General features: G+C 35.5%; 7 protein-coding genes across 15 annotated transcripts in view; 3 read left to right on the forward strand and 4 right to left on the reverse strand.

Moving 5' to 3' along the window:
- Nucleotides 1-21,153: 21,153 nt before the first annotated feature.
- On the reverse strand, nucleotides 21,154-33,123 carry LOC127881083 (heme-binding protein 2-like). Of its 2 annotated transcripts, none has more exons than XM_052428708.1 (4): nucleotides 33,084-33,123; nucleotides 26,734-26,833; nucleotides 26,145-26,274; nucleotides 21,154-23,199 (listed from the first exon to the last, which is right to left on the reverse strand). In XM_052428708.1, the coding sequence occupies exons 2-4, from the start codon at nucleotides 26,812-26,814 to the stop codon at nucleotides 22,844-22,846; spliced, it is 567 nt and encodes a 188-aa protein (XP_052284668.1). In that variant the 5' UTR covers nucleotides 26,815-26,833; nucleotides 33,084-33,123; the 3' UTR covers nucleotides 21,154-22,843. The 2 variants fall into 2 exon arrangements, with proteins under 2 accessions (XP_052284668.1, XP_052284667.1); XM_052428707.1 differs by lacking the exon at nucleotides 33,084-33,123 and adding an exon at nucleotides 32,645-33,042.
- A 2,603-nt stretch (nucleotides 33,124-35,726) lies between these two features.
- On the reverse strand, nucleotides 35,727-40,333 carry LOC127881085 (heme-binding protein 2-like). Its single transcript, XM_052428712.1, has 4 exons — nucleotides 40,076-40,333; nucleotides 38,029-38,119; nucleotides 36,878-37,007; nucleotides 35,727-36,496 (listed from the first exon to the last, which is right to left on the reverse strand). The coding sequence occupies exons 1-4, from the start codon at nucleotides 40,132-40,134 to the stop codon at nucleotides 36,141-36,143; spliced, it is 636 nt and encodes a 211-aa protein (XP_052284672.1). The 5' UTR covers nucleotides 40,135-40,333; the 3' UTR covers nucleotides 35,727-36,140.
- Nucleotides 40,334-45,465: 5,132 nt separating this feature from the next.
- LOC127881086 (heme-binding protein 2-like) lies at nucleotides 45,466-50,008 on the reverse strand. Of its 2 annotated transcripts, none has more exons than XM_052428713.1 (4): nucleotides 49,741-50,008; nucleotides 47,201-47,295; nucleotides 46,664-46,856; nucleotides 45,466-46,007 (listed from the first exon to the last, which is right to left on the reverse strand). In XM_052428713.1, the coding sequence occupies exons 2-4, from the start codon at nucleotides 47,279-47,281 to the stop codon at nucleotides 45,652-45,654; spliced, it is 630 nt and encodes a 209-aa protein (XP_052284673.1). In that variant the 5' UTR covers nucleotides 47,282-47,295; nucleotides 49,741-50,008; the 3' UTR covers nucleotides 45,466-45,651. The 2 variants fall into 2 exon arrangements, with proteins under 2 accessions (XP_052284673.1, XP_052284674.1); XM_052428714.1 differs by having other exon boundaries at nucleotides 46,727-46,856; nucleotides 49,741-50,007.
- Nucleotides 50,009-50,149: 141 nt separating this feature from the next.
- LOC127881084 (heme-binding protein 2-like) lies at nucleotides 50,150-56,301 on the forward strand. 2 transcript variants are annotated; one of them, XM_052428710.1, is made up of 6 exons: nucleotides 50,150-50,307; nucleotides 52,009-52,182; nucleotides 53,296-53,425; nucleotides 54,005-54,182; nucleotides 55,354-55,510; nucleotides 55,594-56,301. In XM_052428710.1, exons 2-6 carry the CDS (start codon nucleotides 52,027-52,029, stop codon nucleotides 55,612-55,614), a joined length of 642 nt encoding a protein of 213 aa, XP_052284670.1. In that variant the 5' UTR covers nucleotides 50,150-50,307; nucleotides 52,009-52,026; the 3' UTR covers nucleotides 55,615-56,301. The 2 variants fall into 2 exon arrangements, with proteins under 2 accessions (XP_052284670.1, XP_052284669.1); XM_052428709.1 differs by having other exon boundaries at nucleotides 55,354-56,301.
- Nucleotides 56,302-58,936: 2,635 nt separating this feature from the next.
- On the reverse strand, nucleotides 58,937-87,897 carry LOC127881495 (dynamin-1-like protein). 2 transcript variants are annotated; one of them, XM_052429402.1, is made up of 17 exons: nucleotides 87,702-87,897; nucleotides 86,222-86,369; nucleotides 85,867-85,988; nucleotides 84,868-84,993; nucleotides 84,512-84,635; nucleotides 83,954-84,102; nucleotides 81,931-82,035; nucleotides 80,590-80,703; nucleotides 78,344-78,435; nucleotides 76,681-76,801; nucleotides 75,976-76,122; nucleotides 74,911-75,003; nucleotides 74,059-74,250; nucleotides 72,155-72,331; nucleotides 69,079-69,139; nucleotides 66,361-66,572; nucleotides 58,937-63,155 (listed from the first exon to the last, which is right to left on the reverse strand). In XM_052429402.1, the coding sequence occupies exons 1-17, from the start codon at nucleotides 87,801-87,803 to the stop codon at nucleotides 63,099-63,101; spliced, it is 2,142 nt and encodes a 713-aa protein (XP_052285362.1). In that variant the 5' UTR covers nucleotides 87,804-87,897; the 3' UTR covers nucleotides 58,937-63,098. The 2 variants fall into 2 exon arrangements, with proteins under 2 accessions (XP_052285362.1, XP_052285361.1); XM_052429401.1 differs by lacking the exon at nucleotides 69,079-69,139 and adding an exon at nucleotides 70,051-70,111.
- Nucleotides 87,898-92,042: 4,145 nt separating this feature from the next.
- LOC127831559 (carbohydrate sulfotransferase 1-like) lies at nucleotides 92,043-96,340 on the forward strand. Its single transcript, XM_052356539.1, has 4 exons — nucleotides 92,043-92,048; nucleotides 93,270-93,369; nucleotides 94,265-94,715; nucleotides 95,216-96,340. Exons 1-4 carry the CDS (start codon nucleotides 92,043-92,045, stop codon nucleotides 95,976-95,978), a joined length of 1,320 nt encoding a protein of 439 aa, XP_052212499.1. The 3' UTR covers nucleotides 95,979-96,340.
- A 7,988-nt stretch (nucleotides 96,341-104,328) lies between these two features.
- LOC127881058 (calcium-activated chloride channel regulator 1-like) overlaps nucleotides 104,329-144,179 on the forward strand; it is a 45,909-nt gene continuing 6,058 nt past the window's right edge. The window contains exons 1-16 of one of the 5 annotated variants that reach the window (XM_052428659.1): nucleotides 104,333-104,508; nucleotides 105,502-105,891; nucleotides 106,125-106,416; nucleotides 107,514-107,699; nucleotides 108,703-108,815; nucleotides 110,088-110,220; nucleotides 112,040-112,149; nucleotides 112,595-112,684; nucleotides 113,210-113,357; nucleotides 117,189-117,310; nucleotides 117,537-117,761; nucleotides 118,092-118,359; nucleotides 118,666-118,818; nucleotides 119,628-119,861; nucleotides 120,409-120,655; nucleotides 120,744-121,515. In XM_052428659.1, the coding sequence (XP_052284619.1) occupies nucleotides 105,694-105,891; nucleotides 106,125-106,416; nucleotides 107,514-107,699; nucleotides 108,703-108,815; nucleotides 110,088-110,220; nucleotides 112,040-112,149; nucleotides 112,595-112,684; nucleotides 113,210-113,357; nucleotides 117,189-117,310; nucleotides 117,537-117,761; nucleotides 118,092-118,359; nucleotides 118,666-118,818; nucleotides 119,628-119,861; nucleotides 120,409-120,655; nucleotides 120,744-120,786 (2,562 nt within the window). In that variant the 5' untranslated portion in view covers nucleotides 104,333-104,508; nucleotides 105,502-105,693 and the 3' untranslated portion in view covers nucleotides 120,787-121,515. The other 4 variants (XM_052428657.1, XM_052428658.1, XM_052428661.1 and 1 more) reach the window with 4 other exon arrangements.

Consider the following 144,179-nt stretch of genomic DNA (forward strand, 5'->3'; position numbering starts at 1 on the left):
AACTCTTTTACCTTTTTACCGAACTTTTCATTTACCAAACTCACTGTCAATTAGTGAAAATGCAAAGAACACTGTAATCCATTACCACAATAGGATTTTTGTTATTTATTCAAATTAAACAAATAAACATTACATTTAAATAGTAAATTGTGGGACTGACGGATATAGTTACATACGAATATTTTGGCGAAAATCAACCAGTCTCTATTCAAACCAGGCAGCGTTATTGTCAGAAGTCGCGTTGATGTCATCCACAAGTGTGAAACATAATTTTAGTGATGTTACGTGTATAATTTCGGTAACTTGAAACGAATGAATGTATCATTTTAAGTCCCCAATATTTAATGCTTAATCGCATGAGCATTAAATACATATTAGCTATTTAAATACAAACATCAGTTAATTTGATACTCAATGCAAGTGATTTCGTTCTAAAGAATTATTTTATGTCTATTTTACTCATTTCATATTTAAAATATCGATTCTATCTTGCAAAACGCAGTGTTGCAAAACGCACACTTTTATTTCTTCAAACGTAATACAGCCGGGATTCGATCATAAATTTCGTAAAATTATGTACAAAAGCATGAAACTGTATTCACCCGGTATTCGATAATAAATCTTGTGACATGTTTTTAAAAATTATGTGCTCGTTTCGTTGTAGTGCTTCGTTGCACCCTACTTTGGTCCATGTGAATTACCGTGTCGCTAATGTAGACTTACCACAATAGTTATATCATCCCGATATGTTAATGTGTTTTGCGACTCAATGCGTAAACATCATAACCAGAAAGATCCTTTGAAAGCCCCATTAACACTCAACATCAACGAATATTTCGAAAAATAAAGTTAACCCATACAAAATCAGTGTTCCGTATATAATAGCCATACTTTCAACGCTGGATGTGGTCTGGTAACAATGTATCTTGTTAAATCTATGTTACCATACAACATCTAGCTTTCATTCTGGTTATTGTGTATTTAGTAAATACACAATGCTCTGGTCTAAGGAAATTTCTTGTTTCGCACAAAAGGTTTAAATACTTCTTGAGGCATCCATGCTTGTTTTTGAACACCAAAGAAGATGGTTTAATATATCCTCGCATAAAATATGGTTATATTCACGTTCATCGTTGTAAAGTATTTCTTATTGCGCTTTCACAATATGGTACAGGCCTAAATGCACACATTTGGATTGTCCAGTGATTTCCCGTTTCATTAGTCCAGCTTGAAAACCCATTGTACATAGAAAAAGATATAAGGCCAATCATTTACACTAACATACTCAGTCAATTTTGGAAAAAGTTTTTTAGTAAATAAAGAGGGAAAAGTAGGTAATATGTTTTAGAGGATTGACAAAGAGACATTCTTCCACTTCTTACAACCTCGGCAGTTTGATCCATCATACAGGGGTCGTATGACTGCCTCTTCTCTCCAACTCGACGGCTTATTAGTGCAAAAGAAAAACAAAACCAATTATTATAAGTCATCGGACATGCAACATAAAAAGGATCAAATTTAGTCAATCGTTCGGTATTTGGATCAGTCCTTGAATGTGGTATGTAATTCCGAACACTTTCAATTCCTCCTTTACACAACCCTACATCTTGATGATGAGGGTCACACATGATCAGAACATGTTTCTAGATTATTATCTTTCATAGAACGCTACTGAAACGAAATTATGTGTTTTGATATCATCTTAGCAAATAAGTGTAAAAAATTGCGATCAAATAATTTTACTTACCGGAAGGCTGTGTATATCGGCAAATGTATTTTTCAGAAAAACTGGCTGCACCTTTACCTCAAAATTGCACCGAAAAGAAAGAGAAAGGAAGTGATATCAAACTAATTTCGTTAGATTCCTGATATTTTTTACGGCACATGATTGGATAAGAAATTTATATTGTGTTTGGAATCATGAACATGGTCGGATTATGAAGCACCCGCTCTGTAGTAGCTTTCATGCAACAGTATGGAATGTTCAAATCTATGTCCGATATAACCCAGGGTTACTCAATTTAGCCACTTGTCCTGTTGGTTCGGCCAACTAAGGATTTCAAACTCGCGCATGCGTACAATGAACTTGTGCATAATAAAGAAAAATGTGAGATTTTAAACGAAAAATATCCCTGTTTCATAAAACAATTCTTCCACAAACATGCGTAATATCAATAAACATACATTTTCAAGTTTTAGCCGAGGCAGTATCTTAGGTCATTCTAGGTTGGGGGGGGGGGGGGGGGGGGTTTGTCCGGGGGGGGGGGGGGGTCCGGGGGCATGCCCCCCCCCTGAATTATTATTTTTTAACCTAGAACGTATCTGGTGCGTTTTAAAGGCCATTTAAACTAAATCAAATCAAATCAAAATTTATTTATTGTCGGTATGAGAACAACATGTATATAACATAAGCTATGTATAGCTTTTGACCGACCTATAAACAAACAGTAGCAAATTTCAACACATCGCAAATACATGGCATACATAAAAAATATTATAATACTTAAACACACTAAACGCATAACTAAAGCAGTATTCTTATAGCACATCCTTAAAATTTAAGCAGAAATTTAAATCAGTACTATACATTCACAATTAAGAGCTGTGTAAAAGATTGCTGATCTTGACCCAAGGAAGGGGCCAAACCTACCATAAAAAGAAAAGGTGTAAAAAGGGGCCATAAAATAAAAAGGGCTTAAAGGAAATTATCACTCAAATCCGATTTTAAGGGACTGATCAGCAAATTTCACACAATAAAAGCAACAAAACACAACAATGATGAATGAAGAATAAAATATCACTATAAAAGCAAACAAATACAATACTTATGCTGAAGTGATTATACCGCATGTGTAACTAGCACTAATTCAAGTGAAATGTACGGGGAAAAAAACAACAGCAACACAATAACAACAAACTGCTGTAGTGTCACTAGTGTAATATATACATACAGTTAAGCTAAAGCAAACAAAGAAAGCAAAAGCAAAAAGGTATCATAATGAAAATCTAATAAAGCAAATGCAAGAAATCACGATGCAAATCTCTCAGACAAAGTAAAAAGCAGAAAGGCAACACAATGAAAACAAAAAACAAATGAAAGGAATCAAAACATGCACACCGTAAGCTCAACTTTGCTGACAGGATCAACAGGCACAGCCCACCCCGTCCCATGATGCAACCAAACTCCGGAACTGATTGTAGTTGCCCTCATCTCCAAAATGTTGTGGCATGGAGTTCCAGAGTCTGGCTGCTCCTGAGCTGAATGAGCTGAGCCCGTATTTAATAGTTCTCACCTGTGGTACTTCAGCAGTGTTTGTATACCTTTAAGAGTAATTTGTATTATTTTTTATATCATCAAATCAAATCATGTAAGTAAGCAGGGCATTGTTTATTAATTATCTTAAAGGTTTCTATGGCCTTTGATCGCATACGTTTTATTTTAAGAGATGGTAGTTTGGAATTTTTCTAGGAGAGTTTTATAATTAGAATTATTATCATTATAGATAAAACGTAGTGCACGTTCTTGAATCGTTTCAATTTTCTTAATGCTAACTTCACCACAAAAATGCCATGTTAATGGACAATAATTAAAATTCGATAAAATAAAAGAGTAGTAAATATTAAGTTTACCTAATTTGCATAACTTGTGACCTATTCGCTTAAGTACATTTAGTTGCCTAGATGCTTTTTTACAGATATTTGAGATGTGAGAATTGAAATTCAATTGGAAATCTATTGTTACACCTAATAATTTTACTTCATCCTCAAACTCAATGTTTATGTTGTCCAATTCAAAAGATATTAGTTTTATGAGTTTTATTTCCTATTTTAATAGCCTGGAACTTATCAGATTTGCCTGCATTTTATTGTTCTCGAACCATTTAATTAGGTTATGGCTGTCTTTTTCTAGGTTTTCCTTTACTTTTTCTAGGTTTGGGTTTGAGCAAGAAAGTGTGTTATCATCAGCATAATTGTAAATATTGCACTCAGTTACAAAATGAAAAATGTCATTTATAAATATATTAAAAAGTACAGGGCCTAATATTGAACCTTGTGGAACTCCTTTTATAATGTCTCTGAAACTACTTTTATTGGTCCCTAATTTGACACATTGTTTTCGATTTGATAAGTAACTTGATAATAAGGATATAGCATTTTTGGACACACCACATGATTGAATTTTTAATATAAGAAGGTCATGCGGAAGACAGTCAAACGCCTTGGACAGGTCCATTAAAATTGCAGCTGTATATTTATTTTGGTCTAAAGCTAATTTCCAATCCTCGACTACTTTTAAGAGTGTAGTTTGGCAGCCATATCCTGGTCTGAAAGCTGAAAGGTAAATGTTGAAATGTTGGTTAAAAAATCTAGTATTTGTGTATTAATTGCCCTTTCAAACAGTTTTGAGATTATTGGTAGTAAGCTGACTAGCCTATAGTTGCTTTTATCTAATGTACTGTTTTTCTTATGTAGGGGACTTACTTCAGCTATTTTAAGATTATCTGGAAATGTTGCTGTTGTAAATGATTTATTTATTAACTTTGTAATTGGTTTAATTATTGACGGTTTGGCAAGTTTAACTATTTTAGAAGAGATGCGGTCATGGCCTGTAGCTTTTTTAGTACCTAGTTTGTCTATTTGCTTATTTATGAATTCTTCATTTACAGGTTTAAAATCAAATTTTACTGAAGAGGATATATTTTCTTCTATTTTAGTTATACTAGGCTGTGATGAATCTATTTGAACTGCGTCATTACCAATGATTTTCGCAACATTAACAAAGAAATCATTAAAAATTTCGCTTACCTCGGTTTGATCATTTACTAAATTGGCACTTCCATATAAAATAGTATCTTTATGGGTTATTGAGCCTTTATTCGTTAAAAATGGTTTTACTGTTGGCCAGAAATCTTTTGATTGACATCCACCAATACATCGGTCCAGAAAATATTTGTTTCAGATTTTCTCCTTAAGCTAATAACTAGATTTCTTTGTTTTCTATATTTATCCCATTTTTTTTTGCATTCTTGTACTTGTTGTATATATTGAGCAGCATTCGCTTTTGAAATATAGTTTGTTTTAGTGTCTTATTCATAAAAGGTACTGGTTTATGGAGCATCTTTTTCTGTTTTAAAGTGGCATGTTTATCTGTTAAATTTTGAAGCACATTGCTAAATTTTTCATAGTCAGTATTAACATCTCCATTCATATCAAGAGTAGACATTTTATCATTTAATTCATGATTAAACTTATCAAAATTAAAGTTTTTGTAACTTCTATAATAATATAATTTTGTTTTATTTGTCTGGTTTTCAAGTTTAAGTTGACAACCAATAATGTTATGAACATCACTAAGACCACATGAAAAAATGCATGATTTAAAAACTAAAGATTTACAGTTTGTTAATATGACATCTAAAAGTGATGGTTTTCCATTTACAGTAAAACATGTAGGTTTATTGACAATATTATCTAAATCAAAACACAGATATTCATAAGTGGTGGGCATTTTGCACTGTCCAGCATGTCAAGTTCAAATCGCCAAGGAAAAAGATGTTATCACATTTGCTCGTTCCACATTTTATACATAAATTATCGGATTCGTGGACGCTTCATATCAGTGTTCTACACGAACTTTTCTGAGAAATGAGTTTCTTGGATTCTGTTTTTCTGAAATTTTTGAGTCCGAACACAATTCAGGTAGTCCAAAAACTATGACACTTTTATATACCGTATTTTTCGGTTTATGACACATGTTAACCATAAATTGTTAAATCCCCTTTCATGTTTGGTTTCAGATCGAAGTTCAAGTGAATGTTGTTCAATATGTGTTGTCATTTGTTATCTCAGATAGCAAAATTCTCGAACAAAGACCTGTACTATTTAAGTTAATTATTGTTAGTTAAAAAATGACATTTTCTGTAATGGATTTATATATTTTTATGCTTGGTTGTTGAGCTTCAGGATTAGGGTGTAACGACCCATTGCTTAATACATTTTCTCCATAATATTTAATAAAATATAACAAAGCCAACAAACTGCCATAAAGCCCCTAAAATTATTGATTTATAGTGACATGGGGTTATTAACGCACACCTGATTCACAGTCGTTTTCATCTTCAGTACCTTGAGACCGTAAAACGTGCTTTATGCAAACAATTACGGGTACTGTGATGATTTTGAAAGTGATTAGAGACTTTTGAGCGAAAGCTATTTTTATAAGCAAGCATATCTTAGTAAAAATACGACCAAGGTCGGGTTGAATCAGAGGTCGAGAGTTCCTCTGATTGCTACTGATTGCTACTCGCAAGGACTGCGACAAGGAACCAACATAAATAATTTCCGATTGTTTGGTTTTGTCCATATGTTTAAGAACAATTCAAGGCGGGGAATCACGTGAACAGAATTGAGAAAAAGTGGCCGCCGATGCCTCGCTTCGATGGTGAAATCGAGCTCTCAAACAGGTACATCTTCCATATTACTAAATTGTTTGTTATCGGATGACGCCTATCATAGGGCCAGCAGCAAGCGGTTTCAGCGAGTATCAACCGTTTTCCTCTGGTTGGTCTGAGTGTGGAGATAACTCATGGAATATTTCGCACAACAATTGACGGTTCAGGAAATCGCGAATGATATTTGCGAAAACCCGAGTGAGTTTTGTTAAATATACCTGTAGATTCTAGATATATATGCAATTGCTTAGCTATATGATTTTCAAATATTTTAGATATAGTAGGTAAAAGTGATATTGGTCTATAATTATTGGGATCTCCCTTTGTATAAAGGTATAAAGTTTGCAATTTTAAGCATGTCTGGAAAGGTACCATGTGATATACAGTTATTAATAAGAGCAGTGATTGGTCGAATTATGAATTCTTTGCAAAGTTTAATAATGCTGGGCCCTATACCATCAGCACCACCAGATTTGTTTGAATGTAGTTGATCAATTAAAGTACTAACTTCTAATGAAGTAATAAACTGAACAGAGAAATGCTTAGAATCTAGCTTAGATTCTAGATATGTTTTTAGTGAGTCGAAATCGTGTTCAGTAAACTCAGTCTTTTTAATAAGTTTAGAGATGTCAACAAAGTGGTCATTAAGTGCATTAGCTACATTAATTTTACCAGATATTACCTGATCATCTTTCCTTATTACGTTTGGTAAATAGAGGATTCTTCGTGTTCATTTGATTCTAATTTAATAGTTTTCCAGAGCGATTTCGCACATGTTTTGTTTTGTACCGCATTCGAAAAATATTCTTTTTTAGCCATCTTGATTGCACTGGTACATTTATTACGCCACAACTTATATTGTGGCCAATTAGATTCACGTTTATATTTATCCCTTTAAGACCTGGCTTGAGTTACGTTTTCGTTGTACCAACCAGGTTGTTGAAATCACTTCACTTTTTTATGCTTGATAGGGGCGTTCTTATTAAAAACTGAGTTTAATATGTTATAAGATACTTCAAATGCATCATTAGTATCCTCTATTGTTTCAACTATATCAAAATTAGCATTTGCTAAGTCGTTTTGAAAATTGATTTCATTAAATTTGTTAAAACATCTGTACTTAATAATTTTGTGATCATCTGTCTTAACAATTTTACCTTTGATGCTTAATGTAAAAACTACTGGGTAATGGTCACTTATGCCTATTTTTGGTATGATTACCTCCGAAATGTTGTCATATTTTGAATACAAATGGTCTAATATTGACGAAGAACGTTCAGTAACTCTTGTTGGAAAGGACACATGTTGTTTTAAATTAAAATCAGTGACAAGTTTTTTCCATTTCTTATTGTTTAATATGTTTTGGCCTAAACATTGAAAATTAAAATCCCCGGTTGAATACAAATTAAAATCTTCCATGTATGCCTTATTTTCTCTGTAACTCAAATGAGTCAATCCAAGATTGAGGGCTATTTGGTGGGCGATAAACAAAGTTAATTAGATATGGTTTGTACTTTAAATTGTTGATATGTAGCCAAATAGATTCAATATCTTCACTTTCTAAATCATGTCTACGTACAAAAGAGATGCTGTCTTTAATATAAACTATTAAACCGCCTCCAGCAGAAATAGCCCTATCACGTCTTACAATGCTGTAACCGGAAATGGATATTGTAGTAATCTCCGTTTTATCGTTTAAAAATGTTTCACAAAAGCCTACTATATCTAAAGAACTATTTTCGTGTAAGTAAACACGAATTTCATCCAATTTAGGCAATACATGTTGGATATTCAAATGCATAACATACAAACCTTTATGTGTTAATGAAATAGAACAATCATTATTTATGTTACATTTTAAAGTAGATTGTATATGAGATTCCATAAGAACGTTACTATCCAGGGATGATATATCAGTGTCTAAAATATTTATTGTGCTACATCTTTATTATTTAATCTTAAGCCATTTGGTTTATGTTGATTTTTATCATCATTAGCAATAATAAAACTACACTTACATTTGTGCGAGTCACATTGGTTACATACCGACGAAAGAATGTCAAATTTATTTGTGCTATATAACGATGTAGTACGTCTGTCATAAGTATCCTATTGTCTTTTGGGTAGTCTGCAGTCAGGTGTAACATGATTTTGACGTCCACAGTTCGTGCAGTGTCGACTGTTTTCATGATTGACGTATCGACGAACGTACCGGAAGTCACGATTTTCATTCTGACAATCATGGTGCCAATTACGGAAGTCAGTGTGCCCATTACGAAAGTCATGATGCTCTTGTCGGAAGTCATGATAACCGTTCCGGAAGTCACGATGCCCGTTCCTAAAGCCACGAAGCCCGTATTGGAATTTCGGTTATTGACCAAAGTAAACCGTCTGTTTATGTTTTGCCAATGCAATGCCAGTTTGCAATGCCAGTTTGGTACACTTAGCCGTACTCAATTAAACAAATTATACGGTAAAAGACAAATCTTAAAATAAATTCCAGGCCAAAACCAGTACAGTTGTTTTGTTATTGTTGTTTGAACAAAAAACACTTAATTACCCGATTCTTTTCCTGAAAGAGGACAAATGGAAGCATCTATCATACACTTACAAGTTCACTTCTTCTTCTACTACTTCGTACTTCCTACAGTAAACTGCTGACTATTACAGGAAGGCCTATTATAGGCAGATAGGAACACTGTTGAGGCAGTTTCCTGGGAAGAACCCGTACTTGGTATCTATGGAGGATATAATGAGAACGCTCCCCAAGAAGGAAGCGAACCCACAAACTCCCGATCGCTAGGCGGACACCTCATCCACTAAACCACCGCACCTTCGTTCAGCATTATTATAATAAAAGTAAATTATATAAGAGAAATATGCCAATCTGTCAACAAAGTACAGAATCAAAACTGCACAGAATCAAGCTGCTATAACATTAATTCAATTCTTTACATGATCTTGTAAATAAGTAATAAATCACCATACTTGTAATACTCATGCCATTCCCCCGGCTCTTTAAGCACCAGGGCTCCCACGTGCCTAAATCTTTAATTTATTACATTTTCTCACTACTTTGTGTTGCTATAATTCTTCAATATAATGAAAGACGTTAAAATAAAAAGATTCAACAGCTTTTTAAAGGCTGATTAGTTTAAATATCTTTTTTTAATTATTGCACTTTCTTAAATACAGTAACATTTGATTAAGTGCCTAAAATTAAAAAAATTCAAAGGGGTAACCCAATAACTGGTGAATCACACATATTAGCCCCTGTGCATTAGCAAATTTCTGGAGAAAGACCTGAATTGCTGATACAGTGGTGCATGTCCTTGTTTTGTTCGACGTCAATATCATTTATTCAGGATATTCAGAAGGTACAGCAATCCACCAAAGTACACAAATTTAAACATGATTTCATATGACAGGATTTTTTTTAGATATTCTTCGCAAGTGCAGAGGATGAGTTTAACAATAGAAAACAATAAGAGAAAAAGGGACAATGGGGTGTAAATTCTTATGTCTTATCTTTTTTTCTTTCATACACTTGCATACTTTTCCATAATTTATATCACATTAAAATAAAAATGAAAACACAACATGACTTTATTTTAATCTGTCATGCTCAGCTTTATTTATGTTTCAACATACAGTACCATACCAATAACTTATTTTTTGAGTCTCTTCAATCTAAACAACACTAGATATACATGTTCATGCAAGCACTTCAGTATACAAATATTCTAGCATTACAATTTGATCGTAACATTTTATTTATAGGAATGCCATTTATTAATTCTATATGAATGGGTACATATTGCACTGATAAATGTAAAAATTGATTGTAGAAAAAAGTTTATGCATCAAATAATGACTGTGACAAATTACTAATTTAGATAATAAATGCTGTAAAGACTAATAATGCATGGTGGTATTTTTTGTTTAAAAAACATTAATTTATATTGTGAATAATTTGTATATAGGGCCTATTGTACCACAAGCTGTTTCAGAATATCAACTTGGTTGGCAATATAAAACTTTAAAAAATGTCATGATACATCTATATTACATTAAGAATGTGTCTAAATTTAATCTTACATGTAGTTATTTATCAAAATCAAAGATAGCACATGTACCCCAGTAAACCTGTTTAAAGTAAAGTGTAAGAAAATTAGACTGTTTCAAGTAAAATTATTATTGGTAAGAGATCATGATGAAAATTAACACCAGGTATTGAATAAAATCTATGTTTTTTAAGACTTAAGATGCCTATTTATTTGCCTTGTAACTCAGGGCTTTCTTTAAGCTTTTCTGCTGATTTTATAGCCGTTATTCGGTCATATTCCCAATGGAAAAAACATACCTTTTTTTCCCAGTTCCAGAAAAATAACCCCAAATGATATCATAGTTTTAATTTTAAAAATTTAGAAAACTTATACCCGGTAGTATTTTCTCCACGTTGGTTGAATTAAAGCCTGCTTGAAAATCCAATTTCATGAGTAAAAACAGCAGTATCTTTAATTTTCTTATGGTTTATTGTGTTGATATTTTCACAAACAGAAGTAGTTTTTAATGGTGTACACACTGGTTATGGGAATGTGATACTGATATTGACATTATCAAATAAAATATTCAGGATCATTGCTTTGTTGATGTATTTACAATGAAATCTTTGATTTCAGTCAATGCAATTTAAAACCATTGCAATAATTGAAATGAAAGTACCAATTGAATATTATCAATAAATGTTTTGTTGCCATTACACCATATCCTGGAGCCCCTGCTGGGATTTGAACCCAGACTACTTACCAATTGGGTTGACTTGAAATACAAGGGCAGGAATGAAGAATTCAGAAACGTTAAGCATTTCATTTATCATAATTTTTTATATCTTTAAGTGGCAAATAGACATAGAACTGCAGTTTAAAGATTTATAGTTTTAAGCAGTATACGACCCCCCCCCCCCTAAATCGCCAAAGTGAATTCAATTCATTTGATGTTTCACACTTAACTAGATCTAAATCACCTATTTAAACTCATTATTCTTCTTTTTTTTTGTACACAACATTTCCCACCTATCACAGACAATCGCTAAATGTTTTAACTTTAGACTCTCTGTCGCCCGGTTTTCTAAGTTAAACTTAGCGATTCTGATGTAAGGCGTGACATGCTCGAGAAGTTATTGTAAAATCCTTCAAAATCACTAAAATCGTGGAGCTTTCAGGGTGCTTCGCCCCCCCCCCCGGGACCCTCTAGCAGGGCTTTGTCTTGCACCCACCAGCAAATCTTTCAATATCCCGCCCCCCCCCCCCCCTAACCAGATATCCTGGATCCAATAGTACGATCCTACAATGGTGGCAGTTCCAAATTAGCAGGTTAGCGGTAACCATTAATAGTGAATAAAATAAGTAATTAACTACATGTTTTATTGTACACATGTATCTAACAGCATGATCATAGGCACTGGCCCTGAAAGCGAGGGTAAAGAATCGAGTTCCAGCTGTACCATTTACCCATCCTGCAACATTTGGTGCCCAATGTGGTACCATGGCACAAGCGATTCTCAACAAAATCTGTTTGTGGTTTGAATGGATCAGGTTTACAATGATCCCTGTGACTTCAATTCTAAACAAATTCCAGATTGGCAGAGGAGAATGTCAGTGCACGTCAGTGTCAGTGATTGTCACTAAAGGGGAGATGTTTTGTGGCTTCCTGATCACATGTAGCTCAATCAGAAGAGCAAGAGGTCCCAGGTTCAAATCCCAGACTGGCTGCATAATTTTCTCATCATGTGTCATCTAAGCATAAGATACTCTAGTATATTTACTATGCACACTATTAACTGTTTATTATTTTTACTGTAAAACATTAAAAGCAATATATTGAACAAGCACAGAAGTATCATTTCTAAAATAATTAATAGTGCTTGGTAAGTCTTAAACCAAATTAAATAAAGTTGACTAGCAATATTTCAGTAATACACATGCAAATTAGTTGTAAGTGTGATAAATATCTACATACAATGATACAGTAAGCATATCAACAAGAAACCGTCGTAGAGGAGTGATGCTCCCCAAAGTTTTTTTTTGTCCCAATATTGCACTATATATTCAGATAAAAGGAAACGTCTTGAGAGGCATAACTTTGGACAAAATAATTCGATGGATGGTTTAGCAACTTCAAAAATTTCAAAGGGCCATAACTCTCTAAATAAATTATCTAACCAGAACCCACAAACGACATGCGCATCTCCTCAAGGTAGTTAAGCTTCCCATAAAACTTCATTGAATTCCAGTCTGTAGTTTGGGAGAAATAGCCCGGACAAGAATTGCACTATATGTACAGTTTATAGAAAATTTCAAAGGGCCATAACTCTGTGAAAAATCATCCGACCATAACCGGCTGATAATATGCACATCTCCTGTTGATAGTAAAGCTTCCCATTAAGTTTAATTGAATTCCCGTAATAAGGTGCTGAGAAATAGCTCGGACAAGAATTGCACTATATGTACAGTTAATGGAAAATTTCAAAGGGCCATAACTATGTGAAAAATCATCCGACGAGAACCGGCTGATAATATGCACATCTCCTCTTGGTAGTGAAGCTTCCCATAAAGTTTCATTGAATTCCAGTCATTAGTTGCTGAGAAATCGCCCGAACAAGAATTGCACTATATGTACAGTTAATGGAAAATTTCAAAGGGCCATAACTATGTGAAAAATCATCCGACAAGAATCGGCTGATAATATGCACATCTCCTCTTGGTAGTGAAGCTTCCCATAAAGTTTCATTGAATTCCAGTCATTAGTTGCTGATAAATCGCCCGGACAAGAATTGCACTTTATGTACAGTTAATGGAAAATTTCAAAGGGCCATAACTCTGTGAAAAATCATCCGACCAGAACCCGCTGAATATATGCACATCTCCTCTTGGTAGTGAAGCTTCCCATAAAGTTTCATTGAATTCCGGTCATTAGTTGCTGAGAAATAGCCCGGACAAAAATTGTGCACGGACGGACGAACGGACACACGGACGGACGCACGGACGGACGGACAGACGAAGCGGCGACTATATGCTCCCCCCAAAATAAATTTTGGGGAGCATAAAAAAATTATTATCTAAATTCTAATTACTTTTTTTTCAAAAGATTATTCTTTTCCAACATGAAGACTGACGATATATTCCCATAGACAGCTATTTCATTGGATTGCACATTTAACATAAACACACACGATATTAAACTGTTATTGTGTTTGTAGACAGACTTTTCATCACCAGTTCGGCCTTTATTTACATTTTAGCGGAATGATGCTATGTGCGTAAATAGGCATGAAAATAGTTCTCATAATTGTTATTAAATATCTCGATAAATTTACAATATATGCAGTTTTTAAAGGTAATTGCTTTTTAATATTATGCCTGGGGTCCTAGATATTTCCATCAAAGAGCGTACAATTACTTGGATGTGTTTTGCCAAGATTCCTGGCGTTGAGCCCGTTGCAGAGCTGTATGTTGAGGCACGAACGACAATTCTGCTAGGAGAATGCTTTGACAAATGTAAATAAATGAAAAATACTTACTCATTCTGCTTTTATTGGAATAAGTTTTTAGGGGTAAGTGGTTGCATATGCATGCATTATGTGACATGCCTCGTTGTTTTAAAAGAATAGGACGCGAGCTATCGATTAAGGGGAGAAAACTAAAAAAAAATATTGTTTGAAAGTCTGTCGAAGATTTATTCGGGTGGACAAACGAGCTCTAAATATTGATTGGTTATCAGCCGACTGTGAGTAAACGGCTGGACAGATTTCTTTGAAGTAATTTTTTTTAAAGATTGTCCAATCGCCCATAAGAGGACCAAGGGATACTTTGGACTAAAGCTAAGTTTGACTTAGAAAACCGGGCGACAGAGAGTCTAAAGTTAAAACATTTAGCGATTGTCTGTGATTGGTGGGAAATGTTGTGTACAAAAAAGAAGAAAAATGAGTTTAAATAGGTGATTTAGATCTAATTAAGTGTGAAACATCATTTTTTGACATTTTTGCGTCCCGCGAAGACAGGTCTATGATAAATTCTAGTTAATTACCTTGTTATGATTCCAATATCTTTAATTTTTTTTAAAATATAGTCTTTATTAACCTCGTCCATAGTTTGTGCAGGTCGAGGCCATCCTGCTCCATACCTTACAATAGTAAATGTGTTAGTAGCTCAAAATTATTTAATATATATACACTCACACATATAAACATTGTAAAAATCATACAACATACAACAAGAAACAAGAATACATTTTATTATAATACAAGTATTATAATAAAATTTCATGCACAAATAACACATATAATTTGTATCTTTCTAGAAAGTTAATAATGATTAATAAGATTTATTTATATTGCACACACAAATTGAAAAAAATGTGAAGAAAAAAAATCCAATATCAGAGGGTGGGGATTTTTTTCATGGCTCTTTGTCAATTTGTCTCTCATTAAACATGATTTTATATATTTATTTGAACATATGGGGCTCCTGTGCCATATACTATCCATGGTACGTTTCTTCCATCTGTGTATGAATAACAAATTAAAGTTATCACACGTTACCTGTCCAGAAGCGTGACCTTGACGGACACTTTGTTTTACTGCCAAATCTAACTTTTTTTAAAATCAAGTGTGAACTTATATGTATGGAGACAGGTTAAAAGCGACATGCCGTCTCATGACATTTATTTGTGAGTAAATATATTTTTCTTTGCATGACTAGTCTACGAATTAACATTCCGGACTAGTTGTACCTGCCAACATTTACACTAAGTCTCTATGGGCGACCTTGACATTTGAAGTAGGGGCAGTTATGTAATAATGCACATTTATAGTTAGTGGTAAGTTACTTAGTAATTAACTTTACAGGATGAATGACAAAGCCACAGTAGAGTCAAGCTCTGGCGACGTTACGCTCACCCGCATGAACAAACACTCGACCTTTCTGACTGCTATATATCAAGCATTGCGTAAGCGGCATCGACACAAATAGTTAAACAGAAAAATTGAAATTTCACAAACATAAGTCGAATAGCTCGACAATGGGTAGATAAGTACAAATTATTACTTGAATAAAAGGTTAACATTTTGTATCACAGAACACAAACGCTTAATGCCCAAACTCCTCAATATGTTTTGTTTTGATATCCTTTGTATTATGGTAGCAGAGCCATCATTATTTACGTGATTTTTCTGTGTTGTACTTTCAATGCGGGGAATCACGTGGTCAGAATTGAGAAAAATGGCCGCCGATGCCTCGATTCGATCGAGAAATCGAGTTTTAAACAGGTACATCTTTCTTTTTACGTACTTGTTTTTAATCGGATGACGCCTATCATAGGGCCAGTCGGAAGCGTTTTCAGCGAGTATCAACCTTTTCCCTCTGGTTGGTCTGAGTGTGGAGATAAGTCATAGAATATTTCGCGATTTCCTTAACCGTCAATTGAACAAGGACTAACAATAATAATAACAAAGTACCAGTTGTTCATGTGGACGCATTTTGGTTGACAAAAAATGGATAAATCGATTGCTCATGGCGTATTTTCAAGGTAAAGTTGAGTTTCGATTAGTTTTGACGATTTATATTGAGCACGCACCTGACCCTTATACACGGCACCTCTTCTTGAACAACCTGATATTGAGCACGCACATGTCAAGGAATACCGTTTTCTCCGCCCAATAAGTCTGAAACAACCTCGCATTGGCATAATCTGGTACAAGTAGCGATACATATCTAATGTAAAGGCACTGTACATGTTAGTTTCGTATACAAAATTGGCTACCTTGATCATCAAAATTTGATTTTCAATAGGAATTTTATTGGTAGCCTGTTTCGGTGTAGCTGCTTTTTGTTATGGCTTGCGAGTATTTGAAAATGTTGTTTTTCGTCCAGACAGTTTTATTATTATTTTTTGGATTGCTGTTTTTTGCTTGAAGATATCCCTTCAAGATATTGTCATTAAGTTCATGTTCAATTGTTTGTAGAATAATGTCTCATGCTAAAGGGACATACAAAGAAAGGCTCACATTCGACCCGATTACTATACAGTTTGTGGGCTAACATTTGACCCGATTACTATACAGTTTGTGGGCTAACATTTGACCCGATTACTATACAGTTTGTGGGCTAACATTTGAGCCGATTACTATACAGTTTGTTGGCTAACATTTGACCCGATTACTGTACAGTTTGTGGGCTAACATTTGACCCGATTACTATACAGTTTGTGGGCTAACATTTGACCCGATTACTATACAGTTTGTGACCAGAACATGAAGTATGAATAGGATTTGGCATTGGCATGTAGATTAGAAGCATTTTTCGTCCCAGGTTAGTATTATCAAGAATATTTTTTATTGAAATGATAGTGTTGCATTGGTCTCTTTTCAGTACTCGTTTTACATGAGCCGGATTGAGAACAGACTGTACATATGACCTCGAAGCGGGCATGAAACCCTATAGCTACAGACACCAACTCAGACAAATTTCATTTCACAAGGTAACTAATTTACAACAACAATCATCAATAAGCTTTGATCCAGTAACTTCATTACAGTGGCAATATAAAGTTTAGGCCAGCGTGGCAGGATCAAAGCTTATTGGTGATTGTTGTTGTAAACTAGTTACCTTGTTCATTTAATGACCACCATTACTGTCGGGCAGAATGATACAGCACATTCACTTTTTCTGAATTTTAACCGCGTATGGTATGCATTATTGCACTTAACTAAATAAAGATGCAATTGATATTGATCAAATTAAATTGTGATATGTTAGCAGCATCATTTAATATACAGATACCGGTTATGTACAACTAAAATCGTCTGTCTGTCATCATTAGATCTATACAAATATCTTAACTTTTTTCGGCGTACCTGTTAAACTCAGTTTGTCACCGGAAGTGACCTTATTCAAGTCAAGTCCATTTTATTTTGTAAACAAAGGCCTCTGGCCCAAAATACATAGTGATACATTATAATTGGCTATTAAATCCTTACAGAGTTGCGTCTGGAACATGTTTATAAATATATATATGGATTGTGTAATTGTATAAAGCACGTGGTTAAGTTATTCATATTTTTAGATGTTAACATTGTTGTGGTAAGACAATTTCTAAATTCAAGCACACACATATAAAAAACAAACAAAAAACAACAACAACAACACAAACAGAGTAGATACGGTGTTAATATATTAAAAGTATTTGATTATATATTGATATTTTTCAGTAGGTGATATACATACATACATAACTTTTTGAAAAACTGCTTCATCATTAGAGCTCATTAAGGTATAAAAATCTAGCAGTGAATCGCCTGAAGAATACCAGCTATAAAGATGATTTAATCGTATTTCGTTGTATTTGTTACACTTGAAGAAAGCGTGGTATTCGCAATCCAGATACTGAACTTCGTTTATAGAACAAGTAGTATATATTCTGTTCTCTTTTTGTATATTAGTGTGTCTCCTCAGTTCGATTTGTAATCTGTGGTTTGAGGCTCGGAATTTCGAAAGAGCAATCTTATATTTTGGTGTTAAGTCAATTGATAAGTATTTTTCTGTGTTAAGTAGGCTTTTGTAATGTTTATAATGGTGACAACGACTCGAGTTTGAAACGTCGTCATGCCATTTTTGCGTGCAGCAATCAATAACGCGTTGTTTAAATGATGATATAAATATGTTTTTATCACCAACATCTTGATGTATCCAAGCATAACCAAATCCGTATGTAAACAATTAATTTCTTATTTTCGATGCCCAGCAGATTCGCCCAGCGTCATCTAGTGATTTTAACAATAAATAACAATTTCTCGGATAACGATGCGTGGGCATTTGTAGAAGGTTACACCAATAACTAATGTAGTTAGTAAAATAATTTACACAAATGGATGTCTACCACATTCTCCCAATACAATACAATAATTTGTGTTTTTATTTAGCTTAAGGAATTTTTTTACAAAAAGTGGTGTGAACTGTTTCGATTGCTTGTACGTATTCATATCCCCATACTTGAGATCCATAACAAAGAATAGGTTTGATCATGGAATCAAAGATTTTGAACATTTCGAAAGGTTGGAAGTAGCCAAATGGCTTTTGAAAGTTATTTATTGAAAATATAGCCTTTTGTGCTTGGGCAGCTAGCTTATCATGTGCCAGTTTCCATGATAATGAACGGGTAAAAATTAGACCCATATACTTGTATACTGGCGTTGTGTTTACTTCTTTACCTCGAAAATACCAACGTTCGGTGTCTTTTAATACTCCATCGTTACGAAATACAGTTATCTCAGTTTTATTGAGATTAACTTTCATCCCTGAGTTTTGACAGAAAATCTCTATTAAATTGATTTCCTCTTGTAATTTTTGTTTTGTTTCCGCGCAATTTGCGATATCATCAGCGAACATTAAACAAATAATGTCGGGAATTTGATTTGTAACAAAAATACCCGATCCACAGTTTTCACGCATAAAGGCAGATAACTCGTCAATAAAGAGGGTAAATATTGTCGAACTTGTTTTGTCTCCTTGTCTGGTGCCGATGTTACAAGAGAACCAATTGGTAACAGCGTGCTCAACTGATTGTGTGTTATCATCGTTTGAGCATATAGATTTCCTTTGCAATTTTACACATGAGTTTAAGCTTGTATACATAGCTTTTAGAACATTCATAAATTTCCCATGTAAGCCTTTCCTTTCAAGACATTTAAACAATTTAAAATGGTTGATAGAGTCAAAAGCTTTCTTAAAATCAACGTATAGACAATAGAATCTGCCTTTTCTTTTTAGATAGGTACTTTTGTATCATAGCTTGGAGGCAAAAATCGTTATCAACCGTGGAGTACCCATGTCGGAAGCCAGCTTGCGATTCGTCGATTTTATTATTGTTCTCGGCCCAAAAGTATAAACGTGTATTATTTATATCAGAAAATACTTTGTACATAGTATTAGTAACGGAAATGCCTCTGTAATTTCCAGGGTCATTAGTTGTTCCCGATTTAAAGATAGGGCATATAATGCTGGTTCCCCACGATACTGGAAAATTACTTGAATCGAGAATTTTGTTAAACAGTACACAAAGATACGGTGTTATATCGCTCGAAGTATACTTATAAAATTCCGCGGGAATACCATCAACACCACAACTTGTGTTGTTTATCAATTTGGACAATGATCGTTCACCTTCTTCTACGGTAAAAGGTTCATATAAGTTCATAAGCTGATACATCAATAAATTCTGTATTTTCATTATTGTCGATTTCCACAGCATCTGTGTCATATAACGCTACAATCTCTCGCGCGACGGTGTTTGTGAGAGCAAGAACGACATGGGTTTTGATAACGCTAGAAAACCCGAATGAATAAATTCGAATATTTTGTAGCCGGGTTTTGTGTAGTAATAACACAATGGGTTATATTCCAGGTTATCATAATGATATAAATGATGGTCAGTGACCAGATCTAGACACTCTTATAAAGAATATTATCTTATGAGGCAATTTAAAAATGCCCATCCCCTACCTTTTACAATGTTTCATAAAGAACTGATCCAATGTTTAGGGATAATTTTATATCATGGAAAAAGCATGCAATTTAGTAATTTAACTTACTCATTCATCACCAGTTATCGCCCACACTGAACCTCTCTCACAGTCTTGATTGGATTAGTAGTCAAAAGCAGATTAGTGAGTGACATTTTCCTCTTACACTTGTATTGCTTGGTTCGAAAGAAATCCCCCAGAACTTTGGCCACATCACTGTGTCTGTGTGCAGCATATAAGATGTTCAGTGTAATCAGTTCCAGACTACTTTACGCATGTTCGTGAGACACATATCCACAAATTTTGGCTTTCTTACAATTACGCGTAAAAATCTATCTCGCAGAATTTAATGGTCAGTTCTCGGTTACTAAATCGTCAGGGGAAGACGTAATTGACTATTGATAAACATTGATAAAACAGTATTGCTTTCAAGATTAGAAATCAAACACTACCGAAATACTATATTGTCATGATAAGAGGGAAATCTTTTAGTTGTCTATCCACAACTGTTTGCCGTACTCGATCGACCGGTCTGGAAATCGTTCCTAAAACATAAATAGGCTACCGAAATTTGCAAGTTTAAATTAATTAATAAAACAGTTCGATTTCAATTCTCTATAGAAAAGTACTGCGCTAAGATGTTCCATTTACAAGACGCAATAAGATTTTTTAAAGAACCGCGTCAAGCGAAACTGGGTCTTATGCCACATGCGGCGAACTAAGCTAGACCATGAAACTTTGCGTGATTTGATAGCGGACAGCATAGCTTGTGACCAGGCTGCGCAATTGCACAAGCTGGGCTTGAGATACGCCTAATTAAACGCAATAGCACCTTTTTTGCATGACGCGACTATGAAAGTGTGATTTTAATGTTTGTAAAGAAAACTGCGTGATAATAAAAAATAACACACCATAAATTTCGATGGTGAAGAAATAAACTCATAACAAGTCATGTGAAGGCGCATATACTGTGATCGCCCGTAATATTATTTGTATCTACGAACACTATTGTGCTGTTTCAATATGCGTGCACTTAATTACACACATTTCATGCGGTAGGTATGCGACTAACACATGAAAAAAGGTTTTAAACCCTTTGATTTCCATATAAATATTCTGAAACATATTTTTTAACTTTATTTCAACGTAAGATACGACCATTACTAAAATTTAATTATAACAGACAAGTGCATATACAATAGATGGTTCCAAATCAAAGAAATCATAACAGCTAAATTATTCATTTAACAAAAGTTTTAACATGTTCTTGTCTAAAATAAATATATAAATAACTTGTCTTAATGAATTGGTATCTTAAAATTTCCCTGAAGAATGTCTTACTATACCAATATGTCTTAAGACTGTTTTAAAGCAGTTTTTCACGTGCATTAGATAAACAATGAAAATGTAGTGACGAGGACTCGATGAAACGGTTTGAAGTGTTTACCGAAAAATATACTGTTAACAAAGTTAACGCTGTCATTTAACTGGTCCCCCCGTTGAATATAACCGTTGACTCCGTTGACTATATAGAGAGTATGCGATAGATATGGGGAGGTAATCAATCTAGGCTGTCATCTGATAATGATTAAATAAACCATTATTCTAGCAAGTCCATCGAATAAACTACGAACTTAATTATTTTTTGTGTGTGAAGAATTGTTATACATTTTTGACCTACCATTATACCCTTATCACTTAAATTCAGTCTAGAATGTCTTGTAGAAATCTTATTTTAAGTGATCCTTAGCAAGATGAAATTGTATCATAAAAAAACACAGTCACAACATGATTTACGTATACAAAAAACTAGAAATTTTCTTGTCGAGCACTTTGTAAAAATTGCCTGCAATGATTTAAAAAACTGAACCATGCACAAATTTGAGCTCTATTGTCACTCTGAGCTTCGCGTAACATGGTGAAAATTTCCGGTAAAGTATTTTCTCAATTGAATTATGAGTGACATTGACCTTTGACGCTGGGAAACAAGTGTTAGGCGCGAAACGCCAATCTCATGATTGACATTCGTCGGAAGTAAATGTAACATTGCAGAATGAAGCAAGGCGTAACAGTCCGCACAAGCTTTCTGTGTAAAAATCTGTCATTTTTATGTGATCGAAGTGTGACATTGACCTTTGAGCCACGCCGTCTCTCGTTGTGCCAATTTTTTTCAGTGCATAATGAATGACAAAGTTACAGTTCAGATCATTGATCTCTTAAAAGTAACAATAAACTTATGAGACAGATCAAACACGCGACATGCCGTCTCATGCTGGTCAGTTGTGGGATAATTACTTAAAAATTTCACGATAAATTACAAACCCACAGTCCGGACAAGCTGTGCATGCCAAAATCAACCTTAGACTTTGAAAGTGCGAACTTGGGTTTTGATGTAGGGAGATAAACGCGGCATCTTGACGTCACATTGATCAAATTGTGTTCCCAGTTACCTAAACTAAACATTATTACAAGGCAGAATAATACCAATTGCTTCATAAACAGATACGTTATGGCAGCTTGAGGCGTATGTTGGCATACTAGTATACCTGAATCGCTATATTTACTTTGGTAGTTACAAAAATGTAACGATGTTCCATGGGCAAATGTAAGCATAACGGAAGCGTGGTATAATCGAACATCTTAAATATCCAGTTAACGGTATTTGCAAATAATACAAGAGTCTTCCGTCCTAGACAGCTTACGACGTACTTAACTCAAACCAATTCTCACGCCCGATAAATATCCCGATGGTATACAGGTTTTTGCGATACAGTTCCGTTCCGGCTTACACAAATTCTTGGCCCGTCATGACTCAAGAATCCTTTTTCACAAACCAGACCTCGTTGAGTCGGTTAAACAACTTAAAGGGACTGTCGTAGCCAGCGGTGAAATAAAACTCTTGGTGAATGTTCTTATGCTTCAGCTTTTCGGACAAATCCCGTGCATGTTCGATCCACTTCTCGTCGTCAGCGAAACCTCCGAAACTGCTGGCGTAAACAGTCATTTCCGGGAAGGATTCGATGAACACGCCGTTGCCCGTGGGTGCCGGCGGTGACTCCTGGTGTTTCGACGGAACGTAAAATGACACAGTGAACGTGCTCTCGCAATTAGGCCCGGCCCCCGGGACTATGCGGGTTGCAACGGGCGCCGTCATATCTACCTTGGTTCCTGAATAAAAATAAAATAAACATGTACAAAATTAAAAATACATATTTTGAGCTCACCTGAGCACAACGTGCTCATGGTGAGCTTTTGTGATCGCATTTTGTCCGTCGTCCGTCGTGCGGCGTCAACATTTGCCTTGTTAACACTCTAAAGGCCACATTTATTGTCCAATCTTCATGAAATGTTGTCAGAAGATTGGTCTCGTTGATATCTTGAATGAGTTTGAAAATGGTTACGTTTGCTTGAAAAACATGGCTGCCAAGGGGCGGGGCATTTTTCCTTATATGGCTATAGTAAAACCTTGTTCACCCTAAAGGCCATATTTATTGTCCGATTATCATGAAAATTGGTAAGAAGATTGGTCTCAATGATATCTTGGACGAGTTCGAAAATGTTTCCGGTTGGTTGAAAAACATGGGAACCAGGGGGCGGGGCATTTTTCCTAATATGGCTAAAGTAAAACCTTGTTTACACTCTAAATAATTGGAAATATAATTGTAAGGTGAGTCTGAAAATAGTTCATGTTTGTTTAAAAACATGGCTCTCAGGGGGTGGGGTAGTTTTTTGTATGTCTAAAGTTGTGTGGTAAAATTTAGCTTTAGCTGATTATCATTACATAATACTTATTTTATTTTGTCATTTTTCACAAGAATCTGATAATCCATAATGTTAAAGAAAGATAACCTGTACATACTTTCTAATAGTTAACTCCCTTGTTTAACCGGCTGACTCAGGTTCCCGAATCTATTATTAGCTCAGCTCTGGAATTGGTTTGACCCCTTGGTTTCAAAACACTTAAAGGGTAAATACTTCAAAATGCATATTTTTCTAATGACATTTTTGGCAAAGTTGTAATTTCTTGTGTAAATCTGTACTTATTGTTTTGTCACATTTGTTATCAGTTTGTAACACATTAATCTACAATGGGAACTATTAATGATAAGCCATCTTCGAAAAAAAAAACTACCGAGTTCCCCAGAGCTAAAATATTGATCATTGATTATTGGTGTGTTTTTGATAGCTGAATGCATGTGTAGCTTGCATATTTTAGTAGAAGTATGTTGGTTATGTTTAATTTAAATAATAGTGTTGATTTGAGTGTTTTTAGTATATGAATAGAGATTACATTTTTAACCAATCAAAATGTCTGTAAATGGACTGTTCTGAGGGAAAATAGACTGTTCTGCCAGTGCTCACAGAACTGTATGATACAAGCTATTTTGGATCATACAGTCACTTCTTGATGCTTTCTTCAAAAGGTAATAACTCTTGAAAAAGTTGTGAATTTTGAAATAATTAAACTCTTAATTATTGAAACACCAGCATCAAGACATTTTGGCATTATTTTTCAAATTATTCTCATTATTTAGCTTAATTTTATTTGGCATTTTCTAAATTAGAAAGACCCTTTCGATTGAAATAACTTTTGTAAATTCTTCTTACTTTTTACATTTGAGTCACTGGAGTTTTCTACTCTCCATAAATTGTGTTCTTAAGATTAAGTTAGACTTATTTTATAAACAAAATTTTTGAAGCAACTTCTAGACTAACAGTAACTAATATTTATATCAGTTTTTTTTTGGACAGATTGTGAACTTCTGTTTACACTCATTAAGGTATTTGCTGTATTTGTTTATTTTTAACGCTGCTTAGATTCTTTAGACTTGGCTTGTACCTGTTCTTATTTCTCTGTCATTGTTCTTCATTTTCCTAGTTTTAGAATAAAAGTCAGTTATTTTCGTTAAAGCTGCTTTGGTTTTTACTTATAGATTAATTCTGTGAGTGTATTCAGGCGTATCTGACTGGACGTCTTTAGTTAATTGAATTACAACCGGTCAGTGGTGTCATCCTGACCGGAAATAAGCGTTCTTTAATAAGACTCGATAAATATTTCCGTATTACATAAGTGCTCACAAAGTTACATAACTTGTAACCGTCCCGTGACCGGTTCACTTGCGTAAGCGAACGAGACCGCACTACCACAGTTGTTTATAGTGAAACATTGTGAATACTTTTAGTCACAGTTTTAGTTCAATCTGAATGACACTTGCTGATCTTCACACATGGTGACAATCTTTATGAGCATACTATTTTTTTGCTCATGGTGAACTTTCGTGATCACCTTTTGTCAATTGTCTGTCTTCCGTTGTGCGCCATGAATATTTGCCTACACTGTAGAGGCCACATTTATTGTTGGATCTTCATGAAACTTTGTCAGAAGATTTTTCCCAATAATATCGAAACGAGTTCAAAAATGGTTCCAGTCTGTTGAAAACCATGGCCACCAGGGGGCCATTTGTTGTTCATTCTTCATGAAACTTGGTTAGACCATTTGTTCTATTGATTTCTTGGGCTGCAAAGAACAGCTGTTCTTTGTCATTTCTTTTTATCTCAGGAGAGCGACTTTGGGCCTTTCAGGCCCTCTTGTTAATGAGTTTGTGTAACTTAAAAACTCACCTTTCTATTGAGAAGTTAACATAACAGCACTGGGAATAATACCATCGCACTAGAGAAAATTATATTGTACATATAACGCAGAGGACTTGTCATGAATCAAGTATGAGGCATTTTAATTGATAAAACCCATTGAACTTATCAACCGCACGTTCATATAATCATTACGCGCAAGGATAAAGAAAACGAAATCCTTTGCATGTCCTGAACAAGTTAAATGCGATTTTAGTATGTTTAAAGATAATATCTTGTGTTGTTAGAATAAAACAAAATGGCAGTTGAGCGGTTTAATGCCTCTATGTTCAATCCAATCCATGTTTAAACCACAGCCCTTGTTAGCGAGAATTTTTTTCCGTGCAATCCCTACTGGTCAAATTTTAGATAAATTTCAATTTGTTGTTTACCCGTAAGGCCCCGTTCACCGCCCCCCCCCCCCCCCCCTCCAGTGAAACATTCGAAATCGCATGAAAATTGACTGTGTTTTTTTTTCTCACCTAGCTCGTTTGCGCCCGCGATGTAGTTAAATAACCGCCGAAAGCCCGTGGTTCCCGCGCTCTTCCCGGACATACCCTCCACCGTGGTGCTCACCCACTTGGCGGCCGCGTACTTCCGCTCCTCGTAACCCTGGCAAGCAGACAATAATCATCGAGTGCACAATTTAATTTCTATATATAATCCACTTATGTATTAGTGTCGGAATGATAAGTCGTAACTGTTGCACGTAATCTCATAAATGAGACGCCAAATGCGACAATATGATTGTCGACAAGAGCCCTACTAGTAAGACTTCCACTGTCCATAATGCGATTAATGATGAATTATCCCTTTACCTATACGAAAATTAAAACAACCATTAAATATACAAAGCGTTGTTATTACGTTTTTACAGATAGAGAGCGAGGACATTCCTTCCCCTTCGATTCAAAGTGTAGAAGTTTGTAGCGACTATAAGTTTGACTTTCCTTTTACGAAAATGTCATTTGATGTTAGTCATATGTAACTGTAGAAATACGCTTCACAAGTATGTGTTTAAGCTATGAACTTCGGAATTTACATGTCCAATAGTGTGGACGGCATACGTACGTCTTTTGATTCCACCACCTTGTAAGGTGGTTTCTCCAGTCCAAATCCGAGGCTTATTCCTACTGTTTTCATGAAATTCATATTCGTTACAGATGGACCTCTAAAACAAGAATAAAGTAATACAATTATGGAAACAAAATTATCAGTTGTGAAGGGTTTGTCATAGAGCCAGGTGTGCAATATAGGTAGGCTAGACAAAGAGCCAGGTGTGTCATATAGGTAGGCTAGCCATAGAGCCAGGTGTGCAATATAGGTAGGCTAGTCATATAGCCAGGTGTGCCATGTAGTTAGGCTAGTCATAGAGCCAGGTGAACCATGTAGTTAGGCTAGTCATAGAGCCAGGTGTGCCATGTAGTTATACTAGTAATAGAGCCAGTTGTGTCATAGAGCCAGGTGTGCCATATAGGTAGGCTAGTAATAGAGCTAGGTGTGCCATATAGGTACGCTAGATATAGAGCCAGGTGTGTCAATATGTAGGCTTGTAATAGAGCCAGGTGTGTCATAGAGCCAGGTGTTCCATATAGGTAGGCTAGTAATAGAGCCAGGTGTGCCATATAGATAGGCTAGACATAGAGCCGGGTGTGCCATACAGGTAGGCTAGACATAGAGCAAGGTGTGCCATAAAGATAGGCTTGATATAGAGCCAGGTATGCCATATCGCTAGGCGAGACACAAAGCAAGGTGTGTCATATGGATAGGCTAGACATTGAGCCAGGTGTGCCATACAGGTAGGCTAGACATAGAGCCAGGTGTGTCATATAGGTAGGCTAGTCATAGAGCCAGGTGTGTCAAAAAGGAAGGCTAGTCATAGAGCCAGGTGTGCCATGTAGGTAGGCTAGTAATAGAGCCAGGTGTGCCATATAGGTAGGCTAGCCAAATAGCCAGGTGTGTCATATAGGTAGGCTAGTCATGGAGTCAGGTTTGGCATATAGGTAGGCTAGTAATAGAGCCAGGTGTGCAATGTAGGTAGGCTAGTCATAGAGCCAGGTGTGTTATATAGGTAGGCTTGTCATAGAGCCAGGTGTGTTATATAGGTAGGCTAGTCATGGAGTCAGGTTTGGCATATAGGTAGGCTAGTCATACAGCCAGGTGTGTCATATAGGTAGGCTAGTCATAGAGCCACGTGTGTCATTTAGGTAGGCTAGTCATAGAGTCATTAGGGTCATAAAGGTTGGCTTGTCAAATAGACAGGTGTGTCATATAGGTAGGCTAGTCATAGAGCCAGGTGTGCAATATAGGTAGTATAGTAATAGAGCCAGGTGAGTCATACAGCCAGGTGTGTCAAATAGGTAGGCTAGTCATAGAGCCAGGTGTGTCATATAGGTAGGCTAGTCTTAGAGCCAGGTGTGTTATAAAGGTAGTATAGTAATAGAGCCAGGTGTGTCATACAGCCAGGTGTGTCATATACCTAGGCTAGTCATAAAGCCAGGTGTGTCATATAGGTAGGCTAGTCGTAGAGCCAGGTGTGTCATATAGGTAGGCTAGTCATAAAGCTAGGTGTGTCATATAGGTAGGCTAATAACAGAGCCAGGTATGCATATAGGTAGGCTTATCATAGAGCCAGGTGTGCCATATAGGTAGGTTAGTCATAGAGCCAGGTGTCATATATGTAAGGTAGTCATAGAGATAGGTGTGTCGTATAGATAGGCTAGTTATAGAGCCAGGTGTGTCATATAGGTAGGCAAGTCATAGAGCCAGGTGTGTCATAGAGCCAGGCGTGTCATGTAGGTAGGCTAGTCATAGAGCCAGGTGTGCCATATAGGTAGGCTAGTAATAGAGTCAGGTGTGCCATATAGGTAAGCTAGTCATATAGCCGCGTTTGCGATATAGGTAAGCTAGTCATAGAGCCAGGTGTGCCATATAGGTAGGCTAGTCATAGAGTCAGGAATGCCATAAAGGTAGGCTAGTCATAGAGCCAGGTGTGTCATAGAGCCAGGCGTGTCATGTAGGTAGGTTAGTCATAGAGCAAGGTGTGTCATATAGGTAGGCTAGTAATAGAGCGATGCGTGCCATATAGGTAGGCTAGTCATAGAGCAAGGTGTGTCATATAGGTAGGCTAGTCATAGAGCCAGGTGTGCCATACAGGTAGGCAAGTCATAGAGCCAGGTGTGCCATACAGGTAGGCTAGTAATAGAGCGAGGTGTGTCATATAGGTAGACTAGTCATAGAGCCAGGTGTGTCATATAGGTAGGCTAGTAATAGAGCCAGGTGTGCCATATAGGTAAGCTAGTCATATAGCCGCGTTTGCGATATAGGTAGGCTAGTCATAGAGCCAGGTGTGCCATATAGGTAGGCTAGTCATAGAGTCAGGAATGCCATAAAGGTAGGCTAGTCATAGAGCCAGGTGTGTCATATAGGTAGGCTAGTTATAGAGCTAGGTGTGTCATATAGGTAGGCTTGTCATAGAGTCAGGTGTGTCATAGAGCCAGGTGTGTCATATATGTAGGGTAGTCATAGAGCAATGTGTGTCGCATAGGTAGGCTAGTTATAGAGTCAGGTGTGTCATATAGGTAGGTTAGTCAAAGAGTCAGGCGTGCCATATAGGTAGGCTAGTCATAGAGCCGGGTGTGCCATATAGGTAGGCTAGTAATAAAGCCAGGTGTTCATATAAATAGGCTAGTCATAGAGCCAGGTGTGTCATATAGGTAGGCTAGTCATAGAGCCAGGTGTGTCATAGAGCCAGCAGTGCAATATAGGTAGGCTAGTAATAGAGCGAGATGTATCATATAGGTAGGCTAGTCATAGAGTCAGGTGTGTCATATAGGTAGGCTAGTCATAGAGCTAAGTGTGTCACATAGGTAGGTTAGTCGTAGAGCCAGGTGTGTCATATAGGTAGGCTATTCATAGAGCCAGGTGTGTCATAGAGCCAGCAGTGCAATATAGGTAGGCTGGTAATAGAGCGAGGTGTATCATATAGGTAGGCTAGTCATAGGGCCAGGCCAGGTGTGTCATATAGGTAGGCTAGTCATAGAGCCAGGTGTGTCATATACTAGTAGGCAGGCTAGTCATAGAGTCATGTCTGCCATATAGGTAGGCTAGTCGTAGAGTCGGGAGTGCCATATAGGTAGGCTTGTCATAGAGCCAGGTGTGTCATATAGATAGGCTAGTCATAAAGCCAGGTGTGTCATATAGGTAGGCTAATTATAGAGCCAGATGTGTCATAGAGCCAGGTGTGTCATAAAGCCAGGTGTGTCATAGAGCCAGGTGGTGTCATAGAGCCGGGTGTGTTATATATGTAGACTAGTAAAAGAGCCAGGTATGTCATAAAGGTAAGCTAGTAATATAGCCAGATGTGTCATATAGGTAAGCTAGTCATAGAGCTAGGTGTCTAAGTACCTTGCTTGAATCATTCGACCATTGGACATTGGTAGCACGAAATAAAATAAAACCTTTATCTTTTAACTTCAAGTAAAGCTGCAGCTAAAGATGTAGATATTTAAATCGTGTTTCTTATAAAACGTATATAGATATTCATATAAATAGAACTTCATTGCCTGTTCTACACGGGGTGTTGTAAATTCTCTTTATGGATATCTTTTGCATCAACTTTATTTTAATAACACATATATGACAGAATTCGAATTTTGGTTACATGTGCGCATTATCAATCAATTACTAACCGTTCAAAAACAAACCAACTGAACTCAACACGTAATAGCGTTTCACTTACACCCCCTCATATTTAAACAAAACTACATTGGTTTTTTGTCTTATTTGGAACCGAAATTCGGATAAAAGAGAAAATATTTCTCCCTATAATGACTTTAACATTCTCTTCTTAGTGTAAGCTTTATCCAGAAGAAATGATTAAATTTGGACAAAAATTGAAAGCAATAGAGGCAGTTTTGTAGATCTATACCTTTGCCATATTTCGATCAGCGTCTATACAGCCAATTTATTGTGATTTGTTGATTGAAAAGAAGAGTTCATAAGTTTAACCATATTAATTTAAGCTTTATTGTATTGACAAATTTGTCTTAAATAAACACTATCCGAGATCGTTGTCCAGCTGATTATCGAACCAGGGACTTCCTGATTACAAGGTGGACACCCGTAGCCAGTCCCGGATCACCCATTAGGCAGAGTTAGCTAATGCCTATGGACCCCGCGACTTTAAAGGGCCCCATAAGACAGTAACGACACAATTGTTTTACATACTTAGACGAATCTAATGACTTGACATAGCTAATTATTTTATAACAATATTATGTTCCGATTTAAAGGCTTGACAGTGTCTTACCAAGTGGCATTCATTCATTATTTACAAACCCGTATTGTTTTCTTAAATTCCTCTTCTTATAATTATAATGTCGTATTAGCATTACAGTATTATAATGACATTTCATATCTATAAAAAGACATTGTTATATTTTATGTCTTGACAGCCTTGGCACTGCTTGCCTAATTTAAACAAATGAAATCAACTTTGCACTGGCGCTCTAGTGTAGACACTAGGCCGATTAGAGGCCTGGGTGTGGGCCCAAAAAGTTTCCCTGCCCATTGGCCTCTATGGTGCTCATGCGGCACTGTCTGTAACATTTGAGCCTCGCTCTGGGGAAATTGGGTCTAATGCATATTCGAATAATGTCGTCCCAGATTAGCATGTGCAGTCATCACAGGCTAATAATGGACAGCACTTTCCGCTTATCCTTGATTTTCGCTAAGAAGAGACTCCATTTAACTGAGAAAAAACATACAGGAAGAGGGTGTCGTCCCTTAATATTATATGCGGACTGCACAAGCCAATCTGGGACGACACTTTACTCACATGAATTAAACCCCGTCTCCTCGGAGCGAGACTCAGATCTGTTACCAATCAAAGCAAACTAACAGTAAGAGTACAACTAGATTTGACAAACATAACACTATCATACAACGTTATGTAGTTTGTAATATTATATAATCAAGATACATATTTTAAAGTAACAAGGGCTGTTTGTAAAACACGCATGCCTCCCCCCCCCCAAAAAAAAAATGGGCTGTCAGTTGTAGTGGCAGCCATTGTGTGAATACGTTAGAGTATGATTGGCAATTTAAAGATGAATTGTTCGCGTGACTCATGGAGTTGCTGATGAGAATTTGTTGTTTATTTGTCATAAACCTCAGATATTTTTGAGATATTTAATAAAAGCAAGTCAAAAGTGTACATATGTTTATCAATTATGTATATTTCTTGATCCCAGGCTTAAGAAAACTTGAGCTATCATCCGGAAACCATTTTACTGCTTCGAGTCACTGTGACCTTGAACTTTGACCTAGTGACCTGAAAATCAATAGGGGTCATCTGCCGGTCATAACCAATGACCCTTTGACCTTTCCTGATACCACGCCTAAGCGTTCTTGAGTTATCATCCGGAAACCATTTTACTGCTTCAGGTCACTGTGACCTTGAACTTTGACCTAGGGTCCTGAAAATCAATAGGGGTCATCTGTCGGTCATGACCAATGTCCCCATGAACTTTCCTGATAATAAAACCCTCAGCATTGGTGAGTTATCATCCGGAAACCATTTTACTGTTCAAGTTTCTGTGACCTTGACCTTTGACCTAGAGTACTGAAAATCTATATGGGTCATCTGTCAGTCATGACCAATGTCCCTATGAACTTTCCTGATCAAAGGCTTAAGCGTTCTTGAGTTATCATCCGGAAACCATTTACTGTTTGGAGTCACTGTGACCTTGAACTTTGACCTAGTGACCTGAAAATCAATAGGGGCCATCTGCCAGTCATAATCAATGCACCTATGAACTTTCCTGATCCCAGGCTTAAGTGTTCTTAAGTTATCATCCGGAAACAATTTGGTGGACGGTCCGACCGACGGACGGACCGACCGACCGACATGTGCAAAACAATATACCCCCTCTTCTTCGAAGGGGGTGGGGGAATAAAAATAATTGAAAAGCTGTCTTACCTGCGGCTTAATAATGGTCTAAACTCACGCGCGAACAAATGTGCTCTGCAACTAACCATATGTCAAGAATCCAATCTCTCGATTAAATGTGTGAATGAATGGACACTTTTTACTCCCTTTATAGTCACAAACGTTTGATTTAAAATCCCGAACAGTTATATAAACTACAATATGATGCAAATTCAGTACACCGATGTTAAAATTCAGTACACAAATGTTTTCGTTTTACATCAAGCGAAATGTACACTTTGGACCCAGCTGATCTTATTTTGGGTATAAGGGTGATGAAACGTGATGAAAACGTTTATATATTTTCATAAGGATCCACTTATAAACATTTTTATTATATTATCAATGTCAATACTTTTGATACAACCAAAATGTAATTTTATCGAAAAGGTTTCATGTTCTTATCGGAAATAAATTCTGTGTAATTTACCTTTACCGTGTTTACTGATTATGACCAGACAGTCACGTGCGGATCATGTGACCCTGTGTTCTTAAAGCCCCAGTTTGCGACTATATATCGTTGTTTTGCATATAAATCGTTTAGAGAATAAACTTAACATAAATTGATTGAAATATATTTTGTTATCGAGGTTGACATCGAAAACCTGGTCAAAATCGGTCTTGAATCGATAAAATAATATATAAATGATCATAAATACATGCAATAGGCGAAAATCATTGCAGCGTCGCGAGTTATGCACATTATAATGCTATTATTAGCATTATTAGCATATGGAAGAAAAAACCCATAGATTTAGCAAAAAAGTAGCGTTGCAACTCAGGTTCCGTCTGTAACAGATGTATTTGCATTTGTTCTTACCTTCTCTCCGTTAAATTGGCCCATATCCACCAAATTGTTTGTTCAGGTTTGAAGTAACGTGTCGAATCATGAATATTAATTAGGTCGTTTTCGTACTTTACCGTACTCGACCCCAAAATAAAAATCGTTTAAATGTTTGTTTTCAGCCGATTTCAACCGGATTTTCAGTGATATCCTCAATAAAAACATGTTTTCTTACGATTCCGCCCGGTCTTTATTGACGTAACAATTCAGTGACAATACCATTTATTTATACTATGCGTTTCAGAGCACACAATTAATGCCGAACATAAAGATACAGCACATTCACCGTTTTAGGTTTGTTTGACACATTATTTATATTATTTGAGTTTTAATCGAGTATGACATGCGTTATCGCACGTTCAGGAGAACATTTGCAATTTGTGATGTAAAATTTGCATTTAATTGTATTTTCACGATCATTCAATGTACCGGTAACGTTCAATTTAATTCCTCTTTCATCGTGTCGATTTACAGACCGAATTTAAATCCTTTTTAATCCAGAACTCAAATATAAATCTAATAGGCGTGTGCATATCCCACAACTTGTTATACATTAAAGAAATAACAAGAGCTGTCACCATAGGATGACATATGCCCCTTATAAACGCTTTGATGGAAGTAATGAGCATTTTTTGAAACCTAAACGCAGATTTCGAAACATAAACGCGGACCCTAAGTTCAAGGTCAATGTCACAGTGGTCAAAATTTGTGTGCGGATGGAAAGGCATTGTCCATATACACATTCATACCAAATATGAAGGTTACATCTGAAGCGACATAGAAGTTATGAACATTTTTCGAAACCTAAACGCAAAGTGTGACGGACAGACAGACAGAAGGACAGACTGACGGACAGAGCGATCACTATATGCCCTCCTTCGTGGGCATAAAAACATCAAATGTATTTGGGTAACTAAATGCCATGAATTATCTTGCATAAAAGGCTGTAAATAAATAAATAAATCGAATTAACAATTACTGAACTGAACAAAACAGAACAACTCTTTATTTCAGCTAAGTATACAAGGTATACAATAAGGGCAACATAACACAACGATTTCTAACAATATTGTCCGGTTAGAGTTAGGATCAGTGATACTTCAAAATTATTTTATTTGTTGGCAGGATTAGTGTTTAATATTTTGGATCTACCACAATTTCCAGATTACCTTAAATTTATGCTTGAATGCCACCTATAATGTTTATTTGAACTGGTCCATAGCAAGATGAAATAGCACGTATTTCTTTAGAAAATAATTGCCTGTAAGCAAGATTTCAAAAATGCTTTAGTGATTTAAAAAAGCTGAACCATGCACAGTGACTGACTTTTGCATGAGAGCAACATTGCGCGTGACACGCTTCTCCTCATGGTGATCATTTTGGCGGAATTATTTTAAATTGCAGTATGAATGGCAAATTAAAGATAACAAGTTACCTGGAAACGTGACTTGATGCTAGGAGACGCGTGTAAGGCGTAACACGTTAACTTCATGATTGACATTATTTGTGAGTGTCAAGTTGCTGAATGAAATTGCTGTTATAAACAAAAGGGCAATGACGGCCCTAGATCGTTTAATTTTGTTCACTGTACAGTGAACGCCAAAGATTTGACATAATGACATTGTTTTTGCTGAATGTAACCGAGTTTTAAACTTGGGCCGGATGTGGTCGAGATGATATTTAAACTTAAGTTTCCACCTAAATAGGTCACACATTAGGAAAATATAATGTGTATACAATTTGTTATAATTTGACTTGGTAACCTAACTTTCAATCAATATAAACCCGTTTTAAACTTGGACCGGATGTTTTCAAGATTAAAGTTGTTGTAAAATTTGACGAGGTGACATAGTTTTTGAGCTCACTAAACCCAGATTCAAAATCAAATGAAATTAGAATCGAACTCTAGCAAGATATTGTCTAAATAAACATTCTGACCAGATTAATTAAAGACTCAGTTATAAATGTGGCCTCTGGAGTGGTAAAAAGGTATTTCAAACATTTGACCTCGTGACCTAGCTTATGGAAGCATATGATCCGGATTCGAACTTTCTGACACAGTTTCGCCAAGAATGGATGAAACATGTGGACTCTAGAACTGTAACGACCTAACAGTTGGTGACACACATCGGACACGGCACACCGCACGATGGCTAATTTGAATAATCACAATAGCTCTCCCCATGTAATTTTTGCTAAGGTGAGCTAAACACAACAACAACGAGTATACCGTGTTCAATAATGTATATAACGTGCATTATTACTTTATGAACATTAGACGTAGCGAAAAGCAAACGCATTCAAAATAAATGAAAATGAATAAATATTTTATTTATTCTGAAAACAACAACACAAAATACCTCCAATTTCATATGTTCAATGAATTGGCAGTACTTCCGGAAGCGTAAAAATTCACAGTAGGGACCAATGTTTTTTTTTAACACTGCACACATTCATCATCTGTTTATTCGAATATTTTGAGCAACCAATTACTGGTACTTGCAAACAATAAAACAGTCTCCCGCATATGACAACTCGCAGCGTACTTTATTTAACTACGAACCACGCCCGTGAAAAAAGTTTGCACACGTTTTCGCGACACAGTTCCAGTTGCTTTGCACAGCTTCTTGGCCCCGCAATGACTCACGAATCTTTTTTCACGAACCAGACCTCGTTCAATCGGTTAGACATCTTAAAGGGACTGTCGTAGCCAGCAGTGAAATAAAACTCCCGGTGAATGTTCTTCTGCTTCAGCTTTTCGGACAACTCGCGGGCATGTTCGACCCAATGCCCGTCGTCTGCGAATCCTCCAAAGCCGCTGGCGTAGACCGTCATTTGTGGGAAGGATTCGATGAACACGCCGTTGCGCGTGGGTGCCGGAGCAGACTTCTGGTGTTTCGGCGGTATGTAGAAGGACACCGTGAACGTGCTCTCGCAATTAGGCCCGGCCCCCGGGACTATACGGGTCGCAACGGGCGCCGTCATATCTACTTTGGTTTCTGAGGCATAATAAAGATACACATGCAAAGACGTTAAATCAGTACAAAGTCCGATGTGCTTTTGGGATATTCTCAAACTCGTTTGTCTCATGAGACGATAACCAACAAGCAGTGGCAAAGGATACCGTTGCACTGAATTGTACTGCACAACATATATGCTAAAACAATTGTCACAAATCAAGTATGAGTCAATGGATTTGATGAGATGTATCAAGCTATCACGCAAAGATGCGCACAATATGTATTGAGCGAATTTATAATCATTATACAATAATACCTTATTATCGCTCGATTCATAAAAAATATAATAACCCGGTATTATTTATTATAACAATTATTATATTATCATTATAAGTATTGTATTTGACTGTATTTTCTCACTCAGATCGTTTTCTCCCGAGATGTAGTTGAATAAACGCTGAAAGGCCGTGGATACCGCGCTCTGCCGTGTCATACTCTCCACCGTGGTACTCACCCATTTTGCTGCCACGTACTTCCGCTCCTCGTAACCCTGGAAACCAGAAATGGGGCGTGATCATGCCATACACTCGGTCACGCCCTATGGATCGTCGGATGTCAACGTTCAAAAAAATTCTATTTTTTTTTATTATCCACGTATGTATGTGAGACGGAATTAGACACATGAAGGACTTATGAAATCATATTCGAATATCCGATTGTAATTATTTGAATATATTTGAATATTCGATTATTGAACCCCTTAATTAATGAATTTATGAATCCAAATATCCGAAATTAAGAAAGTCCAAAAACAAATTTTGATCTTTATGGTGTCAAAAATCACAATCTTTGAAGAAGTGGGATTAAGCAATCATATTTCAAACCATTACTTTTATTTCCATTAGGTATATTTAATAAGCGTTGTTATTTCCGGCTATTATAGTTCCTAAACACAACAGACATGCCATTTTTAGCCCCAAACGGGATATTGACATTTAAGCACGACGATTTGCTATTTTTTCTTTCATGAACATACATATTAATAAAGTTCTGATTTAGAATTTTACTACAAGCGTTATTCTTTCAAATCATTTGTTTTGCATGAATGTTTCCTATCAAATAAGAACACAATTGTGCATCCTCATCGATAATCATGTAAAGTTAATATTTCCACATCACAAAATATAACATATTAACAATATCGGTATCGTCTGATCGGTCAGTATTTAACTTTGGCCACAATCAAATTGTCGACAAAAACGTACTAGTATAAGGTCTACTGTCCTACGATACCAGGTATGCTGAATAATTCGATTGCCTTTATGAAAAATAAAGCATTATAGTTTTCTTACAGATGACAAATGTGGACATTTCTTGAACTTCATTTAAAAAACCGGTCTAATTAGTTTATAACGTCTTTAAAGTTGCCTTAGGGGTAACGAGAATGTCATTTGATATGCGTCCTCTATTGCTGTAGAAATAAGCGTCACGTTCATGTTATTTTAGCAACGCCCTTCACAATTTAAAACGCAATATTTTGGTCGTTATACAGTGGCCTCCCCTATACGTACGTCTCTTGAATCCACCACCGTGTATGGTGGTCTCTCTACTCCACTTTCTCCTGCTGTTCTCTGGTAGCTCATGCTTCTGGCAGATGGACCTCTAAAAACAAGATTTATGAGATAATAATAGGGGAACTAAATGAACAGTTGCAAAAGGTGCGCCATAAATCCATATACCGGTATCCCATAGATCTAGGTATGCCATAGAGATAGGGTTGCCATATAGCTATGTGTAAAACAGATCTAGGTATGCCATAGAGATAGGGTTGCCATATAGCTATGTGTAAAACAGATCCAGGTGTGCCATAGAGCTAGATGTGTCATAGACCTAGGTGTGCCTATATCACGGTCTGAACTTAGTCACGGTGTAAGGGAGAAGTTGTGAGGCGGCCCGGGTAGTTCAGTCTGGAGAACACTCGCTCAGTAAGCGAGGTGTCCCGGGTTTGAGTCCCGGACATTGCCGCACAATTGTCTCGCCCTGTGACATTTGGTGCCAAACTTGGGGCCCGTGACGTTACCTGGGTATACTCCTACGGAGGCCCATGGTTAATTATATACTATCCAGAATCCCTGTATTCGAGAACGAATACATAATTATTCAAGTGGGGTGTATGTTACGGTCTGAACTTGTCACGTAAGGGCAGAAGGTGTGAAGCGGCCCGGTTAGCTCAGTCGGAATAGCACTCGCCCTGTAAGCGAGGTGTCCAGGGTTCGAGTCCCAGACTAGCTGCACAATTTTCTCACCCTGTGACACCTTACACTGAAAGCTTGGTGTCCCATAGAGGTGTGCCACAGATGTTGTTTTGTCAGAACTAGTTGTGTCATAAATATGTATCCCACAGATCTATGTCAGTGCTCTTCGGAAGCACCAGCAGTCGGAATTTTCACCAGTTTATAACAATCTAGGCGCCGGCTATTTTCCCGCAAAATATCTATTCAAAGTTCAAACATGTGCAAAAAACGCATGCTTTAGTTCTAAATTGCTGGCTAATTTGAAAATATAACTGGCTACTCACATTTTTATGGAGAACACTGCTATGTGTGCAATATATCTAGGTGTGCCATACAGCTATATATGCCATATATCTAGGTGTGTCATACAGCTATATGTGCCATATATCTAGGTGCGTCATACAGCTATATGTGCCATATATCTAGGTGTGTCATACAGCTCTATATGCCATATATCTAGGTGCGTCGTACAGCTATAAATGCCATATATCTAGGTGTGCCATACAGCTATATATGCCATATATCTAGGTGTGTCATATAGCTATATATGACATATATCTAGGTGCATCATACAGCTATATATGCCATATATCTAGGTATGCCATACAGCTATATATGCCATATATCTAGGTGCGTCATATAGCTATATATGCCAATTATCTAGGTGTGCCATACAGCTATATATGTCATATATCTAGGTGTGCCATACAGCTATATGTGTCATATTTCAAGGTGTGTCATACAGCTCCATATGCTATATATCTAGGTGTGCCATACAGCTATATATGCCATATATCTAGGTGCGTTGTACAGCTATATATGCCATATATCTAGGTGTGTCATTAGCTATATATATGCCATATATTTAGGTGTGCCATACAGCTATATATGCCATATATCTAGGTGTGTCATATAGCTATATATGCCATATATCTAGGTGTGCCATACAGCTATATGTGCCATATATCTAGTGTGCCATACAGCTATATCATATGTGCCATATATCTAGGTGCGTCATACGGCTATATATGCCATATATCTAGGTGTGCCATACAGCTATATATGCCATATATCTAGGTGTGCCATACAGCTATATATGCCATATATCTAGGTGTGTCATGTAGCTATATATGCCATATATATAGGTGTGCCATAAAGCTATATGTGCCATATATCTAGGTGTGTCATACAGCTATATATGGCATATATATCTAGGTGCGTCGTACAGCTCTATATGCCATATATCTAGGTGTGCCATATAGCTATATGTGCCGCATAAGTTCTATTCGATAAATAATGATAAAAAAATTATTGAATTGTTTACCTGCAGTTTAATAATAGTCCCACCTCACGTGCGAACAAACGTGATCGGCAACTGATCATGCGTCATAAATCAACGCTCACTTGACATGTGAACTTATGAACTATATTTACTTCCTTTTGAAACCGCAACTATTTGTTTTGAAATCCTCATCACTTTTATAAATTGCGATTTGGTTAAAATTCAGGACGCCGCTGGTTTCCTTTCATAACAAGCGAAATGTAAACATACGACCGAGTAGAGTTCATTCTGAATGTAAGGGTGTTAGAAACATAATAAAAACCATAAGCTTCTTCTTAAAAATGTTACAATGATATCAACAAACTAAAATATATCAGTAATATAACATACCTAACCCTATATGTTACGACTACGCTTAATTTAATTATAAGAAACAAATTCTTTGAGAATTTAATTTTACCGCCTACAATGATAATGGACTAGACCAGTCACGTGCAAATCATGTGATACTTATGATGTTCATTAATGATACAGCACATACACTTTTTTCTGAATTTTCAACGCGTTTGGTATGCATAACTGCACTTTAGTAAATAGAGATGCAATATAATTATTACATTGATCAAATTTAATTGTATTTTAATTGCCATGTATTTGTACCAACATTTAATGTACAGCTACCGGTTATGTACAACTAAATTCATCTATCATCATATTCATCTATACAGAGATCTTAAGTAACTTTTTTCCGCGTAGCTGTTTAACTCTGCTTTTCATTGGAAGTGACATTTATATAACGCCAGAAGCCGCAAATGAATAAATTCGAATATTTTGTAGCCGGGTTTTGAGTAGTTATTATACAATTGAGTTATATTCCAGTTTATTTTAACAATATAATTGATGGTCAGTGCCCAGATCTAGACACTCCTATAAATAATATTATCATATGAGGCAAATAAAAAAATGCCCCCACCTCCTACAATGATTCATAAAACTGATCCAATGTTAAGGAATAATTTAAATAATAGAGATGATTCTGAAAACATATTAAATAACAAGATGCGTTTGTGAAACACAATGTCCCCCTATATGACGTTTGACCTTGAAGGATGACCTTGACCTTGACCCTTCATCACTCAAAATGTGCAGCTCCATGAGAATCACATGCATTTCAAATATAAAATTGTTAGCTTCATAGCTTCAATATTGCAGAAGTGACATTACATGAGCAATTTTGACCCATATATTTGACCTTGAAGGATGACCTTGACCTTTCACCACTCAAAATGTGCAGCTCCATGAGATACACATGCATGCCAAATATCAAGTTGCTATCTTCGACATTGCAAAAGTATTCATAAAATAAGCGATTTGGGCCACATATATTTGACCTCTGACCTTGAAGGATGACCTTGACCTTTCACCACTCAAATTGTGCAGCTCCATGAGATACACATGCATGCCAAATATCAAGTTGCTATCTTCAATATTTCAAAGTATTCATAAAATAAGCGATTTGGGCCACATATATTTGACCTCTGACCTTGAAGGATGACCTTGACCTTTCACCACTCAAATTGTGCAGCTCCATGAGATACACATGCATGCCAAATATCAAGTTGCTATCTTCAATATTTCAAAAGTATTCATAAAATAAGCGATTTGGGCCACAAATATTTGACCTCTGACCTTGAAGGATGACCTTGACCTTTCACCACTCAAAATGTGCAGCTCCATGAGATACACGTGCATGCCAAATATCAAGTTGCTATCTTCAATATTGCAAAAGTATTTATAAAATGAGCGATTTTGGCCATATATATTTGACCTCTGACCTTGAAGGATGATCTTGACCTTGACCTTTCACCACTCAAAATGTGCAGCTCCATGAGATACACATGCATGCCAAATATAAAGTTGCTGTATTCAATATAGCAAAAATTATTGCAAAATGTTAAAGTTGGCGCAAAACAACCAACCAACAGACCAACCAACCAACAGACCAATCAACAGACAGGGCATAAACAATTTGTCCCCCACTACCATAGTGGGGGACATAAAAAGCATGCACGGTTAGCACAGTCTTGATTGGATTAGTAGCCATAAGCAGATTAGTGAGTGACAATACCCTCTTACAATTTGATTGCCTGATTCGAAAAGAACCCCTCCCCCCAGAACTTTGGCCACATCAATGTGTCTGTGTACAGCGTATAACACGATCAGTGTAATGAATTTCGGACTTTCTCTGCGTTTTCGTTCGACACATATCCAAAAAGTTTGGCTTACTTACAGTTACGCGTTAAAATCTATCTCGCAGAATTTTATGGTCAGTACTCGGTCACTAAATCGTCAGGGGAAGACATAATTGACATTGATAAACGTTGATAACACAGTATTGCTTTCAAGATGAGAAAGCAAACACTACCGAAATACTATATTGTCATGATAAGAGGGAAATCTTTTAGTTGTCTATCCACAAATGTTCGCCGTACTCGATATGCTATGCTTCAGTCCTAAAAGCATGAATAGGCTACCGAAATTTGCAAGTTTGTGTACATAAAACATTTCGATTTCAACTCTCTATAGAAAAGTACTGTGCTAAGATGTTCCATTTACAAGACGCAATGAGATTTTTTAAATAACCGCGTCATGCGAAAATGGGTATTATGCCACATGCGGCAAACTAAGCTAGACCATGAAACTTTACGTGATTTTATAGCGGACAGCTTGTGTGTAATTGCGCAGCCTTGTCACGAGCTACGCCCGCCGAAACACAGTAAGACACATTTTTGCACGACGCGGCCTTAATAGTATTTAAATGTTTGTGAAGAAAAATGCGTTTTAATTACAAATTAACCCACCATAAATTTCGATGGTGAAGAAATAAACTCATAATAAGTCATGTGAAGACACATGTAATGTGATCGCCCGTAGTATTATTTTTATCTACGAACACTATTGTGCGGTTTGAATATGCGTGCATTTAATTACACACATTTCATGCGGTGGATTTGCGACTAACAAGTGAAAAAACCCGTTGATTTCCATATATAGAGATTGTCTTAGTGAATTGGTATTTTAATTTTTCTTGAATAATGTCTCACTATACCAATGTTTTAAAGTAGTTTTTCACAGGCATTAGATAAACAATGTAAATGTGGTAACGAGGACTCGAGGATACATTTTGAAGTGTTCACCGACAAATATACTCTTCATAAAGTTAAGGATGCATAATGATTATGTTAATAGTTATTCCAGCAATTCCGTCGAAGAAACTATTACTCTTAACTATTAACTTAATTAATTTTGTGTGAAGAATTTATTGAATACATTTTTTGCCCTACCATAATACCCATTATCCACTAAATTCCGTCTAGAATGTCTTGTATAATTCTTATTTGAAGTGATCATTTGCAAGATGAAATTGTATCACAAAAATATACAGTCACAACATGATTACGTTAAAAAACTAGTAATTTTCATGTCGACCACATTGTAAACAAGAGTGCCAAACTGTCACAAGATACGCCCGTTCGGAGGTTTTGGACACCATGCTTAATGCTTGAAATGCACTAAGTGACCTCGAGACCTAGTTATTGACCCGGCATGACCCATATTTGAACTTGACCTAGATATCATTTAGATGTAACATCTGACTAAATTTGGTGAAGATCAAATGAAAACTACTTCAATTAGAGAGCGGGCACCATGCTAAATGCTTGAAATTCATTATGTGTCCGATCGTGACCTCGTTTTTGACCCGGCATGACCCATATTCGAATTTGATCTACATATCATCTAGACTCAACTTCTGACCAAATTAGGTGATGATCAGATGCAAACTACTTCAATTAGAGAGCGGACACCATGCTAAATGCTTGAAATGCACTAAGTAACCTTGTGACCTAGTTTTTGACCCGGCATGACCCATATTCGAACTTGACCTAGATATCAACTAGATGCAACTACTGACCAAGTTTGGTGAAGATCGGATGAATACAATTTGAATTAGAGTCCGGACAAAGTGGCGCCGTTGAAAATGCACTAATTGACCCTATGACCTAGTTTTTGACCCGGCATGACCCATATTCGAACTTGGCCTATCTATCAACTAGATGCAACTGCTGACCAAGTTTGGTGAAGATCGGATGAATACAATTTGAAATAGAGTCCGGACAAAGTGGCCCCTTTGAAAATGCACTTATTGACCCTATGACCTAGTTTTTGACCCGGCATGACCCATATTCGAACTTGGCCTAGATATCAACTAGATGCAACTGCTGACCAAGTTTGGTGAAGATCGGATGAATACAATTTGAATTAGAGTCCGGACAAAGTGATGCCTTCCGCCCGCCGCCCGCCGCCAAGGGGTTTCACATAATACGTCCCGTATTTTATACGGGCGTATAAAAATTGCATACTTGCATTACGAGTAACATTGGCCCTTGACGTAAAAAAACCCTAGTAATTTTCATGTCGACCACATTGTAAAAAATGTTAAAATTTCCGGTAAATTATTGCATACTTGCGTTACGAGTGACATTGGCCTTTGACGTTGGGATACTAGTGTTGGGCGCGAAACGCCAATCGCATCATGGACATTCGTCGGAAGTAAATGCAGAATGAGGCAAACCCTTACAGTCCGGACCAGCTATTTGTATAAATCCGACATTTTTTTATTGAAGTGTGACATTGACCTTTGAGTCATGCCGTCTCTCGTCGTGTCAATCATTTTGTTCAGTGCATGATGAATGACAAAGTTACAGTACAGATCATTGCTCACTTTAGAGTAACATTAAACTTATGACGACCGGTAAAACAAGCGACAAGCCGTCTCATGCTGGTCAGTTGTGGGATAGTTATTTTTAAATTTCACGATGAATTACAAACTCACAGTCCGGACAAGCTGTGCATGCCAAAATCATCCTTAGATTTTGAAAGTGCGACCATGAATGTTGATGTAGGGAAATACACGCGGCATCTTGACTTAACATTGTTCACATGTTGTGTCAAGTTATCGGAACTAAACATTATTTCAAGGTTACAGTCCAGAAAGCTCGGGCGGAGGTACGCACGCCTGCACGAACGCACAAACACTCGACCTATGAAACTGCTGTATCGAGCTTTGCGTGGGCAGCATCTACACATATCATTTAACAGTAAAATTGACATTTCACATATTATCACCTTATTCTGCAGTATGTTCATAGTTCAAACCACAGGGGCCAGTCAAAAAAAGTATATGTAAGAACATATACTTTTTTTGACTGGCCCCTGTGATTCAAACATTAATGATACCAAAACATCATAGCTACCATGAGTTAAATCAACAGCAAAAACTTAATGAACGGGTTACTTGGTTAAATGACAGAAGTGATATAACCGAGATACAGTTGAAAACTGCAAAACATGTCAGTAAACAAAGCAAAACAAACAGCATCACTTGTGTATCATAACTACCATACAATCTTTATAATAAGGATGAACATATGAGTATTTGACAGTATGGCACACGAAACAAAATTATCGAACAGCTTAATTGTATAAATCAATAATAATGCTAACATAATGAAGATCTACGATGGTTCGGTCACACCAGACACCAAACATGTAATGACTCAAGAATCCTTTTTGACGAACCAGACCTCGTTCAATCGGTTAAACAATTTGAAGGGGGCATCGTACCCTGCGGTGAAATAAAACTCTTGGTGAAAGTTTTTGTCCTTAATCTTCTCGGACAACTCCCGGGCATGTGCAATCCACTTCGTGTCGTCTGCAAAGCCACCAAAACCTGATGCGTATATGGTCATTTCCGGGAAGGATTCGATGAACACACTGTTGTCCTTGGGTGCCGGCGGTGACTCCTGGTGTTTCGGTGGGATGTAGAATGACACCGTGAACGTGCTCTCGCAGTTAGGCCCGGCCCCCGGGACTATACGGGTCGCAACGGGCGCCGTCATATCTACTTTGGTTCCTGAGTCATAATATAGATACAAATTTATGCAAGGACGTTAAATCATTATATAGTCGAAATTTCTTTTCTATCTTCATTTCTAAAAAGGAATACAATGTTAAAATGTTGCATCAATACATATTTAATTATACATCTTGGCCTTTACTTATGGTGAAAGGATTGACCATCGCACAGTGCAAACAGAATACCTGTGCACAAAGTCAAAACTGCACATATATACCTAACTAGACAACTGATTACCCAATTTGGTCTAATCAGAGTTACGTTTATAAAATTATTAAAATTGCGCCAAGGCAAGTTAACCGATTTTCAAAGTAGCAATGTACATGAATTTGTTGACTTAAGTATGAATTTACAAATATCCTAGCGCTCATATGAGTCTTCAATAATGTACAATGGTACTGAGTTAAATGGTACATTGCATCAACGTTCAATCTTGGTTTTACATTTTCGACATTGAAGCGCCCGATTCGGAGCTAATGTAAGGGTGGTTATATAAATAAACAAATGGTAACCTGGGGCGATATACATGTACCTCATTCAACCCCATCAACCACAAAGGTAGAGCGACATATACTGTCCGTGAAATCTGAATTTTTCATGCGTTGTTACCAAACTCAAGTTTTGGCACAGCAACAAATGAAATAAATCTTAACTTTTTAAATCGCTGCCTGATGCACACACGTTTCTTAGCTGGATGTATGATGAGATTTGCTCACCCAGCTCGTTTCCCCCTGTGATGTATGTGAACAGCTTCCTGAAGCTCGTGTTGACCGCGTTCTCCTGAGACATGTCTTGCGCCGTGGTGCTCACCCACTTAGCGGCCGCGTACTTCCGCTCCTCGTAACCCTGACAACCAGAGAAGAGGGTGGTCATTGAATAAATTCAGTCAGGCCCTATGTGATCGTCTTGTACCCATGTGTGACCCATTAGACCTCTATCAAATTATCCCCTATAACTAAGTAATAGAATAATGCTTTAATGCTATCGGATGTACCTTTTGATAACTTATATTATTACCCAAACATATATTCGCGGGAAACATTAGGATTTTAACTCTCAATCCGATTGTTTTAATTGTTTTACAATCACACTACAATGGACATGTGTGTTACTATTGTATTTATATTCAGTAGCCTCTATTCATCAATGTTCTATTTTGGTCGACACACAGTGGGCTCACAAATACTTACATCTTTTGATTCCACAACCGTGTAGGGTGGTTTCTCCAGCATATATCCGAAAGATTGTCCAATTGCTTTGACGAAATACATATTCGTCACAGAACCTGAAAACACCCATTTTCATCCTATACTGTGAGAACAATCTGACCAGTTGCGACGTGTGTAATTGAGCTATGGGAGCAGTCCTTTGATTGTCTTGGGATGCTGTCCTATGATTTTACGTAGAATACTGTTTATAAAACAAACAATTTATATTTTCATCCACAAACTAAAATACTAATTAAAATCCTGCTAGTGCAGCAAGTGCTTATAAAGATGATAGATCTACAAGTTTTGCTAACCAAATAAACACGTTTATCACGATGGAGCTATGCATTTTCAAATATTTTTAATTTGTAAAACAGTAGATTTGGGAGTTAAATTGTTCATCACTTTTATCAGTTTAACATATTTTCGTTATTAAGACTATAATGAATTTATTTCTAGTTAAAACACATTGAAAAATAAATTATGTAAAAAGTAAGTTTAGGTAGATTTTTTTCTAAAGCTCATACACATTTTTGTTTGTAATAGTTTTGTACCTGTAGTATTTTAAACACATACACTTATTTGTGTATATTCTTTTTATTCGACATTTATGTCTTTAAATTAATTATGATCTAGATGTCTTTTCATAATGATATGCAAGGTGTAAAAGGTGAATGCATAAAGAATTGCGAAATTGTTCGTGATTTAGTAAATGCAAACTTACAAAACTGAATTTATGTATAACACTATCAATTGGAGATATACTTGTACAACTATTTATTTACATTGTCCTCCTTTATTTTATTTAAAAGCAAACAAAAACAATACGCAAAGGTAATTTGAAGGTGCAGTTACCGTGTTGGAAAATAGGTAACTACGTAACGGTATTATCTGCGCGTCACGCCTGCCTATAGTCTCATTTATAAGACGCGCAAAGAATTTAGAGATACTTTTTATATGGGCTAAATTCTTTGGAAATTTCCAAATATTACCCATATAAAAAGTAGCTTAATATTTAAGAGCGTCAAAAATTTGGACTAGCCTGCCTAGTACTAATAGGGGGACTATTTGCATGGTTTTATCCATAAGCCGAATGCAGCTCAGTTGCTTATTTGTTCATAACATTGGATACAGCTTACTTTTCAAAATTATTCCTTTCTAAACGGTACGTTTAATCAAAACACAACCCATTGAATTGCGTCTGCAGTTTAGGTCTAGATATATATAAAGAATACCAGTGAGAAACTGACAATTGGACTGATAGCGAGAAAAATATGGATAACGTTATTGTGTTACAGAACAAAAATGTCTGATCTCAATATGCTTATGCGAACAAGCTAGAATCGGACAAGTACATGGATGACCTTGTTAGGCTTGTATGAAACTTTTACAAATTTTGTTAGAGAGATTACAAATCCACTGTTCAAATATCGTGTCAAATATATATAAATATACATATGAATATAAAATTACGTACATGTAGCATGACATTCCGATTTTCAAGCGGATATAAACATTTTACAGGTCGAAGTAAATAGAAGAGATCATTTGAAATATTTAATAAGTTTGCGTCAGACACATACACACAAAATAATATTTTATGATTTTGAACAACAATTCAATTCAATGTTTACGACATATTGACAACCTTTTGCAGAAAATTCACAATATTTTAATGGTAACCGTACTTTCGATTATTGCAACCCAGTCTTCAAAGAATTCGAAGCACAACTCACAAAAAAATACGATAGATCTATTATTGTTGAAACGCAGTTAATCAACTGGTAGTGATCAACTATAAAAGGAAAAACCATCGATGTATTTGTAGTCAACATTAAAACATATTCAATATTATATTCAATACTTGTATTTTTCCAGACACGTGAAAATAGTAATTATTACACCTACATTACAACAGGCGATAACAATGATGCGAGCAACTACTGCGGTATTACCATACTTAGCAAATTTGGTAACGTTTGGGTTACGTGGCTGCCATATGCAGCAGCCGTAGAAGTAGAAGTAGTAGCAGCAGCAGCAGCAGCAGCAGCAGTAGCAGTAGTAGTCGTAGTAGTAGTAGTAGTAGTAGTAGTAAAAAAGAGACGGGAAAACAGGCTTACTTTGTGTTTTCCCGTCTTTTTTGGAGCGGAAAACACAATTTTTGTTTTCCTGTCTTTTTTGAAACGGAAAACACAATTTCTGTTTTCCTGTCTTTTTTGGAGCGGTGATGTCACCTTAGTGCCACCGTAGATAAGCCCTCTTTCAGTACAGTGGCATCGAGTCTATAAATTTACTCTAAGTAACCAGGGACCTATACAAACAAAGTTTGTATAGGTCCCTGTAGTCACGTGCCGATGAACGAGTGGTAACTTATTATAATTACTAAGGAACACAACTCATATGTCAACTTTATCACACCTAAAACGTGAAATATAATATCGATGATTTCATATATTTACATGCTATAAATTAGGACTAATTTTAATGTAAAATGTTTGACATTTATTAAAAAGAAGCCTTACCTAAGGCTAAATACTGTAATGGTCTGACTCACTCAGGCTTCACGTGCGCAGCAATGTGCTCGGAACTCGCGTGTATGGAAGTTCTCGTTTTAATTTATAAACAAACAACGTACACTATTTTATATCTAAATATGCTCATAAATTCACAATAGTTGCATAAATCAAGGCAAAATATTGTTTAAAACTCAGAACTCGACTATATTTAGAAAAATTGTGTTACATAAGCAGTTTAATGTAAACTTCCGGCTTAGTTGAGTTTATTTTGTGTCTTAGGGTGTTCAGTATAAGTTCTGTACAGGAAAAAACGTTTATATAAACCATTTCAGTTTCTTTTTCGGGAGGATAAAAGACTTAATTGCAATTTAAACACGACACACCGATAAACTTGCGATTTTATCGACCAAACATAATGTAATGTAAACGAATCAAATTTATTGAGTGTTTTATTTTACCGTTTTACCAATCATGGAATAGACCGGTCACATGGACGGGTCATGTGACGATGATGAAGTTGCTTTTGTTTTGACACACATCTTTCATAACTGACTTCTGGATTCACCGATTCAGGTTTGTTAAACTTCTTATCTGTATTTTATACTGTGCTTGGTATGTATTGTTTGATAAGGTACATGTAGTTGTAAATTAATACACACATTGACAATTACCATTCAGAAGTAACGTGCACCCGGCATGAGTTTTCGCTTTGTTTCAAACTTAAGTTAACTTCAAAGGTTAATTAACTTTAAGTGTTGTTGTTGTTTTTAATAAAAATCTTCTTGTATTTTAAATAATTCACGTACGAGAAGTTAGTTGTTAGTTTAGTCGAAATTTTAAACTTCATATACATTCTGTCAAAGGTTTTATCGTAAACCAAAGACTATAGGTCTTTGCGTAAACACCTCATGCATTTATTTAGTTCTGGCTACCATAACTTTAAATGTCGCTTTTTATGATTTTTGACTGGCGCGACTTTATACAGGTCTGTCAATACTATATAAACTGTACGCTGAAGTTTCATTAGCTAGAATTTATTTATCAACAGACACGTAAAATCTTGGACTGATTTTAGTTCTTCTTGAATGCTCTGAGATTGTATGGGTACATACGTACAGTTCAGAGGGTCAATAGCTGGGAGATGGATTATTGCAACTAGGACTGCTTTATAAACTTATGAAGCCTTCAGGCTATTTCCAGCGAAGATTTTTGCCAAAATTGGGAAAATAACCCTTACCATACCAATTGGGGAAAAAATAGCTCGAAAAACCTTAATATTTTTTAAATTCTTGTTGGGAAATCATCAATTAATAAATTATGGATCTTTGTAATTTCTTAACATATATTATACAAACCAATTCAAACTTTCATGTACGTGCATTTTGGCTTGAAATGTTCAGTTGCAGTGCTCATTTTTGGTTCTCTTGCAGATAATTCACTTTATGAAAGAAATTGACACAATAAATTTTCCTTCCTTTTCAGAATTTTCTAGACAGCAATTGTGAATTTTGTAGTTTTTCTTCCATTGGGAAAGAACCTCTTACGGGTACTTATAAAGAAGGAAAAAAATCTGATTTCAAACAGGCAAACTTTTTAAACCTGCTGTATAGGGTCTTATAGGTTTAATCTCAGTTGGTTATTTTCAATTAGAATAGCAGTCCAGGTTCTATTCCGAGGTCAGAATGTCAGCCACAAGTGTTTCAACCATTTGATTTACCCATGTCACACTATGACTATACCATATTCATGCCTTCATGCTAAAGAAATAAGCTCTAATATTCACACTTGCTTAGTCCTTAAAAATGAACATCGCATTGAAAGTTAAACCCATAACAGGGTCACTTCACTGGCTTTATCTTCACCCTGTGAACATTGTTCTCTCAGTAGGAAATCTTAACATAAATAGCTGTACGCTGTGTGTATTTCAACATTTATGAGAGATGCTACATTATGTGTGGACCCGGAGTGCGCCTCTGCACTCCTTTCTAATTAACTTCCTAGACTCACGAAAGTTGGGACAAATACTAAAAGTTTTGTCAATTTTGGTGTAATCTTGTGTTGTGGGGGAAGCTTAAGTACCCAGAGTAAACCCCACCTGTCTGGTATGGTGACCACCAACCAAGCTCACATGCTGCCAAAAGCTGCTCTCCCTCGCTTAAAGTTCCTATTTTTACTCAAAGCCAACGTTAGCATGCATTTATTTGCTAAAAAAAACTGTCGTGTATTGGCAGTTAATACCATTAAAAAACATGAAGCATTTTTGTTGTTTTTCAGCATTTACAGACCAAAAAGATGGACAAGACAGTCTTGATTTCCATGTTCGTGACATTCGTCACTTCTAATGAAGTGCTGAGATACGAACCTCAGAACTCTATTCCAGTTATGCAGAAACCGGCGTTCTGTAACAACCTTGACTGTCCAGAATTCACTGTTGTCAAGTCAACCAAGGTAGTCAACTTGTGAATTCATGTGATGTTTTATGTTCCTTCCATGTTCATATAATTGAGATGCATACTTGTAAATACAAAAATTTATGAAAATATTAAACATGTGAAAATATTTTTTTTAGTATTAAAATAATATCACTTTTGATAGGACTGAGTTTGATATTTTGTAAACTCGTTTTAACAGGCAACTAAAGTAATTATCAAATGAATTGTGCTTCTTGTAATAGTATAGAGGTAACAGATAATTGGTTCTCCTTCTTATCCATACACGATACCTTAAAATTCTTTTAAAATGTACTTGTATCGGATGTAATGTCTGATTTGAAACTCCAGCCAGTTAATGCAAGCAAGTTTAAACTGTCAGCAACATAAAACATGGCCAGTGCTAATGATGCTATGTTAACAAACAGTTGTTATGATTATGTTATTTTGTAGATTTTTTTCTTTTTCAAATCATTGTTGCATGCATATTTCTCAAAATCAGGGCTTTGTCTTTATGTAAGTTTTTAATGAATGTTATGTTTGAACAAGAGTGGATAAATAAAAAGAACGAACATACAGTACATAAGATGTTAAAGGAAATACAAAATAAAAGAATAAGAAAATGACATGACTTGTGTCATTTGTTCTCCTTGCAACTGATTTCCTTCTTTAAGGTATTAAGCTTTAATCACTAATAGTTTTTAACTTTAATGGATGTGTTAAACTATGAAAACTTTTGTTGAACCAAGTAAGTGGGTAAGGTATTTACCCCTGAAGTGTTTCCAAAATCACAACCATGCATGACTAATTCTTTCAGTGCTGGAACCAAATTTTGAAGGCCTTTGCAAACAGTTTGGATCCAGAAGAGACACCACAGAACATGGCGTCTCATCAGTATCCAAACTGTTTGCTATTCTAATAGTTTTCTTTGAAAAAAATTGAAGAAAATGCTACTTTTATAAATTCAGCAGACGACATTTTAGCAGACGAAAAATTTCCCAGCATTCAAAGGGCTAACCATAGTTATACATCAGTGTTTGATATTAACATATATGCCTTCTTTGAAAAAGTATCCTAATATTAACCTGCCCCATAATGTTTGATACAACAGTTGCTGGTTTAATTGATGCAGGAGTACGAGGTAAGAGACTACGTCGACACAGACTGGGTGTCCACCAATCAGCTTAACATGGAGTACAGGAAGGCCTCGACCACAAACTTCATGAAACTTTTCCGATACATCAGTGGGCAGAATGACAAAAGTAGGGTCCTCATGATGACATTTTGCATGTCCATGACATTTTGCTTTTACATACAATCTGAAATATAGAATATTTGTTAGAATTTTTATTTAAATTATGTTATATGGTCACTATAAAGTGAGACAACTGTACACATTTAGCTGAGTGCCTTTGTGTATAAATATGTAAATGATGTCGCTTTGAGTGATGCTTTAACATCATCACAGTAAAAAAACAGGTATTATTTTTGGGTTGCTAAAAAATTAAGCAAATTTAATATATCACTTAGGGTAAATTAAAGTTTATCTAACTGATTTTTCTGTGTTTCATTAATAAGCATTAAGTTTTAAGTTTATCATATATCTTTGGAAAGACTGAGCAATCTGAAGAACTTAATTGTCTTATGGAAGATCATGATGCATACTTATACATGTAAATTGGCAAATATTGCTGATTGTGATTACTTAGACACATTGATAAGTCTACAAAGATTATTATTAAGCAATACCAGTGCCAGCTTTTTGACAGTTTTTTATGCTAAACATGAAGCTTTCTGTTATTTTGGGCTTAAGTTAAGTTCTGCTGATTTATAAATTGTAGAACAGAAGGTTGCTATGACATGCCCAGTGGTGACGAGAATCATCCCAGGACAGGGGCCAGCGTGTGAATCCAATTTCACCATGTCATTCTTTGTGTCCCCTGATCAAAAACCAGCCCCGAAACCAACCAATCCAGAGGTGTTCTTGCATTCCGTCCCTAAGTTCAGAGCTTATGTGAGGTAGAGTAAAACTAAGAAGTGACTTGATTTCTGCCTGCCTGGCAGGTGTTTAGCACATTAAGTAACATAGTTTGTCCTGATGTATTTAACTGTAGAATTAAACATAACAAAGGAGTATTGCTGTTCCTTTTTATGCCCCCGGTAGGCAGGCATATAGCAGTTGAACTGTCAGTCCATTTATCTGTCTGTCTGTTTGTGAGTCTGTCTGTCTGTCTGTCTGTTGTCTGTCTGTTGTCTGTCTGTCTGTCTGTGTGTCCGAAAATTTTAACATTGGCCATAACTTTTGCAATATTGAAGATAGCAACTTGATATTTGGCATGCAGGTGTATCTCATGAAGCTGCACATTTTGAGTGGTGAAAGGTCAAGGTCATCCTTCAAGGTCAAAAGTCAAATAATACAATCCAATGGAAGTAATAAGCTTTAAAAGGGAGATAATTTCTAAACCTGCCAAATGATATATTGAAATTTTATTTCAAAGCGGCTCAATAGGGTGCATTGTGTTTCTGACAAACACATCTCTTGTTTTCTATAAAGTTCTGTTCAGCTAGCCTAATTTCTTACATTATAAAATGATGTACTATGCACTACACTGTATACGTTATAATTATCTAGTGCTTAAAAGACATGATTATCTGAAAATGCATTTCATTAAATGGCAATAACAAAAATACACTCCTGTCACACATTTGTGTTCATGCCCCTAGAATATGTAGCTAAGTTTTAAGAATGTGTACATACCTGTCCCCCTAGAATATCAATCTACCATATGCAAACTCATTTTCACTTCATTGCCTGAGCAGTTTAAATTAGTAAGTAAGGTATTTTCTATCATGATGTTAAGGTCTTTTTAAATGTATTTATTTGGGTATATTGATGCAATACATTTGAAATTCTTTTGCTGATTTATACAGTTTCATGACAACTGATTAGGTAAAAGTTATTTAAGTTTGATTAACGATTGCATAGAGCCATAAATAAGATGTTAGAAGCTTGAAATGGGTTTGATTGATTTTATTTTCTGTAATAAATCAATACAGGGATGAATATAGAACTCGCCTGACTAATTGAACAAAGTGTTATTAGCTGTTGTTACACTGAGAATTGCGAGAATTTGATTCTGATAAAAGCTTCTTTTCATTGTTTTTAATTGAGCCCTTATTTCTCTCACAGGCAGTTTAGTGGCTGGGCCATGGACTACCCTGTGTGGAGGGACGAGGCTGTGAAGCTGGGGGAAGCCTTGACCAAGGATGGACTGGAGTTTGTCACGGAAACCTGGTGGACTGCCGGCTATGACTCGCCCTTTAAAGTGCTCAACAGGCACAATGAGGTCTGGTTCTTGGCCAAATAGACTGTTGAAGTGTTTACGGAGGCTATGACTCGCCCTTTAAAGTGCTCAACAGGCACAATGAGGTCTGGTTCTTGGCCAAATAGACTGTTGAAGTGTTTACGGACACAACTGAATATTTCTTAAGATTTTATTCTTGCAGTATGTCAGGGATCTTTTTCATCGTTATTTTGCTGTTTTGAATGGACAGTTTCATAAAATTTTTCATTTTTTTTTCATTTTGCTGAACTGATCAAAGTTTGTTGAATCTTTCTAAGATGTATGGCTTATTTTTTATCAACATGTGATAAAAATCTCATCCCTGACTTTTGTAAATATTCTTCAATTAAAATGTTTGTACTGAATTTTCGCTTCCTGTGAATGCTCTGTACCAGGTGCAGCATAGTGTAATGGGTTTTTACTTTTCATATGCAATTTTATTGATATGTGATCTAAGTTTAGCACATCAAATGTGACAGTTTTAGTTTATCCAGGTAATGTTGTATTTAAGATTGTACTAATCTTTGCTAAGAATGATTAGAAACTGACCATTAAATGTTCTTGTCATTTTATGCCATGGTAATATGCAATTTTGATAGTGCATGCATTTGAATTCCAATGAATCTGTATTTGACTTCAAATCAATCTGTATTTGAATTCCAATGAATCTGTGTTTGAATTCCAATGAATCTGTATTTAAATTCCAACGAATCTCATAGTTATTTGTATCTTGTGTTAATTCTATTGCATTTGATCATTTATGAAACATTTGTGTAATAAATTTGTTTGAAATATCCCTTTGGTTTATAATTGAGCGTGACAACTACCTCTCCATTTATAGAGGTATCAGCATAACAGTAGGCATGTAAAAGTAAACCAAGAACAATTCAATGAATGGTTGAGTGGTAGTGCAGTATATATAAATTAAACCAAGGCAATGCTTATCAATGAAAAACGTTTTTTGAGATTTTTTTATGCTCCAAAAGGAGGGCATAATATATAGTGATTGCACTGTCCGTCTGTCCGTCACACTTTGCGTTTAAGTTTTGGAAAATGCTCATAACTTTTTGCGCTTCAGATGTAAACTTCATTTTGGTATTCATGTGTATTGGACAAACCTTTCCATACGCATACAAATTTTGACCACTGTGACCTTGACCTTGAATTTAGGGTCTGCGTTTAGGTTTCGAAATCTGCGTTTAGGTTTTTCGAAAAATGCTTATAACTTCTATAAAAGCGTTTTTCAGGGGGCATATATCATCCTATGGAGACAGCTCTTGTTAAGTTAAATATTTCTTTAAATTTCAAAAACTTTTTTTTATTTTGATTTTCTAATAATAAATAATATAGTTATTATAGGTATAAGAATTAAACCGTAAAGGGAATAGCTTGTGGATAAAGACACAGAACGAAAGTTGTCATTTTAATTCTTTACTTCAGACAATATACATGTACTTTCAAATTCTATTAAATTTTTTATTACATGTTCTTTATATTAAACTGTCAGCTGATATATGTTTAAATATTACGCACACTGCCCCCCAAAAGTTCACTTAAACTTATTTCCAATCGTTTAAGATAATGTGCGATGCTTTCAAAGGTACATAATGAAATACTCAAGCGTGCAAGCATTCACTGGTTTAGGATTGAAGTGCACATGGTGAATTATTGTGATCTAAGTACGTCGTCATCAACTTTTAGTTCTTTACCACTTCAGAGGCGCCATTTTTAAATAGATGTATTTAATTGTGATTAAACTATCAGAATGTATATCTTGACAATATCTGTGCGCAGTTGGAACTTGGGTAACGTCAATCCAAAACTAAGTCGAACTAAAGAGTTTGGATCAAAGCCTTGATCAATGCTGCAAATATTATCAGGAACCAAGACTCCCATACAGTATTCATATGCTTTGTAGTGCTCCAGCTAGGATTTGAAAAGGGCAGGGGGGCTTTTTTGTCAAAAGGGCACTTTCGACGCGCAGTATATTGTCAAAAGGGCACTTTCGACGCGCAGTATTTTGTGAAAAGGGCACGTTCGAGCACGCAGGTGTTTCTGGAATGCTTCCTATTGCATGTTAATTTATATGTTATAAATAATTGTATTATTCCCATTATTATTCAAATATAATGTCTACAATGAGGATTAAAATAATTACAATGAAATAAGAGATTTATGAATTATCATATGTAAAAAAAACAACAAAAAAAAACAATTTTTTTTTTTTTTTTTGAGAGGGGGGGGGGGGCAGGGCGGAGGTTCGGGAGGGCAGGGCGCGGCGCCCTTCGATTTAGGCCTAGCTGGAGCACTGCTTTGTCAGTCCTCAAAACAGTAATAGGCAACACATGGCACCACACCACAGCAGCACTACAAACATTCACTGCTTCAGAACAGTACTCAAGTGGATCCCCCTTTATTAAGGAATACACATAAATAATGAGAAAGGAAGAACGGTTAAGCTGGGAGTCGAAGAAGACCAACAGAAGAACCCAGTCAGTCTAGAGGAAATTAACACCTTCATCAAGTGCCTGTTAACCACTAAGATATGTATTTTGACGCATTTGTAGTTCCTTAGAAAGTTTCATTTAATTAAAGACCTTTCTTACTAGATTAAAATTTTAAGGCTTCATTTTTAACCCTTAGTTACTGATGAACAGCAAACAGCATAAAACATGAACAGACTGTGAGATACTCGCAGGCTGTTCTGGTTTTATGTTGGTTGCAAAAGCCAATTTCACTTAGCTTCTTATGGGGGGGAAAGGGTTAAGCACTCGACAGTCAGAGGACTGCTTTTGTCACCTTCCAAGACTATAAGAGGTGATCATCTTCTGCCTGTATACATGTTACAAAAGACTACATCACCAAATGTACGAGTGATTTGACTTGCAAGAGAAGCTGTACCGGGAGGGTGGAGAGTCCACAGAAGACCACATTTGCCTACAGATTCACTAGTGAAGTTGAGATTAAGACTATCTTGTTACCACTACAGCATTTATTTATAAATCTTAATGAAACTTATTCAGTATGTTAATCTTTGTAATATTAAGGCCATGTTTGAATCTTCGTTGATTGGAATAATGAACTAAGTCATCAGGTCTAGTCTTCACCATTGTGTGTATTTAGAACTCAGGTTAGCATTTCAGGGCGCTCATTGTCCTCTTTTTTAAATTCTTCACACTTAATGAAAACAAAAAACTTTTTATTTTGAAGAATTTTATTTAATTACAAAATTCTAGTTCATAACAGATATCTTTACAGAATTCATGGTTAAGGAAATAGCACAATATCTATCATCTACAACATATATAATTTATAATAAAATACACAGAAATTATTAGACGATAAATTATTGGTCAAAAGGTATTATAGCAATTTTTTGTTATTCATTGAATGAAAATACAGCACTAAAACATTGACAGAACAAACATGTTTCAGTCCAAGATTTTATTGTCGTTCATTAACACAAATACAAATGAAAGTCTTTAGTAAAAAGCATCTTACAGAAATTCTTAAACCAATACTACAAAAATTGATAATCTGAACCATATTAGCATATTTGACTTCTTTGTTAAACCATGTCTTATAAATTAAGACATTTTTGGTTGTTAAGCTCCTCAACTTGTTATCTTTTCTAGCAAATAACACTTTGAGGTCAAGTATTAAGATGCCAATTTGATAACAACAAAAAATGTAATAAAATTGAGCACTCTATAAACACAACACTTACATACATCAGAATTTAATAAGCACTTAAAGCACTTATAATAATAACAATAGCCACAAACTAAAATTTGAAATCTTGAAAAATTTGAAATATAATGGCAACATGTTAACAGGAGTTAGTTTTCAAACACGAACTAAGTTCTGAATACTGCATATTTTTTACAATTGTTACATAAACAATTGGGAGAGAACATGTTGGTTACACTTTTTCTTAATACACATTTTAGACCCTATCTTAATAATTTGAAAACCTAACGCAAAACAAACGCATACACATGCTTAATGAGCATCAAAAGCTGGAAAGGATAAAGGTACACATAGAACCCTAAGAATTGAAACATGTTTTTAATTATTTTTTTTTTAAACCTACACCTTTATATCTATCAGGGCTTGCACTTCAATAAAATCTGGTGGACATATTAATTTTCAGTCTTCAAGATATCTTAAGTCATAAAAGTCAGTACTGTACATACAATTTTTAATGTCAACATCTCATTTTCTCACGAATTTGAACATCATAAAAAAGGACAAGTATAAATTTGCATCTCCTGCATTGTTGCGTATTTCCTAATACATGTACACTTGTTACATTCATGATTGGGTTTTCAACTGAAAATTTAGAAGTATTTTAATGTTGTATGTTCCACAAATTTTAAAATAAATCTTACTTTGGTTCATTTATAATCAATACATGTAATCACTTAAAATTTTGTTGTTAAAAAAGGTGAAGCAATCATTCAAAGCCATCTAAAACATTGTTTTGATTTCTTGAAACTTCTATGACTAGACTTTTATAAGCTCTGAGAAAAAATCTGGGCTGTATATTACTTCTAAACATCATTAAGTACAAAGCCTGCTTTGACAAAGTGTTGAGCAATGCCAACTATCCAAAGTTTTGATTTCATTTAATACCTTGCACTTGATAGTTTCCATTATACATGTTTGGATGAAAGTCTTGTACGTAAAAAGCTACACCATTGAAATGCAAGTAATGATGCCATTATCTAAAACAGCTATTTTGACTCAAACTTGTCTTTTCTATTTTGATACTCTGTATTCAAAATGCTGGTTGTTTTACAACACCTTCAATATAGGAGGCTAATTAAGAAGATACATATATAAAATCACAACACTTAAGTTTTGGGAATTATTTCCATACTTTGGTGGGAAATACTGTTAACATTAACTGGGTTTTATGGTGTAATTTGTGTGTGGAAGACTGATTTACTAACAAGATGAGGTACATAACTCAACATATGTATACCCAGTGTTAACTTCAGGCTATTGAAAATGACATTTAGAAAAGCAGCAATCTAACACAATTAAAATACTGATATTATGGTACTCTTTAACAATTTTGTGTTTTTAACAACACACCCAATTTTAAATATTCATGTTACAAGCTCGTTTTTTACAGACAGTGCAAGTTGATAAATTTACTCATAAGGAGACATGGATTGCTTCCAGAAGAAATATGTAAATGAATGATGAACTAGAAAGGAAGGAACATTTTTCACTTATCAGTAAATATTAAATCAACAGTTTGATGATTTATCATAATACATTCCTTGATCAATTGCATACAAGCACTTTTATTAAAAGACACACTTTTTTTACAAGTAATGCCTGTAAAAACATGAAGGCCATGTTTTATGAAAGGATAAACAATCTGCATGTCAAATGCTAACTCTTGAAAGGCTGCATAAGCAGTGCATATGGAAGTAACTGCTTATAAAGAACTTCAAATATATCTAATTATGCACAGCAGTAATTCAACATATTCAAAGTCATAGATAAGAATGTTCCACATTTCAAGTAATTAAGTAAAAGATTGACCCGGCACGTCAACAATTGTTTTCCTTACATAACAGAATTGGTTTACAAATCCCAGATTTGGTCAATTTTACCAAATGGAATGAGAAAATCACACAAATAAGTGGGAATTGTGAATCTAAGTTATAAAGCATAAAAATATGGTTACATATATGAACACTATTAATTTTCGTATTTAAATGGTTATTTCTCAATCCATTGATAAAAAATATATATAATATATATATATTATATTATATATAATTTGATAGGAAATTGTGTATTCTTGAATCCGAAAGTTAAGCTTAATTTAATTAATGTTCATTTTATTTACGTACATTTTCCCGCATTTTAATGTACGTAAGGTCAATGACGTAACATCCGCTTTCTGTTATTATTTGTATTATCCTGATGAAGGCGTAAGCCGAAACGATGATAAAAAAGGAAAGAAAAAATATGTGTTTTTGTTGGATTTATCATACTATATCAATCCATTGATATAATTTACTTCAATTGTTCACAATCACAAGATTTCACAGTGAAAAATTCCTTACATAGCAATAATTTAAGTGAAAAAACAACAACACTTTTATATTATATAAGAATGATATAACTGTATTGTAGGTCTTGAAAAAACCTTCAAATCAGTAAATCATGAAAAAACAAGAAATGTGTTTGTCGGAAACACTATGTCCCCTTCTGCGCCGCTTTGATTTTTTTTTTGACCTTTGAACTTGAAGGGTGACCTTGACCTTTCACCACTCAAAATGTGCAGCTCCATGCCAAATATGAAGTTGCTATCTTCAATATTGCAAAAGTTATAGCAAAATGTTAAAGTTGGAGCAAACAAACAAACACACAAACCAACCAACCAACCAACAGACAGGGCAAAAACAATATGTCCCCCACTATACTGGTGGGGGATATAAAAACAATAAGGTTAAATGGACAATTATTTTATAAAACAAACATACATATGTATTTTGATAGAAAATATTTTTACATACTTTGTCTAGTACAGTGCATGACATTATATTAAACAGTTATTACTTTTTAATCAAAATTCTCCACAACTGTATATGCATGTAATAACCAGAGTTATTTCAAAACAGTGCGAAATATATCTTAACGCTATATGTTTGTTCATCATCACGACCACATGCAATTATGGTTTCATTCATATATGCAGACTGAATTTCTTTAGTTGATTTACTTATTTGTCTATTTGTCTTCAGTTTCAAATATAATGTAAAGCTTATTTTCTGATGAATGTTCATTGTTTAAAAAAACAGACCATTCTTATTTTCAAAGTGAATATTACAGAATATTTTGACAAAATGTGTAAGAAGCAATGCCTTAAATGAAATGAGTATGACCAAAAAAGTTCCTGCTTGTTAATTATATTATCTAGATTATGCTTTTTTGGAGCAACAATTGTACATGCAATATTTAAAACATACATCTTTATAAATTCACATAATACACATAAGTTATAATAATGATGCATATCAGCTAATCCTGTTACAAATTATGTTAACATTACAACATACAATTAACTCGTGAACACAGAAGTCTGCTGTCAAATCTTGACTAAATTAAACCTACTTTTTATTCACAGTTTTCGCTCATATCCACTTTTATCAATTTTACAAATAATCTTCAAAATCCCAGACACATGTACATTTTTATATATACATTATGAATTTCAATAGTACTGTAAATATGACTTCTATGTTTAATATTCCATTACCCATGTTCAATATTCCATTACAATAATTCTATATGATTATGGTTTAGAATTTATTTATAAGATGCTACAAAAACACACTTTCGTTTTTCCCTAGTTAATTGATATTTTTATTTAATAAGTGATTATATAACACACAATTATGTCACACTTACTTCTCATTATCAATTATGACATTTTTTAAAAGCAATATCATAACCTCACAATATCCACCATATGCTGGTTTCTTGCCGGTCCTCAGCATTACATGACTGGTAGCTGCTGATTGTCTATTTATAGTATCTCAGAGCCCTGATACCACAGCTGTCTTCACCACAGATGGGTCTCTCGTATCTCTCCTATCACATGACTAGCGCGCTGTAGAGCCTTGAAGAAAAAATATTCAATAATGAAATGAAACAGTTGTCCAAAAGTTAGACAGAAGTTTGAGCAAAAATTACTTAAAACAAAATATAAAACTTGGTCACACATGAAAAGTGCTTTTAACAAATTAAAAGAGAAAACGCAGGCATTTTTGTTTACATTATAATTAGTCATACATAATTGCGGCTTGCGACAAATAGTTAGTGTTTATTGTTTAAAGCTGTTAGAAACTGGGCTAAGATGCTTAAAACTATGGCCCATTCAGCTAACAACCTGCTGCATTAAGATGTAAATATAAATGACATTTCAAACATCTATTTCCTGAATGTCATTACATTGTTCTTTTTTAAGCTTGACATCAAGAATGTATAGTCACAGCGCCTGATGAACCATAAGATCTGGCTTAAAATAGGACGTTTTGAAAAACAGTTGAGCTTCCAACCAATTGTTTGTGAGTTTGGCATTTTACACAGAACAAGAGGCAGTGCTCACGCTGCTGCCAGACATTATCGCCAATAGCGATTGTTTATCCAACTGGCTATTATTTCTTAAAATTGGCGAGAAAAATTGGCATTTTTTTTTTTTGACTACATCAAAAAAAATATTTGCCTCTAAAAGTTTTCCGGCGAAGAGGGCTATGGGCCCAAAGGAACTAGACTATTCTTTAAAAGTGCACGTTGATTAATGAAGATTGGGCCAAAAAAGTCACTTCTGGAGTATTAAAATGTTGTTTTTATTTGACCAAATAACCTAGGTTTTGAGTCGACATGACCCAGATTCAATCCCAGCCGAGACATAGTTGGGACACAATGTGTGACAAGTTTCATGAAGATTGGCCTATAAATGTGGCTAATATAGCGTCAACAAGATTTCTTAAAAAACATATAAGGAAAACTTGCCTCGCCCCCTGGCGGCCATGTTTTTCAACAAACCGGAGCCATTTTCGAACAAATCCAAGATATCATTCGAACCAATGTTCTGACTTAGTTTCATGAAGATTTGAAATAAATCAGGCTTCTAGTATATTAACAAGGTTTTACTAAAGTGATAAAAAGAAAACTGCCACACCCTCAGGCAGTGATGTTTTCAACCAACCCGAACCAATTTCAAATTCTTCCAAGATAACATAAGGGCACACGTTTTGACCAAGTATCATGAAGAAGGACGATAAATGTGGCCTCTAGAGTGTTAACAAGGTAAATGTTGACAACGCATGAAGAACAAATGGCGATCACAAAAGCTCACCATGAGCTTTTTGTGCTCAGGTGAGCTCAAAAAGGTAAATATTTTTTCTTCTAAAGACTGTGATTTGTCACAGTTGTGATGAATACTTCCAGACACTGCTTGTAGTAACAAAAAAATGTAATAATGAAATATAAGACGCTCAAGCATTGCTCAAGGGTCATGATTTGTTGATACAATGTTAAAAACAAAGAAAAGATTTAGATGCTGTGGCCTCAGAGATGTATCTTTTTTACAATAAAGTCTATAATAACAATATTCATGTTAAAGAAATTGTAAGTTGAAAAAAGGGCATAACTTGTGCAATTTTTAACAAAGACAATAACAATTGCACATGCCTAACTTCATATTATAAGTAACAATGCATGTAAGCTTAATTGTTGTACGTTGAAAAGTATAGGAGAACGCCGACCGACCGACAGACAGACAGACAGACACAGACAGACAGACAAATGCCCATGGTGATTTCAGTACACCCTAATTTACCTCATAATGGAGGTTAAAATAAGACAAGAGGGCCACGATGGCCCTGAATCGCTCACCTGACTTACCAAATACAATCCCAACCAAGATTTCATCAAGATAAACATTCTGACCAAATTTCATTAAGATTGGATGAAAACTGTGACCTCTAATGTCTACACAAGGTTTTTCTATTATTTGACCTAGTGACCTAGTTTTTGACCCCAGATGACCCAAATACAATCCCAACCCAGATTTCATCAAGATAAACATTCTGACCGAATTTCATAAAGATTGGATAAAAACTGTGACCTCTATTGTCTAAACAAGGTTTTTCTATTATTTGACCTAGTTTTTGACCTAGTGACCTAGTTTTTGACCTCGTGACCTAGTTTTTGACCCCAGATGACCCAAATACAATCCCAACCAAGATTTCATCAAGATAAACATTCTGACCAAATTTCATAAAGATTGGATGAAAACTGTGACCTCTACCGTCTACAAAAATTGTTGACGGTTTTTCAATTATTTGACCTAGTGACCTAGTTTTAGACCTCAGATGACCCAAATACAATCCCAACCCAGATTTCATCACGATAAACATTCTGATCAAATTTCATAAAGATTGGATGAAAACTGTGACCTCTATTGTCTACACTAGGTTTTTCTATTATTTGACCTAGTTTTTGGCCCCATTTGACCCAAATACAATCCCAACCCAGATTGTATCAAGATAAACATTTTGACCAACTTTCATAAAGATTGGATGAAAACTGTGACCTCTACTGTCTACACAAGGTTTTTCTATTATTTGACCTAGTTTTTGACCTAGTGTTTGAACCCAGATGACCCAAATACAATCCCAACCCAGATTTCATCAAGATAAACATTCTGACCAAATTTCACAAAGATTGGATGAAAACTGTGACCTCTACTGTCAACACAAGGTTTTTCTATTATTTGACCTAGTTTTTGACCTAGTGACCTAGTTTTTGACCCCAGATGACCCAAATACAATCCAAACCCAGATTTCATCAAAATAAACATTCTGACCAAATTTCATAAAGATTGGATGAAAACTGCGACCTCTATTGTCTACACAAGGTTTTTCTATTATTTGCCCTAGTTTTTTACCTAGTGACCTAGTTTTTGACCCCAGATGACCCAAATACAACCCCAAACCAGATTTCATCAATATAAACATTCTGACCAAATTTCATAAAGATTGGATGAAAACTGTGACTTCTACTGTCTACACAAACAAATTGTTGACGGACACACGCACGCACGCACACACGCACATACGGACGCCGGACATCACACAGTCACATAAGCTCACCATGTCACTTCCTGACAGGTGAGCTAAAAATCCAACGAGGAAATCAGTTAAAAAAGAAAAGAATATTTGTGTCTGCAATTGAGATAACAATAAGGTTTGACGTTGAGATATTATTTAGATATTATAGTCAGAGGACATGATATAGTACAAAGCTCCCACACTCACCTGCACCATCTCCTGTGCCTCCGACCTTCTCTGTGCGATGTGTTCGGACTCCTCCAGCAGTGTGTCTATCTCCTCCTTCTTGTAGAGCTTGCTCACCAGCTCACTTTGCAGATTGTCCTTTATGAAGTTCACCAGAAAGTGCATGATTGCCTTCGGTACCGTGTCCTGGATGTTCTTGCGTACAATCATGAAGTAAGACTTGATCAGCTTCTCTGCGGGCAGAAATAATGGCTTTGTGACAGGTTTAGAGATGTGATTAGAAACCAAAACAGCTTTATATATTAAAGTAGAATTGTATGATCCTTGTTCTGGGAAAACTGGGTTTGATGTTTATAAGTGAAGAGTTGTCATTGATTAGCCTGTGCAGTCAAGACAGGCTAATTAGGGATGACAATTTATGCCTGCACTGGATTTTTGCCTATAAGAGACTTTCTTTAAACTAAAAATTTCTAAAAAGCAGAAAGTGTTGACCTTGATTGCACAAGCTAATTACCAATACATTTCAAATATGTGAATAATGCCCAATTTTCGAAGAACGAGGATCTTTACAATGGCATTGTGGCAGGTTTTGAAATGACATCACTGACATATAGATCAATATTAAGTAGTATTTTATGAGTCTTGGTCTGTGAAAACAAGGCTTAATGTATGTGCATGAAGTGTCTTCCTCAAAAATCCAGTGCAGTCCACACAGGCTAATCAGGGATGACAAGAAGAGACTTCCTTTTAAGAGAAAAATTCCATAAAGCACAAAGTGTCGTCCCTGATTGGACTGTACAGACTTCACAGGCTAAATTGGAAGGACTCTTTACGCACATGCAATCATCCCCGTTTTTTTCAGAATGCAGCTCATTAAATTGGCTTTGTGGCAGGTTTAGAAATATCATCACAAACATTTAAGACTTAGTAATAGTGAAATATCAAGGATACTTTTTAGAACCTGTTTTTTAAAGAACCTACAGCTAGCTTATAATGATATGTTAAACAAGGGACAAAATTGTCACAAAACCAGATTTTCAATTTGAAAAAAATCTGATAAAGGGAAACAACTCAAACTGAACTGATTGTTCAGTTACCCCCCTTGTTTCAAAATAAATCTTTTTTTAGTCGTGGCCACCTTGACCTTGGAGATATTGATGTAATTCTTTCCTGTGACACACCTTCCAATGATGGTGAACAAATGTGCCAAATGATTTTAAAATCTCACATTGAATGACAATGTTATGGCCGGAAAAACTTTTCCGCCCGCCCGCCGACATTCGCCAATTTAATAACCTTTTTTTTCTTTGGAAAAAACAGGTTAATTACATCTTTATTTAAATGACTGATGTTAATTATGTTAAGAACTGGTACAAATATTTACATAATGTTTATTTAAATTGTTGAACATTAATAAACTATAAACATTAGAAACATTAAATCAAAATAAAGCCACTATTTAACAATCTTTGTTACAATAAATAGAATTGCCTTCAGCCAACCTCACAGTAGAGTATTCCCTAACAAAAGTTATTCCATTATTTAAGACCTTGATTCAAGCCACCTGTTCACAAGGCTATGCAGCATGGAGAAAAAATGACATGAATTTGAATAAATAGTTTAAAGCCATATATTATTGGCTCCTGATTTTATTATAAATAGTTGGAAGGTAGTAAGGGCTAAGGCTTATTTTGCATTCAAATTTTATCTTCAAACAAATATTTTATAATTTACATGAATCTAGTGACATAATTCTGGATTGAAAATGAAAAATACAATCACCATTTTGTTGAACATGGGTAAGTCATAGGCAACTGTAAATGTTGTCATGAATACTAGGATTACATACTGATAAGAAAATGTGCCTAAATACAAACTCTGACAAAAAGCAGGCACCATTTACTGTTCCTCAGAGTTTCTTTTACACAACAGTTGTATGTTACAGTGCTCTACAGTGTTCTATACAATTGAGCCTAGCTATGGATAAATGGGGCTTAATGCATGTGTTAACTGTTGTTCCAAATTCTATTAGCTCAAATTCTGGCTTGCAAAAGAAAAACAGGGACAACACTTGCCGCTTTTAACCCTTTCAGTGCGGGAACCGAATTTTGAAGGCCTTTGCAAACAGTTTGGATCCAGATGAGACGCCACAGAACGTGGCGTCTCATCAGGATCCAAACTGTTTGCTATTCTGACAGTATTCTTTGAAAAAAAACACGAAGAAACTGCTAATTTTTAAAATTCAGCAGACGACATTTTAGCAGACGACAAATTTCCCAGCATGCAAAGGGTTAAGGTATTAAAAGAAGCCTTTGTGGACTGCACAGGCTCATCTAAGTTGACAACTTATGCACATGCATCAAGCTCAATTTTCCAGAGGACAATACAATTGTATAGGTTTCTGATACCTATTAAAGACCAGACATGCAGATTGAAGATAAAATGTGGACATTCTATACGATTATGATGCGAAATAAGCACAAACTGTGACTTAATTCCAAAATGACATGATTATAACAAAAACTAACTTTCATTCAAGATGATAATTACTTGTGTGAATTAATAACTGAAATTTTACCAATAAATAAAGCACAAAACAAAGCTCATATCTGATGCACAGACTCACAGTGACTGCAGGCAAATCAAGGAAAGCACTTCATATCAACAAAAAACTGAGAGCACATGAGACAAATATCAATTGTAACCCCATCCATCATGTTATACCTAGTTTACACATACCTACTAAAACAACATCATGTTTTTCTCTGACAGTAAGCTTTCTAGAAGTAATAGCTTTTGGCTGTAAAAAAAATAATTCATTTGAGTAATAAGCATTCCCTTATTGCAAGGGCTTTCCTGATGTACACATGGAGTCACTGAGTCTGGTCAAATTACTGCAAAATAAAGTCTGGTTAGCACATAGCAAAGAATCACATGACATCATAACCATTTCTTCATTACCTTTCATACTTGTACTTACATGTGTACTAACTCAACTGACACATGGAATAAAACCCATGGCAAAATTGCTTTAAAATCTACACAGCCTCCAAAATGTCTGCATTAGTACTAAAGATTCTCCTCGTCAATTTCTATGGTAAAAAAAATCAGAAACAAAAATTATTGGCTCATCGATGTTGATAATTCATTAAATATCTTACTAAAAAAACAAATTTTCATGTGATTCTTTTAACATTCCATAGCATGTAACATGTAACAAATTCAGGCAAAACTTTGACAGAACCTTTATTTTCAAATTCATTCACTGAACAAATACTTGTATCTTCCAAACAAGTCATTTACTTTTATTATATTAGTTTGATATCAATCTCCTACAGAGATAACCAGTATATTTATTACAAGCTAATTTGAATTTGATAATACAATAACAATTTCTCATTAGAAATTCACAAAATCCAAGTTTTGCCCGAATGTATATGAGACTAGCTCTGGTAAAACTGGTTAAATTCATGCATGTATACAATAATAGTGTCATCTAAGATTAGCCTGTGCAGTTGGCACAGGCTTATCAATGACAACACTTTCCCCTTTTATAAAACTTAATGTGGACAGTGGCATCCCATATTATCCTGTGAAAACTGCACAGGCTAATCTGGGATGACATTTTACACATACATTAAGCCCAGATTTTCCTGAGCGAGGCTAATTATGTTACATATGCAGTGTTTCAGTCAACCAACAGTGACTTACTGATGAGGTCACACTCTCCTTGTTCACGATTGGTCAGTTTTCTGGTTTGAGGGGTGTTTGGCTACAAATATGCATCAGAATATATTGAAATAAATGTGGTATAAATAATTTCTTTTACATTTTATTTACAAAATAAAATGAAATTATAGTATTAATAAGAAATATAATTAAATTATACACAAAGATTAATCCGAACCTGGCTTGGTGCTCAGTAGAAGAATGAAGTAGCCAAATGTTCACATTTTTTAAAAGAATTTAAAGCCACACACCTTGAAATGAAGTACATGTTAATCAAAACATATAGATGTAATTTGAAAGTGTGCAAAATTGTCATAAAATCTAAAGCCTAAATAGCGAGTTATTTATTATTGTTTTTAAATTTTAAAACCGAAAGTAGGATTTCTATCCGTATATGTACATTTCGACAAACGCGATTATTTCTAAGTTTTAAGCGCAAAAAGGCGGATTTCTATCTTGTAACCACCAGATATATTCTTTTATAGATAGATAAAATTAAAAATGTAGCATAATTAGCAAGTAATTTATTATTTTTCAATAGGAACTGCTTTTAAAACCGAAAGTAGGATTTTCAGACGTATATGTCCATTTCGACAAACGCGATTATTTTTAAGTTTTTAAGCGAAAAAGAGACGGATTTCTACCTTGTAACCACCATATATATTCTAATTGGCATTATAGATAAAATATGTTTTTTATTTATACTTAAATTTACTATGTCATGTATTTCATTTCAAGGTGTGTGGCTTTAAATAATAATCATATTATTAAAATCATTATTATTATTATCAGTATTTTTTATTATAGTTAATATAATAATATAATTTGGTTATTGAAACAATTTCATTATGTTCTTTTCACACTAAAATATAAAAATATTTTGGAACAAGATGCGTTTGTGAAACACAATGCCCCCAACTGATTTCTGAAGCGATATATTGACATTCGAACTTGAAATATGACCTTTGACCTTGTGTGATGACCTTCACCTTTCACCACTCAAAATGTGCAGCTCCATGAGATACACATGCATGCCAAATATCAAGTTGCAATCTTCAATATTGCAAAAGTTATGACCAAGTTTAACGTTTTGGGACACGCATATACAATAACAGACGCACACATACAATGACAGACAGATAGGCCAAAAAACAATATACCCCGATCATTCGATCCAGGGGCACAAAAGGGGCGCATTTGTCGAGGTAAAATATGCTTTCCCTCTTAAATAAGCAAAATTGTTTTTGACATCCGATTATATTTTGAATTGAAATTCAAATGAACTTTTAGTGTTTTTTTTCTAAGGCTGATATGTTCAACCTCGCCTCAATCTCATAACAAGCATGGAAAGTGCGTGGGTATTAATTACATGATACAAGCTTTTCATTCCATTGAAAATTGAGATCTTAAATTTTGTATAACAATTTCCAAGGGCAATACAATGAGGCATCTATGTCTCCAATGTTTGAAACTTGCCCTAAAACACACAAGAAACAGTGGTAACAGTTATTTAATTGGACTTCTGTCAGGTAAGTCAGTTTTTACAGTGACATGATGTTATTGTATTGACTTTCCACATACATGTATACAGCGGGTTTTTAGGCTGCTTATTATTTAATGTGCTTCAGTCTTTTACATTAATGCAATATGTTGTACATTTGTGAAAGATTTATGGTAAAAATAAGCGAAATGTTTCAGTAAATGAAGCTTCAGGAGTGAAAACAAACTCAGCGTTTTAATAACCATTTCTGGAATGTGGCTAGGACCCATTGGATTAGGAAAGATTGCATGGTTACAATTTTAATTGGAAAATGGATAATTTTATTTTTTGGCTAACAAAAGAAATTTAGAAAAGTGTTCTATAAAATATTAACTAAGGTTGAACCATAAGAGCTGCACAGGGAAATTAACTTAATGTTGCATTTATTTACAAAATATATTTTGTAATTTTCTTAAAAACAATCACTTTTTTGAGGCAGTCATTTTGAAAAATAATTTTGTTCGAGATTGGGAATAGGGCCGAATAATGGCCCTATACTAGCAAATGAAAACATGAACGCCCTCCAACCATCAGCCAAACACTCACCACTTCAGGTAGCAGGTTGATGCCCTTCCTGGAGTGTGCAGGGGAGGCAACTGCGCTGCTTGACTGGGAGTCTGGCTCCCCTCCCCCCTGCAGGTCAGACTGGCTGCGTGTCTTTCCCATGAACGATGGCATCTTCCAGCTATTGACAGGCAACATGTCTGGTGCTGGGGAGGGAGCCTACAATTAAGTGATGATTTCTTAATTATTTTTTTCTTCTAGCAATTACATTTGAATCTATTACTGGTACATGTTGACCTAGAGACCATACATGCCATAATTTTTCAGACCAATTCCGGGACATTGTGTTAAATTGTCCGGGACATTGTGTTAAATTGTCCGGGACTTTTGCCGATTTTCCGGGACATGTATAAAATGTAGCGATATTTATAGACATATGCATTTTTGGTACGTTTTGTTTTGTTTCGCATCGTTAATTGCAAAAGTTCGAAAGCCTATCCGAAATACACTTGATCTATTAACGTCAAATTAAACATGACTAGTTCCGTTACTAGACACAGGCCATGTGTTTTCAGTGTAAGCGTTCTAAACATAGATGGTGACGTCACTGCGTTATTGTTATTAAGACCGGTGTGTAACGCGTAGTTGTTGATACGCCTTTATTCATTTATAACATTTATATAATAAAAAATACAACAATACAGTATCGTTAGATCGTCAACTCAAATCAATTTACAATACATACAACCAATCACAATAAAACAAATACAACAAAACAGTACCGGTAGATCGTCAACTTAAAATCCGGACAGTCACACATTAGTTACACTCTTGTTTTGCTGTAGATATAAGTCAATTAACAAACAAAACAATGCCGCCTTTTCGGTTTGACCGCGATTGTGAGACAATCAATATGATAACAGGACCCCTGTTAATTGATCGATTTTGACACGTAGCGTAGTCTGCCTATTCGGGTAGGCATTGTCATGGAGACGCTGCATATATACACAGATTCGAGGTGCAGTTAAGCCTAAGATAAGGTACATGTATATATGGATTTTGTAAATTCCGGGACATGTGACAGATTTCCGGGACAGCGGGACAAGTTCTTCATTTACGGGACTGTCCCGGACAATCCAGGACGTATGGCATGTATGCTAGAGACTGATACAACACATTTTTTGTTAAGGAAGTAACAAATCTTAACTCAGTTGCATTAATGTTTTGACACCAAAAATGTTAGGTTGCAAACATTTCAACTTGTATATGAGACAAAACACACTTATTAGAGTTTATTTATCTCCTCATTTCTTAATGCTGAAGGCCATTTTTTTCCTTTCTTTTACTATAAATAAACAGAAACACTCACATACCAATTCAGATCATCTTGTGAAATTAATTGCTTGAACATAATAAAAACATTGCTTATTTTTCTAATAATATATGTTTGACTGTGACCAGATGAGAATAGCCTATATTCAACTGTAAGTTATCCATTCATATTTTTTCCATAGGACTCAGATGCCCTGACATTCCAATTTTGTCTCAAAACTACACTCACATCGAAAACAAGCAGTTTATGGCCAAATCTCAAAACGTGACCTTGACCTTTGAAGTAGTTTGTTTTGAAAGAGAAAGGTATAATTTACGAAATATTTGGCCTTTAATGAGTTAATTAGACATGATCTCAGAGGGAGGTCGACAATTGTAACACAAAATTTTGTGTAATGATAGTAGACATTTGTACTAATTTAATATGTAATCCATTTATATATTGCAAAGTTAATGCTGAGACACAATATTTCGGACCGCTATATTCTGCCGTGCTTGAAGGGGACAAACAATGAAACAGATTTACTGAATGAAGGACAGACACACTGTAATTATAAGCTACCAAAAAATGTTCAGCGTTTAAAACAACATACAAATAGGACTGAAACTCTCACCCTGTTTTCCTTCTCTTCGACGTGCTGCTGCTGCTGCTGATGCTGTTGCTGCTGCTGTCTCTGGGAATCCTTCTGTAGCTGCCTGAGCCCATCCTGGTCATTGGTGACTGTCTTGTGCACCATCTGGGCCTCAAAGAAGTCTGGATGCTTCGTGTTGATGTATGATAACTCTATACCTACTAAGTTTTCAACCTGAAATTGTGTGAACACAGGTGCATCAAAAGCTAACCCTTCACAACTTACTATTTAAGATTAACTAACATAAATTGTAACAAAATAGCAAGTAACTTATAAATGTTTCCGCACTTTTTATTTTGGCTGAAATAAAAATTTATTTTCATTGGAATTTCATTACTTTGATAAGTTACCATAAATTCTGATACAGACATTTGCACAAATATATATAAGATTTGTAGTTGCATAGAGGAGTCGGCCATTACATCACAGGTTTCCAGGTTTGATTCCCACTGTTTAGGCATACAGGCTTTATCCATGAAACTTACTCCAGAGTGTTTGTATATATTCAAAACTTAATATATATTGTTTTGTTGGCAAAATGTTGTCCCCAATCAATGTTAATTTAAGGTAAAGGTGGTCCTGGTTTCTATACCCACTGTTGTGGCACACTAGTTATATCCAGATACTGACTCCGAAGGGTTTCTATAACTTTAAGGATAAGGCTTTTTGATGCAATCAAGCAAAAATTAATAGGTTGAAACTACCTTTAAAATATGAAATTTTACATTTACATTTTTTGTTTGATTGGAACTGTTCTTCTACTCAAGTTTGAGAAATACAATTAATAGTTAAGTTACCTAGTGACACAAAATAATTAACGTATTGGTTTCTTACCATGTTGTTTGTTGGTTTTAATCTCTTTCGTAACATATGGGTCAACACATCTAGTATTCTATCATGCAACTTCGGAAACCGCAACATTTCTTGCTGTAACAAAGAATTTTTCACTGAGACAAAATTATGGACAATAACAACTTGCACAATACAAAATTTGTTAATAGATGTATTGTTGCTATACAGATAAATCATAATATAAATGATACATGGATTGGTCTCAAATACATGCTGAGATCAACAATCATAAGAAAGGTTTATAAACATGTTAGTGTTTTTGTTGACAATGGCCTAGTAGCACAAACTAACTAACATCAGTATTCTGAATCAACTTAGATTTTTGTCACAGTTGTTTAGATGACTCTGACAATCATGCTCTGTTCATACATTTTTGGGGGAGTTTTCAGTGTGAATCAACTGCCAGTTTAAGGAGGAATATGTGCATTTTGTTATAACAGAGATTAATGATTATTCCTGAGCTGACCAACATCTCAATACTCAGCTTTAACTCAAACCTCTTCTTCTGAGTTGAGCTTATAAATTGATGCTGTTAATGATACTGGGCCCAGAAAATCTGCCATATTTGTCTGCGGTCTTCCTCTCAGCTGACTCAGCAATGGCTGAATGCAAGCTTTTATTCTCAGCTGTGTATTGATATCAGCTGACAACCATTTGTTGCAATGTGTGCCCATCATGATACCAGTACTCAGGGGTACAATACCCCAGATTGTAGGGAAGGGGATTTAATTGTTAGGCATATGAAGAAAAAAAATCGAGATTTGTTTTGGGAAAACTTTACTTTATACATGTGTGTTATGTGTAATCCAAGACCAGCCTGTTCGGTGCTCCAGGCTAATCAAGGACAACTCTATCCGCATCTTAGAATGTTTTGTTTTAAAAAAAGCTTTTATTAAAAAAAACTTTTAAGACAAAAAGTGGTGTCCCTGTTTATACTGCACAAGCCAATCTGGGACGACACTTTAGCACTTGCTTTAATTCCGGGTTTTCCAGAAAAAGACTCAAATGACAATCTTCTAAATTTGTCCACCCCCAGCCAGCCCGTACCTGAGTGCCGCAGTGCTGGATGATTCTCTGCATCTCCTCGTGCACGAGCTCCACACACCTCAGGCTGGGCTCTTCCAGTCTCTTGATCTGCCTCTTCACCAACAACTCGAAACTTATGTCTGGCACAAACAAGGCCGGCCTTGGACCCTGAATAGATTGGACAAATATTATAATCACCGGTATCCGAATGAGTTTTTTCAGCTCGCAGCTGCCTTTTTTGTTTTCTAGCAAATACTAAAATTTTCTGGGTAACCACACAACTGCAATATTTCAGAACAGAAAGAAAAATATTATCTATATTATCAACAAGAGATGTGTTTGTCAGAAACAAAATGCCCCCTATTGCGCCGCTTTGAAGTCATATATTTGACCTTTGACCTTGAAGGATGACCTTGACATTTCACCACTCAAAATGTGCAGCTCCATGAGATACACATGTATACCAAATATCAAGTTGCTATCTTCAATAATGCAAAAGTTATTGTAAAACTTTAACCAAGGTTAAAGTTTTGGGACACACACAATGAATGAATGACGGACAGACAGGCCAAAAACAAACCGCCGATCTTTCGATCCGGGGGCATAAAAAGGGCAGAGTATTTGTTGATAAAGCACTTTCAATTAAATAGATGTTAAACTGTACTTCACATTCAGATTTTAAGGACTGCTCCAGAGCAAAAACAACTATGTTAATGCATGTCATACCGTAGCATTCCTGATAGCTGTCAATATGTCCATAGTTGCTAATCCACCTAATGCATCTATAGACTCCAATGTTCGTCCAAATGTTTCATGGAATATATAGCAGATTCTTGCTCCACCACACCTGAAAAATTAGGTAAATTGTAATATTGGATGTCATTACAAATATGGAAAGAACACTAACTAATGACATAATGGTAAACCCAAGATACTTCACTTACTAAAAATTAAAATTAAACAAAACTGACTATTGCCAAGCAATGATGTCCCCTACCGGTGAAACTCCACCATTTTCAGCAATATTTAGAGTCTATTTGCTGCCATAGTAACCAAAATTCTTGATGTTGGAACAAAATGAAATGACATGCATAATCTCCATATTGCCATCGGTCCATATTTTAAGTTTCATGAACAAATATGAAGAACTTTTAAAGTTATCGCAGGATCCACCATTTTCAGCAATATTTCTAGTCTATTTGTTGCCATAGCAACCAGAATTCTTGATGTAGGAACAAAATGAAATGACCTGCATAATCTCCATATTGCCATCTATTCATGTTTCAAGTTTCAAGTTTCATGAAAAAATATTAAGAACTTTTGAAGTTATCGCAGGATCCAGAAAAGTGTAACGGACTGACTGACAGACAGACTGACACACAGAGCCCAAACCATAAGAGCCCTCAGGTTTCACCGGTAGGGGACAATAATGTAAATCAAGATATTTTTTAAGAAATAGACATGGCCATTGAGACATGAAATGCTGATTTAATACATAATTTTTTAAGTATGGGTATAACATTGCACATGTATAGTTATTTAAAAACGAGTAGCTTAACAATTTACTGAAAATTAAGAAGTTTTGCTTCACATTGCTATTAGGCCTTTTGAGAAATTAGCATTTTGCATTACAGACTTCAGTTTCAGTTATAACCACATCTCACAGATGAGCTAGTCATCCACATCTCACAGATAAGCTAGTCATCCACATCTCTCAGCTGAAATAGTCATCCACATCCCTCAGATGAAATAGTTATCCACATCTCTCAGATGAGCTAGTCATCCACATCTCTCAGATGAGCTAGTCATCCACATCTCACAGATGAGCTAGTCATCCACATCCCTCAGATGAAAAAGTCATCCACATCTCTCAGATGAGCTAGTCATCCACATCTCTCAGATGAGCTAGTCATTCACATCTCTCACATGAGCTAGTCATCCACATCTCTCAGATGAGCTAGTCATCCACATCTCTCAGATGAGCTAGTCATCCACATCTCACAGATGAGCTAGTCATCCACATCTCTCAGATGAGCTAGTCATCCACATCTCTCAGATGAGCTAGTCATCCACATCCCTCAGATGAAATAGTCATCCACATCTCTCAGATGAGCAAGTCATACTTTCTTGGTAAGCTTTAGTGAGCTAAGCTGTTTAAGAGTTCTAAGCACACTTCCTTATGCTGGTATCTGATCACTGTCCTTGGTATAAAAGAAGAAGGTGGAGAATGACCGTATAGGCGTACAAGTATTAACATGACCATGGCCCACACTAGAAATGGCAAGCACGTGCATTTTACCAACTGAAAATACTCACCCATCACAACACCATGAGCAAGGACAGTATATATAAAAACAGCAACACAAAAAATACAACACTTGGAACTCACAATTCTGTGGTTTCAATATTGCGTGATGTCCCTTCTATTGTGCTGCAGTAGGCCGAGGCAAACCGGGTGATGATTTGAAGGAGCAGTTGACTCTGTAACAACAACATTGAACACATGACATTAAACTGCATCACTAACTGGTTTTCACACTTTTATCATTTTGTACTTAGTTAAGTAAAAAAAACATTAACAGTTTGTTTATAAGTTCAATTAATTGCCACAAAGAGTAACTGACTTAATTAATTTGTATTGACATTTAGAGTCAACCTGTTAATTGGAAATACGATGTTTACTTCACTCTTTGTAGTCAAACCCTATCCCACACTGTGCATAACAGGTGTTTTCTCTATTGACAGGTAATACATATGGTACACTAGTTCAAGCCATCTAGAACTCTATGCAACTGTTGATAAAGGATAGATCCTCCAAGGAACATTTATTGAACTTTTCATGTGAATTGGCCAAGAACTTAAGAAAATATGTAAAATATACAAAACTTCAATGCAAATTCTTGAACTGAAGAGGCCATTTGGTGTGATGGATCTGAACATTTTGAATAATTTTGGAAGAGGACATCCTTATGAATTAAAAAAAAAATCAGAAATCTAGAAAAAAGGTGATTAAACATAGTTGGTTTTTATATCAATAGTGGCAAAAATTAGCAGTGAAGTTGCACATGTTTGTTTCAGGATTATTTGTGTTAATTTTCTGGACCATTGGGCAAGATGAGAGAACTTTAAATGTAACTTTTAGATTGCTAACAAGGTTTTACTTTTCCCTGACCCCGTGGCAGCCATGATTTTCAACAGACCAGAACTATTTTCAAACAATTCCAGGATATCATTATAACAAATGTTCTGACCACCTTTTTATGATGATTGGGCAATAAATGTTACTTTAAGAGTTTTAACAAGTTTGTACTATAGCATTATAAGGAAAAATGTTTTTCAACCAACCTGAACCATTTTCGAACTCTTCCAAGATATCATTGGGACAAATTTTCTGACAAAATTTCATCAAAATCGGACAATAAATGTGGTCTCTAGTGTTAACAAAGTTTTACTATAGCCATATATGGGAAAATGCCATGCCCCCTGGCAGCAATGTATTTCAAGCGCCAGATGCCTTCGAACTGCCCAAAATATCATTTGGACAAATCTTCTGACCAAGTTGAAACATGATCGAACAATTAAAGCTTTTACTATAGCCATGTAAGGAAAAATGCCTGGCTCCCTGGGGGCCATGTTTTTAAACAGACCAGAAAAATTCATATAAGATCTCATTAGAACAAATATTCTGACAAGTTTCATAAAGATTGGACTATAAAGAAAAATGCCCCCCTCCCCCTTGCAGCCATATTTTTCAACCAACAGGAACCATTTTAGAACTTGTCCAAGATATCATTGGAACAATTCTTCTGACCAAGTTTCGTGATGGTCAATAAATGTGGTCTCTAGATTGTTAACAAGGTTTTACCTTAGCCATATTAGAAAAAAATGCCCTTCCCACTGGAGGCCATGTTTTTTAACCAAACCAGAACCATTTTCAAACTAGTCCAAGATATAATAAACAAATCTTCTGACCAAAATATATGATGATCGGACAATAAATTTGGCCTCTTGAGCGTTAACAAGAAAAATGTTGATGACGCATAATGCACGACAGACAAAAAGGGATCAGATTGTGCTCAGGTGAGCTAAAAAATATGTAAAAGATACAAAAGTTGCTAGCAAATTGTAAACAATTTCAAAGTGGCTGCCAAATACACCCTACGCAAGCCAATCCAGTTTTTGCAAATCTTTAAGTCAAGAGTTTTTGTTCAAACATTTGGCCCATAACTTCGAAATCCTTAAACTTAAGAGCCAATCAGGTGGTCAATTTTCCAAAAAACAAGATGTGTTTGTGAAACACCATGTCCCCGTATATGACGTTTGACCTTGAAGGATGACCTTGACCCTTCACCACTCAAAATGTGCAGCTCCATGAGATACATATGCATGCCAAATATCAAGTTGCTATCTTCAATATTGCAAAAGTTATTGCAAATGTTAAAGTTGGTGCAAACCAACAGACCAACCAACAGACCAACAGACAGGGCAAAAACAATATGTCCCCCACTACTATAGTGGGGGACATAAAAAATTCATGGCAACGAATATTTATGGTGTACAGTTAACACGTATGAACACTTATAAAAACAGTGTGAGTGTTAGAATGACCCAATCAATTGCAAATAACATGTGTACCTTGTCCTCTATTGGTTCACCAAAGCTGGTCAAAAGTGACTGGAACTGTGCTATGAGGATATTCACTCGAGTCTTCAGCTCAGGTAAACAATCTCGTATATGGTGCATCAACAACTGAAATAGTTAAAACAATCATGAACATGGAATAACATCTTAACGTTTTAAGAAGCACATGCTTTCTTACTTTTTCATTGTATGTGAATTAAAGAATTTTTCATTGTATGTGAACAAAAGATATATTTTTAATGAAAACCAAGCAAAATCAACGTACAAGTGGGTATAATTCTAATAACTATATGACACAGATGTGTGAAATAAAATGTCTGCTTGACTTTATACATTTGAAATGGAACTTTAAATGAAAATCAAAAGACCAAAGAAAAATTATACACTTTTTATGTCTATCATACATTTCTTTCCGCAATTATGCTATTAGTTTAAACATATTTATTTCTTATGGCATGTACAATATATACAGATGTTACACAATATAAGCAGAAAAGAATTGAAACAAAAGAAGCAAGTTCTTATATAGTTTCTCTCCTTAGAATTAATATTTACACATGGAAGAGGCAGTGTTTAAAGACTACACATTTCATGATATATGCCAGTAGCAACAAGACGGGATATAAACATTTAAACAAGGGCTGTTTGTAAAACATGCATGCCCCCCCATATGGGCTGTCCATTGTAGTGGCAGCCATTGTGTGAATACGTTTTTTGTCACTGTGACCTTGACCTTTGACCTAGCGACCTGAAAATCAATAGGGGTCATCTGCGAGTCACGATCAATGTACCTATGAAGTGTCATGATCCTAGGCCAAAGCGTTCTTGAGTTATCATCCGAAAATCATTTTACTATTTCGGGTCACCGTGACCTTGACCTTTGACCTTGTGACCTGAAAATCAATAGGGGTCATCTGCGAGTCATGATCAATGTACCTATGAAGTTTAATGATCCTAGGCCCAAGCGTTCTTGAGTTATCGTCTGACAACCACCTGGTGGACGGACCGACCGACCGACAGACCGACATGAGCAAAGCAATATACCCCCTCTTCTTCGAAGGGGGGCATAAAAAGTGAGATGATCAAGGTAGGATGAAGGATTTTGGTTGTGGGTCAATGTCAAATAAATGCAATTATGATATTGAAAACAGTTCCTGACCTTTATCACAATTTACCTAAAATAATCTATATTGGTGAAATGTGCTTAAGTCAAATACATCAATTTCCCTCCGAATGTGTGAGAAGAGTAATTATGTAGACATCACCTGAACTCACAACATTTTACATTTAAATTATAAAATTCTCTAAGTCTTTGAATTCAAAAATTAAAATTACCCTATTTAAAGTTTTAGCAAGGTATGCAGTTCCATTCCTGTTTGCAAGACTAGGATAACGCTTCTGTAGGAAAGAGGCTTCATCTTTTAAAGCTTCTTTCATCTCCTACAAAAGAAGGAAATATTCTTTAGCAAATACAACTATTCATTTTGTGCAATAATAAATGTTCATTAATCTTCTTTGTCACGATCATTGCTACACTAGAAAGTATGGAGGCTGGGATGAACAGCAGTGTCTTCTAAACCGTCTACACCTGTCTGTCGTCAAAATAGGGTCATACAGCAGTTATAATGTCTTTCTGTACATATGTGTTTATGTGTTAAGATTCCTGTCTCAGCAATATAACTTTGCCATATATTGATGGCATATAAAATACTTGCCACAAATGTCCACCATTATGAGATGAGTAACAGTGATCTTGATTCCACTGGCCTCAAAGAAATCCCAACATACCTCTGCATGAAAACTAACTATATACAAAATAACAGAAAATTAAAATTATCCAAACTTAACAGGGCTTTTCATCAGGAAATTAGGAAGAGGCCCTAGCCTTTCGAATTGGGAATTTTATGCACGATAACTGCTCATTTTGGGAAGGCCGTGTTTTTATAAGTTTTTGAAACAGGGTCATTTTCATTGGGCTGACGTATTACAAAACACATTGTGGTGCATTCTTAATCATATTAGAGCTCATTGCTTTCAATTTGGGAGATGCCTAATATGTCTAAGTAAAAAAAAAAACATTTTTTTTTTACAATTTGGGAAATTCCTCAATCAATTTTGGGGAAAAATTACCTTATGTTCAATTGGGAAGGGGCCGAATTTTGGCCCCTGTTATATAAGGGTGAAAAGCCCTGCTTAACCTTTTGAGCAGAAATTATTTTCTATTTTTAGTAAATGTGAAATCAAACTGGTCACTAGATAAGCCTACATTTCAGTACTATATCTATATCCTAACTAAAGACACTCTACACAAACTTCTTATGAATATTTTTGTTATAAAATGTCCCAGCTAGCTGAAAATGCAACACGATGCTAGGTGTTAACAAGAGATAGGAATACATGCCTACAAAACCTCACCTGCATTTCCTAAGTACAAAACGTACATTATGGGCATAATTATGATCAATTTAAGCTGAGAGTTATTGGCATTTATCAGTGACCTCCCATGATAATCCCCATTATAGAATTGAAGTTTCACAGGAATATATCAATATCTGAAGTAGTTACAGAGACATGTACTTGTTGCATGCAAACCTTAACCAGACTTGTACAAAAGGATGCATATTTCTGTTAAAAAGCTAGCCACAGTTGTATATTGCGGTCATAAAGACCCTGAAACAGAGTTGAACTTTTATTTGAATATCTGTAGAAGAAATACAGATATGAAGTTGCAAAAAAATGCAAAAGAAAATTGTTTTAGAATAAAAAAAGGACATAATTTTGCTAAATTTCAGGCCATCGTCCTTGGTCAGTAAACTGACACAATGGCCAAAAACACATGATTGAAGTTTCAATTGAACAACTCTAATTAGATACAGTGATCTGGAGATGTTGCACGTACAACTTAATCAGAAAATTAAACAGACACTGACGCAGACATTTGGGCAGGGCCCTCTCTACTTTGGAGGATTTGGGCCGGGGCCCTTAGAGGGGGGAATTTCGCGTCGTTTTAGGCGAAAAGGGGAATTTTAGAAGATCTTTTCACCAACCATTCAACACCTCAGATTGCTATATTTAAATGTGATTTACATAAATATTTACATAAATATACATTTAATCAAAGGTTAGTAGCACGATACCTGCTGGCAAAAAAGTAAAAAAAATAAAATATCTATTTTTTTTGAGGGGGGAATTTTTATCTGCAATAGGGGAAAATAGTATACTTTTTTCATGGGGGAAGCCGAATATGGCGGTAAAAGGTGCCAAACGCGGGCCCTGTTGGGTGAGTAGTTAACTCAGACTATTTGGTAAAAAGTCTACCTAACAAGGGTACCCTGACTAGCAGATAGACTGTATTAACCTTTCTTTTGTTGATGTCGGCCTGACTCCTGTTGACAACACCTATGATGCCCAGCTTGACAGGAATCACGCGTCCACACAGGATCTCCATTGCATCCGTGCCTGCATCCATCAGATCCAGCTTCGTAATGACTGCCAGTGTGCGACGACCTGAAACAACAGCGGTCAGACAACTCTATTGACAGTAATGTGGGAATGTCTGAGTAACACTTTTCCATATCACCTTATACGGTATAGAATTTTTAATGAAAATACCTTAAAATTTACTCAGAAACAATTTCAAGAAACTACTGTAACATTTATAGTTCTGCCATTCTTTAATGTATGAGTATTCAATGTCTGGAATGCACATCAAAACCATTTTTATATTTATCTTTATAGACAAGTAGAAACAATTAAAGAAATACAAGGACATTACATAAAAAGAGCTGTAACAGGACCCAGAGTGAGACCCCCAACATTTGGGAAACAGGCGTTTCTGTGACTAGTCACTCTAAAATCTGTTTCTGTAATGTGTTTGCAGTTTTATTTCTTCTGAATTTGATTTAGTCTCAGTTACCATCAGGATCCACTTCCTTGGCGAGTTTTAATGCGTCTGAAGTGGCCATGTCTGTGTTGGCAGAGGTTACAGCCAGAATGATGGAGTTTGGGTTGCCAATGTATGTCAAACACATGTCTCTGATCTGCAACAGGCAGACATTTTATAAGATGGATTCATTTTACTGGGAATATGGTGTGTGCCTGTATGCAAGTTTGATGTATGTTTCATGCTGACCTGGATATGATACAATATGTGTGACCCAAAGTTCAACTATGAATTTTACTTTAGCTGTCTTTGATCTACAAATAAGTATTTGTCAAGAATGACTTTGCTGTTAAAAACATTTTTAAATACAAATGAACTGTGTACAACACCTGATTTTCAATGTCGGAGGGTTGGTCACCAACAGGAACTTTTGTAATGCCAGGAAGGTCAACCAGGGTCAAACTGATCACATGTGGCGAGTATATCTTCAGGCTTATTGGTTCTGGGCATAGTCCCTATGAGAACCAAACAACCAATAAAAATAAACTGTTAACACGATAGTTTACATTGATAAATATAAGCTGAATATCACAAACAGTAAGCAGAGCTTTGCTTTGACTTTTTTTTGACAATATGACATTAGTATATTTATAAAAATCATTTTTGATTCTTCATTTGTATACTATAAAAGTCCAAAGAATAATGAATAAGAAACAAGAGCATCACATAGCGGGTGCCAATGCTCGGCTGCGGGTGCATTTTAATTTCTTTTTCTAGAGGTCAGAGTGACCTTGACCTTTGACCTAGTAACCCAAAAATGGGTGTGGTGTGTAGAACTCATCAAGGTGCAGCTACATATGAAGTTTCAAAGTTGTAGGTGAAAGCACTTTGATTTTTGAGCCAATGTTAAGGTTTTAGCATGACAAAAGCGGACGGCTAGCTGGCTTTGACCATACCTTGGGTTTTCTCTGAAAACAGCTCAGCTAAAAAATCACCACCTCTATTGACTCATAAAAAAGTTGCCCTTTTGGGTCAGTAGGCCCTTTTCACTTTACAAGTCCATAGAAAAGCCAAGAGTTAGTATTTAATTTTATTTGTCATTTCTCAAATATGACCTTGGGAAAAACGATGCACTAAACAATTTTGAATGAAAACATTTGATTTTATTAAACACCACAACAGATTTAGAAAGGTATTGTGCAAAATGAAGCTTCGAAACTGTCAATTTAGTTATAAAATAATTTTGCTGAAAAAAAAGCTGTGAAGAAACCAATTTTATGCAGTAGTGCTTTTTCCTTCCTATAATTGTTGCTTTTTTGTATTGAGACTATGTATTTTAAAAACTACAAACACCCATGGCTTTATTGACACACATGTGGGTTAAGTACCTTGTTTGTTCCACTCATCCGATCAGTCTCGTTTGAAATTTCAGTCCTGATGTCTTCAAATTCTGTGTAGATTTTGTTCTTTGTATGTAGGAACTTCCCCCATTCTTCTGCCTTTATTACTTCTGAAGTGAAATATGTGCAAGAAAAATTATGGTCATGTCACAAAACAAAAATATCAATGTTTAAGCAAATAATTCACAAGAATTTTATGTTATAATTGTGCAATCCCAAGCTAGGTCTGTATGTTAACTGTCAACAAAGGTCATTTAAGGGCTACCTCCATCTTTTCTCAAAATGGAATCCCAAGCTACATCATACTAACATATTGTTTGTGTTTGATATCACAAAGACTTACCCCCACTGTCCAAAGTCCTTGCCTCTCGATCATCTGGGGTGATCTGTATTAGCTGTAGAACCAAGGGTCGCCTTGTGACGATGCCAGTTCCACGTGGAAGGAAGTCACGACCTACCAGACTTTCGAGCACTGAACTTTTACCAGCACTCTGAAATGATTTTTGTAACAGACTTTAAACCTTTACAACTGAATAACTCGTTTTTCTTCCATATTCATGAACGATTAAGGTGAAATTACAGATTTCCAGTCATTAAACCCCCCAGACATTGCACCCCTAGTCATTACACCCTCTACACCTTGAGAGGTGTAATGTCCAGGCTTAGAGGGTGTAATGACTAGGGGTGTAACGTCTGGGGGGTGTAATGACTGGATAGAAAATTACATTAAGATTACATTTTTATTTTTACGAGGTCACTTATTATCAACAACATATAGTTATTTTCAGCATGTCATACAGCTGATATGCGCATTAAATTTTGTGGGAAACAGTGATAGAATGTTGACATATGTGGTTCATGCAATGTAATTTCATAAAGTTTAACTGCAAGGCTTTTATGTTCAGTTCATGGTTGCCACAGATTGAAAAACACATGGAACATTGCTGAAAGAAAACTGAATGGAAAAAACTGGCAAAGTGAAAAGGTATATTTATAATTCAAAAAGATATGTTTGTTATTTTTTAACATTTATATAAAGACAATATAAAACTTTATGAAAATATTAATTTGGTATTAAACTTTTAAAATGCAACGTGTTAAAAAGTTACATTGATTTCCTTCATAAAGCTCATAATTATTTATGTTACGGGTGGCATTAATCGGTCACAAACCTGCTAGTATTTTGATACTTGGCTAGCTTCAACTAGCAACCTTATATCTATATCCCAGACCTACTTAACAAACTCCTCTCTTCTGTGAAATCCATGGAACAACCTGCTCACATTACAGAGACCCCAGGCAGGGTATGCTTTAAGCAGGGCTCTACTTCCTATTTAGTTTAATGTGAAGGGATCAGCTTTTAGCAAAAATATTTATCCCCTGCCTGTGCTGAGAGTGGCGCAAACAAGAGTGGCTTAAGGGTGAAATACAGCTGAATAATACCTTAATGTTAGCAAGCTGTTTTTATCCATTCATCATTTCAACCTACCTTTGACCAGTAAACACCTATATATAGATCAAATAATTGTCAAGCGTTACTGGGCTTATGTTACTTTCAGATGTATATGTAGAAGAACAGAAATGTTCATAATTATTTTGCTGAACATTTGTAAAATAAATTATAAAGATATGTGGCTCTTTCAAATGACAGTCGAGATAGGTTTTTACTGCTGAATACACATTATGATAAGCATCTTTGTCATATAAAATATCGATTGTTTTGAAAATAAACGGCTAACTCATTACTCTACAAATTGTCATTGAATTGAAATTACGCGATTCATTCCCCACCCACAAAATTGTCATGTGAAATACAAACAAACCTGAGTGCCAACCACGACAATTTGAGGCAGCTGAATATTTTCGGAGCCAACTGTATTGAAAACGTCTTGTAGTTTGTTAATAACCGGTATAAGTCCTTCCATTTTTACTATTGAAACATTGGTAATGTTATTTTTTGCTCGATTATCTTTTTTTCCGGCCGGACAGCTAACGAATTTACCGAACAGTTACACGTCTTACTAGACACAACGACGATACCATAAAAACTGTAAACAACTAGAACATTATATGTCGGTTTATGTCATTCAATGTCAATATTTTGTGCTAAAGAAGAGCACTGGAAGGAGCAACAGCTACAGTGAGCGCATTAACATATTATATGTTTATGGGTTAAAAAGTTGTATACGATTCGTATTGGACAGCACTGTATTCGTATGCGCGTATGTGCTTACTTATCTGTGACGAGTTCAAAGCTAAGCTGCAATTACAATTTACGTTTTTTTTCTGACAATTATTTCTCGATATTGCGCTGTGGATTTAGGCGGGAGTATCTGAGGAAAAATCTTCTATTTAGAAGAATGGCTCTATATGAAAAAACCACGAGCCAAACGCACATGCACTCAAAAATTACGAAATAATTCTTTTGCATTGTAAACGATTGCTTGTAATTTACTTGTTCCCGTTGACAGTTTATAAAATATATCCATTAACCAAAAACTCATCAAACACAACAATTATTGTGATTCAAACTAATTACCTGCAAAGCGCGGGGAAAAAATATAAGGCGTAATTTAGGTTTGAATATTTCCAAATATACAAAGATAGTCTAATCGAACGATGGCATTGGGTCAAGGTACATGAGGTCACTAGCTGTGCTTACCGACCTTTTAGGAATGCCATCCGCCAATCAACCTCAAAAGAAAGCTTCAACACCGAATAATTACAAAGGTCGAATAGGTGAACCATGGATAGGTAGTGAAATGCGTTTAAACATAAACTTCTATATAAAAAACCCAAATGATTTATTTATTTATTTGGATAGGTAGTGAAATGCGTTTAAACATAAACTTCTATATAAAAAACCCAAATGATTTATTTATTTAATAAAACTAGTGTCCGCTTCGTAACAATCGAATATATAGGGAACGCGTAACTTTAATCAACTTCACTCATTATTTTCCTATCGGAGGTGTTTAGAATTTTGTTTTGTGTGACATGGTGTATTTTGATGGTAAATTGCTAACGCATTTGTTAACTTAAATGACCGAGCTGACCCAGGCATTCGCCCATCGAAATAGTCATTTGTGACAGTTTATACTTTATCATACCTTCTAACTTGCACCGCATTGAATACATGCTATTTTTTAGACGAATGAAGTATATTAAGAAACCTGAATTATTAAATATTTTGCTTTACATATTACCTATTATATTTTGGAATTAATTTATAATAAATCATAAAAATACTAACATGCAATTTTCTTGAAATAACAAATGACCAAGTTTTTACGTATCCATTCGTTTCGTTCATAATAAGATTGAAAACAAACCACATGGAACATGCAATTAATGGTGCATAATTTTTGTATCGTATACGTAGCTTTGCTACCAAGGTCAGATACTAACCAGACACGAGCAGAACATTATAGTATCGGAGTCCCACATGATGCAATTTAACGGCGTTGCATAGACGAGACGATTTAAACTTATGACATTAACGAGAAAAACAACAACAATTGACATAACATATCACGTCAACGTGTTTATCCCGAACGGATAATAGCGGAAAGAACCGTGCGTTACCGGCGTCTACTTGATTACTTCAACGCTCACCGGATCATGACAAACAGTTACCGGCGTCTACTTGATTACTTCAACGCTCACCGGATCATGACAAACAGTTACCGGCGTCTACTTGATTACTTCAACGCTCACCGGATCATGACAAACAGTTACCGGCGTCTACTTGATTACTTCAACGCTCACCGGATCATGACAAACAGTTACCGGCGTCTACTTGATTACTTCAACGCTCACCGGATCATGACAAACAGTTACCGGCGTCTACTTGATTACTTAAACGCTCACCGGATCATGACAAACAGTAATTGTTTACGCAGGATAATCTCAGTATTGCCATACATCACGCCTCAGTATTGCCATACATCACGCCTCAGTATTGCCATACATCACGCCTCAGTATTGCCATACATCACGCAAGTGTGCAAAACAATGTTATTCACGGAACATTATTTTATTTTAGCTTATTATATGCGTAAACGTTAGATATGAAAATGAATATTTTATTTGAACCAATGGAAACACCAAACTTTTTGCTATTTTACAAAATATAAATATGAAGTGTGCAAATGGCTATACCACAAATCAACGAAAGCCAAGCTCCCAATAATTTCAATGTGGGTTTGGTACACGCTATGCGAATACTGTGTTTTTACAACATTATACTTTGCATTGTTTGTCCACGGACAGCCCTAGAGTAACGGTCTATGTGGCGAGCGCCCATGTGGTTATATGGTAAAATCAATTTCTTTAGTGTTTGACCAAAAAAGCACCGCCTCGACCTTACTATGACGTACAAAATTGTAAACGAGAATTACATTATTTTTTTTCTTATCTGTTCCATGGAATTTTTAATCCGTTGGAAGTAAAACCACGATGTAGAGGCTAACGAGTATGTGACCGCGAAATTTGTGTTAGAGATGGCATTTAGTTGAATGTATTTTTAATATATTGGTCAATATTCGCGTAATGATGACCATTTTGAAAATTAGTGATCCCACAATATAAACATGCACTTATTAGCTACACAATAATTGAACACAATATTTGAACATAACTTGATGTATGCACGCCATACTACTACTACTACTACAACTTCTACTACTACTTCTACTACTACTACTTCTACTACTACTACTACTACTACTACTACTACTACTACTACTACTACTACTACTACTACTACTACTACTACTACTACTACTACTACTACTACTACTACTACTGCTGCTGCTGCTGCTGCTGCTGCTGCTGCTGCTGCTGCTGCTATTAATACTACTACTACTACTTCTACTACCAATACTACTACTACTACTACTACTACTACTACTACTACTACTACTACGACTACGACTACTACTACTACTACTACTACTACTACTACTACGACGACGACGACTACTACTACTACGACGACGACGACGACTACTACGACTACTACTACGACGACGACGACGACGACGACGACGACGACGACGACTACTACTACTACTACTACTACTACTACTACTACTACTACTACTACTACTACTACTACTACTACTACTACTACTACTACTACTACTACTACGACTACTACTACGACGACTACGACTACGACTACGACGACGACTACGACTACGACGACGACGACTACTACGACTACGACGACGACCACCACACACTACGACGACTACGACTACTACTACTACTACTACTACGACTACGACTACGACTACGACGACGACTACTACGACTACGACTACGACTACTACTACTACAACTACTACTACGACGACTACTACTACGACTACTACTACTACTACTACTACTACGACGACTACTACTACTACTACTACTACTACTACTACTACTACTACTACTACTACTACTACTACTACTACTACTACTACTACTACTACTACTACTACTACTACTAGTACTACTACAACTACTACTACTACTACTACTACTACTACTACTACTACTACTACTACTACTACTACTACTACTACTACTACTACTACTACTACTACTACTACTACTACTACTACTACTACTACTACTACTACTACTACTACTACTACTACTACTACTACTACTACTGGATTGGAATTAAGGTTTGAATTCGGTAACATTTCTGCCTACAAGTCATATCTTGATGTCATGATTTAAAACCATCGAAACGCCAATACTAACTTGCACGACGCAAAAAAGGTGTTCACTCTTCAAGAATATCGACCGCGTTTAAAACAAGAATCACCAAGCCTCTGGTGTTAAGCAATCCAATACGGCCTCCCTATGGGGACCGCAAATTGTGGTTCTATTAAAAGAAAGCAACATTTCAATTTTTTGCTGAAAGTGCAATTTTATTAAATTTTATCAGAAAACGTCAAATTAAAATTACAATTAAATATTTCTATTGTCGATGCTCAAGGGAAAAGAAAACCGTAATGTTCGTATTTTGTGAAACTACACACGCTTGTCACATTAATTAAGTCAGTCCAAGTCTTGCTCGTGTTAGTTCATACAAGAACTATTTCGAAATAATTTCAAATTGGAATTATGCCCGCCAAAAAGACTTAATACTTTAGAAATTCCAAATGGCAGTATGGAGTATTGAGGTGCATAAGCTTTAATGCACCTTAATCGCTAGTGAAAAAGGTAAACCGTTTTACGTTGATTTGAATACACTAAAGGTCTGATCTTAAAACATGTACATTCCAATATAAAATTTATAAATACTTAACTTTAGTCAATTACTACTTGTAAATTGTATCCGATCACAATTGGGGGGAAATTATGACCAGGTTTAGGTTAATTGTCGTGGAAATAAACAGCTGCAAACAACCGATCGTGACACAAAAGAAATGAAGTAGCAGATACACACTGCCGATACTTAATAATCAAGTGCTTGTTATTTTTAATGCAGCGAGTAGCAGGCGCAAAACGCAATTTATGCGTACATTTTCATTTATTTGGTTAAAGACTGCCTAAAGTAAGGCATAATAGTACAATTTCTTTTTAACAACTAGGCCTTGAGTGAAAAGATTTTTCCCTTTTGATATTAAGATTGCATTGCTTTCCAAATTAATCCCACGATTAAATATTATTCCTACATCTGAAACGATTGAATGGATTTGCAGGATGTTTAACTTTGTGTCTTATTACTATCACAATGTTGCATTAGAGCATTCATTTCACTAGTGGTTGATAATCTGGACATACTTCATGGTAAGTCGAACTTCGCCTATATTGTACATGTGTTTATATTTATTCATGGGTTGTTTTATAAAGACACTTATTTATAACTATTACGTTTCAATATTTGTTAACAGGCAATGTTATTGATAAACCAACATACAGTCGAAACATTGAAATAAGTATGTTTAACTTTAATCTCGTTTTGTTTGAACAGAGCTCTGTATTTTTTCTTCAATGAACAAGGCGTATTGTGAAATGTCGACCAACTAAACACCTTGGTGCAAACAAATGAAAAGGTCCCGGGCAATACTGTTGTTAAACTGGATTTAAGATTTGTTTGAAACTTTAACGAATATTGCGCTATATTTGTTTGTGTGGTATTGCGTGTACAGTGTAATTTAACCTTCGGCAAACAACTAATACTGTATATTTCATATCAAATACAAGTGATACTGTCTGTATAAGATCCTCAGACGTTGTATTTGCAACCGTGTGAAACGGGCGACAAAACACTTGCTTTTGGTTATTGTTGATGTAAAACATATACACATGTACTTTGCTTTACTCTTAAAGTTAAAAAAAAAAGCCATATAACTAAACACAAAGATGTCCTCCCGTTATTTTAGATCAGCAAGATGAAATCAGCTATCATGCGAACCTACAACATGAGGACAGCCTTCTTCATATTATCCATTCCAGTTTTTCTTCTTATCATTGTTTGTTACGGTAAGATTTCGATAAATATACATGGTATAGCGTACCTGGTAATTTATATTTTGGTGTAAACTGAAAAACATGTCTTCACCTGGTGTAAAAATTGTTGGTTTCCATTTATCACATTGACCATAATCGCTCATGCCGGTCCTTAACATAAGGCATACAATGGTGTGTAGAAGGCAAACTTAGAGCGCTTACTCTTGGCTTACTATCATGACTGTTACACTCGACCGTATCCTTTCAATGATCGTTGTTTAAACAGAAAAAAAAATGCATAGAGGTTTGAAAGATTTGTCATTGAACATTGGGGGAATTAAACTAGTGAATATTTCAAACCCAAAACATAACCAAATGCTATAGGTGAAGACAACAAGAGTTTAGTATTTGTAACGTGGTTGAATACATTTGAGTAGACATTGTGTTATTTTATAATTGTTTATTTATACATTGCTCAACTGAAAAGATCCTAAATTCAGAGAATACTGTACTTCTCAATTTGAGCATCCATAGAAAGAGCTGCCATCAAAGCAAAGAGCATTCATAAAAAGGCAACACAAATTAGAATATACTATGGCGTGAGCATTTTAGGGGCTATTTGCGAATTGGAAACTAACTTAAATGTACTAATTCAATTAAGATTAACTGATTTGTAATAAAGTAGCTTTGTGATGTGTCTGCCAACTTTTGATTTTGAAATAACTGTTTTTTGGTAGTTTTTGGGTGATATTTTATTTCTTGTCTTCGCAAAGCAATTAAAAAATAAAACTATTTGCGCACGTAAAACTTTGATTGTATATTATTTATGTAATACTGCATTAATTGAAATCAAATACTATCATGAATAATTCTTATGTAAACAGAAAGTTTAACCGTAGACTATAGAGTGAAAAATCCTTTGTTTCAGCATTAATCGCGGACACCGTTGATAAGCAGTTGGCGGAAACATACACATCTTCTTGTGTTCAGGGGGTAGTAGTCCACGCAGTCAATAAACAACTCTCGTCGGATACGCAATTCGCCATCAAAGCCTTCCAGAAACGCGTAAGGTCCACGATACTTGCAGCAGTTGATGTGGGTACTGAACACATATCAGATTCCACAAATTTTACCACGGGTCGTCTAGAAACCGAACTGTCAAATGAATACTTTACTAATGATTTAGACACCGCAGCAAGTAAGGTGTCTGGTCCACAACCGGTGCTACTGTTGACCTACATGCGGAGTGGTTCCTCTGTGACGGGGGAGATCCTACAGTACAGCAAGGGCACGTTCTATGTCTTTGAACCACTGAGGGTCCTGTTTAACTACATTATAAAGAATAATCATCCACTTAGATTTGTAAATGGGACCGTATTGTAAGTACTTTTTATGAACGATAATTACGAATTATTAACAATGAGGGGATCCGTGTGTGTTTCAATTAAATTATTTAGTATAAGTTTACAAAAATCCATCAGTGGTGTTTTAAAACTTTCTAAACAATCTTACATTAACACTAACATATTCAAGTACGTATGTGTATGAAATTAAAACAATGTAAATGTTAACCGTCTCAAATAACGTGACAATTACGTGAAATTACTCTAAAAATAGGCAGACTTCTTGCTAAATATTAAAATCAGTTCCCTTTACTGGTGTACAGTTTTTATTAATTTATATAATGTGATTTACCGTGATTAAAAATTGGAGAGCATTGTACAAAGGTATGGGTTTATAAATGGCACCAGCTATTTTAATAATCATTTATTGGCCACAGCATCTTCATGCTTTTTTGGAATTTAAGAAATGTGGTATTAGTAAACGTAATTACATATTCCTTGTGTCACACTACCCTGCGTTTGTATTTACATTACAGGCGACCCGGATCATATAATTCCACAGACGTACTAAAGGAAGCACTGAAGGGTTGGTTTACTTGCAATTTCAGCACCATTTACCAGTTGTCATTCAAAGACTATGTTTTCCTTAACTTAAGCTCGAAAGCTCGCAATTTTGTTTCGTGTTTGAATACGGATGGAGTTCATAAATCAGTACTCTTTGCAGACTGTTTAGAAAAGTTTGAGAAAATTTGTCGCGAGTCTAAATTTGTGGTTGTGAAGACGATACGAACGTCAATGAAAGTAGCCCAAGAGTTGATGGAGTTTATACCAAATCTTAAGGTCATCCACCTTGTGCGAGATGCGCGTCAAACCGCCATGTCTCAAGCAAGACGAGAAGGATGTGGGCTTAAAGGAATAGTGAATTGTGCTAAAAGCTTGTGTAAAGTGGCAACGGAAGATGATGAGGTAAAAACAGCCATGGAAAAAAGGCACAGAGTTTTGACGGTGAGATATGAAGAGGTCGCTACCATGCCCGTAAATGCAACGCGAGCCATGTATAATTTCGTTGGGTTAGCTTTCACGAAGGAGGTTGAGTCGTACGTGACACGAATAACAACGGGCGGTAACCACTCAGAGTGTGAAACGTGCAAATTAAAATGGCAAATGGGCAATTCATCACAGAGTTCTGTGGTACACATTGACACATGGAAAAAAGAAATGAGACCATCCGTAATAGTCAGTGTTCAGCTATTGTGCGAAAAGTATTTGACTAGATATGGGTATAAGTTGTTCAAGTGAAACTATTCTGAAATTAAATAATAATATTGACAATGCACTGAACGTAAGCGTCAGGTAAAAAGCCAGCCTGATATATTAATGCCAAATAAGGACTAATCCGCTCATGTGGGCAAACACCCAATCGCTTTTTTTCCAGTTGTTCTGAACCCTGATCGTCCACTCACCACTCCATATCGTATCCCGACTGCGCTGAAATCTCTTTTTTAAGAGATACAACCAGATTATTACAAAATAATATACTATCTATTGTTAAATCAATTTTCGCTAAAAATAAGTTGCCATGATACCCGGAAATATTCTTATTAAATGACAAAATAAGATTGTTAGACAGAAAGAATATAATTTTTATTTTTAGACCAACGTTCAATCCAACAAATTAGTGTCTATGATCCCCGGAAAAACTCTTTTAAAATACCAAAATTATATAATAATTAACGAGGAAAAACATTTTAATGTTAAGCCAGCCTTTAGTAAAAAAAGATTTTTCGAATTAAGCGAACTTTTCTGTTGTGATGTTTTCAAAGGAAATGCGAGCTATTACATCCATACGTCAGCGTTTGCGTCGGATCTAGAATATGGTAAATGTGTTTTTAAAAGATTCTGTAAATGGATATGATTTTGAATATTTAGCATTGTGTCTTACCTTTTCATTTAACAACACAGTGCTTGCTTGATAAAACATTATATTTATTAAAATAAATGTAAAATATTTATAGACGACAGTTAAAATCCACACGCACATAGACACCAATTATACAGTTTACCATTCGTCGTGTTGGGACCGCGTTATTATTGCTGTAATCAATAGAGTTTTGACGGTGAGATATGAAGAGGTCGCTACCGAGTTGTATTCCCGCCCAAAGACCGATGTCGTGAAACGCGCTACCGATTATCTTAAACAAACTTCTATTTAAAAAACAACAACATCACCCTGCTCTTTAAGTATGAGTTTCGATAATATAGAGGCCATTTTACAGAAAATTGACATAAATGTGAATATAATTTATTTAAAAAATATATCCGACAATGACCGATTTAGCGTTTAAATTCCCGGTACGTTCAAGAATCTTTACCGTACCCGGGGTACTGCTGTATGGTATCTCATATTGAGTTCCTTGTAAGTCATTGTGTTTTTAACTTTTTATTGTTTTGTTAATTTAGGGCATAGTGAATATATGTATGTTGTTTAAGTCATCATTATATTGATAGTTTTCTTGATCATGGATATGAATGGATATGAACATTATATATTGTGTGTTCACTTTACATATATAAACACTATAACTCTCTCTGAATATAAAATGAAATGCAGCACATGTTTTTATAAGTCTATAACTTTCGGTTTCTTAAATGAAATATTGACATTTTATGTTCTAGAACTTTCACTACATAAAGTTTGGATCAAGATCAATTCAAGCGCAGTCTGATCAGGATCCAAAGTGTTCGCTTAACATCTTTAGAAGTACTGACTGAATGTTGAACAGTTTGGATCCTGATCAGACTGCTTTTTTGGAGCCAAAATGGTCGCAATCGCCCTAAGGTCCATTTTCCTGTTACGTTGCTCATTTTTTTATCATGATTGATGCAAATTATCATGATATAAAGCAATTCTGTTGTATACTAAAGAGCATTTTTAGTGTGAATATTCCACCCATGGATGAAAGTTACAAAATTGGTTGTTAAAGCTATTAAACAATGTTAAAAGTTATCAAGTCTTTTTTTATTTAAGTCAAATGCATGCTATATTTGTTATAAACATACATATGATATACAATCAACAAAAGTTTAACGATACACTACACACCTGGCGTGTTTAATAGTCTCTATTAAAGCAATATAGTATAATACATGCGAAAGGTGCTTTTACCTATTAATATATATAAAAATATGTTTACTATTATTGTAAAGCTTCTACAACAGTGTAATGAGATATATTAAACACTTAAAGGTTAATGCAAGTATAGATAAGGTTATATTGGCTGAATTTTATATTTTCAAAAATAAAAAAAATAATCGGTTTAGACAGTTTTATTTTTACTTATTTGGTCGACTGCTCACTTTTCATGCTTTTATTTTTATTTATCCCATCTCCGACTCATTTTTTTTTTATTTCCCGTAAAACAAATTTAAAAAAAATGCTGGCCTCAGACGTAAATGGGGGCAATTGATTATCTAACAATTTGCATTGGTCTTTAAGCTGATTGTGTTAGCATATATTATGCACACATATATTATATAAGGTAAACATAAGATATATTACATAACATAAATACAATTACTAAGTTTCGTATCCAGTAGGAATAAAAGTTAATTGACACTGAACACTTGCACCTCTCCCTGTGTAAACACAATTATACAAACAATTATAATAAATAAATGAACAAATACAAATTCAAACCCGCGGAACATAAAAATTCAGCTGGTGGTATTTATATTAGGTATATTAAAAAAATTACATAATACAATTACACAAAACAATTGAATAAACAAGCACAACATCAAACCCATGGAACATAACAAGTCAACTGGTCGTATTCGTATTCTGAACAACATTCAATATAGACTTCCTTATTAAAAGAGCTTCTTTCACAAAAGCAGATAACTTAATAAGTTATTTTTTAGAACATGTTTTCATTAAGCTTATAAATATATACTGATGGTCGCTTGAAATAATAACTTTTTATGTATGTTTTCCTGATATCGTTATAACAAGGGCAGATTAACATAAAATGGTATTCTTTTTTCTATGTCACGTGCGTTAAAACAAATACAATATCAATCTTCCCTAGCTATGCGATTATTACTAAACCCACCCGTTTGAATTCTTAATGGTTGACTTGAAATGCATAATCCACAGAAGTAAAATCTGAGTCTTTTAGGTAAGACATCTAAATAAGTTTCGGCATAGCTGTTTAACGTCACTTTTGACCTTAGATGACCTTCATCATGATAGATCCGAAATGAATAAACCCGAATTGTTCATTGGCTACTAATGCAAAAATAACTGTAAACATTGGTAGTCTGGTTCCCAGACTAAAACATTGGATGCACATCACTTGAACTGAACATTAAATATGAATATACTGTAAATTACCTGTAAATTACAATAAATTAAAAACTTTCATGATACAAAACATTCTCTAAACATTACAGCGATACGTTTCTCCTTAGTTTACGAAGAAGAAGCATTAATCACATGTCTGTACAATTAAAAGAATCTATTGTTTACATGCCGTAGCGGCCACACTAAACACTACAAAAACAGACTAGATTGCACTTTACCAGTACGCAGTTGTTTACCAATATCGACAAAGCTGGGGTTTGGGGCGGTAGCCCGATATCCTAAGGAAATATATAGGTATTGGAAATAATCTGTTTTGATTTATTATAATCCATATTTGCGTTTATTAGTGTAATAATTTTTTTTTGTACTTTGCTTCGTTCATTTTTTATATAAAGTTTTTTTTTCTTCAAAATATTCACTATGATGCTTGCAATATTGAGTCTTTTATGTTTACATTCTACTAACATCTGTTCACATTATAACACATTTTCTTTTATTTCATTCCAACATTATGTTCATAGTGTTTTAGTGGCGAATATGTTTTCTTTTCCTATTGAAACTAATGTATTACTCGTTCAATTATGAAAACCTAGTCATTACAATACTTACTGACAATAACACATACAATTTCATCACTTCTTGTTCTTCATTTTAATTTGTTTATACATTAAAATATATTATCTTATTATCACTCACTACCTTCATTAAAATACATGGTCGCTTCATTCCATCTCCTTTCACTGGTTGCAAACATTACAACATCAACGCCGTAATCTTTTTATGCCTCCTTTTCGAAGAAAAGGTTGCATATAGTGATCGGACTGTCCGTCTGTCCGTCTATTTGTCTTTCCGTCACACTTTGCGTTTAGGTTTCGAAAAATGCTCATAACTTCTATGTCCCTTGAGATATAACCTTCATATTTGGTATGCATGTGTATATGGACAAGGCCTTTCCATACGCACAAAGTTTTACCCCTGTGACCTTGACCTTGAATTTAGGGTCCGCGTTTAGGTTTCGAAATCTGCATTTAGGTTTCGAAAAATGCTCATAACTTCTATGTCCCTTAGGATATAACCTTCATATTTGGCGTGCATGTGTATATGGACAAGGCCTTTCCATACGCACAATTATTTTTACCCCCGTGACCTTGACCTTGAACTTAGGGTCCGCGTTTAGGTTTCGAAATCTGCGTTTAGGTTTCAAAAAAATGCTCATAACTTCTATGTTCCTTGAGATATAACCTTCATATTTGGTATCCATGTGTAAATGGACAAGGCCTTTCCATATGCATAAAAATATTTACCTCTGTGACCTTTACCTTGAACTAAGGGTCCGCGTTTAGGTTTCGAAATCTGCGTTTAAGTTTCGAAAAATGCTCATAACTTCTATGTCCCTTGAGATATAACCTTCATATTTGGTATGCATGTGTACATAGACAAGGCCTTTCCATACGCATAAAAATCTTTACCCCTGTGACCTTGACCTTGAACTTAGGGTCCGCGTTTAGGTTTCGAAATCTGCGTTTAGGTTTCAAAAAATGCTCATAACTTCTATGTCCCTTGAGATATAACCTTCATATTTGGTATGCATGTGTATATTGACAAGGCCTTTCCACACGTACACAAATTTTTACCCCTGTGACATTGACCTTGAACTTAGGGTCCACGTTTCGAAATCTGCGTTTAGGTTTCGAAAAATGCTCATAACTTCTATGTCCCTTGAGATATAACCTTCATATTTGGTATGCATGTGTATATGGACAAGGCCTTTGCATACGCACAAAAATGTTTACCCCTGTAACCTTGACCTTGAAGTTTGGGACCGCGTTTAGGTTTCGAAATCTGCGTTTAGGTTTCGTAAAATGCTCATAACTTCTATTTCCCTTGAGATACAACCTTCATATTTGGTATGCAAATGTATATGGACAAGGCCTTTCCATACGTACAAATTTTTTTACCCCTGTGACATTGACCTTGAAATTAGGGTCCGCGTTTAGGTTTCGAAATCTGCGTTTAGGTTTCGAAAAAGGCTCATAACTTCTATGTCCCTTGAGATATAACCTTCATATTTGGCATGCATGTGTATACAGACAAGGCCTCTCCATTCGCACACAAATTTTTACCCCTGCGACCTTGACCTTGAACTTAAGGTCCGCGTTTAGGTTTCGAAATCTGTGTTTAGGTTTCTAAAAAAGCTCATAACTTCTATCAAGCGTTTATAGGGGGCATAAGTCATCCTATGGTGACAGCTCTTGTTAAAGATATTTCTTGTTTATATTCAAACCATATTTTAAATTCTGTGTACACTAATAAAACTGGGCTTTCAAGTGTGTGCAACCTATCTTGTTTAAAACATTCTATGACTCTGCATTTTAATTCTCAGAGAAATGTGTTTTTGTTAACAAACTGATAATATTCAATTATGTATGCAAATCCATAGTTATTCAGGAGATTTTTTAAAATGTGTTACCCAATTCCTCTTTCTATTAATACAGTCTTTAAAAGCCTCGTTATAAACAACACTTAATATAATATTATCACTGTCTTTAATTTTAAACCAATATTTAATTATTCTGGTGTATCTGTGGATATACAGTGGATATCTGCCCAGTTCACCATAAACTGCAGCAGAACACGTATTGCTTCTTTCTCTTAATAATCTTTTACAAAATTTAAGATAAATTCTTTGTAGTTCTTTTGGTTTCGTATTACCCCACACTTCGCAATAATAGTATTGGTGTTACAAATGCATCGAATAGCTGACACACAGTTTTGGGCGAGAGATCAACGCCGTTGCATTTGCAGAAAAGAACATTGAAAGCATATAAGGCCTTTCAATTGAGATGTTTATACAAAAGTTCCCAGTGTAATTATAAATAGTCCCTAGATAATCAAAATCATCAGCTACGTCGATTGGTTGGGTATTATATGTCTATTTTTCATGTGCTAATAAAGCCCCGCGTTTTCGGATAACCATTATTTTAGTTTTTGTTATATTTACAGTTAGACCACATGTGCAACGATATGAAAACAAAATATCTAAATGCCTCTGAGTTTCTACAGGGGTTTTACATATGATAGCTATATCATCAGCGAACAACAACAAAATCAAATTTATATCATCAATACTAAAGCCTGCTTCAATGTCACACTGCAATTAAAGCTCTAAATCATCAACAAATAGTGAAAACAAAAGAGGTGACATCATCCCCCCCCCCCCCCTGTCGTAAATCAACAGCGTAATGGAAATATTCAGAATTGGAAGAACAAACCTGGAAACAATATTTTACTTTTTGGTACATGTCTTCAACAGTGCTAAGTATAGTTTACCATCAATGTCTTAAACATGTGTAGCCAAAGTGCTTGTCTATAACAATAATAAAAACATTTAATTATGTCAACGTAAATTACAGAGAGCCGCATATTTTCATTTAGGATTTTTTGAACAAGAGACAACCATTTAAATTATTAGAATCGTGATATGTACACAAATATTCTGCTTCTTCATTATAACAGCTAGATTCACTAAAAGATACTCGATAACAGAACAATCGTTATTTGAACAAAACGTGTAGTTACTAGTTTTAAATATACGAATATTCACAATACGTAGGGACGCAGCTTTGCACAGATCTATCAATTTAAAGGGGCCTTTTCACAGATTTTGGCATTTTTTTAACTTATTCATTTAATGCTTTATATCGATAAATGTAAACATTGGATCGTAAAAGCTCCAGTAAAAAATCAAGAATAAAATTAAAAAAAGGAAAAGAACATTGCCCGGACCAGGTTTCGAACCAGTGACCCCTGGAGTCCTGCCAGAGTCCTGAAGTAAAAACGCTTTAGCCTACTGAGCTATTCCGCCGAGTTCACATATTTGACGTATTTTATACCTTATATAAGCAATCTTCGTAGTTTCACAAAATTTAACGACAAAAACAGAACTCTCCAAATTATTCAATCGTTTCGCGTTGCAACGCTTTATAATTTTTAGGTTTTAAAATCGTCAAAAGATGAATATAATGGCTATATTAGACCATGGTAAATGTTCAGTATTACTGTTTCCTCACAAATATCATAACTAAAACGAACATTTGCGAATCTGAAACAACTTTTTTCAATTTTGTCAATTTACCAAAGCGTGAAAAGATCCCTTTAAAACGTGGCTATTAATCCAGACCATTATCAACCGAGGCTCGGTCGGGGTGCACTCAGGAGCATGGTCAGGGTCATCAACTTAATTATTTACACAATCATACAGGATTAAATCGCATTTATTACCAACTGTACTGTCAAAATCTCCACATAGAACTACGCATCCGAGCAAATTAACCCATTTATGCCTAGTGGACTGTCCCATCCTTCTAAATGGATCAATTTATTTCCAAAATTAGGGATGTCTAGTATATTTATTTCTATGTTTAGAATATTTCTTACAGAAAATCATTGAAGCAAACAGCGCAGACCCTGATGAGACGCCGCATCATGTGGCGTCTCATCTGGGTCAAAGCTGTTTAGCAAGTCCTTTTTTCTAGACGCTAGACATAAATGAATTAAATAGAGAAACATCGTTTTCAATTGACTCAATAACATGATGAATGCTATTTTCTAACCGACACTCGAGGCCAGGTACGTAATCAAGAACTCGCTAAAGATTGTCGAGATTGTGAATAAGAAATTTATCCACTGTGAAATAAATAATGATTTGACAGAAGTGGAAAATGATTATACTATATACTGAAATGCATCTGTTTATAAGGTATATTAAAGTACACACACACACGCACGCACGCACGCACGCACGCACACACACACACACACACACACACACACACACACACACATACATAGTAATACTTATTGTATAGAGACACATTTTTCTCAAACGAACATTCTTACTAATTGGAATTGTTTATTGCAAATTCTAATTTTAAATTTCAACGTTGTGAATATACTTAAAATACATAATATCATGGTGTTTTTGTTTGCACTACACCTGTCAGTAGAGTCGCAATTGTCAGTAGAGTCGCAATTCCATGTTCGACACGCTTGTTATCAAGTCATGATTGTACAATGATGGACGAACGGCCCATTAGTAAACAACTTGACTAACTAGTATAGGGTAACGCGTCCCTTGTCTCTGGCAAATCAAGAATGCTTATTTGTTTAAACATGACGCTCATCCGTATCAACTAGGTAACTAAGTAAGAAGTTTAGTTGTAGCAATTAAAATATGTATTGCCGGAATCGCACCCCTTTTTAAAACAAAATTGAATACCTCGACAGAAGTATCATACAAACGTATCAAACATATGTTTTCCTTTAGAGCTTCTGCTCTTTATAATTGTGACAAACATTTGATGGGAAATTATGATTAAGTTACGCTGGCAAATTCGATGCATCACGTTATTTGTGAACACGCATCTTTAAACGAAACTTAATGTCAACAGGTTTATGATTCTATAAGTATATATAATTATTACAATTTTATTCTTCTACGGCACATCATTTCATTTGGATTCGAGTTCATGCATTGTGTGATATTGAATGTGTCTACATGGAGTAAACTAGTGATATAACACTGTGATTGTGTACACCAATATTTAATAAATAAATAAATAAATAAATAAATATATATATATATAAATATTATATGCATAATTATGCTATTCATTTCGGTTTGATATAAGTAAGTGTATGCTTAAGATCTAAACGTAGACATTATACAAGTTAAAGTAACTTTATTATGCGATTCTTTATTTTACCTCTGTGTCATATCCATGCTATTCATACTAAAATAAAAAGGAAAATTTACATTGAATTAATAAACTTACGCGTTTCTCCTATAAACAGATCGCCTTCTTGTTAGGTAAAAATGTTGAAGCAGTTTTTAGATGATATTAATTGAAACGAATTTATTCTATAAGTTTTCATCTCCGTTTGATACTATATTCGACTGGTTAGCCTCAGTTCGGTGCTATATTTGACTGGTTAGCCTCCGTTCGATACTTTATTCGACTGGTTAGCCTCCGTTCAGTGCTATATTTGACTGGTTAGCCTCCGTGCGATACTTTATTCGACTGGTTAGCATCCGTTCGATACTATATTCGACTGTTTAGCCTCCGTTCGATACAATATTCGATTGTTTAGCCCCGTTTGGTACTATATTCTACCGGTAAGCCTCCGTTCGGTGCTATATTTGACTGGTTAGCCTCCGTTCGAATCTTTATTCGACTGATTTGCCTCCGTTCGATACTATATTCGATTGTTTAGCAACCGTTCGATACTATATTCGACTGGTTAGCCTCCGTTCGGTACAATATTCTACTGGTTAACCTCCGTTCGGTGCTATATTCGACTGGTAGGCCTCCGTTTGATACTATATTAGACTGGTTAGCCTCCGTTCGATACTATAATAGACTGGTTAGCCTCCGTTCAGTGCTTTATTTGACTTGTTAGCCTCCGTTCGGTGCTACATGTGACTGGTTAGCCTACCAAATCTACAAGCTGTTGACCAATCATGTACATAAACAATACCTAAGATCACCATCACTCACCTTAAAACACTTTAGCTGAATCGATGGTAATAAGAAAATTGCACCTGTGTTAATGTTTTAAACATATACAACGGATACGCGTACCCATAACACAATGCACAATTCTTTTAATGCACCAAAAATGCATGTGTTGATCGTGGCGTTAACATGCGTCTACTTCGCCGTTCGGCCAGCGTCCCCTGCCGTCAGCCGGCCTTCCACCATGGTGCTTCAGAACAACGAGTTCTCCAATGTCGTGGTCGCCATACACGAGAGTATTCCCGAGAATGCCGCGCTCATCGACACACTCAAGGTACCTTCTATGTTTTGTGTTTGAGGCGTAAACAACGTACATGTATACATAATTAACGCAATAAATCTAGGTTCAAACCCATCTAAGACAGATATGTTAAACAATAAAGTTATGGAACCTTTTAAATTTAGGAAATATTTGGTAGCTATAACAACTTGTACTAAATTAGATTCGTCAAAACTAGTTCAATATGAACGTTAAACCGTGAATTAACCGATGTCCCATTCGTTCAGAATACGTTAGAAGAGGCCTCCAAATACCTGTACAAGGCCACGCGACAAAGGGCATATTTTAAAGAAATCAAGATCCTGCTACCTTCGACATGGACGCCGCACGCCGCATACGACCATGTGACGTCAGAGACCCTTAATATGGCTGACATTGTCATAACTGATCCGATCCGCGGGAAACGCAGTCTTCCCCAGACGCGCTCCTACGAAGGGTGTGGCAGACAGGGGGTGCACGTGCTCATCACGAAGGACTTTTTAACAAATCCGACTATTGACCCGTATACGAACAACTCAGGTAAATGGATAAACACAATTACTGGATTTTGTTTTTCATTAGTGTTGTTTAGGGGCCGTTTCATTAACGGTTGCAGCGCAGTTGCAAATTTGCTGATAATTGCAATTTGCAACATTGTGTCCGTTTCATTAAAAAGTTGCAGCTGCAACTGCAACTGCGCTGCAGCCGTTAATAAAACGGCCCCCAGATGTACACTGTTGTTTATGTTATTCTTTTGTCAATATTTAGATCTTGATTTTGTTATTTTGAATTTTACACACACACAGCTATAAATGATGGTGGCTGATTTCTGCTATACTGTTATGGCGTGTTTGCGTGGTTGAAACAAGGTCATCCACGCGTGACACGAAAGAACATTTATCCGTCAGAAAAACAATTTTCAGATTAGTACACAATACGACATTTTTTGCCCTATAGTCGTTTGGCTGTGTACTCGTATTTCCGACCCTTCAATCAACGAACATGCCGGATGATATATCAGAAACCAGCCAACATTGTACACGTACTTGCAGGAAGATTATGGGAAGCGATAGGCTAGTAAACCAAACAGTAAGGTTTGACGCAAACTTTCACAGTGGTTTCCTCCCCTATGAGTATGAGTTAAATTGCACATTGCATTTAAAAGATCCGTAACTTTAACTTTTATGAAATATAATGAATATTAGGTATTTTATCTGTAAAAAAATAGCCACCGTATACTTGATTTTCTGTAACGAACACATACTACGACGTAGAATAATGTATAATAACGAAATTGATTTATTCGAACATCATCACATAGAGTGCGGCCGGCATTTATGACGAGAAACGCTCGGAACCTGTCGGATCTCTGGGTTTGATGGTGATATTGTTACAAAAACGACCAGCGTATTATCATTATAAATGTAAGGGCTTCACAGGCTAATCTGGGACGATATTTTACGCTCACGCATTAAGCCCAGTTTTCCCGGAACGCAGCTCACATTGTAAGGTTAGCAATTAGCATGGTAGAACTTACTACACAATTAGCATTGTAGAACTTACTACACAACTTTTCAAGATAGCAAATGTTATGGTTGAATCTGCTTTTATATTCGCGGCTCATATTTTCCACGCAGCTAAGTACCTGGTCCACGCGTTCGCTCAGTTCCGGTGGGGCGTGTTCCAGGAGTACGCGGAGGAGGGCGAGGAGGTCTTCTACGTCTCTTTCAACAGCGGCATCCCCGAGGCCATCAAGTGCATCTACTTCATCCGGGGCCTTATCGAGCGCAACGACACTTCGTCCACAACGCCGTGTTACATTAGTTAGTATATTATATTGTTAGAAGTTATATTGCTTTCTTAGTTAAAAATACGATTATATTAAACATGGATAGTTTCAAACGGGGTTGACAGTTTGTAAACCTTCAATAATATTTGTTTGACCTTTTCCATGTATGTACCTTTTTTAGAAACATATTCCCAAATGTTTGGTAAAAAAAGGAAAAACAAACAAAACATCATACCAACCTATTTAGACATGTTCATTGTAAAGTAGCATGGTATTATTAGTTTGTTACAAAGCATTCTGGACATAAGCTTTAATAAAGTAGTTTCAGTTTTGACAATAGTTTGTACTGAGCCTCTATGTTATAGGGGATTGGGTGTAAAGGAATGCTTTCGCCTGTCAGTCTCACTTATCTTTGTGTATTGAACGCTTTGAACATGGGGCTAGAGATTGAACTTACGCATTAATTGTACAGTATTGAGTCGCATGCTGATAAAAACTGTCGTCCCAGATTAGCATGTGCAGTCCGCTTTCCGCTTTTATAACATTTTTCGTTCAAATGAAGTCACTTCTTTTTAGCAAAAATCCAATTAAGGCGGAGAGTGTCGTCCCTGATTAGCCTGTGTGGACTGCACAGGTTAATCTGGGACGACACTTTACGCACATGCATTTTGCCCAGTTTTCTCAGAACACGACACTAATAATCATATGCTTCAAGAGTTTTGAAGACATGAGTCACGTAACGTAAACTTTAGTTATATTCGTGAAACCATGCCATCCGTGTCCTATTTATACACTTTTCTAAACAGTTGCATGATTCATACGGCTGTTATTTGTTGCAAACAATTACAAAGTTATACTTAAGTTTAAAAAAAGAAAGGGCTTCTAAATAAAAAAATATTGAAAAAGCTTGTTTTTTTTAGCGAAAATGTTCATAAAACAACAGCTCAATTACGTATTAGGTAAAAATAAACGGTGTGATTTTAATGTGATTATTGCATACTTAAACAATGTTGAATATTGAATGTAAATATATTCAGCCAACTCACTGGATCCCTTGACGGGCCTGTACGACAAGCACTGTGTGTGGAACCCCTACCCCACCCGCCAAAGGGCAGAGGCCTCAATCATGGACCATCAGTACATCACTGCGGTAAGAGACACTCCGTTATAATAAATTTCACAGGCTTTTGCCTGATTGCCCGCGAATTTCAGATGTCCAAAGGGAATTTTCAATTTTTTATAATGTAGTATGGTCTCAAACACAAGTGGTTAGCGTGTTGCTATGATATTAATTAGTGAAAACATCATTTTGAATGATAAATAATCATATTATAACGAAAAATTATATTTTCTGAAACAAAAATTCACTATCAAATATATATATAACAAGGTATGCAACTCAAAATCACCCCAAAACGGGGTGCATCGCTTTGAACAGCCATATCTTCATCAATTGTGCAGCGACTTTCACGATCTCGGTCTTATTCAACGCAGAAATGAATTTTCTTTCTGGAAATGTATATGTTTTGCAATATTTTTACAAATGCTGGGTCAACTTTTAAGAAATAACACGATACACAACTCGCATGACCCAGTTGACAATGATCATGCAGTCTTTATGAATGAAATCTCCAGTTGTAAAGACACACCTCCGCATTGGACCAATGAAATCACTCGTTTGTTTAAAATGTCAGTTAGTTGAAATGTATGTAAACAAAGGTTTCAAACGGCGCTGGACAGTTAGTCTTGATGCATAATGTAACGACAAGAACGGTAATAATATTTTTTCATACGTATTATTGAATTATGGTATCGAGGTACATGAACTTTGTAGGGAAGATGCCCTTTACTCCGTGAAGATTTCAGTCTTAAAGACTGCATGATCATTGTCAACTGGGTCATGCGAGTTGTGTATCGTGTTATTTCTTAAAAGTTGACCCAGCATTTGTAAAAATATTGCAAGACATAAACATTCCAGAAAGGAAATTCATTTCTGCGTTGAATAAGACCGAGATCGTGAAAATCGCTGCACAATTGATGAAGATATGGCTGTTCAAAGCGATGCACCCCGTTTTGGGGTGATTTTGAGTTGCATACCTTGTTATATATATATTTGATAGTGATTTTTTTTTAATAAAATTTAATTTTTCGTTATAATATGATTATTTGTCATTCAAAATGATGTTTTCACTAATTAATATCATAGCCCCACGCTTACCACCTGTGGTCTCAAACACCAACGGATTTAAAAGCTGAAACTTATAACAGAAAAAACTAATTAAAATATTAGATTAAACGGAAACTAATAGTGCGGATCAATATAATTATAATAATTCAAACAACATCAACAAAAATATTACCATAAAAACAACAATACATTAATAATTGTGTGCGACAAACTTCGATTTTTCCATTGTTTCAGTTGGAGACATTTTGCGACGATAATCGAACCAATTACATGACCGTCCATAATTATGAAGCCCCGAGTAAACACAACAGGTTGTGCGGCCACCGGAGCACCTGGGACATTGTGACAAGCACGCCTGACTTCGCAGGTATTTGTTCTGTAAACGATATGCAGGACTTCAACCATTAGGCGGAGTGTAAGCACCACGCCAGGCTTCGCCGGTAGGTGGAGGTCACAATATACTAAAAGATTTCCTACACAAATCCAATGTAAAAGCAATAACTTTAACCAAAAATAAAGTAAAACTTTTGCGCGTAGGCACCCCCATATAAACCATACCTTTTCTCAAAGAGCATTCCAAGCCGCAATGATTTAAACAATTAAAAAGATAGGTCATCCAGTATGTAAGAAATAACTCAATGCGAATCAGCGGTCACTGTTTTATGGCCATCTTTTTATCGGCATCTCTCCAGTTGATGATGGTTTCCCGCCAACTGTCAACGTCTCATGTAGTCTCCAACCTAAAAGCAAAACAGTGAATTTGTAGTATACAACAATGTTTTCCCTACCACATGAACACAGAACTATTCAACAATCAAGTATTGGCAAGTGCCCGTACAGAGAATTGTGTCTTCAAATAAATGAAGATTTTGTTTTTAGAAGGTATAGCATTGAACACCATAAGTATTTAGTATATTGTAACCTGGAGTGTAAGCAGCACGCCGGAGTTTTACCGATAGGTGTTCTGTGACCGATATCCGTGACTTCGCCAGTCTTTAACCGGTAGGCATTCTATACATAGATGGTGACGTCAGTAAGACCGGTGTGTACACAATTAACCGGTAGGTATATTGATACCTCCACGCCAGACTTAGACAGTAAGTGTAGTGTAACCACCACGTTAAATTGATATAGGTCAGAATACACTAAATAGTTTCTCTATATAATTCAATGTGAAAGCGACAACTTTAGGCCAAAATAAATGCAACATTTTGCACATGGAGACCCCGATAACCATACCTTTTCTTAAAAGCCATTCTAAGCGGAATCGATTTATGCAATAAAAAAGATATGTCATGTTCTATGCAAGAAAGAACTTGACACAAATCAAAATCGACTGTTTTTGCAAGTTTTTTTTCCGGCCGTTTCTTAGTGGAGTGTAACCTTTTTCAGTGCGATTGTTTACTATAGTCTTCAAGTTTATCATATTTCAGGGATTCAGTGGTGAACACCTATTCATGCCCTACCATTATCTCCGAAAGATAACACCCGAATACTAGATAAAAGTGTAAAACATTCCTTCCTGTCAAATATGGTATTTTTTTAGAGAGTACAGCCCTTCATGAAACGGTTATTTAGTGTACTGTAACCTATAAATGTAAACCGGCATTTGTAAGGACAAAGCTATGTCAACATTTATATAGCCAAACATCGAATACAAAATACATTCACAACAATTGTCACTTCGCCAAGAATGGAAGGAAGTTGTAGGAGCTGTTAGGTGTAATGTAACAAGTACCAACCGGTCTTCGACAGAAGGTGTTTTGTTACCAATAATTTGTTGTATTTGTAACCAACACGATAGACTTTAGAGTCCTGCGTAGTGAAACGAAACCGGTGGGCTTTGTATAATATACTAGTATCATACAGCACAATGTAACTGCATCCAAGATGACGTGACTTAAGTTCAATGCAACACAGAACCAATCTAAATATATGTAACCCATGTAACTGTTAGCCACATGACTGTTGCAAATTATAGATGCTTATGACCGTCCCATAAATGCGGTTAATCGCGCACTAAGTATTATTTTCGAAACATAAATGATTGAATGTGTGTCCCATTAGTCATCATGTAACTTTTTGTTCCGGTTCAAATAAAAAAAAATAAGCAGCGGTGATATTTCAGGAACTTACTTATATGTATTTAATAACGGCACGATCCATAACCACATATTTTTTCCCAGGCGGCAATAACCCACCGCGTTTTCTATTGGATCAACAGCTGACCCCCACATTCAAGATCATGAGGGCGTCTGCGCGCCGGAAGAGGGCGCTTGTATTCGTCGAGTCGGAGGTAGTATATACAGAATATTTCTCTGTTTTAAGTAGTAAATACTAATACATGTTATACATATCGTAGTAGAACGACGTATACCATTTACCATTAGCAAATGTTCTACGATGTCATCAGTATATTTCAAATTGGCTCTTTATAATCACAGGCCTTACATCCCACAACATCAGTAAGCTAAGTAATAAAATACACACCTGTCACTCCAGTTGCCAATGAGCTGAAACCTTTAATGGTTGTAAATTGATATATCTATTGCGTTTTTAGCAGGCATATTTACAATTAATGCGCGATTTCTAATTTTGAAGATTGTAAAAAATGATGTTCATATTTTAAGTCATTCACGTCGTAAGTTTAGTTGGATGACAATTATTTTAACTGTCTAAAACATTGAGTTTGCAATTTATCCGCGTGGAAATTTATATGTATGACTTTTTACATGTTTCAGTCACCAAAGGTCACAGAGGAAAGCTTGCTTGCCATTGGTCGTTTAAAGCGCGAGACGTCGCGTAATGACATCCAATTAGTCCATGTGCAGGTAACGCGGAAATAAGAAAACGAATGTCTTCATTGTGTTTTTACTGTTGAGAACCGGTTCAGTTATAGCTTGAATGGTTTAATTGGTTGACGATTGAAACGTTAACAAATACAAAAATAAACAAACAACGATGCAAAAAACCATAGAGCTTAGACTCTATTCAAGACTGACACAACATGCACCACATCAATGTTTGCATTTTATTAAAAAGACGACGCCTTATTTCCATAACAATCAAATACGTTCGTAATAGTCTTGTGCCATTTAAGGCCATCCGCGCCGTCTGGTAAGGACCTGTCCGCTGTAAAGTTACGCAAAGTTTCGTGGTATTATTAGCGGACAGCTCTTAACTAGAATGGGCGAATTCCCAGCCTACGGCTAGCCGTATATGTCACAAGAACCGTTTCGCTTCACGCGGCTCAAATCTGTTCTGATGAACCCTTTACTTTCAAATCAACTCCTTTCTTTCTTCTTTACCAGTACAAATATAAACATGTCTACAACTTTCGTGTTTTTTTTTCACAGGGAAAAGTGTTAAGTGAGACAGACTTTGTTACTGATGAACACGTTATTTTAGTGACACAAAATATGACCTCAGCGACACATGCCCTGAAAAAACAAAACGTTCACGTGGTAATACCACGAGGCTTCGAGGACAAACGAGTCATTTCCGGTAAGTGTATAATCGAGCATGATTTTTATAAAAAGGAAAGTTGAAATTGCACTAATTATATTCAAATCGATAGACTTTTAACTTAAGTTCAGTTTTTTTTCGAGAAGACATAGTTTGTCTTTACTTGGGTGTCTTAATAGTGGCTGTAATTTAACAATGAACTCTCTTAAATGTCATTATTGAACTTACGTTTATTCATATTGTATAAAATATTACCCGATAAAAACATAAAGGTGATGACCTTTATTTAAAAACTTTGAATAAAAAACAGCATGAACACTATTTCAAACCCGACGCGTTACCCCTTGCTCACTACATGGACATGGTTATGTCGGAAATGGAGATATCGCTTGTGAATCGACATGTCAGTCGGTTTCTGCATTATCTGTTTAAATGTGTCTTGTTCTGAGAAAACTGGGCATAATGCATGTGCGTAAAGTTTCGTCCCAAATTAGCCTGTGCAGTCCGCACAGGCTAATCAGGGACGACAATTTCCTCTTAAACTAGATTTTCGGTAAAAAGGGACTCCCTTTGAACGAAAAATACCATTTAAGCGGATAGTGTCGTCCCTGATTAGCCTGTGCGGACTGCACACGCTATTCTGGGACGACACTTTACGCACACGCATTTGCCCAATTTTCACAGAGCAAGACACAAATAATAACACTAACAATTATACATTTTTTATTGGTTCTATTGTAACGTTATAAGTGTCAACAAAGTTGTTTATTTCCACTTACCAGACCGATCCTAATGTGTTATGTCCACCATTAACTGTTTTGGTTTCAAAGGTTGAGTTTTAATTCGTTGTTCATGTTTGTTTAGTTATAAGCTTAAATTACATCAATATAAATAACTAGAGATTTGGAAGGTTACTGCAAGTCGTCGCATATTCTTATTAAAATGAAAATCGTTAGATAGCCTAAGCTCGGGTTTGCAAAACGGCTCCGAACTCAGTTTTTACAAAATAAAAAACCAACACACGTACAAAAGTAACTTACAAGGAATTTTCAATAACAAGACATGCATCGATTGTTTTTTTTATTTACTTAAAAACTTTTGGCTCGTGTATCCTCAATTGCGCGGATGCCTTGTACACCATGACTGAATCTCTTGCATTGAGCATTGACGGAGGCAACAAGTGCACATGTCGTGGAACATGTCCGAGTGCCACGTGCTGGCATGTGTCCCATGTGGCGTTCTCGATGCGTGGCGCGTGTGACTTGATGGCTGATCATGTGGTTCTGAATGTATAGATACAATAGAACAATAAATAAAAAACAGTTCATGTCAGTTTGAGATTGTTTAAATTGTCATTAAGTCATTTTAATGCAATACATGTACTGTGGCTGTTGAACGCTTACATAACGTCGTGAGTAATACATTAAAAAGGAAACGTTTATTACAAACACGTGTATACTCTGATTACATATGCATTTTATGGAGGAAAACTTATTACCGTAAAAGCCAATTAGTGTAGGTTAATAAGTATGGATTTGAACAGTGTCAAATAGCTGTGCACCTTAGTGCGCATGCGTTTGGTTAGCATACATGTCTGTACTGAAGGATGTTAATTATTCCTTTGTTGACGTTCGCTGTCGAGTCTGACAAAACAACTTTATGTAACAATAAGTCGGCGTTGTTTGACATAAACAATCACTTTATTTAACCACAATAAGAAATGATATCACCGCCGTTATTGAATAAATTTTCAAACAAACTATACAAGAGCGCTTATTGACTGCAAACTTTAAAGGGGCATTTTCACAGATTTTGGCATGTTTTGAAGTTTGTCATTAAATGCGTTATATTGATAAATATAAACATTGATTCTAAAAAGCTCCAGTAAAAAAATCAAGAATAAAATTAAAAAATAGACACCAAGTAAACCTCGGCAGGGTTCGAACCATTGACCCCTTGAGTAAAAAGCCTACGACTTAGACCACTCGGCCATCCTGCCAAATACAATGAACAATGTATTTTATACTCTAAATAAGTAATCCTTGTAGTTTCACAAAATATAGCGACAACAACAGAACTCTCCAAATTATTAATTCGTTTCGCGTTACAACGCTTTACAATTTTCAGGTTTTTAAACCGTCAAAAGATGCATATAATGGTTATTTTAGCGCATGGTAAATGTTTAGTATTACTGTTTCCTCACAAATATCATAACTAGAACGAAAATTTGCGAATCTGAAACAACTTTGTTCAATTTACCCAAACGTGAAAAGGCCCCTTTAATAAAAAGTAAAAACAAACTCTATACACAAAGCCTTTAAAGCGAATATATCTTTAAAGTACATGTTTCTGTAAATGTTCTTAAATTCAAACGTAATTGATGTATTCTGGATATACATTTATTTGGTTCTACAAATTAAAACCCATTTAAAATGATTTTTAAATTTTTGTTTTCGTGTAGTAAACAACTAACAGACTAACCGACTTTTACAAATGTGAGTCTGCAGTTATGACTGTTAACTTTTGACACCTCGTGAAATCATGATATCGTAGTCACACAACTATAATAGGTATATTAAATTATGTAATACTTAAGTGATCAGATCATATATTTTATTTGAAATCCAGTGTTTTCAGTCTTTTCAGATAGCAAATGGCAAATATTAAATTCAATTAATAAATATTTACTTGTTTCAAAATTTATATTGTAAAAAAAAACAAACACATGTACACAAACAGGCCTGAGGGACAATTTATGGTTTTCTAAAAGATATTTTAATAAGCCATATGCAGTAAACTTAAACTTAAAATTATACGAAATAGGAAATGAAATAACGATTGCCCACCTTCTGAAATCTCGCAGATTACGTCTATCAGGCCCTTCAATCGCCGCATACACATGTCTATCCGGCGCTGATTGTGACCGACCGTCGCCGGGCAATGATGACCGGTACTCCGACAGCTCGTATTCGCCAAAACAATTAACAATATCGTCACAAACAACATGCTAGCTATTGCTCTGTTTACAAACGTGCTTTCTGTGGTCAGCCGTAATGAGATGTGTCGAGGCATATCGCAAACAAATAACTGTTTTTGTATTGCTCGACTAGTTTTTTATTAATTAAAATGTCACCTAGTTTACCTTCATATAGTTTCTTACTGTCTTTTGTCACAATTATTGACAGTTTGTTGTACGTCAGAGCATCTGTCCGCAACTATTTGTAAATAACTTTCTGTGATGTGATATATATATGATTTTCGAATTGCAGTGTTCTGGGTTCGATACCCTGTATGTTGTTAAACAAAAACAAAAACTGTTTTTCTTCTCCATTCACTATTCTTATGTTGTTGTGTTTTCGTACATCGTGAGTTAGAATAACACAATTCGAACGTGGTTCAATGCGTCAAACAGGCGGTTGTGTTTTTTATAAAGATTTATTATTAAACACAACAAGATCTATTGGCGCATTTATATTTTTCGATAACCAGGATGCAATATAATTAAAACTGCGTTGACCCGAAAGTTTCATTAAAAAACCAACTTCGATTCATAATTCTACGTTGGGAAATATATTGTTCCGTTTTGGATCGTTTTCGGGGTACTTGGGTAATTAACCCATTTATGCCTAGTGGACTCTCCCATCCTTCTAAATTGGATCAATTTATTTCCAAAATTAGGGACGTCTAGTATATTTATTTCTATATCTAGAATATTTCTTACTGAAATTCCTTTAAGCAAACAGCGCATCCCTGATGAGACGCCGCATCATGCGGCGTCTCATCTGGGTCTACGCTGTTTGCAAATGCCTTTTTTCTGGACGCTAGGCATAAATGGGTTAACAACGGACTATTTTTATGTTCTGTCTATAGAAATCCATTCAAAATTCCACCACCAAGGACGTGTGCATGTCGAAGGTCAAGTTTACGTACATCAGATGCTTGACCACATGAGAACGTCCATCTTTAGCGACCTTCATGAGCGTTATACTATAGTAAGCGTTAATTATAAATGATTGTTATGTCGATTTTATCATACGATCATACATATTCATGACGTAAACAAGAAAACTACTTATTTGATATTCAAGACATATCGCTTAACACAATTTAATATATAGTCCATAAGTATGTATTACTAATCAAGCAGCTTATTAAAAAAATAATCTGAATTATTTTTTTTTGTAATAAAAATGTTTTATGTCGTTTTTTTATATACAGATTACACAACGCGAAATCATACTTAATGGTCTTGAACCGATTGAAGGAGAAGTCGGTGTAGACGAGACGCTGGCCCGCCATATGACTTTCATCTTCCTATACGAAGATGAAGTTCCGTCCATCGATCTTAGCTCTCCTTCAGGCGCCATTTTCGACATGAACACAGACACATATCACGTGGACATAGATTTCAAAATGATTCAGTTTCACTTTCATTTTACAGAGGTGTGTTTCAAATTGATAACTCAAATATTATCGTTTTAGTCGTACTCTTGCGGTGGTTTTAAGGATACAATTGTTGATTGTTGATGTTGAATTTGCTTTAGTTATTACTGAAAGAGATGGTGGGTGTTATTTGTACAGTTAAGATTGCTAATGACGCTGTTGATGTTGGAGGCATTTTTGAAAGACATAGTCGGTATATTAAAATATGAATTTTCCTGATATATTGACAATACATTTAAATGCTCATCAATTTACTTTAATTAAATATCTAATATAATATGTATTGGTCAGGTGTACTGTTGCATATATAATTTGTGTCATTTGTTTAAGGTCGGACTGTGGAAGTTTAAAATTCACCAAACTGCAAAGGATTCTCAGAAAGTAAGACTGACAGTAATCTCTTCATCTAGCCATGAGCGCCACGATTCAATCAACGTTAAAACGTCCGTCAAGATTACGTCACAAGGCCCTAACATCGTTTCTATGCATGTTGACGTCACGCAGGGAGTACATCCGGTTGTTGGTCTAAATGTCAGTGCTTACGTTGAAACGCCCGGGCATAAGACGTTGACTTTACAGCTATTTGACAATGGAGCAGGTTTGAACTTAATTGTCTCAAAAGTTGGACTATTTCTAACATGCATGATATTTTCTCACGATAACCGATAAGGTTATAGAAAACTAAGAACGTTATTCTTTTTAGTTTAGCTTTTCATCAAGAGAAGGCTGAGCTTTTCTATCTAGCTGTTGTCCTAGAAAAGTGTTTATAATAAGCTATAAATGTAGTGTTTTTGCATTTTCTTTGCTTTCTGAACACATACATGTACGTGCAGTCTTCTTAATATAATATTTTCTCCTCATATTGACATTCCCGGCATATATCATACATGTGTTATTATCGTAGGAGCTGATATCACCAAACACGATGGAGTGTATTCCCGAGAATATTCACGCTTTACTGACGTCGGTCTCCATCATGTTACATTTGTCATTCACGGGTATGGAATGCGTGACGTCCACACGAAAGAAGAAACGTTTTCCATTGATATGACTAAACGTAAGTAAAAAACGCGAAAGACAAACATTCCGCTTATTCCACACGTGTGCAGTTCTTAATGACTAAATGTCTTTCTTTTATCAAACTGTTTCTTTAAAAGGTATTACTTAAAAGGTTTTTTATTTTGCTTACGGTATTCGGCCATTGGTTTGTTGTGAAGTTTTCGGTGTTCATGCTGTGTTAAATAATCACTGTTGTATTTTGAGCCGAGTCATGCTACACTTTCATTCGCATTCACGTCATCAGGTCAGGAGTGCCGTCTCTGCTATTTACCATTTACCACACAGAAACACACGTTGACGCATTTGAAGTCTTTAAGCTAATCACATAAAATTGAAGTCCTTTCTTAATATATTCAAATTTGAAAGGCTTTATTTCCAACCCTAAGATACTGATGAGTAGCAAACAGCATAAAACATGAACAGACTGCGAGCTACTCGCAGGCTGTTCTGATTTTATGTTATTTGCAAATATCCATTTTCACTCTGCTTCTGAGTAAGAAAGGGTTAAGACAACGAATCTTGCGTTACTATTTATAGGACAGTAATAGGACAGTTAGCTCTTGAATAGACTGCGCAAATTTGCAGGCTGGTCTAGAGCTGCGCTGGGCGCATATTGCATAAAACCTTTTTTCGCATGACGCGACTCGACTTAAATACAGTTTGAATTGGCTACTTGCTTTAATAGTATGTTGACTGTTTTAATGCCGCTGTTAAAGACCAACACGTCTGTAAGGAGACTGACATGCAACTTAAAGAACTTCTTAAAGATCATATTCGCCTGTATAAAGTTTACCTTACCTTTTCAAGGTCGATTAAATAAACATGTGACAAAGCGTTCCGTTAATGGCGGAGTTGAGCGACACGTGTACGGGGGCGTGGTTTACCTTCCGGACAAAGCGATAAAAGATGAACAGAATTTGCTCACAATGTCAGTGCCACCCAGTAGAGTACATGACCTTCGGGCAACACTCTCCCTGAAGTACCGACGTACTGTGGTGCTGACATGGGCATCGGCTGCTGACGACGTAAACCACGGGCATGGTATGCGTTAAGTGTTTGTATGGTTTACTGGCAGCATTACACACAGCCATAACAATTATACAAATATTTATAAGCTTATTTAAATTATATAAATATTATTTCACAATTATAATGTTTATCAAATTGAACAAACAAGTTTTAGCTAGAGCGTCGAGTTTCCATATATATATATGTGTGTGTGTGTGTGTGTGTGTGTGTGTGTGTGTGTGTGGCTGAGAAATGATTTTATTGTACATGTTATGTTGAGCAATATAAATATTGTAAACCTAAACTGTATAAGGGTTCATTAAGACTTACACGTTAAAAATTAACAAACAAGCACCCAGCTTCGCAGTGTAAATATTTAATGAGAACAAACTTTAAAAAAAACAACAACAACAAAACTCCAATACAATTGTTGTTGTTTGTTATCATTGAAAACAACACTTCATAAAAGCCAGAGATGCATTATATTTTCTATTTCGCACAACACTGTTAATTGGTTTAAAATCCGTATTCTGTTTGAAAAATTGTTTACAATAGAAATATAGTTGTTTTTAATTTGCAGATATATCTTATACTATTTACGTTGGCTATGACATCAACGACGTTCGAGCGTTTCTTGACTTCACGGACACGGGTCTCTATAATGGAACAGGAAACGTTGAGATGGAACGCTTCGACAGAAGCACTTCCGGTTATGGACAGGAAGTGAAGCTTTGGATGCCAAAGCGCGTGTCAAAAACATTAGCATTTGCTATAAAAGCAGTTGATTCGAGTGGCAAAGTAGGTCCAAGTTCCAATGTAGCATCAGCCTTAAACCCTCGGCAATTGATGTCTCGAGAAAACAAACATCAGCCTTAAACCCTCGGCAATTGATGTCTCGAGAAAACAAACATCAGCCTTAAACCCTCGGCAATTGATGTCTCGAGAAAACAAACAGTAAAAAACTTGAAACAATTCTATGATACACGATTGTATATTTAACAAATGTCATGTTATTGATATCAACTCTGAAAATCAAATTCGTATATTTAGAAGTGCCACGTGTGATGACCAAATCTACAGCAAGTACCTAAATGCAGCAAGATAAAACCAGTGTAATAAACGGTAACATTTACATGCAGATTATCATGTACAATAAAATCAGAAATAGTATTGCAGATGATGGAAAATGCCTCAATCACGGTTTAGAATTCTTACCAAAATTACGTCAAGGAATGTAGAGTTACCTGTACGCAAAATGAGCACCAAATGACACATTATCGGGATTTCATCGTGTGTATGAACATTTTATTACTATAGCGGATAGTCTGTTCACAAAATGGTGAAAGCGTCATATTTGGTACAGTTACATATTAATGCAAAACTAAATTAATCAACATGAGATCCAACCCCAAAGGCAAAGATTACTTCCAAATTCAAGATGATCGCCACCAATTATTTGTTTCCCCGAAAAGAAAATATTAACAACTAAAGTTATAAAGAACACACCTGCATATGATGTTGAAGCTATGTTACAACCGGTTTGTAATAAAAACCCGAATTGTAATAATTATTACAAAGTGGGTTGCAATGCATTATTACATTTCGGGTCGACAGTAACAACCCGTTTTGTAATTAAAAACCGAAATGTAATAAATTTTATCATGTCCATTAAATCAGAGAGACAGACTTTTTTAGAAGTTATTTCCATATTTAAATTAGTTTTAGAGTAGGTGTTGACTGTTCCCCCGACCTTTGTTCTTAAAGACTCCATCAACAAATCATGAATGTAATAATTTATTACAAAGTGGGTTGCGATGCATTCCGGGTCGACAGTAACAACCCGTTTTGTAATAAAAACCCGAAATGTAATCAATTGTACCATGTTCGATAAAGTCCCAGATACAGTATTGTTTAAATTCAATTTCAAGTTTAAATTAGTTTTAGAGTAGGCATTGACACTGTTTAGAGTAGGTATTTAGAGTAGGTATTAAGGGTAGGTATTCCCCCGACCTTTGTTCTTATAGACTCCATCAGCAAATCATGAATGTAATAATTTATTACAAAGTGGGTTGCGATGCATTTTACATTTCGGGTTGACAGTAACAACCCGTTTTGTAATCAAAACCCGAAATGTAATCAATTGTACCATGTCCGATAAAGTACGAGATACAGTCTTGTTTAAAGTTATTTTCAATTTTAAATTAGTATTAGAGTAGGTATTGACTGTTCCCCCGACCTTTGTTCTTATAGACTCCATCAACAAATCATGAATGTAATAATTTATTACAAAGTGGGTTGCGATGCATTATTACATTTCGGGTCGACAGTAACAACCCGTTTTGTAATAAAACCCCGAAATGTAATAAATTGTATCATGTCCATTCATTCATCAGACCTTAGTTCTAATATTTTTTCATCAAACAATGATAAATGTAAAAAGATATTACTAAGTGGGATGTGATGATGTGAGGGAGGGAGGGAGTCTCTGATGGCGTTAGCTATTACAGTTCCCAGGAGTTTCAACATTTCCTGGCTGAATGGGACATCAATCATGTTCAAAAGTAAAACAATTACAGTTTAAATTTTTTAACATAAAATTCAACAAAACTATCTGCCCCGAAAACAAGTTCATTATTAACAGGGGCGATAATATCATACAATCCCCATGATTCAGCAAATTGAGAGTAATTCAATCTTTTAAAGTCAACAAAAATTCTAAATCAAAATAATGACAAAAACATAGTCAGACCATCGATAACTTTAAACTGTTTTTTATGATGTTTTGTTTGATTTTGCAAATGCCAAATAGCAATCTGGAAATAGATAAGATCACTAAAATTGTGTAATTATGTCCAGCACTATCTGCTTTAAAATAAAAAAAAACTAAACATCTTTTCAGAAAGAGTGATTTTTGATTCTGAGGCAATATTTAACAAATATATAACAGTTTTATTGAGGGGACTACAAAAGGACATTCTATAAATAGGTGGGACTACAAAAGGACATTCTATAAATAGGTGCGAAACAGTTTCAATATCTTTACAGAAATAACAATATTGGATTTTTAAAATTCATTTCAGGTAAAGGTTAACGTCGGTCAAATACTGATTATTCATTAAGCGAATGCATTAGTAATACTAATGTGATAGAAATTCCTATCACTTTATATTATTATATTCTATATACAATTGAAACAATAAAATGTACTTAATCTTGATGCATTATAAATTTTGTATCCAGAATTGAACAATATTATTGAATACAATTGTTTATAAGCAGAGTTTACCCCAAAAAATGTTGTTCAATGGAGTTAATACAAAAAATGTTATCACCTCTCTGTGCTATTAGAAGTCGGCAACGGTTAATCAAGGACGACTCTTAATGCCTATACTGGATTTTTGCCATGAAGAGATTTTCTTCAATTAAAAATATACATGCGGAATGTGTCGCCCCCTTATTAGCTTGTACAGACTGCACAGGCTAATAATGGACGAAAATTTACACACATGCATTAAACCCCCTTTTCACAGAGTGAGACTTATTTGATTTAATCACTGTTGTAATTGTATTCGTACTTCGTGTTTAATGAAATTTAGGTATACTGTAGGCTACTTGTGAACAATTTTACGAACAAGTCGGTCCTTTATATTGCAATTGCCTAACTTACCTCAGGATGATGAAACACATTTACATGACATAAATGAAAACTATAATTTACGCTCGATGTTAATAAAAACATAGCAGTAACCTCTAATACATGTATCTGAAAGTAACAGGCAATTAGTACTACGTTAAGAATGGAAGTTTGAAAGATGCCCTCAGTGAGCAACTCCTTTTAAATTCACGTCAAGGAAAACGTAAAAATGCAAAAATTAAACAATGATCGTATAATCAATTTGTAGCACCGATTAGAATTATTCGCTAGTCAATTCGCGACATTGTCGTGTAATCAATAGCTTTAAATTATAAATTATTAATATCATAGTATTAAGACTTTGATATTTACAACCTTATATGTTATTTTGTTCAACTTAACCTTAGTAAAAATTAACAACTATGTTAGTTTGATTAAGGCCCTGCTTTTGCTGAATCAAGGATTATAATAATATAACATCCTAACATTTAATCATTGTTCATAATTATTTTTATAATGCAGAAGCATGTATAATTATACAATTTGAGTAACATGTGAAGTTTACACGAGACCGACTGTATACTTAACTGAATGTTCACTGGCCCGACGTAATGTTTCACTATACCTGAACAGTCAGTCTAGTAGTCATGGCGTCTGTTTCGGTACGATATGATCAATAAAACCTATGAGTCGCCCTATGTGAAAAGGGGGTTTAATGCATGTGCGTAAAGTGTCGTCCAAGATTTGCATGTGCAGTCCGCACAGGCTAATCAGGCACGACACTTTCCGCCTAAACTTGATATTTGCTAAGAAGAGACTTTCTTGAAACGAATAATATCATAAAGGCGCAAAGTGTCGTCCCTTATTAGCCTGTTTGGACGTCACAGGCTAATCTGGGACGGCCCTTTACGCACATGCATTAAACCCCTTTTTACACAGCAAGGCCCATTTCTATTTATGTAAACCGCTATGTAGCTAAGCTTACTCAAACAGGAAGATCAATTCATTAGTCTTCTACACATGTCAGTGTCAAATAAACATTATTATATTATATATTTAACTCAATTTTAAATAAAAATGGCATACGAAAAGGATAGAACTCGAATAACTCGAATGAATATTTCTTTTAAAAGTTAACTAGTCTATAACTAATGCTCTATGGAGTGGTCAATGAGGGGAAGGTATCTGTTTTATTAACGTTATACACAAGACAAGGCCTCATATTTTCTCAGGCGGGGTAAGATAATACATATTAAATATTATATTCATGATGACAAATTAATTTGATTTTTTTGTACGAATTAATGTGTTTTCACAATTATTATCCACAATATTTTTTTTAATTCGTTGTGTTTCGCTAAGATGATCCACAGTGGAACACGCATTCTAGAATATTAAAAATAATACTTAATTATTTATACTTATTTATTGACATACTATTCTGTTTCTTGTGAAATGGTTTTGGTACCTTTGACGCAGTAGTGGAAACTGTTGGTCTATTATAATATACAGATACTGACGTTTCATATCGAAATGACGCAGTTGTGTAACATGCCGCCAAGAACATTTAGTATTATGCAATACACGTAGTATAAAATATATGCTGTTAACGCCATCATTTTTGTATGTCTATTAAAACAGATACAATAATAAGTGAATCGTATTAACTATCATTATTATTTCCGTTTGCCTACTGTTAAAAATATTAAGGTGATCGAATGACTGTATTGGATAGAGTAAAAGTAATCAACTTGTGCGATTATTTTATATTATGTTGATATTATCAATAAGAATATTCAATTTACATAAAAGAGACAGCAAACACATGTTTAATGCTAAATGATTAAAACAATCTACTCATTATTTTTTGTAATTCAAGCATAAGCATTACGTAATAATGTTACTAAGACTGTGTAATGGAACAATTTTGAAATTTGTAATAGTATCCAGCATTGAAAATATAATCGATCATTTAAACAATGAGAACTTTTTTTGTAAATGAAATTCACCACCGAAATTATATATTCATTATGTAAATGCCTTATTGATTCTATTCTTTGAATGAATTTGACATGTTTTTTTTCTTTTTTGTTTTACCCACTATTTGTATACATCATTTTGTGTTGTACTTCTCAAATACATGTACCATGTCTTTACTATTTCAAATACATACTGTGTATAGGCTATACATTTGCAATATGCTATTTAATGCCGAATAAATGTTATGTTATGTTATTTTGAACATAGAATTGACCAAAAAGGCCTTTTAACAGATTTTGGCATGTTTTGAAGTGTATCATTAAATGATTTATAATGATAAATGTAAACATTGGACCGAAAAAGCTCCAGTAAAAAATTAAGAATAAAATTTAAAAAAGGAAAAAAAAGTAGCCCTCATCACGGCTCGAACCAGTGACCCCCTGAGTCCTGGAGTAAAAACCAATTACACCGCTCGGCCATCCTGCCAAATATGTATGAGTGACGTATTTTATACTTTATATAAGCAATCTTCATAGTTTCACAAAATTAAACGACAACAACAGAACTCTCCAAATTATTCGACCGTTTCGCGTTGCAACGCTTTATAATTTTCAGGTTTTTAAATCGTCAAAAGATGCATATAATGGCTATATTTTTAGACCATGGTAAATGTTCAGTATTACTGTTTCCTCACAAATATCATAACTAAAACGAAAATGTGCGAATCTGAAATAACTTTTTTCAATTTTGTCAATTTACCAAAACGTGAAAAGATCCCTTTAAGCAACAAAACCACATCAATGGCAAATTTATCTGTCTTTAAATATATAACGAACTTTTCATATATTTGTATGTCCACTTCAATCATTTTGAATGTGAAAAATAGACAGAAAAAAGACTTTATTATACCCCCACAAACGAAGTTTAGGGGGGGGGGGGGGTATATAGGAGTGAACTTGTCTGTCTGTCGGTCTGTTTGTCTGTCAGTCTGTCCTAAAGCGTTTAAAAGGGCCGTAAAACATAAACTAACATACTTGTTAATAAATTAATTGTATTCACTAAAATATAACTCGAAAAAACACCAGATTCTGCATATATCGCGACACTTATTCCACTGATCGGGTGTGTACGTTTGCCGGGGTGTTGGTGTGTACGTTGGCCGGAGTGTTGGTGTGTACGTTGGCCGGCGTGTTGGTGTGTACGTTAGCCGGCGTGTTGGTGTGTACGATGGCCGGGGTGTTGGATGTACATTGGCCGGCGTGTTGGTGTGTACGTTGGCCGGGGTGTTGGTGTGTACGTTGATTTAGTATATTGTAACCTAAACACAATGATAGCGAGCAGGTGATTTAGGTAGTTTTTCTTGAATGTTCTGAGCTTTAATGAGTACATACGAGCGACGCGGAGAGTCAATAGCTGGGAGTTGTATTATTGCAACTAGTGATTTAGGTACAAAGTCCTCAAATACGCCCCGTCTTATTGAGCAGAACGAATGCAGGCAAGGATTTTTTAAGTTTGATGTAAATTTACAGGTAAGAACGGGTTAATTATATTGTTCTAAAAGTATCTGTAGTGCATTTACGTGTTTACTTATATTTAGAAAATGACCACTTGCTGATTACAGACGACAATTTACTTACTTTGATTTGAACATTACGTTTACACTTTTAGAAGTTAGTATACACTGTGTATTCGACGTAGAATTATGTCGAAGATTCGTAGGCTATCAGAGGAATTATAAGGCTATTGTCGTGTATATATTATGGTTTATACAGTGCCCCAGGTAATTATTTGGGAAATGGGGTTTTCACCCATTGATTTTGAAAAATAGGGGGATTTCATTCTTGAAATAGGGTGAAATTAGTTATAAAAGTGCATACCTTAAAGTCATTGCTGCTTAACTTCTGTTGAAGCTGCACACTTGTATTGATTCAATAAAACTGTAAACTATCATAATTAACTTAAATAAACTGATGTTTCATAACATCTTTAATCCTTGAAACTGTCCATGTTATAAACTTTAAATTAAAAAAAACCCTGATGTTAACTGATATCTTTGTTACTGTCAACAGATATTTTGGCGCAACAATCGCGGACGTCTATCTACCTCTCTTAGACATTTTTTTGCATCGTAATAGAAACTGAAAGTACAGACGCTTTACAAGTATATGCACAATGAGCGACGAATTAAGTCAGATTGAAAACGCATGTATGTCGTCGTAAATAATTTGGTCAGTCGCTATATTAAAATATGAAAATATTTTCGCAGATCGTTTGAATAACTTTTGATGTCATCCAGATATGTAATAATGCATCGCAACCCACCAAGTAATAATTTATTACATTTATGTTTGTTTGATGAAATGTATAATAACGAAGGTCGGGTGAATAGTCAATTCCTACTCAAAATTGTTTTTTAACATGAAACAATATTCTAACAAATCTATATCTCGGACTTTATCGGACATCGAACAATTCATAACATTTCGGGGTTTTATTACATAACGGGTTGTTACCGTCAAACCGAAATATAATAAGGCATCGCAACCCACTTTGCAATACATTATTGCATTCATGATTTTGTTATGGAGTCTACAAGAAAGAAGGTCGGGTGAATTGTCAATTCCTAATCAAAATTGTATATAAACTTGAAAATAAATTCAAAATATATCAACATCTCGGACTTTATACGACATGGGCAAATGTATAACATTTTGGGGTTTTATTACAAAACGGGTTGTTACTGTCAACCCGAAATCTAATAATGCATCGCAACCCACTTTGTAATAAATTAGTACATTCATGATTTGTTGATGGAGTCTACAAGAACAAAGGTCGGGGGAATTGTCAATATCTTCTCTAAAACTTATGTTAATTTGAAAATAACTTCAAAAATGACTGTATCTCGGACTTTGTCTGACTTAGTTACATTTACTACAATTCGGGTTTTTATTACAAAACGGGTTGTTACTGTCAACCCGAAATGTAATAATGCATCGCAACCCACTTTGTAATAAATAATTACATTCATGATTTGTTGATGTAGTCTATAAGAACAATGGTCGGGGGAATAGTCAATTCCTACTCTCAAACTAATTTAAAGATGAAAAAAACTTCTAAAAAAGTCTGTATCTCTGATTTAATGGACAATATAAAATTTATTACATTTCGGGTTTTTATTACAAAACGGGTTGTTACTGTCGACCCGAAATATAATAATGCATCGCAACCAACTTTGCAATAAATTATTACATTCATGATTTGTTGATGGAGTCTATAAGAACAAAGATCGGGGGAACAGTCAATACCTACTCTAAAACTAATTTAAACAAGAAAATAACTTCTAAAAAAGTCTGTATCTCTGATTTAATGGACAATATAAAATTTATTACATTTCGGGTTTTTATTACCAAACGGGTTGTAACTGTCGACCCGAAATGTAATAATGTATCGCGACCCACTTTGTAATAATTATTATTATTCAGGTTTTTATTACAAAGCTATTGCAAAATCATACTATATACAATATTTTAAATTACGTCAAACTTTTATATCATTTTCGAGGAAAGTAACTTCAATAAAAAACACATTTTCTTTAAAAGAAGCAAAAACAAGCCTTTTGTTTTTAATTAGATAAATGGGATGTAAAACTCTCTGTACAAAGCATTAAATTTGTACTGGTGATCTCCCTTTGTTTAAAAAAATAATCTGTTACATCGTCAATCATAGTGTGCACTACGTATCATACTGACCAGTGTAATTTACCGCCAAGCATGATAGATTCTTTAGCGATTTTTTTCTTTTTCCAAATGATATGGGGCGATTATTTTTAATTTCTGTTTAAAGCATCAGAACATAAAGTATAACACACTTCTATTTTTATTGGCAGAAATCAATGTCAGTTAGCAGTATGAACGGTTTTTTAATAACAAACTCAGGCGGTTACTTTACTCATATGTCAAGATTTGTAATCCCTGCAATTGTCATTTATAAGCTATTAAAAGAAAACATGATCAAGGATATTGCATTTTAAAAATAAACATATTTTTTAATATAAGCAAAACTTTAATAATACTGGTGATAACAACTTTTTGTGTTCATTTCACTCATTAAAATTGGGCCTTCGGCGAAATGTCTTATATTGTTGCCTATTTCGAAAACGCTTCTTCAAAACGTAATGTCATCCCTGCATATTTACAATATCAATTAAACGCATGTGTTATAATAAAATATGTTTATCATACCACCGCATTGAATTCTGCCTTATATAACGTTGCCTGATATATTTTTTATATCATGGTCAACAGGAAGTTCTTATATCAGTCATGTGTGATGGAAGATTGGTTACCTCCCCTTATATATCGCATATCTCTATATAATTATAATAGACAACGGAGTCAACGGTTATATTCAACGGGGGACCAGTTAAGTGTGGAGGATGGTCATATTACTCGGAATCAACTATAAAGTAATCATTTTTAGTTAAATCGAAATAGATTCAGCAAAACAAACAATTTGATACTAAGATGTAATATATTTTGAACACAAAATGCAACACAAACAGAAAAAACATTTTTTTTACAAATATTAAGCTCGCGTGCTCATTACGTAATTATTAAACGTAAAACGACACAAGTCATATTCTTTCCCGCTAAAACTGCACCTTTTAGGCGATCTTTTCATTTACTCTTTAAAATCGGGGACGTTCTATATATATGTATGATAAAAAGAAAAACAGGTTACTGCCTGATCTTTTTGTAATATATCAGGCTCGGCACGAATAAAATAACGGCTCGGCAAGCCACGCCGTTACATTATTCTAAGCCTTGCTTGATATATCCCCGAGTGCCCAATTTCGACGCATACAAGCAGTTTGTTAAAGTTTTATAGCTCAATATAGGGATTTATGTGATCATTTTGTTATTTCATTACACATTTACCTTTTATATATACATTTTAAATTCTATTGATAGTGTTATCAACAAAAATTCGTTGAAAAACAAAATGACCCAAGTCTATTCAACGGCGGCCATATTTGTTGACAGTGGCCTAAAACGACGCATCTGACTGGTTACCTGATTTCAATGTAAATTTCACTCCTGTGGAGACTGAATGCATAAATTATTAACTCATGATTGCTGTACTTAAATTTGTATCACTGTAAAAGCAATATGGAACTGAAATTAATTAAATCAATTAAGGTTTTTAAATTTGGGATGCCATACTTTCTGGCAGTGGTTTTAATAGGGGCCCCTGTCAGCAACCCCTTGTCATAAGCTGTGTTTATGAAAGTAGCTGCATATAACCTGTACTTTTTGTGGAACCTACAAAAATAATTAAGTAAATTAAAATAAGTAATAAACATAATATGCAATTACCAACATAAACACTTGCTACATGTAGTTAAAATTGTATTACAGCATAACCAAAAACATATCCGGACTTCAAATCAAAGTTTACGCGTACACCTTTTTCATAGTGAAAATTAATTTATTTATGCGGTGTTTTGTCAAATGGCAGTCACGTGACTGATGAATGAAAAAGTGAACTTTTGCGAACGAAACCGATGCATTATCCCACGGTCTTATTTACAAAGACAATTGGGTGTAAAGTGTTCAAAAAGTTTTGCATTAAGTAAAATACATAAAAATTCATAATTTTCAAACCAATCAACAATATTTTACCTTTTAACCCGCTATTTTCCACATAACAAACAAAAACTATAGTAAATTGTGCGTAGTGCACCATGTGCTATTGTATGACGTCAACGGTTGTCGCTTATGTATCAAACAGAGGCAAAACAAAAATTGCGTCGAATTAGGGCAGCGTCGATTCGGGTCACTGGAGGAATACCTGTTATTCTCTCTCTATATATTCACTGTTCGATAATTATTTCTTCTTTTCGCGGATTTAGCCAACGTAGAATGTGCAGTTCTGTCCAAACTTTTCATGGAGTAATCCGGTTCTGGAAAGGGCGTTAATTGAAAGCACTAATGTTCCACCTCTGTAAATCCTAATTGACTGTTTGTTTGACATAAGAACTACTTACCAAAGCGCTTTGATACTTTAACGAAATGCCCAGCACGCAAACATCATCTGACCTCATTTTGACATTGAAATTGACCTAAAGGTGGATTAAGACTTATTTAAGTGGGCCAATCAATCGGCATTGATAAACCTTCCACCGTTGGCAACAGCGTTTATTAAACACAGCCTCTCGTTTCCTGCGTTATGATTAATATGTATTAATAGTAAACTATATATCTTGGTTTGGTTTTAAAGATAAAGGTTGGATTTTTTTATAAATATGTTGATTTAAAAAAAAAACGGATTTATAAACTAAAATTTGAAATGATTAATTCAGTTCATGTCTTTTAAATTCTTTAAGCATAGCATCTTTTTGAAAGTTTAATACTGGTGGACACAAAAACAACTACAGTAAACACAATTGTACGTTTCATGGAACACGAAAGTTCCATTCAGAAATGAGCACATGCATATTCAAGCGTAAACGGGAATACGCATTCTTGAACGTCGATCAGTACATATCTGTTGCAAAAAATGTGTTCAAGAAGTATTCTGAACTCTTACGCTAACTAATGATAATGAATGTACATGGCCCTCAGTTATTCATTGTTTTATTTTGAAAATACTGGCCTTTATTTTCAATAATGTAGCCAGCAAAATACATCAACATTAATAGAGTTGTACACAATTTAAAATGCATGGCAGCGTGGTATGTACCTACGTTTTAGATTTTTTTCGTGTAAATCCAAATAAAGCCTTATGTGGGGATTTGAATTGTGGCAGGGTTCATTTAATTCGGTAATGCTTTATGTGATATTGTATTATAAAGTTAACGGTGCAGTCTCTCAGTTAAAACAATAGATTGCCAAGCAATATGGTCCCCTACCGGTATAACTCCACCATTGTCAGTATTTTTTTAAATAATTGTTGCCATAGCAACCAGAACTCTTGACGTATGAACGAAATGAAATGACGTGCATAATCTCCATATTGCCATCTATCAATGTTTCAAGTTTCATGAAAAATATGAAGAACTTTTAAAATTATCGCAGGATCCAGAAAAGTGTGATGGACTGACAGACAGACCGACAGACAGACCGACCGACAGACCGACCGACAGACCGACGGACCGACCGACCGACCGACCGACCGACCGACCGACCCGACCGACCGACCGACCGACCGACCGACCAACCCACCGACCGACCGACCGACCGACAGACGACAGACAGACAGACAGACAGACAGACAGACAGACAGACAGACAGACAGACAGACAGACAGACAGACAGACAGACAGACAGACAGACAGACAGACAGACAGACAAACACAGAAGGACAGACAGACAGACAGGACATACAGACAGACAGACAGACAGACAGACCGACAGACAGACAGACAGACAGACAGACAGACAGACAGACAGACGAGAAGGACAGACAGACAGACAGACAGACAGACCGACCGACCGACCGACCGACCGACAGACAGACAGACAGACAGACAGACAGACAACACAGAAGGACAAACAGACAGACAAACACAGAAGGACAGGACAGACAGACAGACAGACAGGACAGACAGACAGACAGACAGACAGACCAGACAGACAGACAGACAGACAGACAGGCAGACAGACAGACAGACAGACAGACAGACAGACAGACAGACAGACAGACAGACAGACAGACAGACAGACAGACAGACAGACAGACAGACAGACAGACAGACCAAACCATAAGTCCCCTCCGGTTTCACCGGAAGGGGAAATTAATCGTGCGATAATTGACGAAGAGGCACATGATTACAATTTTATGTGCGTGAGCTTGTTAAGACACTCCCATGCTAAAGCAATAGAAACGTCGGAATTAGATGTTAACAATAATACATCATAAAGTGGCCGTTTCCTTGACTTTAAGTAATATCAAGTATTTTGTACACAATGAATGTTTACATATTCTCAAAATAAATGCAAGTGAACACGTTTTATTTTTACTTTACCATTTACATCATGTTTTCTCGTTAAGGAAAACGTAAATAACATGCAGGGTTTTTACATTGATCAATTCTGTTATTGTTATCATAAAAATAGCAATTGGATCAATGACCAGATCAGCTTAGATAAGTGGAAAATAGATCGGGTATGTTTCGCTTGTGTCACGTGAAAACATTATGGGTGCGTTTTCATTTTGCGACCAAGAAAAGAATCGTTCACACGAAAAATAACGTCAGAGAAATTCCATTTGTCTTCTTACAATCAGCAGATTAAATAAACATGCTAAAATAACTGAGGTCTGATGATCTTTGTTACGCTTTAAAGGGGCCTTTTCACGTTTTGGTAAATTGTCAAAATTTAAAAAAAATGTTTCAGATTCGCAATATTTCGTTGTAGTTATGATATTTGTGAGAAAACAATTATACTGAACATTTACCATGCTCTAAAATATCCATGATACGCATCTTTTGACGATTTAAAAACCTGAAAATTATTAAAGCGTTGCAACGCGAAACGTTTGAATAATTTGGAGAGTTCTATTGTTGTCGTTACATTTTGTGATACTACGAGGATTGCTTATATAAGGTATGACATGCATAACTCATTGTTGAGCACGGATGACCGAGTGGTCTAAGCGATTGACTATAACTCCAGGGGTCAGTGGTTCGATCCCAGTTGAGGGTTACTTTTTTCTTTCTTTAATTGTATTCTTTTTATTGTATTTACTGGAGCTGTTTAGATCCAATGCTTACATTTATCAACATAGATCAAAAGCATGTAATGACAAACTTCAATACATGCCAAAATCTGTGAAAAGGCCCTTTTAACTGATATTACTTTGAGAGAAGAAACTTACTTGCGGTTGAAGGCTTAAATATTATTTTGCCGAAGAAAAAAACTTATTTTTTTTAATTATTCTAACCATAACTTTCCGTAACCGTGTAAAATTTCTGTTTTCGCACGTAAATGGCCAAACGACATTCTTACGATGCTAATTATGTACACAACCTTGATTATTTCAATGGTGTAACATCTGAAGTCCTTCTAAGTGTGCGCGTCGGCGTTAAATCAAATAACTTATTGAAACACATATACAATTAATTGCAGTTTGATAGATATACATTAACTTATGCTATCTAGGTTTATTAAAAAGCGTTTTCATCGTGAATTTTGACATGGTTATTTTGAAGCTTCGGTGCTCGTTACAATGCGTATTCAACTACGTGTAACCTGAAAGTGATTAATTTGCAATCCCTTTAACGTCGCTTTGGTGCCGCAATTTTTTAAGAACTTTGCTACTCACAAAGGTTCTCATATCATGGTATTATTTCGAACACAAATAAACATCAAGCACTAAGTGAGGCCAACAAAGAAATAATCCGAATAGGCTGTGTACATTGTAGCTTATTATATTATTTACACGTCTTTAATCCAAGTGTTTAATACATTTTAAATTAAGTTAAGAACAGAGATTACAAAAAGGTAATATATCATTTTTATATCATGTTATGTTTACTGCTGCAAACCAATTGCCTTGCACAGTTCTTGAACTCAAGTACCAATTTTGAATTAAATTATTATCCACCAACTGGACAGAAAATAAGCTTTTCTTTTTATTTCAAGTGTCCAACAATGTGGCTATTTAGTCATGAGGAATAACATTCGACCGCTGTCATTATACTATTTGAGTTGTGTTTCACTTTCTTAACATAAATGAGTACTGCGACACGTTTCTTGTACAATTATGATATTCAATCGGCAATATTGATAGGATAGGAAATCTTTATATTCTTGGAGAAAGGGCAAATTAAGAGAAGGCCCTACGTCTAAGAAAAAAACAAAACACTTGACACACGGACTGATCATCATCCTTTGTAAGAAATTTGCCATGTAAACTTTCTACTCCGCAATATCTAGGTCATTTATTTATAGAATGGTATTCTTATTGACCAATAAATAATTAATAAGTAACAATTATGATATTCAATCGGCAATATTGATAGGATAGTTAATCTTTATATTCTTGGAGAAAGGGCAAATTAAGAGAAGGCCCTACGTCTAAGAAAAAAACAAAACACTTGACACACGGACTGATCATCATCCTTTGTAAGAAATTTTCCATGTAAACTTCCTACTCCGCAATATCTAGGTCATTTATTTATAGAATGGTATTCTTATTGACCAATTAATAATTAATAAGTGACTTCCTTTCGACGAATAATGGTACTTGAGTTGTATATAAAACGGGAGAAAATAACATATCGCATATTCTTCTAGTCAAACTGGATTGCAAAGCTAATATTTATAACTGATTCCTAGTAAGTGTTTTATCGTTTTCATTGTTGAATAGTGATATCTAAGGTGTATTTTTTACTAAATAATCATAATTCAGTTATATAAATATTAAATGTGTAACTATCAGATTTGTTGTTTTTGTGCTTTCCACATTTCAACTGGAACAATACAATGCAATAGAAGTGGTAGATTTAAACAGTAATAGAAGGTTGTGCTATTGTTGTTTGATTGTTGCAGTTGATGAACATGCCTATCTAAGTTGTGAACATTTGACTACATCATTTGATCAATTTTCAGTATTTAATTTAGCTTTCAGCTTTGTAAATAAGCAAGTCATGCGATGATTATGGCGTTTTATGATTTTATTGCCTTAAAGATCAGTAAGTGGCTATTAATAATGGCAAAGCGGATTAAGCTAGATCTAATTTATGGTCTTTACTAATAATAATTCCGTCATAAGCACATACAAGCGTCAATAGATGTATTGTAAATGCGCGAAATTAATCTCTTATTCTCAATTTCAGACGATGATGCGTTACCTGATGTGCATGTTAGTCCTAACGTTGCTGCTAAGTCAAGTGGCCGACGTGAATTCAGCCGGGCTATGTGGGAGGCGACGTTGTCCACCGGGTTACCGTTGTGTTCGCTTTGGCAGCGTATTCAGGTGTCATGGTGGGCAAACGTTCATGCATCCGGGAAATACGGGAAATACGGACGATGCTGGGAAGTAATTAACGGTGTGCGTTTCCAAAAAAAATGGAGTTTCTATCCGATGACCCTTATATCGGTTATGATAATTACAAAACTTGGTTTCGACATGTAAGAAATATGTTGTTAGTAATATATATTCATATGTTTATTTAGATTTTGTGTGTGAACAGTTTTCAATAGGAAGATATCTAGACATTATATGAGAACTGATTTATGGTGTAGACTATTATCTTGACCATTTTATTATATATTACACAATAGCCGATCATATTGCTACATGCATATGTAATACACTTTGGTGGAGCAAGATATTTATCACAGAGTAAAGTTATTTAATTATTGACCAAACTTGTTTGTTTCCCATTGAAGTTTCCAATTATTCATGACAAACACACAATCCGATATATGTTGTTGATACGTACAAACCACTAATTGAATTTGTAGGTATATTTTCTACAGTTAATAAAAAACTGTAAGCATCATTGCCACGAAAATGTAGAGAATCTATCATAAACAGGTATGTTTCGTCAAAGAAATTACGTCACAGGAGAAACGTCGTTACGTAAAAAGTTGAATTTAAATAGTTGTTCGGACAGCTGGTTTGCAAATGAATTTTCGTGAAGGAACAAAAGAGGCTGACATGTTATATGAACGATAACAAATGGCAGAATTTGGTTGTACGTTTATAATCGGCCTTAGCAAATGGCTCTTGAGCCGTTATATAGGCAGCGGGCCGATAATAAACGTCCTGTCCAGCTTTTATGTCGTGTTGTATCTTTTGTGATGTATTGTATTGAGCATTGATTACTTACACTTAACACAATACTAATAAGTACATAAGAAACTAGGATGATAATTCGACAATTACCCAAGACAGAGCACCGCCTTGTAACGATCAATGCGAAACGTGGGGGAAGGGTTAAACTGATTATATAGAGCGCCGAATCACTTAGCCCACTATATCAATGATAAACACATGTAAATAAACATAACCCTCATAGCACTGTAGTTCAAATTCGAAAGAAAAGATAACAGGAAAATTTAATTCGATTGAATTTCAATTTGATTACTCAATCCAGAATATCAACTCTCTGAGGCACAATTGAATTAAGTAAATACGATATTAACTTTATTCAGGCTCCCATTATAAGGTAATATGATTAAATATTTCACACGGTCACCGTAAGTACTTCCGGAAGAAGACGTTATGCAGGGTGTAAAAACCTTGATTCCAAACCTGTAAAAAAGGTCAAGTTATTGAAAATTAAATCCGTAGATTTAGAAGTGCCAAGTTTTATGATCTACAGATCTACAGAGTAACTGAATAGAGCAAGATAAAACCAGTGTTATAAACGGTAACATATAGATGAAGATTATCGTGTACAATAAAAACAGAAAAAGTATTGCTGATGATGGACAATGCCTCAATCACGTTTAAGAGCTCTTACCAAAATTAAGAAAAGGAATGTATATGTACGCAAAATAAACACCAAATGACACAGCATAGATAACATCGTGTGTATGAACATTTTATTACTATAGCGGATAGTCTGTTCACAAAAATGGTGAAAGCTTCATATTCGGTACAGTTACATACGGCAAGCGGATCGACGCATAATCCCAAGAAACTAGGGTTCTCATGAGAACTATGGTTCCCAAATGAAATCTTGGGTTCTCATCAAAACTTAGGATATCCGAGAGAACGACGCAAAAAGCTGTCGAGAACCAACTTTCTGGTGAAAACCTTGGATATAAAACGAGAACTTTGGTTCTCTGAATGAAAACCTAGTTTCTCATAAAAAACCTAGTTTCTCATGAGAACCTAAGTTATATGTGTCTATGTGTGTCGTCTCGCCGAGAACTAAGGCTTTCAAATGAGAACATAGGTTCTCATGAAAAACCTGGTTTCTCACGAAAAACCTGGTTTCTTGGGATTTCATAAACCTACTTTTTCTTGAGAACGTAGAATCTCATGAACAAGAGGGTCATGATGGCCCTGTATCGCTCCACTGTTTTTTATGCGAAAAAAACGTGCAATGTGCATGGGTTGAAATGTACTCAAGCATGTGACTTTCTCTTTCTATCCCTCGTCCCACTTGGCGTTTAAAGTTGGAAGGGTGAGCATTTATATATGGACAGTTACTACCATGTTAACTAAACTGACTAAAAAGCCCGGGAATTGTTGCACAGGTCCTTTGCTTATAACGTAGGTACATTTATCTATCCAAAAGATATAATCGTTCTTTCTATTTCACATATTTTTAGATGCTGAAGATCAAATCTACGCATTTGATTTGAAACAGATTCACAAGACCCATATGAATCAAAATGCCTTAACCCTTAACATTTACATTTTACCTTGTAAAATACATAAAAATTCATCAATTTCAAACCAATCAACAATATCTTACCTTTTAACCCGTTATTTTCCACATAACAAACAACAACTATAGTAAATTGTGCGTAGTGTACCATGTGCTATTGTATGACGTCATCGGATGTCGCTTATGTATCAAACAGAGGCAAAACAAAAATTGCGTCGAATTAGGGCAGCGTCGATTCGGGTCACTCGAGGAATACCTGTTATTCTCTCTATATATATTCACTGTTCGATAATTATTTCTTCTTTTCGCAGATTTAGCCAACGTAGAATGTGCAGTTCTGTCCAAACTTTTCATGGAGTAATCCGGTTCTGGAAATGGCGTTAATTGAAAGCATTAATGTTCCACCTCTGTAAATCCTAATTGACTGTTTGTTTGACATCAGAACTACTTACCAAAGCGATTTGATACTTTAACGAAATGCCCAGCACGCAAACATCATCTGACCTCATTTTGACATTGAAATTGACCTAAAGGTTGATTAAGACTTATTTAAGTGGGCCAATCAATCGGCATTGATAAACCTTCCACCGTTTGCAACAGCGTTTATTAAACACAGCCTCTTGTTTCGTGCGTTATGATTAATATGTATTAATAGTAAACTATATATCTTGGATTGGTTTTAAAGATAAAGGTTGGATCTTTTCATAAATATGTTGATTAAAAAAAAAAATCGGATTTATAAACTAAAATTTGAAATGATTAATTCAGTTCATGTCTTTTAATTTTTTTAAGCATATAATCTTTTTGAAAGTTTAATATTGGTGGACACAAAAACAACCACAGTAAACACAATTGTACGTTTCATGGAACACGAAAGTTCCATTCAGGAATGAGCACATTCATGTGCAAGCGTAAACGGGAATACGCATTCTTGAACGTCGATCAGTACATATCTGTTGCAAAAATGTGTTCAAGAAGTTTTCTGAACTCTTACGCTAACTAATGATAATGAATGTACATGGCCCTCAGTTATTCATTGTTTTATTTTGAAAATACTGGCCTTTATTTTCAATAATGTAGCCAGCAAAATACATCAACATTAATAGAGTTGTACACAATTTAACATGCATGGCAGCGTGGTTTGTACCTACGTTTTAGATTTTTTTTTCCAAAGTCGTGTAAATCCAAATAAAGCCTTATGTGGGGATTTGAATTGTGGCAGGGTTCCTTAAATTCGGTAATGCTTTATGTGATATTGTATTATAAAGTTAAAGGTGCAGTCTCTCAGTTAAAACAATAGATTGCCAAGCAATATGGTCCCCTACCGGTATAACTCCACCATTGTCAGTATTTTTTTTATAATTGTTGCCATAGCAACCAGAACTCTTGACGTATAAACGAAATGAAATGACGTGCATAATCTCCATATTGCCATCTATCAATGTTTCAAGTTTCATGAAAAATATGAAGAACTTTTAAAATTATCGCAGGATCCAGAAAAGTGTGATGGTCTGACAGACAGACAGACAGACCGACAGACCGACAGACAGACCGACAGACAGATATACAGACAGACAGACAGACTGACAGACAGACAGACAGACAGACAGACAGACAGACAGAAAGAAAGAAAGAAAGACAGACAGACAGACAGACAGACAGACAGACAGACAGACAGACAGACAGACAGACAGACAGACAGACAGACAGACAGACAGACAGACAGACAGACAGACAGACAGACAGACAGACAGACAGACAGACAGACAGACAGACAGACAGACAGACAGACAGACAGACAGACAGACAGACAGACAGACAGACAGACAGACAGACAGACAGACAGACAGACAGACAGACAGACAGACAGACAGACAGACAGACAGACAGACAGACAGACAGACAGACAGACAGACAGACAGACAGACAGACAGACAGACAGACAGACAGACAGACAGACAGACAGACAGACAGACAGACAGACAGACAGACAGACAGACAGACAGACAGACAGACAGACAGACAGACAGACAGACAGACAGACAGACAGACAGACAGACAGACAGACAGACAGACAGACAGACAGACAGACAGACAGACAGACAGACAGACAGACAGACAGACAGACAGACAGACAGACAGACAGACAGACAGACAGACAGACAGACAGACAGACAGACAGACAGACAGACAGACAGACAGACAGACAGACAGACAGACAGACAGACAGACAGACAGACAGACAGACAGACAGACAGACAGACAGACAGACAGACAGACAGACAGACAGACAGACAGACAGACAGACAGACAGACAGACAGACAGACAGACAGACAGACAGACAGACAGACAGACAGACAGACAGACAGACAGACAGACAGACAGACAGACAGACAGACAGATAGACAGACAGATAGACAGACAGACAGACAGACAGAAGGACAGACAGACAGACATAAAGACAGACAGACAGACAGACAGACCAAACCATAAGTCCCTTCCGGTTTCACCGGAAGGGGAAATAAATCGTGCGTTAATTGACGAAGAGGCACATGATTACAATTTTATGTGCGTGAGCTTGTTAAGATACTCCTATCCTAAAGCAATAGGAAAGTCGGAATTAGATGTTAACAATAATACATCATAAAGTGGCCGTTTCCTTGACTTTAAGTAATATCGAGTATTTTTTACTCAATGAATGTTTACATATTCTCAAAATAAATGCAAGTGAACACGTTTTATTTTTACTTTACCAATTACATCATGTTTTCTCGTTAAGGAAAACGTAAATAACATGCAGGGTTTTCACATTGATCAATTCTGTTATTGTAATCATAAAAATAGCAATTGGATCAATGACCAGATCAGCTTAGAAAAGTGGAAAATAGATCGGGTATTTTTCGCTTGTGTCATGCGAAAACATTATGGGTGCGTTTTCATTTCGGACCAAGAAAAGAATCGTTCACACGAAAAATAACGTCAGAGAAATTCCATTTGTTTTCTTACAATCAACAGATTAAATAAACATGCTGAAATAACTGAGGTCTGATGATCTTTGTTACGCTTTAAAGGGGCCTTTTCACGTTTTGGTAAATTGTCAAAATTAAAAAAAAAAGTTTCAGATTCGCAATATTTCGTTGTAGTTATGATATTTGTGAGAAAACAGTTATACTGAACATTTACCATGCTCTAAAATATCCATGATATGCATCTTTTGACGATTTAAAAACCTGAAAATTATAAAGCGTTGCAACGCGAAACGTTTGAATAATTTGGAGAGTTCTATTGTTGTCGTTATATTTTGTGATACTACGAGGATTGCTTATATAAGGTATAACATTCATAACTCATTGTTGAGCACGGATGACCGAGTGGTCTAAGCGATTGACTTTAACTCCAGGGGTCAGTGGTTCGAGCCCAATTGAGGGATACTTTTTTGGTTTTTTAATTGTATTCTTTTTATTGTTTTTACTGGAGCTGTTTAGATCCAATGTTTACGTTTATCAATATAGATCTAAAGCATGTAATGACAAACTTCAATACACGCCAAAATCTGTGTGTGTGTGTGTTTGAGATTTATTTACAGGTCATCCAGCGTCTTCGCGACTACCAATGTATCGACCTGCCCCTGTGACCCTTCAGGGGAGAAAATTAGGTCATAGTATACATCAGAGAACGATGGCCAATGAGACCTTAATGTGTCTAGATGTTGTTTTTTTTTCATGGATTATGTAGTGGTTTGCCTTTTATCGAAATGGTTTTTGCAGTATTCCTATTATCTCTAGATTAGCATGATCCTTATTGGCATTAATGTTTATTCCTTATAGTTTGTGTGTGGTTTTTGTGCTCTCCGCCCAAAGAGGTGTTAGTGGGGGTTCGAGCGGGATACAGAGGGCGCCCCGATTCCAGAGGTTCTTTTAAGTGCCCGGTGTATGGTACCGATACACTGCACCCCCGTTTAACGTCCCTCGCAGAGGACTGGTAAGTACATAAACATAGATTAGTACAGGATATTACTTAACTGCCCTGTGTCGTGGGGTAAATTCAACATGGGCTCTCTCTGTTGTGCTATTGGATATTGTCAGGTGTTTTAATGGTGTTGCAAGGTAAGAATAGTTTTAAAGTAATTTAGTGTAATATAGTAGGTTAAAGGGCTGCGTGTGTCGGATGGACCGAGACTGCCATGGTTGTTGGGGGGAAGGGAACTAGGTGAGGACAATTTCTAGGTTCTACAAATTCTTTCTTGGGGAGACAATTTTTAACAGCGCCTTTATATTGGTTTGTTTTTGATAGAGAGAGAGAGAGAGAGAGAGAGAGAGAGGAGAGAAGAGAGAGAGAGGAGAGAGAGAGAGAGAGAGATAGAGGAGAGAGAGAGAGAGAGAGGGAGGGAGGATGATGGATTGATGTCTGGTTTTGGTCTCCTCTCGACTTCTCGCTCTCTCTTATGATAGAGAGAGAGAGAGTGAGCGCACGTTCTTATTCCTGTTCATATTGCTTATGGTTACAGATGGTAATTATATGTATTAGTGCCTTTTGGTCAGGAGGGAATAGATCTGGGATGTTAATGCTGATCATCCCTCTAATTCGATCTGACCCTCATAGTGACAAGGGTACTACGTGCAGGTTAGCAATACAAAGGTTACAATTCAACGTCAAACGTAACAAGGCACAGGCATGCAAGGAAAAAACTTACACTACACTACAAGAAAACTTAACCTACGCTACAGTAGAGGGAAACAACAACTACAAATACCGTCACCATTCTCTTATTTATTTTTTATTTTTAATTTTTGTCATGTTGGGTATGTCATGTCAACGGAGCCAGAGTGCACGGACGAGAGATATCTCTCCAGGCGCGCCCTCTAGCCCAGCCGACCCTACCTTCGTCTTCGTTGCTGATTACAGCTTAAGAGAAGGAAAACGAGGGTCTCGCGGAACCCTGGGTTTTGTTACCTAGAGCGCTATTTGGTTGTAAAAGAAGGATTAGAGCTTATCCATAGTGGTCGAAAAAGGCCGAGTGGCATGTGTTAAGGGGAACGTACCCTCCCGTCGTAAAAAGGCTGAGTGACCTGCGTGTTGGGGAAAACGTACCCTTCCGTCGTTTAAGCATTGTGTGTTGTTGATGTTGTACTGAGATTCTTAATTCTCATTTGAATTTATTTCAGCTAATATGTATATAACTGGTTTCGATTTTGTGAGGGCTATACTGTAGCCTGATGATCACAATGTGATGTCGTAATTCTCACAAAAATCTATTTCAGTCATTTGGTAGTGGTATTCAGTATATGCCTCATACATTGCTATTTATCATGTAAATTGAATCTACTCCAGCTTATATGTAGATGTCTGGTTTCAATTATGTGAGGGCTATACTGTAGCCTGATG

The sequence above is a fragment of the Dreissena polymorpha genome, chromosome 5 (genome assembly GCF_020536995.1).
Source record: "Dreissena polymorpha isolate Duluth1 chromosome 5, UMN_Dpol_1.0, whole genome shotgun sequence".
In the NCBI taxonomy this organism is placed as follows: Eukaryota; Metazoa; Mollusca; class Bivalvia; order Myida; family Dreissenidae; genus Dreissena; species Dreissena polymorpha.

What these genes read in the sequence shown, in the direction of transcription:
- LOC127881083 (XM_052428707.1), bottom strand. Translation starts at nt 32,703, where the DNA reads ATGGTTAGTTGCAGAGCACATTTGTTCGCGCGTGAGTTTAGACCATTA. An exon ending in AGACCATTATTAAGCCGCAG is followed by an intron (nt 26,834 to 32,644) that starts GTAAGACAGCTT and finishes TTCTTGTTTTAG; the next exon opens with AGGTCCATCTGTAACGAATA. An exon ending in AGGTGGTGGAATCAAAAGAC is followed by an intron (nt 26,275 to 26,733) that starts GTACGTATGCCG and finishes TCTGCTTGCCAG; the next exon opens with GGTTACGAGGAGCGGAAGTA.
- LOC127881085 (XM_052428712.1), bottom strand. Translation starts at nt 40,134, where the DNA reads ATGATCAGTTGCCGATCACGTTTGTTCGCACGTGAGGTGGGACTATTA. An exon ending in CGGTGGTGGATTCAAGAGAC is followed by an intron (nt 37,008 to 38,028) that starts GTACGTATAGGG and finishes TCTGGTTTCCAG; the next exon opens with GGTTACGAGGAGCGGAAGTA. An exon ending in CTCGGGAGAAAACGATCTGA is followed by an intron (nt 36,497 to 36,877) that starts GTGAGAAAATAC and finishes ATTATGCCTCAG; the next exon opens with AAACCAAAGTAGATATGACG.
- LOC127881086 (XM_052428713.1), bottom strand. Translation starts at nt 47,281, where the DNA reads ATGTATTTCGTCAAAGCAATTGGACAATCTTTCGGATATATGCTGGAG. An exon ending in CGGTTGTGGAATCAAAAGAT is followed by an intron (nt 46,857 to 47,200) that starts GTAAGTATTTGT and finishes TCTGGTTGTCAG; the next exon opens with GGTTACGAGGAGCGGAAGTA. An exon ending in ATCAGGCAGCGATTTAAAAA is followed by an intron (nt 46,008 to 46,663) that starts GTTAAGATTTAT and finishes ATTATGACTCAG; the next exon opens with GAACCAAAGTAGATATGACG.
- LOC127881084 (XM_052428709.1), top strand. Translation starts at nt 52,027, where the DNA reads ATGGACAAGACAGTCTTGATTTCCATGTTCGTGACATTCGTCACTTCT. An exon ending in CTGTTGTCAAGTCAACCAAG is followed by an intron (nt 52,183 to 53,295) that starts GTAGTCAACTTG and finishes TAATTGATGCAG; the next exon opens with GAGTACGAGGTAAGAGACTA. An exon ending in CAGTGGGCAGAATGACAAAA is followed by an intron (nt 53,426 to 54,004) that starts GTAGGGTCCTCA and finishes TATAAATTGTAG; the next exon opens with AACAGAAGGTTGCTATGACA.
- LOC127881495 (XM_052429402.1), bottom strand. Translation starts at nt 87,803, where the DNA reads ATGGAAGGACTTATACCGGTTATTAACAAACTACAAGACGTTTTCAAT. An exon ending in TTGCTAAAACTTTAAATAGG is followed by an intron (nt 80,704 to 81,930) that starts GTAATTTTAATT and finishes TAACTATTTCAG; the next exon opens with TTGTTGATGCACCATATACG. An exon ending in TCGAAGAGAAGGAAAACAGG is followed by an intron (nt 72,332 to 74,058) that starts GTGAGAGTTTCA and finishes ACTTAATTGTAG; the next exon opens with GCTCCCTCCCCAGCACCAGA.
- LOC127831559 (XM_052356539.1), top strand. An exon ending in TCTTATCATTGTTTGTTACG is followed by an intron (nt 93,370 to 94,264) that starts GTAAGATTTCGA and finishes CCTTTGTTTCAG; the next exon opens with CATTAATCGCGGACACCGTT. An exon ending in TTTGTAAATGGGACCGTATT is followed by an intron (nt 94,716 to 95,215) that starts GTAAGTACTTTT and finishes TTTACATTACAG; the next exon opens with GCGACCCGGATCATATAATT.